Source organism: Pongo pygmaeus, chromosome 17, assembly GCF_028885625.2.
Source record: "Pongo pygmaeus isolate AG05252 chromosome 17, NHGRI_mPonPyg2-v2.0_pri, whole genome shotgun sequence".
NCBI classification, from domain to species: Eukaryota; Metazoa; Chordata; class Mammalia; order Primates; family Hominidae; genus Pongo; species Pongo pygmaeus.
In genome coordinates, this window is record NC_072390.2 from 20,466,151 (window position 1) to 20,610,329 (window position 144,179).

The window sequence follows — 144,179 nt, forward strand, 5'->3', positions numbered from 1 at the left end:
CTATAGAACACAGTAGAGAGCCCAGAAAAAAAAAAACTATGCCTATAAAATCAATTAATCTTTAACAAGGATACTGAGAATGCACAATGCAGTAAGTAAATCTCTTTATTATTTGGAGCTAAGAAAAGTGGATATCCACAAGCAAAAGAATAAAATTAGACTATTTTTCTCACATCATGTCCCAAAATTAACTCAAAATAAAGACAAATAAAACACAAGAATTCTTAAAAATCCTAAAGGAAAACGAAACATGGTCAACCTCCTTTATATTGGTCTTGACAGTATTTTTTTTGGATCTGACACCAAAAGTGTGGCCACAAAGGCAAATATAAACAAGTTGGATTACATCAAACTAAAAAACTTCTAAAAAGAAAACTTACAGGTTGGGAGAAAATATTTGCAAACCACTGTTAAGTAGTTAATATCCAAAATATGTAAGGAACTCATACAAATAAACCAAAGCAACAATAATAATGACAATAATGATAACGTGATTAAAAGACAGGTAAAGAAATAATTCTTTTAGTGAAGACGTAAACTAAGAGTATTTGAAAAGCTACTCAACATCTTCAATCGTGAGGCAAATGCAAATAGAAACCATGATGACATATCATTTCACACTTGTTAGGATGGCTAATATCAAAATTCAGAGACATGTATGTTATTCTGGTGACAGATACCCTAAGCCCTGACTTCACCACTATGCTATCTATCCATGTCACAGCACTTAAACTGGAACACATTTACCTGAAAACCAGCCATTTCGTCCTCTTTCTCCCTTCTCTGAGTTTTTTTGTCAGGTGAGATTCTGTGGACAAGACATGGCTGTATTTTAATATGCCTTAAAAAGCATCAGTACAACCCCTTTACTTGCTACGACTACAGCTACAGGGAGAAGGACCTAGAAGTGCAAAAAAGTCCACTCTTCCCTGTCCTTTATCCCAGGAGAGAGTCAGGAACAATGAGCTCCTACATAAAGATCAAAATTTGTTTCTCATTTCTTGCCGTCAAGTGCCCTCTCCTATCAAAGACTCAAGCAACTTTTGCTGCAGCAATTGGACTATTGGCTGCACTAACCACCCTACCAAGCCCAAGCAGAGCGGAACCTGTAACCTAGAGAAAGGAGCCGGCTGTCCTTCCCTGCTGTAACCTAGAGAAAGGATCCAGCTGTCCTTCCCTGGCACAGCTACACACCAGGAATTTTCCACCACCTCACCGGGCAGTAAGTTGAAGCATAAAAATATTAACAAGTTGGCTTAATTTTACTTCTACTCAGAGTGAAGAGTCATCGTAATTCATTGTTTTCCATGTCTCAAATACTCTGTTTTATTTTATTTATTTAGTTATTTATTTTTGAGATGGAGTCTCGCTCTGTTGCCAGGCTGGAGTGCAGTGGTGCAATCTTGGCTCACTGCAGCCTCCGCCTCCTGGATTCAAGTGATTCTCCTGCCTCAGCTTCCCGAGTAGCTGGGACTACAGGCGCGCGCCAACACGCCCAGCTAATTTTTGTATTTTTAGTAGAGACGGGGTTTCACCATATTGGCCAGGATGGTCTCGATCTTTTGACCTTGTGATCAGCCCGCCTCGGCCTCCCAAAGTGCTGGGATTACAGGCGTGAGCCACCGCGCCCAGCCTCTGTTTTATTTTTTAGTATGTTATCAAACGAACCATTAGTCCAATTATTAAAATAAACTCTTTAGTTATCTGAGCAACTGTATTTTGTATCTGTCAAATCCACAAGCCTAACAATTTTACCTTTCTGAAATATATACCACGGGTTTAAAGTCAACAAGTTGCTCCTCGTTCTGCAAGGCACTAAGAGAAAGTACATGGAAAGAAGGGGAAGAAAGCACATTTAAGAAACAGGTTTTCTGCAGGACCACAATGCTATAACAACTGCCTATAACAGACTGTGGCTACTTTCTCGGCATTCAGTTCCCGTGACTAAACCACTGCATTTGTGGAAGTCTCTGGGCTGGGTGCTGGACCCTAATTAATGCATTCGAGATTCAGGCCGACACTGTCCTTGGGCTCAGCGACTAACCTTAGTGAAAACACATTTCTCAATACGCGCATAAGGCAAACAGGTGCTCATGGCAGCCAAACAGAATGCTTCGAGAAGAAGCATTTTCCCAAGAAGCCCCCCAATCCCGACACCTGCCACCAATCCCCCGTAAACTCCAGAACTGGGAGACACAACAGGTACTTCCACCGCGGAAGCGAAGGCCCTCTTCGACTCCTGCTTCTTGGCAGGTTGCCCACGTGGTCGGTGGTCGCCTGGGTGCGTCCTGGGAGTCGTTTGCCGGACTGTGGCAGAGTCAGGCGGCAAGCACGCGGCGCTGCATGCGGGAAGCCAGAGCGGCGCCTCCCGCAGCCCGTCAGTAGCGAGCCAGGACACCCAGGAGAGGCTACGGTTCCCTGACCCCCACAGAGGCTCACCAGGGCCGGCGCGCCAGGGCAGGTGGGCGTGGGGGCTGCCTTGCGGAGCTGCAGCCTGGGCCTCCCCTGGCACCCGCGGTCGGCCACCCGCCCGGTCCGCAGCGGCGCGCCTAGGCTCTCCCGCTCCTAAGGCAAAGCTTAGAAGCTCATACATGAACTTTTAGTATTGTGAACATATTAACCAAAGTCTGCACCCAGACTTGACCATAAACCAGTAAGTCACATGCAAGTAAGGCCTAAAGTTCTTTCATCTCTAAAATTCTCCGCAAACTTTATACAGACTTACACATAGCATAAGTTTCTATCATATATATTGAATAATTCAAGAGTAAATGAACATTCTACAAAAGGATGCACAGCCTGAAACCATTGAATTTATTTTATATTCTTTATCTAAACCTAACAAACAAGGTCTCAGAAAGACCTTGTCTGTGTAGATGAACTACAGTAAACTTGAAAATAAGTGAAAGATGGCCGGGCACGGTGGCTCACGCCTGTAATCCCAGCACTTTGGAAAGCTGAGGCAGGCGGATCACAAGGTCAGGAGTTCGAGACCAGCCTGGCCAATATGCTGAAACCTTGTCTCTACTAAAAATACAAAAATTAGCCGGGCGTGGCGGCAGGTGCCTGTAGTCCCAGCTAGTCAGGAGGCTGAGGCAGGAGAATCACTTGATCCTGAGAGGTGGAGGTTGCAGTGAGCTGAGATGCCATTGCACTCCAACCTGGGTGACAGAGCGAGACTCCATCTCAAAAAAAAAAAAAAAAAAAGAAAGAAAGAAAAGAAAGGAAAAGAAAAGAAAAAGTGAAAGAAAAATAAGTGGCAGAGTGCACTTGAGAAAGAATTTGGGGCTGTGCTTGCTTTCTATGTGGTGGTACATTGTTATTGATTAATAAAGGTCACAAGAGGAAGACAAATAATGTCTATTAGTTAATAATGTCTTTTTATCTCTTGATGACTAAAAGCAGATATTATCTAAATTTTCTTAGATGTGGATGAGTGTCTGGATGTCAGTATATCTGTGACCAATTATGTGTTAATTCTGTGGGAACATACGAGTGTAGTTGTGGAGAAGGCTACAGAATTGGAAGTGACAGAAAAACTTGCTCCTGTAAGTCACTGAATAATTTTATTGTATTAATATCTTTTTAAAACTATTTCCACCCTCATCTTGTTCTTCAGGAGCAATGGAGGCAACGTATTTCTTTTTTTTTTCTTTTTTTATTTATTATTATTATAGTTTATGAGTTCATGTCCTTTGTAGGGGCATGGATGAAATTGGAAATCATCATTCTCAGTAAACTATCGCAAGGACAAAAAACCAAACACCACATGTTCTCACTCATAGATGGGAATTGAACAGTGAGAACACATGGACATAGGGAGGCAACATATTTCTTAACTCGACCAGCCTTCCCCTTTCTCTCTTCAGAGACTGAGATCTTTCCTTATTTTCTTCTGTTCTCTCTGCTACAGTTTTAACTTTGTGCTGGCAGCTTCTCACTTTCCTTCATAATAGACTTTTGAAATGGTCATCTCAAAGCATTTTACCTTTCAGTCATCCGCTGCCTTGGCCATACAGTTCAAACTCTCTCGTTTCTCTATCAACCTTTGCACAGTTTTTCCTTCTTTCAACCAAGTTGAAACCTCCCATTTTCCTCTACGGCCTGAGCTTTAGATGATGATGAGCTAGAGGAAGAAGAGGAATTAGAAGTTGTGAGGCTTCCAGGTCTTCTATTCAAGAGCCTACCTCAACTGCTACATGATGTTGCTACCTCTCTGCTTCCCACCTACAAAGAAGAAAACAGGAAAAAGATACTCATAGAGAACTGACTGCGTTGCACCAATTTGGTGTGTAAAAGAATTTACTTTGTTACACTTTTATTTTAGATAATTTACCACATTTGTGTAGGCAATTTTACTATCAATATTTATTGCTGTCATATGTTTTAACATGAAGTTTGCAAGAAAAGTAGGGCCAAGGTCACTTCTTCAGAGCTTCCCATCAAATCCAACATCTTTTGTCTTTTTTTCTCTTTTGCACAGTAAGGGAGTGCTGAGTAGGTACTTGTAGAAGCAGGGGTGCCCTTGAAGTTAATATGGGGAAATGCAGATGAAAATTATCTTTAAATTCACATAATGGGGAGAAAGATTGAGATATTTTAATTCTTCTATTAACAGTCCATTAGAAGTCACTTTATATAGTAAAAATTTACCTTAAATAGCCCTAAAATGTAGTTCCTTTGTAGGTTTTAAAATGCAGAGAACTAATTGTTTAATATGCTTAAGTGAACCAAAAAAGAAATCTTCAAAATGTGAGCAGTTTTTCTTATGTATCTAAACAACAGAACTCAAGCATCAAATCCCTTCTGATCAAAATAAATCTCTATCAGAAGTAACTGTTTGCAGCCAGTTCACTGCTTCTTTTTTTCTTTGCAAAATCGAGCTGCTCTTTTTGTTCTCCTTCTATTTGTTGTATTTTAACAATATCAAAGCTTGATGATTGCTTTAGAATGTATTCAGAAAAATGGGAAAAATATTTTCATGCAGTGGTCAAATCATAATAATAATATCAATAACTGTCTCTGTATAAAAATAGAAATACTTTAATGTTTTTAAATTAGATTCCTGATGCTTTAGCCACTAAACATCAGAAGAGAAATAGTTCGGGGCAACAAAGACAGTCAGAACTTGAGTAGCCAAGATGTGCAAAGAGAAGACCAGACAAGTAGGATGGTCTATGGTACTTTTCTCCTCAAGCCATTTGCCAGTTAATGGGTTGTGCCAGGAAATCTATAAGACAGCTGCTAAGAGCTTGAAGAGTGAAGCACAATCACCAGCAGTTTCATGATGGTAGGGAGGCAGAAGATGAATTTCAGGCCCGCCAAAGTAAAGAGGCCTTGGTAAAAATGCCAAGTTTTCAATTAGGGCACCTGAAAGGCCCTACTCTAGAAACAGGAACAAAACTTAAAGTGGAATGAGTTTTAACAACTGAATACAAGTCTCTCCAACTTTATTCAGTATGGTAATTTCGCTCAAAAACAGAATGAATAAATTAATACATTATGGTACATTTACACAATGGAATACCATCTAGCTAGCCATAATAAATAAACTCTTGCATACACAATGTGGGTGACTCTCACATACATTATACTGAATGAAAGAAACTTGGCACCAAAGAATACATACTTTACAATTCCACCTAAAAAATGTTGAAAAATAAGGAAAAATTATCTGTGCTGATAGACATCAGAAGAGCACTTAATTTATGAAGATAATGATTGAAAATTATCAAGTCACCTTTGAGATTTTGGATTGCTAGTAATATTCTGCATCTTGATCTGGGTGGCATTTACATGAGTTATTTACAATGTGAAAAGAAGTTTGAAGTATACAGTTAAGATTTGTGTACTTGTCTGTGTGTGTATTAAATTTTAATATAAACATTTACTTGGGAAAAAACTATGCATAAATTATTTGGAAAGAAAAAGCATCAGATTTCCAGGAACATCAATTATTTTTATGTTCTTGAATCAATGTTAATTTCTTTTTAAAAAAAAATCCTAAAGATTCTAAAAATTCTTAGGGACAATATTCCAGTGTACTAATTGGAAAAAGTAAAATAGCTTTATTTTAAAACTAGATCTTGCTGTTGTCCTTTTTTCAAGACTCTTTGGGAGCTATATTCAAGGATCATAGCTTCTTGGGGAAATTAAAGATTTCAGTTTGATTTTTAGTTACATAGACAGTTACGGGCCAACTAAGGTGGTATCACATTACAGAACTGTAGCTTGAGCTGTGAGGACTGCATGAATGGAGGAAGGTGCCAGGAAGGAAAGAGTGAATGCTCCTGCCCAGCAGGTTGAGGTGGCATTCTTTGTGATGAAAGTAAATGATACCCTGAGAATTGTGATAAGTACCCCCAAATGACTCCTTTACATATGTTATCCCCAAAATGTTTTAATAAGGTAAGCAATTGATACAGGCAAGAAGCCAATTTATTTGTTGGGCATAAATAATGCCTATGAAGTGCTGAGGTTTTAAACTGAATATGTGATTTTAAAAGGGGATTTTGTGTTCCATAGGAAACTTCACATGCTGTCTCTTGTTTATCCACAGAGTGTAAAATTTAATAAAGGGTCCTAATATTCTACGCGTGTAAAAATCCCTCCATTTAAATAAACCATTAGGCCTTGACAAGCTATTCCCAATGAAGAAAAAAGGAAAGAATTTGTACTACAAAGTGCAATTTAAATGATCTTGCTTGACTGTTTGCTACTTGGTTTTGTGTGTCTTGTTTTTCTTTAAAAAATATATGTTAACACAGCCAATGACACTGGTTTAATATTTTTATACAAGTCTCTCATGAGAAAGTTCAAAGATTTTAAAATGATACTGACCAAAATTCCTTTCCTCCGTATTTTTAATTAAGGTATACTTTGAGGAGTTTAAACTTCCAAGTGATAAAATAAAATGTATTGACTATCTTTCATCTTTTTAAATTCATCTTATGAATTTTATTTATATAAGTGTTTTGTCTTAGTCTTTGTGACTGGTTTGGAAGACTATATGAACAGATTTTCTTTTGACCTCTCTACATATGGGAAGAGCACAAATGTTGTTTCTATTATAGGATATACATGCAAAACTTGGGTTATAATATAGTGAAATGGTTTAACCAAGATTACTCGTTAGGGTTTTAAGGACCTTCCTCATGCATCCCTCTGATCATGTTTCTCTGTTGCTCAAAAGCTTTGTCCCTTTTCCGGCACATAAAGTGTACACATCTTACCCAGTCATTAGTGGCCATCAGACTCTCATAAATCCTTTTTGCTGTTTATCCTAGTCACAACTCTTGTCCAACCTGTTATTTCCAGCACACTAAATCACACACTACTTAATGCTCTGCACTTTTCATCTTTGTGCCTTTTGCTAAATTGTCATCTTTGAAGACCTATTGCTGCTTATTGCATGAAGCTTTATTTGATGACCTCAGTCTAACACAGCTATTTATTTTTCAGTTGGATTTAAAATTGTCTCTCTCTCTACATTGGGTTAAAGTTGCTATGTTCCTGTTCTACATTCCTTGCTAGACTGAAAGCTCACTGGCCAGGTCCTATTCATGCTTATTCACTGTAAATTTCTCCACATTGGAGGCATCCAGTTCATGAATGAACACGTGAATAAAACTTGGTGTTGAAACTCCAAGTTATCTTGACCTGCAACTTGACACACTCAACTATATAAAATTGGGATCAAATAAATATTATTGTATGACTATTAGTAAGTCAATATTTACCTTATATTGTAAGTTTCATTGATAAATATGCATCTTCCAATTGCCTGATCCCTAAAAAAACATAAAAACTAAAAAATCTATCTCACACACGTAAGAATAAACTAAACTAAATAAAAACTAAAAATATATAAATAATTTAAAAAATAAAAAATAAAAAAACCTAAAAAATCTATCTCCAACACATAAGAATAAAATATATGTGATATAAAACTAATATAGAAATATTGAAAATGAGCTTGCTGATAAAATAAAGATCAGATGGCATCTTCTTTGGCTTTAGAAAACCTTGGGGATCTCTTAAATGTTTATATGTTGCAATAAAGGGGAGTCTACCCCTGAAAACGGAACAATCTTCTCTGCACTTTCTCTCTATCCTTCTCTCATTCCTTTTGCAAAAATGAAAACAAAACAATCCATTTAAGGGAAATGAAAAACAACGTTCATTAATTTTTTTAATGAAAAGGGGGAGTGGAAATATTTTCTTGAACATCTATATCAGTCAGGGGTGCTGGCTCATGCCTATAATCCCAACACTTTGGAAGGCTAAGGCAGGAGGATCACTTGAGGCCCGGAGTTTGAGGCCAGCCTGGGCAACATAGCAAGACCTAGTCTCTGCAAAAAAATTAAAAATAAATAAATAAATCCCTTTAAACTACAATAAGTGGAAGAGACTAATAATTAATTGCCTATATTTTTAAGATCACCAGCTTTTCAAATGCAGCAAAATAAATGAAAAAAAAAAACTTTCAACAGGGATACAGGAAGTAACTTTTCCCATTGAGTAGATCTTCTAGCCCAATATGTTTATTAGTGTATAAGAAAATATCTATTTTGATTTCTTAGCTATTTCTTTAAATTGTATTGAAACAATTTTAAAATGATCACATATTACTTAATTTTAATAGCACATTTTAGAACCCCATTTCTTCTGAAAATATTTCATATTGAAATCATTTACTATTTTGAAACTCTATCCAATGGAATGGGAAGATAGGAGTATTTTTCATATGACAAATAAGTAGACCAAAACATGGGAGGAGAGATTTATGACTTTTTTTACATCATCCAGCTATTAGGTTTGGAGCATGTTTGTTTTAAATTTTTCTTCCCCAGGACTTTTGCACTGTTTGATGCCAACAAAGTATTTGACAAATCTATATATGATAATCATAGTTTATCATATATATATGCTAATCATAGTTTACTTTGTGAGGGAGTGCCAAATTATAATGTTGGTTTGTCTATATTGATGAGTTGCTATAATCCAGACACTATGTAAGCCATCTAAACTTCCTTAGCTTCATTTTACAGGTATACTTTTTAAAAATTGCCCCTTCCATAGTTGCTATTAAAACTCAAATATTAACAAAATGTAAATTAATAATATAGGCCTCAACAAATGTTTGTTTCCAGTCTCTCGTTTTCTCTTTTATTCTTTCTTTTTTCCCTTTCAGAGTAGCCTATGGCTTGAAAGCAAAGAGAGGGTAAGTAAGAAGCCAAGTTTCATATTAGCATCTGAAATGGGGGCAGGGGATGAATGAAGCAGATTATATAAATGTAATTTTATAACATTTAACCTATTATGATAAAATCTCAATTACAATGATTACTGAAATTATCTCGAGCTATATTTGCTTACATTAAAATGTAAAGTCACAATTTCCCAATTTATTGTTTTTATACGACAGTATCAAATCTAAAACTATTCTAAAAAAGAAAGTTTATTTTTAAAATAATGACTCTTCAATGCTTGGCAATCTTACTCGATGAAAATTGTTTTCCTTTGAACATGGTCACAAGTCAAATCTTATTTACTCAAGTTGTTTTAAAAAAGAATAGGGAGTGTATTAGTTTCCTAGGGCTGCCATAACAAAGTAACAAAAACAAGGCTGCTTAAACACCAGAAATTTATTGTCTCACAGTTCTGGAGGATGGAAGTATGAGATCAAAGTGTTGGCAGAATTGGTTCTTTCTGAGGGCTGTGAGAAAAAACCTGTTCCATGACTCTTGCCTAACTTCTGGTGGTTTGCTGGCAATTTTTGGCATTCCTGGCTTGTAGATGCATCACCCTGATCACTGCCTTCGTCTTCACCCGGCATTCTTCCTGCGCGCATGACAGTCTCTGTGCCTAAATTTCCTTTTCATAATGATGCCAGTCATACTGGATTAGGCTGTACCCTAATGACCCTATCTTAACTAATTTCCAAATAAAGGTCACAGTACAGGTACTAGGGATAATGTTTTCAACATCTTTGGTGGGGGAACATAATCTAATCCATAATGGACATCATCAGAGTGAGCAGGCAACCTACAGAATGGGAGAAAATTTTTGCAATCTCTCCATCTGACAAAGGGCTAATATTCAGAATCTACGAGGAACTTAAACAAATTTACAAGAAAAAACCAACCCCATCAAAAAGTGGGTGAAGGATATAAACAGACACTTCACAAAAGACATTTATGTGGCCAACAAACATATGAAAAAAAGCTCATCATCACTGGTCATTAGAGAAATGCAAATCAAAACCACAATGAGATACCATCTCATGCCAGTTAAAATGGCGATCATTAAAAACTTAGGAAACAACAGATGCTGGAGAGGATGTGGAGAAATAGGAATGCATTTACACTGTTGGTGGGAGTGTAAATTAGTTCAACCATTGTGGAAGACAGTGTGGCGATTCCTCAAGGATCTAGAACCAGAAATACCATTTGACCCAGCAGTCCCATTACTGGGAATATACAGAAATATTATAAATTATTCTACTATAGAGACACATGTGGCCGGGCATGGTGGCTTACGCCTGTAATCCCAGTACTTCGGGAGGCCAGGGCGGGTGTATCACCTGAGGTCAGAATTTCGAGATCAGCCTGGCCAACATGGTGAAACCCCATCTTTACTAAAAAAAAAACAAAAAAAACCCCCCAAAAATTAGCTGAGCATGGGGGTGGGCACCTGTAATCCCAGCTACATGGGAGGCTGAGGCAGGAGAATTGTTTGAACCCGGGAGGCAGAGGTTGCAGTGAGTCGAGGTTGTACCATTGCACTCCAGCCTGGGCAACAAGAGCAAGACTCCGTCTCAAAAATTAAAAAAAAATATATATATGCATGCGCATGTATGTTTATTGCAGCACTATTCACAATAGCAAAGACTTGGAACCCACCCAAATGTCCATCAATGATAGACTGGATAAAGAAAATATGGCACATATACACCATGTAATATGGAGCCACAAAAAAGGATAAGTTCATGTCGTTTGCAGGGACATGAATGAAGCTGGAAACCATCATTCTCAGCAAAGTAACACAGGAACAGAAAACCAAACACCACATGTTCTCATAAGTGGGAGCTGAGCAAAGAGAACACATGGACACAGGGAGGAATACATCACACACCAGGGCCGGTATTTGTTGTCTGGATATACCATAATTTAGTTATTGACTTACCTACTGAAAGTGATCCTGGATGTTTCCAAGCATTGGCAATTATCAGTAAAGCTGCTAAAAACATCTGTATGAAGTATTTTGTGTCGATGTAAGTTTTCAATTTGTTTGGGTAAATAACAAAGAATATAATTGCCAGTTTTTAAGGTAAAAGTATTTTTGGTTTTGTAAGAAACCACCAAACTATCTTCCAAAGTGACTGTACCATTTTGGAATGAATTCCTGCCAGTGATGAATCAGAGTTTCTTCTGTTCCCCATCCCTGTCAGCATTTAGTACTGTCGGTGTTCTGGACTTGGGCCATTCTAATAGATGTGTAGCAGTATCTCATTGTTGCTTAATACCATATTATGTGGAGCAAAGAATACAAAGAAAGCAAGCAATACAAAGATGTGGAGCATCTTTTCATATGCTAATTTTTCATGTGTATGTCCTTTTGGATTAGGTGTCTGCTAAGGTCTTGGGCCCATTTTTAAACTGGGTTATTATTGAGTTTTAAAAGTTCTTTGTATATTTTGGATAATAATCCTTTCCCAGATTTGTCTTTTGAAAATATTTTCTCCCAGTCTGTGGCTTTTCTTTTCATTCTCTTAACTGTCATGAAGTAAACATTTTTAATTTTAATGACATTCAGCTTATCAATCCTTTCTTTTATAGACTGTATCTTTGGTTTTGTATCTAAGAAGTAATCACCTAATCCTAGCTTATCTAGAATTTTCTTCTATTATCTTCTAGAAGTTTTATCATTTTGTGTTTTACATTTAGGTCTGTGATTCATTTCAAGTTACTTTTCTTGAAGGGTGTAAGGTCTGTATCTAGATTAATTTATGGCATGTGGATGTCCAATTGTTTCAACATAATTTTAAGACTATATTTGTGTTGCCTTTGATTCTTCATCAAAGGCCATTTTACTACATTTATATTATGTAGGTCTATTTCTGGGCTCTCCATGATGTTCCATTGATCTATATTTCTATTCCTTTAATAATATAACATTGTCTTGATTACTAAGGTTTTATAGCAGGTAGAAACAATTCTTCAACTTTGTTCTCCTTTAATATTGTGTTGGGTATTCTGGATCTTTTGCTTCTCCATATAAACTGAGGACTCGGTTGGTCAATATCCACAGAATGACTTGCTGGGATTTAGACTGGGATTGCACTGAGTCTGTAAGTTAAGTTGGAAAAACTCTCATCTTGACAGTATAATTTTTCTGTTCATAACATGAAATTTTGGTTCTTTGATTTCCTTCATCAGAATTTTCTAATTGCATTCATGTAGATCTTGAACACACTTTTTTAAGTTTATACCTGAGTGTTTCATTTTTTAGAGTGCTAATATAAATGGTATTGCATTTTTGGTTTCAGATCCCACTTGTTATTGCTGAGACATAGAAAAGTGATAGACTTGGTTGGCACGGTGGCTCACACCTGTAATCCCAGCATTTTGGGAGGCTGAGGTGGGCGGATCCCTTGAGCTCAGGAGTTCAAGACCAGCCTGGGCAACATGGCAAAACCCTGTATCTACAAAAAATACAAAAATTAGCCAAGTGTGGTGGCATGCACCTATAGTCCCAGCTACTCAGGAGGCTGAGGTGGGAGAGGTGGGAGAATGGCTTCAGCCCAGGAGGTGGAGGTTGCAGTGAGCTAAGATCGCACCACTGCACTCCAGCCTGGGTGACAGAAGAGCCAGGCCTTGTCTAAGAAAAAAAAGAAAGAAAGAAAAAAGAATTGTGATAGATTTTGTAAATTAATCTTGTGTCCTGAAACCTTAATATAACTGCTTATTACTTCTGTGAAATTTGTTTTCATTGAATCTCAAATTTTCTAACAATCATGTTATCAAAGAGTTTGATTTCTTCCTTTCCAATCTATATGCCTTTCATTTCCTTTTCTTGCCTTATTCCATTTCAGTGTTATTTTGAAAAGCAGTAGTAAAAGGAGACATTTTTGCCTTGTTCCTTATCTTAGTGGGAAAGTTTTGAGTTTTTCATCATTAAATATGTTGTAAGCTGTACATTTTTTGTAGACATTTTTAATCAAATTGAAGAAATATTTTACCCATATTTTATTAAATTTACTCCTAAGGTTTTGATATTTGTTGTTAACTGCTAATTTCAATTTTCATTTGTTTTTGCAAGTTTGTAGAAATGTAATTAATTGCCTAAATAATCTTAAATCTGGAATACTGCTAGGCTCTTTTACTAGTTCAAGTAGCACTAATAAGTAATTTTGTGGATTCCTTACAAATTTCTAAGTTTACAAATATTTCGATAAAAGGACTTATTTTCAGTCTTAGCATATGTTATTTATTTTTCCTGTCTTACTTAAGTGGCTGGGGCTTTTAGTAAAATATTGAACAGATAGTGATTTTTCCCAATCTTAGGTGGAATAATTTCAGTGTTTCATCAATAACATATAATGATAGATGTAAATTTGTCATACATGCCTTTTATTGGGCTGAGAAAGTTCACATATACTCCCATGTTTGGTGCTTTTAATTATGAATGATTGTCAAATTCTGTCAAAAGCTTTTTCTGCATCTATTATAATAAATATTAGGTTTTTCTCATTTATTCTGTTGATATGGTGAATTGAAATGATTACTTTTCAAGTGGTAAATCAGCCTTGCATCACCAGGTTAAACTCTAACATGAAGTATTATCTATTTTAAAAATATTGCACTTGATTGGCTAAAATTTTGTTAAATATTTTAATGTTGATGTTTATGAAAGTTACTGGTGTGTCATTTTCTCAAAAAGTCTTTGGTTTTGGAATAAATTTACTAGTGAAACTATCTGGTTTGGGAGTTTACTTGGACAGAAGGATTTTAATTATAAATTCAATTTCTTTAATAGATACAAACCTATTCAGATTTTCTGTTTCTTTTTTAATTAATTTTGGCAATTAAAAAATAATTATTTCTTTGAGGTGGTTAAAATTATTGTCATAAAGATGCTTATAATATTCTCTTATTATTCTTTAGTAACAGTAATGATGTCACATTTTCCAGTTCTTATGTTAGTAACCTTGGTCTCCTATTCTTTATTCTTTAATTATGCTAGCTAAAGATTTATCACTTCTTTAAATTATTTATTAAGATTTTCTAAATCCCATTCTTGCTTTAATCACTACATATGTTTTTCTATTTTCTATTTTATTGATGTTTTGCTCTTATCTGTATTATTTCCTGTCTTCTGCTTACATTGAATTTATTTTCTAATTTATATTTTTAAAATGAAAGCTCAAATAATTGATTTTATTTGTTTCATTTCTTTTTTTTTTTTGAGACAGAGTCTCGCTCTGTTGCCTAGGCTGGAGTGCAGTGGCGCGGTCTCTGCTCACTGCAAGCTCCGCCTCCTGGGTTCACGCCATTCTCCTGCCTCAGCCTCCTGAGTAGCTGGGACTACAGGCGCCCGCCACCATGCCCGGCTAATTTTTTGTGTTTTTAGTACAGACGGGGTTTCATCGTGTTAACCAGGATGGTCTCGATCTCCTGACCTCGTGATCCGTTTGCCTCGGCCTCCCAAAGTGCTGGGATTACAGGCATGAACCACCACGCCCGGCCTACTTGTTTCATTTATATACAGAAGCTTTTTTTTTTCTTTTCTTTCTTTCTGTTTTTGTTTTTGTTTTTGTTTTTGTTTTTGTTTTGACGGATTTCTGTCACCCAGGCTGGAGTGCGTTGCCGTGATCTCGGCTCACTGAAACCTCCACCTCCCAGATTCAAGCCATTCTGCAGCCTCAGCCTCCCGAATAACTGGGGAATAACTGGGACTACAGGCACATACCACCACACCCAGCTAATTTTTGTATTTTTAGTAGAGACGGGGTTTGACCATGTTGGCCAGGATGGTCTCGATATCTTGACCTCGTCATCTGGCCGCTTCAGCCTCCCAAAGTGTTGGGATTACAGACGTGAGTCACTGTGCCTGGCCACCTTCTTTTTCCATTAATTGGGTATTTTTTAGGAATTCATTTTATCTCTGCTATTGGCATATTATTTATAACTCTTTGTTTTACTTTCTAAGTGGTTGTTTTGGAGTTGATTGACAGTATGCATATTTTTTGCTGAATATAGAATTATAAATTGGTAGATGGGGGGAGGTCAAGACCTTGAGTATGTTGTCCCTATTTACTTAGTTTCTGGTAAGAAGTGTTTTGTTATTTTTATCTTTATTCCACTTTATGTAATGGCTACTTTTTTTGTTTGTTTGTTTGTTTTTGAGACTGAGTCTCCTCTGTCGCCCAGACTGGAGTGCAGTGGAGCTATCTTGGCTCACTGCAAGCTCCGCCTCCTGGGTTCACGCCGTTCTCCCACCTCAGCCTCACGAGTATCTGGGACTACAGGCGCCCGCCACCACGCCCGGCTAATTTTGTTTTTGTATTTTTAGTAGAGAAGGAGTTTCACCGTATTAGCCAGGATGGTCCCGATCTCCTGACCTCGTGATCTGCCTGCCTCGGCCTCCCAAAGTGCTGGGATTACAGGCGTGAGCCACCGCGCCCGGCCTGTAATGGCTTTTTTTCTTTTCTTTTCTTTTCTTTTTGTGTGTGTGACGGACTCTCGCTCTGTCGGCCAGGCTGGAATGCAGTGGCGAGGTCTCGGCTCACTGCAAGCTCCGCCTCCTGGGTTCACCCCATTCTCCTGTCTCAGCCTCCCGAGTAGCTGAGACTACAGGCGCCCGCCACCACGCCCGGCTAATTTTTTTTTTTCTTTTGTATTTTCAGTAGAGACAGGGTTTCACCGTGTTAGCCAGGATGGTCTCGATTTCCTGACCACGTGATCTGCCTGCCTTGACCTCCCAAAGTGCTGGGATTACAGGCGTGAGCCACCGCCCTGGCCTGTAATGGCTTTTAGGATTTTCTCTTATCATTGCTTTTCAGTAATTTAATTGTAATGTGCCTCAGAGTGTTTGTGTGTGTATGTGTTTCCCTCGACTGCACTTCATTAAGCTTTTTATATCTGTAAGTTTATAGTTTTCATCATATTGAGAAAACTTGGAAACATTACTTTTCAAACATTTATTATTTCATGTCTCTCTGGGCTCCAAATATGCATGCATATGACAGATAGTTTAATATTATTCCACAAATTTCTGAGACTCCTTTTTTCTAACTGCCCTTTAGTTTATCTTTCTATTGTTATACCCTCAAGTTCACTGATTTTTCTTTTCTTTTTCATTTTTATTTATTTATTTATTTTTTGAGACAGTCTCACTCTGTGGCCCAGTCTGGAATGCAGTGGTGCAATCTCAGCTAACTGCAACCTCCACCTTCTGGGATCAGGTAATTTTCCCATCAGTTCGGACTACAGGCACAAACCACCACACGCAGCTAATTTTTATATTTCTTTTTTAGTAGAGAGGGGGTTTCACTATGTTGCTCAGGCTGCTCTCAAGCTTCTGGGCTCAAGCAATCCTCCTGCCCTGGCCTCCCAAAGAACTGTGATTACACGCATGAGCCACCACACCTGGCTGACTTTTCTTCTATAATGTATTTTTTGCTTTTCATTCCATCAGTGAAATTTTTATGTAAGTATTTTTGAAGTCTAAAAGTTTAATTTCATTCTTTTTAATCTTTCATGTCTCTCCTTACTATGTTCGTATTTTCCTTTAGCTACTTACCTTAGTTCATTTTGAGACTGGATAATCGGCTAGGTGTGGTGGCTCATGCCTGTATTCCCAGCACTTTGGGAGGCCGGGGTGAGAAAATCACTATAGCCCAGGAGTTCAAGACTAGCCTGGGCAACATAGTGAGATCCTGTCTCTTAAAAAAGAGAGAGGGAGAGAGAGACACACACAGAGAGAGAATAGATAATTTGTAGATAATTTTTTTTTTTTTTTTTTTTTTTTAACAATTCCAGAGGCTAGAAGTCCAAGGACAAAAGGCCGCATCTAGTGAGAACCTTCTTGCTGGTGGGGACTCTCTGCAAAGTTCCAAGATAGTGCAGGGCATCACAGGGGGAGGGAACCGAGCGTGCTAACTCAGGTATCTTTTTCTCTTCTTGTAACACCACTAATACCCCACACTCAACCTCAACTGATCTTAAATATCTGCCAAAAGTTGCATCTAGCAAATACCATAGTCAAATTTCCCACCTTCTTAATGCTGTTGCAATGGGGATTAAGCTTCAACATGCGTTTCAGAGGGGACAAACGTTCACACCATAACATTTTACCCCTGGTTCCCTAAAACTCATGTATCTTAAACATACAAACACATTCCATCACCATAGGCCCAAAGTCTTCACTCATTCCAGCGCCAACTTAAAAGTCCAAAGTCTCATCTATGAGCCTGTGAAAACAAGTTATCTACTTCTAAAATACAATGGTGGGGTTGATTTTAGTCACTCTAGCTTTCTTATGATTACCACTATCATAGTATATATTTTTAAATTATTTTAATTTAACCTGTTTATAAGCTTTTAGAGTGAGTTTTTTGTAGACAGACTATAAATAAATGAATACTGCATTATAGATATTATTATCTAGGTTTCCATTCCAAAACAAAGAAAAAGAAAAGAAGAAAAGGGTAACCTGTCCTAAGTGATTCCAAACACCAACAGAGTGAACAGTATTAAACTGCAAGGCCTTACAAGAATCTTCCTCACATATTCCACTTCCTGGATACACTAAGGATTGGGACCCCAATATGCATTGTTGAATGTTTAATGTTACTCCACAAACCACTGAAGTTCTTTTTCCTTTTTTTTGTTTTTGCTATTTTTACTTTTACTTTTAAATGTACTTTGTCAGGTTTCTATAGTTATACCCTTAAGTTTACTGCTTTTCTTTCCTATAGTATCTCCCCTGCTTTTCATTCCATCAGTGAAAATTTCATGTAGATATGCTTCAAATTGAGAGGTTTATAATTTGGTTCTTTTAAACTTTTTTTTTTTTTTTTTTTGAGATGGAGTCTGGCTCTGTCGCCCAGGCTGGAGTGCAGCGGCTCATCTCGGCTCACTGCAAGCTCCACCTCCCGTGTTCATGCCATTCTTCTGCCTCAGCTTCCCGAGTAGCTAGGACTACAGGCACCTGCCACCACGCCCGGCTAATTTTTTGTATTTTTAGTAGAGACGGGGTTTCACCACGTTAGCCAGGATGGTCTCGGTCTCTTGACCTCGTGATCTGCCCGCCTTGGCCTCCCAAAGTGCTGGGATTACAGGCGTGAGCCACCGTGCCCTGCTGGTTATTTTGAACTTTTATATTGCTCCTTATTGTGTTTATGTTTTTCTTTAACTTCTTAAACACAGCTGTAATTGTTTTAAAGTTCTTGTCTCGCAATTGCATCATCTCTGTCATTTCTGCATCTGTTTCTGTTGACTGCACTGAGTTCTGCTTTTGAGAATAGCATGGACCATTTTTCAAGTATCATCAATATTTTTGGTATCATTCAGAAAATGTAATGCCTATAACACAGTTTAGTATTTCATTACATAACATGTTGTTCACTTTTAATATTTACGTATAATAAACTCCAAAGACATTGGCATTATCCATAATAATATTACCACCATTTATTGCTTACAACATTTTAAATACTTTATACCAATATCATTTAAAAAGCCTCTTATTGCACACCAATTTCTTTCTTCTGAGAATCTGTCTCAGTCATTTGTATCATTTTTTTAATGTTTTTCCAAGACTGTAAATTTTATGATGGCAGAGTATAAATATATCTTGTTTAGCCAGGATTTAGTTCACAGTCAGTCACATATTAGTTCAAACACCTACTGATGAATAAATGAATGAATAAATGAATACTGCCTCATAGATATTATTACATCCACCCTGCTCAGACTTATGTTACTCACACCCATCTTATTATTTGCCCAGGGTCAAATAATAAGTGGAAAGTCAGAACCTGAACCCATATTTTCCCCCAAATCCATGCGATAATATGCTATGGACTCCAGTTCTTGAAAGCAAGCATAATATGCTATGGTCTCTAGTTCTTGAAAGCAAGGTCTCTAGTTTTATCATTTCTTTTCCAAAATAATTATATAATGTATGTTATTGGTTTATATTAGAGTCTTAGATAAATGTCTAAATAATATGTATTACAGAATAACAAGACCATGGTTAACGCACATTTTTTAAGACATTTCAGGTTATGCAGTAGGGATTAATATGCTGTTTCGTTTTACATTAAGTATGGTAAAATGAGGAACCAAAATCCAAAGTAGTGGAGAAAAATCACAATAAAATACAAAATAAAGGGGGAAAAACTAAAATCTCAACCTCAGTCAATTAAAAAAACAAGAAAGGAGAAAAATAATATAAGATCTGAATATAACAGTAAAAAGTTTTAACAATCAATACCTCAATAATCATAATTTTAATGTCAGTTAAAAGTCAGATTTGCCTGGGCATGGTGGCTCACGCCTGCAGTCCCAGCATTTTAAGAGGCCAATGTTGACAAATCACTTGAGCTTAGGAGTTTGAGATGAGTCTGGCCAACATGGTGAAACTTCATCTCTACAAAAAATACAGAAAGTAGTTGGGCATAGTGGCACATGCTTGTAGTCCCAGCTTCTCAGAAGGCTGAGATGGGAGGATCGCTTGAGCCCAGGAGATTGAGACTGTAGTGAACTATAATCAAGCCACTGCACTCCAGCCTGGACAACAAAACAAGACCTTTTCTCAAGAAAAAAAGTCAAATTAAGTTGAGAAAAATCAAGCTATTGTAGATTATAAAAAACATTCCTAATGCATAAAGATAAAAAATAATATACTAAAAGATTTAAACTGATACACCAGGTAAATACTAGCTAAAAGAATGCTGGCAAGTAATATAATATCAGTAAAAATAGAATATAGCACACAAAACTATATTAGGTTACATATGACAACATGGATGAACCTTGAAAATGTGCTAAGTGAAATAAGCAAGACATGATAGGATAAATACTGTATGATTCCACTTACCTGAGGTACCTAGAATAGTCAAATTCATAGAAACAGAAAGTAGAATAGAGGTTTCCAGGGGATGGGGATAGGAGGCAGTGAGGAGTTACTATTTAATGGGTACAGACTTTCTGTTTAGGCTAATGAAGTTCTAGAAATGAAATGTAGTTGGTATGGACTACATGTTTGTGTTCCTCAAAATTCCTATGCTGAAACTCTAACCTCCAACGGGATGGTTTTAGAGGGTGGGGCCTTTGGGATGTAATTTGGTTTAGATGAGGCCATGCTGGTGGAACCACCATGATGGGATTGGTGTCTTTATGAGAGGAGAAAGGCACTTTAGCTCTTGCTCTCCCTCTACCAAGTGAGGACACAATAGAAGACAGCCATCTGCGAACAAGGAAGGGGCTCGTACCAGACACCACAGCTGCTGACGCTTACATCTTGGACTTCCCAGACTCCAGAACTCCGAAATATAAACTTCTGTTCTTTAAACCATCCACACTGTGGTATCTGAACTGACTAAGCAGCCTGAACTGAATAAGACAGTGGTAATGGTAGCACGACGTTGTGAATGTATTCATACCACTAAATTGTATGCTTGAAAATGATTAAAATGGTTAAATACAAAGTATATGGCTATCAAGTTTTTAAAACTATACTAGCTATAGAGAGAGTCATTACATAGTAATAAAAGTTCATCATGAAATCTTTGCATGTGCCTATGTCTTAAAGGGTATTGCTTAGGTTTTTATAGTCTTCCAGAGTTTTTGTAGTTTTGGACCCAGCAATCCCATTACTAAGTATATACCCAAGGGAATATAAATCATTCTATTATATATAAAGATGCATGTTCATTGCAGCACTATTCACAGTAGCAAGGACATGGAATCAACCTAAATGCCCATCAAGGATACACTGGACAAAGAAAAGTGGTACATACGCACCACAAAATACTATGCAGTCATAAAAAATGATATAATGTCCTTTACAGGGACATGGGTAAAGATGGAGGCCATTATCCTTAGCAAACTAACACAGAAACAGAAAACCAAATACTGTATGTTCTCACTTATAAGTGGGAGCTAAATGATGAGAATAGATGGACACTTAAGAGGGAGACAACACACACTGGGGCCTTCTGGAGGATGGAGGATGGGAGGAGGGAGAGGATCAGGAACAACTAATGGGTACTAGGCTTAACACCTGGGTGATGAAATAATCTGTACAATAAACCCCCATTACACAAGTTATCCTATGTAAAAACCTGCACATGTACCCCTGAAGTTAAAATAAAAGTTAAAAATAATAATAATGATAATAATAATAAAAGTTCAATTCACATAGAAGATATAGTTTGCATGAACCTAATAAAATAGCCTCAAAATATATAAAGAAAAAATAAATAGAAGTACAGTAAAATTTATATATCCATTTCTATAGTGAGAATTTCATCATACCTTTTACTTATAATAGGTTAAGCAGACAAAAAATAATACGCATACAGAAAAGTTTTTTTAAAATCGGTTTAATCGTATTCCACACTTAAAATTATGGAATATACATTCTTCTGATCCATATTTATAATATTTACAAAATTGATTGCATGTATACTTGGCTATAAGGTAAGTCTCAATCATCCTACCTAGTTCCCCAACAAATGAAAAAATATGTAGGACAAGATTGGAAAGAGAGAAACACCACCAAAGAATCTAACAAGAGTAGTTCGGTATAATGTGAGGATATATGGCAAGTTGGCAAAATGTTAGATTCATATGCAATAATCAATTGCATTTTTATAGAGCAGCAACAAAGAGAAAGCATAATCTTTACAATGTTATTTGTAATAGCAATAAAAACTGTAGTGTACTAGGGAAAATCTAACAAAAGATGTGCAAGAAAAATTAATATTTTAAAACTTTATCCAAATAATTTAACCAAAACCTCAGTTAATAAAGTGATATTTAATGTGTGGATATAGCCAATGTGATGAAAATATCAAACGTTTTAGATTAATCTACAGCTTTAATGCTATTCCAATGAAAAACTGAACAGAGTTTTATACGGAGTTGTAAAATTAGACTACCATGAGAATGGTAGTCTGGTTATAGGCAAACTACATCTCACATCCCATTTCAGAATCTGTTTTCCAGGCGACCTGACTTAAGACAGGTACTCCCAGACTTCCATTTTTAACACAGACCTCTTTACTGAGCCCCAGACTCCTCTCCAGCTGTCTCGGCAACAACATCTATGCTTCCATCTCACACGTATCTCCAACTAAACCTGCATAAAATAAAACCATTCTATTCACTCCCACGAACTGCTTCTCCCCTCTTTCAGCAGCTCTCACTCCCATTCATCCAGTTGCTCTCTTCAGAAACCTTGACAGCTCACTCTTGCTCACCCTTCTATTCAATCAGCCATCAAGTCCTGTTGATTGCATATTCTCAATGCATTTCTTCTCTTTATTTCTGCTGCCACCTGACTGGCATCACCATCCGCTCTGGCTTGGACCCCTGATATAGCCTTCTATATGACTTCACACTCTCTCTCCTTAGTTTCGTGGTGGCCAGAGTGAAGTTTCATCCATTTGCTTATTTTATTGTAGCTCTATCCCACAGATCAAAATGCAGAAAGTACTGTGGACATACAAGTCTCCCTCCCAGACACCATCAGTAATGTTGGCAGGTTCTCAGGTATTCTTCCAAAGATAGCTTTTGCCTATTCAAGCATCTAAGCATATTCTCCCTTTCTGTCTCTGGCTGTCACTCTCCCACATGTATATGTAGCACACTGTACATACTGTTCTGTACTTTGCTTCTTTATTTACCAACACAGAGTGATGAGGCCTTGAAAGCATAAATCTGATCAACTCACACCCAAGTTTTAAATCCTTTTTTGGCTAGCTGTTACTCTAATGCTAAATCTGCAGTTTCTTAATATGGTAGTCTATGGTTCACAGAGAGTCTCCAGAAACTTTTTCTGTGGCCCATATAGTCAAGATTAGATGCCAAACATCTCCAGGCTGGCCATGCCCTGTTCAGAATGTTACCGATCTCATCATCCTCTGTTGTGTTAACCTGCCTCCCATTACCCCATCACATATTTCCATTATCTGGCCAGCTCCCACAAGCACTGGCGGTTGTGCTGCCTTCCTCTCCAGCCTCAGCTGCAGGCCAGCTCCCCTTCTCTCTCTGGCCACATTGACCTTTTCTCCATTCCTTTAGTGCCCTGAGATCTTTCTTACCTGAGCATGGCACAAGGTTCTATGGCAAAGCTGCTGTTTCATCTTCTATTGTTGCCTTTTCCTCTCTTTGCACTTGTATGATGCCCGTGCACCCTTCAGGACTCAGAATCTTTTTTTTTTTTTTGAGATGGAGTCTTGCTCAGTCACCAGGCTGGAGTGCAGTGGCGTGATCTCGGCTCACTGCAACCTCCGCCTCCCAGGTTCAAGCAATTCTCCTGTCTCAGCCTCCCTAGTAGCTGGGACTACAGGCACGTGCCACCACGCCCAGCTAATTTTTGTATTTTTTGTAGAGACGGGGTTTCACCATGTTAGCCGGGATGGTCTCGATCTCTTGACCTCATGATCCGCCCACCTTGGCCTCCCAAAGTGCTGGGATTACAGGTGTGAGCCACCACGCCCGGCCCCAGCCACCAAGCCTTGCCCCCAGGACTCAGATTCTATCATATCCCAAGTTCAGCCATCCATAATTTATCATTTCCTGGCATCCTTTATTTTCTCTAATAGCACTTACCACACTTGTAGCTGTATTTTGTCAATTCTAAAATTTACATATTTTTCTTTACATTTTAATCTTTCTGAAACTGGCAGGTGTCTTGCAATTAATGGTGACTTACAATTATAATGATGAAATTAATGGAATGTTAGATTTGACAACTGAGTAAATATTTATCTGTAAAAACATCAGCTTAATAAAACCTAGTAGAGTTTATGTGCCAGAGGGCAGGGACTATGGCTTTCTTGATCCCCCTATATCCACGGTGCCTAACACAGTGTTAGGCATGTAATAGATGCTCAACAACTAATTGTAGACTGAATGAATGAGCAAGGAAGGGGTAAAGTTGGACTTTGTTTTATGGATCCTGAATTTGCCTCTCTCAACGTTTTAACTGTCCAGAATTCATGAGTTCATGTTCTTCCTTGACTGTATCCTTCAAAGTTTTGGGAGTTTGCCATCTTCCCCTTAATCTTTGCCTTTTGTGACTGAAGAGACTGACTAGCTCAATATTGCTTCATGCAGAAACCACTTCATCTTTTTGGTCATTTTAATAAGCCACCTCTGCATCTTCTGTAGTTGTCTATGTCGTCTTTCTTGTGTTGGGATAAAATATCCTGTCCTTTTCTTGATTATTTCCTGCGTTTAGTTTATACTTCTGATGGCCATAGCCAGTGAAGATAATATTAAGACTATGTTAAATAATCTTGAACATATACTAGTTGCTTAATAGGCATTGGATGAGTTATTAATTTGTGATAATAGCTCTTTCCCCTCAAATCAGATTATGTTAATTCTGAGTCCAGAAACACAATTTTTAAAAAATGTTGATTTATTGGATTTTTAAAAAGTATGTGTTATTGTGCTTATTTTAAAGGCTAGTAAAGCTGATCTTCTAAACTATTGCTATTCTCCTAGTAAATGTCCCTTCAATAGCAATGGAAGCCATGTGCAGACATGATGCCTTGCAGCCCTTCAACAAAAGCAGCAAACCTACCCCTGCCACCCAGTAGTGCTCCATTGTCTTCCCCAGACTCTGTGCAGCAGGAACTTCTAGCTCCTGGATAAGTCTGGGCCCACTGAATTAGGATTTAACCAAATCAATGTGAAAAATTAGCCAGTTCTTGTAAGCCCACTTGAAGTTCAGTGACTGGCATCTTTGGAAATGTCGGCAGTGCTTAAAGACTTTCACCCAGTGAATCCTCTTACAGAAGCAGCTCTGTGTGCAGAACCCCAACAGGTAACCCTGACTCTCACTGCTGACAGTGTGTTTGCTTAGTGAGACCCACTGCTTGCCTTCCCACAAACACAGGGGAAGAAGCCCTGTGATAAGTGATGTCTGCATTTTGAAAGGTCGGAGAGAAAAGTGAGACCACTGCTTGACTTTCTGGCATATAAAGGCTGCACAGACAAGTTGGTGGCTGCAGAGAGGAATCTGTACTTGCCTTCCAAATAGTTCAGTCCAAGCCTAAAAGGGAGAGAAAAAGAAGGAACATTTATGAGTATCATAGATGGAATGAGGTCAGACTAGAATCATGTCTTCCAAAGATAATATAGCTGGCTGCTCTGCTGCTGTCACAATCGTTTCAGGGTTTACCTCAAGTGTGCCGTGGGTATGAATGGAATTAAGTATTAAGATGTCGCAGGAAGTCAGGGACCCCGAATGGAGGGACTGGCTGGAGCCACGGCAGAGGAACATAAATTGTGATGATTTCATGGACATTTATCAGTTCCCAAAATTAATACTCTTATAATTTCTTATGCCTGTCTTTAATCTCCTAATCCTGTTATCTTCATAAGCTGAGGATGTACATCACTTCAGGACCCTGTGATGATTGTGTTAACTGTACAAATTGGTTGTAAAACATATGTGTTTGAACAATATGAAATCTGATTGTAAAACATGGGTGTTTGAACAATATGAAATCAGTGCACCTTGAAAATGAACAGAATAACAGCGATTTTAGGGAAAAAGGGAAGACAACCATAAGGTCTGACTGCCTGCGGGTTCGGGCAGAATACAGCCATATTTTTCTTCTTGCAGAGAGCCTATAAACGGACATGCAAGTAGGAGAGATATCACTGAATTCTTTTCCTAGCAATTAATAATTCATACCCTGGGGAAGGAATGCATTCCTGGGGGGAGGTCTATAAACAGCCACTCTGGGAGTGTCTGTCTTATGCTGTTGAGATAAGGACTGAAATACACCCTGGTTTCCTGCAGTACCCTCAGCCTCACTAGGTTGGGGAAAAAAACCCACCCTGGTGAAATTGAGGTCAGATGGGTTCTCTCATCTTGAACTGTTTTCTGTTGTTTAAGATGTTTATTAAGACAATACATGCACAGCCGAACATACACCCTCATCACTAATTCTAATTTTGCCTTTCGCCTCGTGATCTTTGCTTTGCCCTTTGCCTTGTGATCTTTATTGCCCTTTAAAGCATGTGATCTTTGTGACCTACTCCCTGTTCGTACACCTCCTCCCCTTTTAAAGTCCTTAATAAAAACCTGCTGGTTTTGCGGCTCAGGGGACATCACGGACCTCCCGATATGTGATGTCACCCCCGGAGGCTCAGCTGTAAAATTCCTCTCTTTGTACTCTTTATTTCTCAGACTGGCCAACACTTATGGAAAATAGAAATAACTTACGTTGAAATATTGGGGGCTGGTTCCCCCAATATTAAGAAGTAATGAATTGGAATATTTTGCTTAGTACTATCTTCAGAGCATGCAAACCCGTAAATCCTGCAAAGCTGTCAAAAGGAAATACCTACTCTGCCAGTGATGTGGAGGAAAACAGATGCCACTTATTCAGTAAACTAATAACCACACAAAAGAAAAATGTTGACTAGATACCTAAAAGTTGGTTTGAAAGTTTGTCAATAAAAAATTTTATGGCCATGAACTGAGGAGGAAATTTAGCTGAACAGGTGAATTAGAGTTTTAGGTACTCTGACAAGGGGCACAGTAGGCATAGTATTTATGAATGGAAACCTGTTTATTCAACAGTTTTGATAGCTGAGAGTGCAAAAGACAAAAATCAAATTAATTCATTAAGGACTGCTTGTGTTTTATTTCTCCTTTATGTTCTATAAAAACTTGATTAAAACCCAAGTATGTAAGAATAGTATTAAAATGCACTTTGAATATAAAAGCAGAAGATAATTTTTGAAGCTAAGATAGGAGACTTGGAAGCAGGACCCTTGAATTATCTCCTTAATTTTGCCACAAATTAACTTTTAGCAAGCCACTTGGCTCTTCTTGCTTGATAATATACACCCAGCTTTTCCCTCCTGGTTCTGTAGGATACACAGTGTGCCTAGAAAACTCAAGAAAGGCCAGTGAAGATGGAGATATTGCGGATAGGGGGTGGATATTTTGTAAAATAATAGTTACAGGATACATATACACATTACACATGCATACATTTTTATTTGTGCTATTGTACAAACCACTTGCTTAGCATCAAGCATTGCTGTAACATGAATTAGGGCTAAGACAACTATGTCTTCACAATCTTTTATTTTCTATAGGCAAGCCCCTGGTGAGACTATCAACAGACTTCTGCACATCTCAGTACTGTTGGTGTAGAAGTGATACAAAAGTTTGAAAATGTTTTCCTCATTTAGAAAGGATTTTCTTCAAAGATTGTCTTACTTGCAAGTATACATACAGCCTTAAGATACGTCTCTTCTAAGTTTGCGAAGCATTTTAGTAGTCTTTAAAATACAAAAGGTGCATTAAAATCTTATATAAACTCGCTTTTTAAATTGAGTGAGTTCAGATGTTTGGATCTATTATTTGCAAAGGTTTATTGTAGTCATAATAACTAATCTTGCCAGGTAAAATAACAGCTGAAAATTTCTGGATAGCTCTCTCAAAGCTTAGCTTTGAGGATTGGGAGGAGTTTATGCTGAATGCAACATAAAGCAATGAAACTATTTGATGGTAAATAGATACTGAAACAGACTGTTTTGTCTAACCTCATTTACACTAAGAAAATCATATGTGTGTGTTATGACGTCTGTCCTCTAAAAGAATAATGTCCTAATTTGTAATATACTTATGCATACTATTAGAAAAATACCTGAAAAACTAGAAAGCTTACATATTCAAAATACACTTCAGTGAGAGATTATTAGGTCAGTGCTGATTCCAAGCTAATTTAAAATTATTGGCAAAAATCTAGGTGGCATGAGACTCCTGTCTTTTCATAGACCCTGATGTGCCTGTTTGATTCAGATGTCCGGTGTGGAATGTTCAGCCTTCTCAGGTGAAGTGCTTGTAATCTGGGAAAGAACTAGAGTGGGATTAAATTACTCGAGCTGTGGGTTCCTGCTTCTTTCTCTTCCCTGCACTTCGTTGATAAAGCCTTGAGAGGTGTTTACTATAATTCATGAATAAGTTAAAATTAAAAATTATTACATCAAAAATCAATCCCTTTAAAGGCAAAGTAATAAATACAATGTTTCTTTGTAACAATGTTGGAAGGTGCTTGAATTACACCATCACATCTGAGTTGGTCATTGAAGATAAGGGAAAATAGAGGGAGATACCTGTCACTCTGACCCCCTGGTTTCATTCTAGATAAATAACTTGCTTTTAGTATGAAGAGCTGGAATAGCTCCTATCTGTTCCAGAACCCAGGATGCTCACTTTGTACCAGAAAGACTGGAGGTAAAAGATACACTCCGTAATTCTTAACCTCATGGGTAAATTGCTGAATGGAAATAATATATACAGAACTACAATGGAACATCAACTATTTTCATGATAGTTGCTAAAGTCGGAACCTTTCTTTGGTTATTATCCAAGTGGATTACAACCGTTGAATACAGGTTAAATATGCCTTATCCAAAATTCTTGAGACCAGAAGAGTTTCAGATATGGGGTTGAATTTTGGATGTTTGCATTAAACTTACTGGGTTAGCATACAGAGTCTGAAAATCTGAAATCTGAAATACTCCAATGAGCATTTCCTTTAAACATCATGTGGCTGTTCAAAAGAATTTGGATGTTGGAGCACTTCAGATTTTGGGTTTTCGGATTTGAAATGCCCAACCTGTAGAAATACATTCTTTAGTGATTAATTCCATAAATCAGCTGGCTTTTAGTCTTTGGCAGTATATCCTAATTCAGACACTTACACTGAAAATGCAGAATAGTTAGAAAGCATTTCCTTTGAAACACTCAAAATATTTTATTTTGATAGGAAAATCTTGCTAGGAACAGGAACAAAAAAGGGAAGAAAAAGAAACACAGAATAAAGAAGTCAGAAGGCAAAATACTTCAGTTTCAAGTGAATCCAAATTAGACACAGGCCCTTGAATCTGAGGTCTAAATGATTTGTTATTCAATGGACTGAATACTTGGCCACAAAACCCTGACAGGCAGGGTGGAAATCCCAGAGACAGGCAGGGTGGATGTCCAAGAGGCTGAGAGTATAATTTAGAGGCTTACTGGCAGGCTGGATTATGAGGGGGCCATTTGAGAGCCTGGCAGAATGGGAGGCAGGCTGAGAGACTGCCTAGGAGGCTGGTAAGCTAGCAGGTTGTCTGCTTGGGCTAGAGGAGTGTTGGGAGGCTGGCTGAGATGCTGGCTGCATGAGAGGACGTTCTGGAGGGTAGCAGGTGGGAAGGGAAGCTTAAAGGCAAGTCTAAATGAAAGGCTACCTGGCTGGGAAGTTAGCTGACAGCCTGTGTGAAAGGCTGTCTATCTGAGAGGCTGACTTAAAGGCTTGCTAAAAGGCGGGCTGAGAGCAAGGGAGGCTGAGTCAGGCTAAGAGTGTGAACGCAAAGCCAGCTTGTTAAAAGGATGGGTTAGTGGCTAGTGGCATGGAAGGCTAATCAAAAAACTGGCAAAAAGGCTGGCCAAGTGGCAGCTTCTCTGGATGGGTGAGAAGCTTGCTGGAAGTCTGTTCAAAATGCTGTCTGCACGGGAGGCTGGTCATGAAGCTGGCTGGCTGGGGAGATGGCTTCCAGGCTTGCTGAGAGGTTTGCTGAGGCTGGATGGCTGAGAAGCTGGCTAAAAGTCTGGCCGGCATGTTGGCAAGCTAGAAGGCTTGCCAAGAGGCAGGGAGGCTGGATAGCTGAGAGGCTTGCTGGGAGGTTGTCTGAGAGGCTGGCTGCATGAGAGGCTGGTCTTGAGGCTTGCTGTGAGGCTGGCTGTGAGGCTGGCAGAGAGGCTGTTTGTCGGAGAGGCTGTTTGTTGGAGAGGCTGTCTGTCGGAGAGGCTGTCTGTCGGAGAGGCTGTTTGTTGGAGAGGCTGTCTGTCGGAGAGGCTGTTTGTTGGAGAGGCTGTTTGTTGGAGAGGCTGTTTGTTGGAGAGGCTGTCTGTCGGAGAGGCCACGTTAAAGGCGTGCTAAAAGGCCTGCTTGGAGCCCCGCAGGCAGAGTGAGGCTAAGAGGGTGAATGGAAGGCTGACTTGTTAGGAGGCTGACCTAGATGCTGGTTCCATGGGAGGCTAAATGAGAGGCGTTAGAAGGCCAGCCGAGTGGCAGGTTGCATGATCGGGCAGGAGGCTTGATGGAAGGCTATTCAAAACGCTGGCTGTATGGGAGGCTGGTCGTGAGGTTGGCTGGCTGGGAGGCTGGCTTAGAGGCTTGCTGAGAGGCTGCATGGCTAAGAAGTCGACTGAGATTCTTGCCGACAGGCTGGCTGGCTAGGAGGCTGGCCCAGAGGCAGACAGACAGAGGATAAGAGGCTTCCTGGGAGGTTGGCTGAGACTCTGGCCGCATGGGAGGCTGGTCTTGAGCCTGGCTGGCTATGTGGCTAGCTTAGAGGCTTGCCGAGAGGCTTGTTGAGAGAGGCTGCATGGCTGAGAAGCCAACTAAGAGTCTGGCTGGGAGACTGGCTGGCTGGCTAAAAGGCTGGCCAAGAGACAGGCAGGGTGGATGTCCAAGAGGCTTGCTGGGAGCATGTCTGATATGCTGGCCGCATGGGAGGCTGGTCGTGAGGCTGGCTGACTAGGAGGCTGGCTCAGAGGCTTGTTGAGAGGCTTTTTGGGAGGCTGCATGGCCAAGTCGGCTAAGATTCTTGCCAACAGGCTGGCTAGCTAGGAGGCTGGCCCAAAGGCAGGCAGGCTGAAAGGTCAAGGGGCTTCCTGGGAGGCTGACCAAGACGCTGGATGCATGTAAGACCGGTCTTGAGCCTGGCTGGAAACGTTGTTGGCTTAGAGACTTGCTGAGAAGCTAGATAACTGGCTGGATAAGAGGCTGGCTGGCTAGAAGTCTGGCTAAGAGCCTGTGTGAGGGGTTGTCTGTCTGACAGCCTGCATTAAATGCTTGCTGAAAGGCTTGCTGAGAGCCTAGCAGGCTGGGTCTGGCTAGGAGGATGGGTGGCAGGCTGGCTTTTTAGGAGGCTGACCTAGAGACTGGCTGAAGAAGAGGCAGGCGGGGACAAGAAACAGTCTGAGAGGCAGTTACTGACTGGTCAGCTGTCTGGCCTGGCGAGACATTTGCTGGGAGGCTGGCCAAGACGCTGGCTGCAGGGGAGGCTGGTGTTGAGGCTGGCTGGTTGAGGTGCTGGCTTAGAGGCTTGCTGAGAGGTTTGCTGGGAAGCTGGCTGAGATGCTGGTGGCATGGGAGGCTGGTCTTTACCTGGTTGGCTGGGAGGCTGGCTTAGAGGCTTGCTGCGAGGCTGGTCAAAGTACTGGCTGCATAAGAGGGTGGTCTAGAGGACTGAAGTTTTGGAGGCTGGCTTAGAGTCTTGCCGAAAGACTGCGGAAGAGCCTGGCTCACTGGAAGACTGGTGGAGAGCCTATGTGAGAGGCTGCCTGTCGGACTGAGAGGCTGCCTTAAAGGCTTGCTAAATGGCTTGCTTACAACCTGGCAGGATGAGTCCAGCTAAGAGGCTGAATGCAAGGCTGGCTTGTTAGGAGGCTGGCTAAGTGGCTTGCTGCATGGGAGGCTCACCGAAAGGCTGGTGATGAGGCTGGCCAAGTGGCAGGATATCTGGCTGGGCAAGAGGCTTGCTGGAAGTCTGTTCAAAATGCTGTCTCCACGGGAGGATGGTCTTGAGGTTTACTGGCTCTGAGGATGACTTACAGGCTTGCTGAGAGGCTTGTTGAGAGGCTTGGTGGCAGAAAAGCCAGCTAAGAGTGTGGCCGGCATGCTGACTGGCTAGGAGCTTGTGAACAGGCAGGCAAGCTGGATGGCCAGAGAGGCTTGCTGGGAGGCTGTCCAATACGCAGTCTGCATGAGATGCTGGTCTTGAGGCTTGCTAGCTGGGAGCCTGCTTAGAGGCTTGCTGTGAGACTGGCTGGTAGGCTGGCAGGGAACCTGTTTGAGAGGCTGTCTGAGAGGGCTTCGTTAAAGGCATTCTATGAGTGAGAATATGCGGTGTTTGGTTTTTTGTTCTTGCGATAGTTTACTGAGAATGATGATTTCCAATTTCATCCATGTCCCTACAAAGGACATGAACTCATCATTTTTTATGGCTGCATAGTATTCCATGGTGTATATGTGCCACATTTTCTTAATCCAGTCTATCATTGTTGGGCATTTGGGTTGGTTCCAAGTCTTTGCTATTGCGAATAGTGCCGCAATAAACATATGTGTGCAGCAGACGAGCATGGCACATGTATACATCTGTAACTAACCTGCACATTGTGCACATGTACCCTAAAACTTAAAGTATAATAATAATAAAATAAAATGTTTAAAAAAAAAAAGGCACTCTAAAAGGCCTGCTGGGAGCCCAGCAGCGGGAGTATGACTAACAGGCTGTGTAGAAGGCTGGATTGTCAGGAGGCTGGCCGCATGGGAAGCTAAACAAGGGACTCGTTGGCAGGCAGACCTAGTGGCAGATTGTGTGGCTGGGCGAGAAGCTTGCTGGATGGCTGTTTAAATGCTGGCTGCATGAGACACTGGTCGCGAGTCTGGTTGGCTTGGACGCTGGCTTACAGGCTTGTTGAGTGGCTTTTTCAGAGGCTGGATGGCAGAGAAGTCGGCTAAGATTCTTGCGGACAGGCTGGTTGCCCAAAAGGCTGGCCCAGAGACAGGCAGGCTGGGAGGCCAAGAGGCATGCTGGGAGGACAGCCGAGGAGCCGGCTGCATGGGAAACTGGTCTTGAACCTGGCTGGTTATGCGGTTGGCTTAGAGGCTTGCTGAGACGCTAGATAAGAGGCTGCATAAGAAGCTGGCTGGCTGGGAGTCTGGCTGAGAGCCTGTATGAGAAGTTGTCTGTCTGAGAGGCTGCCTGAAACTAAAAAGCTCGTTGAGAGTCTGGTAGGATGAGTCTGGATAAGAGGCTGAATGCAAGGCTGGCTTGTTAGGAGGCTGGCCTAGTGGCTTGGGGCATGGGAAGTGAAATGAAAGGCTGGCAAGGAGGCTAGGCAAGTGGCAGGTCGTCTGGCTAAGCAAGAGGCTTACTGGAAGACTGTTCAAAATGCTGGCTGCATGAGAGGCTGGTCTTTAAGGTGGCTGCCTGGAAGGATGGCTTACAGGCTTGCTGAGAGTCTTGATGGCTGAGGAGCTGGCTAAGAGTATGTCCGGCATGCTGGCTGGCTGGGAGGCAGGCAGGCTGGATGGCCAAGAGGTTTGCTGGGAGGCTGTCCGAGACGCTGGCTGTAAGAGAGGCTTGCTGGCTGGGAGTCTGCTTAGAGGCTGGCTGTGAGGTTGGCTTTTAGGCTGGCAGAGAGCCTGTCTATCTGAGAGGCTGCCTTAAAAGGCATGCTAAAAGGCCTGCAGGGAGCACCACAGGCAGAGTCTGGCTAAGAAACTGAATGGAAGACTAGCTTGTTACAAGGCTGTACTAGAGGCTGGCTGCATGGGAAACTAAATGAAAGGCTGGTTAGGAGGGCGGCTGAGTGGCAGGTCATCTGGCTGGGCAAGAGGCTTCCTGGGAGGATGTTCCAAACGCCGGCTGCATAGGAGGCTGGTCCTGAGGCTCACTGGCTGGCAGGCTGGTTTAGAGGCTTGCTGAGAGGATTTTTGAGAGGCTGCATGGCCGAGGCATTGGCTAAGATTCCTGCCTTCAGGCCGGCTGGATATGAGGTTGGCTTAAGGCAGGCAGGCTGGGTGGCCAGGAGGCTGGCCAAGACGCAGGCCGCATGGGAAACTGGTCATGAGGTGGGCTGACTAGGAGGTTGGCTTAGAGGCTTGTTGAGAGGCTTTTTGAGAGGCTGCATGGCTGAGAATTCAGCTAAGATTCTTGCCAATGGCTGGCTGGCTAGGAGGCTGCCCAAAAGGCAGGCAGACTGGGTGGCCAAGAAGTTGGCTGGGAGGCTGACTCACACGCTGAATGCATATAAGACTGCTTCTGAGGCTGGGTGGCAATATGGATGGCTTAGAAACTTGCTGAGAAGCTAGATAACAGGCTGGATAAAAGGCTGGCTGGTTAGGAGTCCGGCTGAGAGTCTGTCTGAGAGGTTGTCTGTCTAAGAGGCTACTGTAAAGACTTGCTAAAAAGCTTCCTGAGAGCCTGGCAGGACAAGTCCAGCTAAGAGGCTGAATGCAAGGCTGGCTTGTTAGGAGGCTGGCCTAGTGGCTTGCTGCATGGGAGGCTCACCGAAAGGCTGGTGAAAATTTTGGCTGAATAAGTGGCAGGTTGTCTGGCTGTGTGAGAGGCTTGCGGGAAGGCTGTCCAAACATTGGTTGCACGGAACCCTGGTCTTGAGGCTGGCTGGCTTTTCAAAACACAGGCTGCATAGGAGGCTGGACATGAGGCTGTAGGGCTAGGAGGCTGGCTTAGAGGCTTAATAGGATTTTGAAAGCCTAGACTGCTGAGAAGGTGGCTAAGACCCTTGCTGGCAGGCTGGGTAGCTAGGACGCTGGCCAAGAGGCAGGCAGGCTGGGAGGCCAAGAGACTTGCTGGGAGGCTGCTTGAGACACTGGCTGCATGAGAGGCTGGTCTTGATCCTGGCTGGCGACGTAGCTGGCTGAGAGGCTGGATGACAGGCTGAATAGGAGTGTCAGTCTACGAGTCTGGCCAAGAAACTGTGTGAGAGGCTGTCTCTCTGAGAGGCTGCATTAAATGCTTGCTGAAAGGCTAGCTGAGAGCCTGGTAGGCTGAGCCCAGCTAGGAGGCTGTGTAGCAGGCTGGCTTTTCAGGAGGCTGATGTAGAGACGGGCTGCAGGGGTGGTGGGCCAGGCTTAAGGGCAGTCTGAGAGGCTTGCTGAGTGGCCAGCTGTCTGGCCTGGCAAGAGGCTTGCTGGGAGGCTGGACAAAATGCTGGCTGTATGGGAGGCTGGTGTTGAGGCTGGCTGGTTGGAATGATGGCTTAGAGGCTTGCTGAGCAGCTTACTGGGAGGCTAGCTGAGATGCTGGTGGCCTGGATGGCTGACCTAAAAGATGGCAGTTTGGGAGGCTGGCTTAAGAGTCTTGCTGAAGGGCTGCATTAGAGCCTGATTCACAGGGAGACAGGCCGAGAGCCAGTGTGAGGGGCGGGTTGTCTGTCTGAGAGGTTGCTGTAGAGGCTTGCTAAAATAAAAAGCTTGCTGAGAGCCTGGCAGGATGAGTCCAGCTAAGAGGCTGAATGCAAGGCTGGCTTTTTAGGAGGCTGCCCCAGTGGCTTGATGCATGGGAGGCTAACCGTCAGACTGATGAGGAGGCTGTCCATGTGGCAGGTTGTCTGTCTGGGTGAGAGGCTTGCTGGAAGACTGTTCCAAACACTGCCTGCATGGAAGGCTGGTCTTGAGGCTGGCGGGCTAAGAGAATGGCTTAAAGGCTTGCTGAGAGGCTCTTTGAGTGGCTAGGTGGCTAAGTAACTGGCTCAGATCCTGGCAGTCATGGAGGTTTGCCGGGAGCTTTGCCAAGAGCGAGGCTGGCAGGAAGGTCAGAGAGGCAGCCTGGGAAGCTGTTTGATACATGGGCTGCAATAGAGGTTTAGTCTTGACGTTTGCTGGCTGGGAGGCTGGTTTTGAGGCTTGCTGTGAGGCTGGCTGGTAGGCTGGCAGAGAGCCTGTTTGAGGGGCTGCCTGTATGAGACAATGCCTTAAAGGCATTCTAAAAGGTGTGCTGGGTCCCCAACAGACAGAGTCTGGCTAAGAGGCCGAATGGAGACCTTGCTTGTTAAAACGTTGGCCTAGAGGCTGGCTATACTGGATGTTCAATGAGAGGCTAGTGAGCAGACCAGCCGGGTGGCAGGTTTTCTGGCTGGAAGACAGGCTTGCTGAAATGCTGTTCAAAACACTGGCTGCATGGGAGGTTGACTGTGAGGCTGGTTGGCAAGGAGGCTGGCTTAGAGGCTTGAGAGGCTTTCTGAGAGGCTGGATGGCTGAGAAGTTGGCTGAGACACTTGCCGGCAGGCTGGCTGGCTGGCTAGGGTACTAACCAAGATGCAGGAAGGCTGGGAGGCCAAGACATTTGTTTTGAGGCTGGAAGAGATGCTGGCTGCATGGGAGTCTGGTCTTGAGCCTGGCTGGCTACGTACCTGGCTTAGAGGCTGGATGACAGGCTGAAAAGGAGGCTGACTGGCTATGAGTCTGGCCAAGAGCCTGAGTGAGAGGATGTCTGTCTGAGAGACCGCATTAAATACTTGTGGAAAAACTGAGATCCCAGTATGCTGAGTTTGACTAGGAGAATGGGTGGCAGGCTGGCTTTTCAGGAGGTTGACATAGAGACTGTTGGTAGGGTTGGCAGGCCAGGCCGAGAGGCCATCTGAAAGGCTTACTGAGTGGTCGGTTGTCTGACCTAGTAAGACACTTGCTGGGAGGCTGGCGAAGACGCTGGCTGTATTTGGCTGGTGTTGAGGTTGGCTGGTTACCTTGCTGGCTTAGAGGCTCCCTGAGCAGTTTGCTGGGAGGCCGTAAGAGATGCTGGTGGTGTGGGAGGCTGGTCTACAGAATAGCTTTAGGGAAAAGAAAGAGAGATCAGACTGTTACTGTGTCTATGTAGAAAAGGAAGACATAAGAAACTCCATTTTGACCTGTAGCCTGAACAACTGCTCTGCCCTGAGATGCTATTAATCTGTAACTTTGCCCCAACCTTGAGCTCACAGAAACATGTGTTGTATGGAATCAAGGTTTAAGGGATCTAGGGCTGTGCAGGATGTGCCTTGTTAACAAAATGTTTGCAGGCAGTATGCTTGGTAAAGGTCATCGCCATTCTCCATTCTCAATAAACCAGGGGCACAATGCACAGCGGAAAGCCGCAGGGATCTCTGCCCTGGAAACCCGGGTATTGTCCAAGGTTTCTCCCCATGTGATAGCCTGAGATATGGCCTCGTGGGATGGGAAAGACCCGACTGTCCCTCAGCCTGACACCTGTGAAGGGTCTGTGCTGAGGAGGATCAGTAAAATAGGAAGGCCTCTTGCAGTTGAGATAAGAGGAAGGCCTCTGTCTCCTGCGTGCCCCTGGGAACGGAATGTCTCGGTATAAAACCCAATTGTACATGTGTTCTATTCTGAGATAGGAGAAAAACCACCCTGTGGCAGGAGGCGAGACATGTTGGCAGCAATGCTGCTCTGTTATTCTTTACTCCACTGAGATGTTTGGGTGGAGAGAAGCATAAATCTGGCCTACGTGCACATCCAGGCATAGTACCTCCCCTTGAACTTAGTTGTGACACAGATTCCTTTGCTCACATGTTTTCTTGCTGACCTTCTCCCCACTATCACCCTGCTCTCCTGCCGCATTCCTCTTGCTGAGATAGTGAAAATAGTAATCAATAAATACTGAGGGAACTCAGAGACCAGTGCTGGTGCAGGTCCTCCGTATGCTGAGCGCTGTTCTCCTGGGCCCATTGTTCTTTCTCTATACTTTGTCTCTGTGTCTTATTTCTTTTCTCAGTCTCTCGTCCCACCTGACAAGAAATACCCACAGGTGTGGAGGGGCTGGTCCCCTTCAATAGCAGTTTTGGAGGCTGGCTTAAGAGTCTTTCTGAAAGGCTGCATGAGAGCCTGGCACACAGGAAGACTGGCCGACAGCCTGTGTGAGAGGCTGACGCTCTGTCTGAGAGGCTGTCATAGGGGCTTGCTAAAAAGCTTCCTGAGAGCCTGGCAGGATGAGTCCGGCTAAGAGGCTGAATGCAAGGCTGGCTTACTAGAAGGCTGGCCTAGTGGCTTGCTGCATGGGCGGCTTAGCGAAAGGCTGTTGAGGAGGCTAGCCAAGTAGCAGGTTGTCTGGCTGGGCGAGAGGCTTGCTGAAAGACTGTTTCAAACACTGGTTGCGTGGAAGGCTGATCTTGAAGCCGGCTGGCTAGAAGGATGGCTTACAGGATTGCCGAGTGGCTCACTGAGAGTCTGGGTGGCTAAGAATCTGGCTACAATTCTGGCCGGGTTGGTGGTGGGCTAGGAGGCTTGTCAAGAGGCAGGCAGGCTGGATGGTCAGAGAGGCTTGCTGGATGCTGTCCGATACATGGGCTGCATGAGAGGCTGGTCTTGAAGTTTGCTGGCTGGGAGGCTGGCTTAGAGGGTTGGCTGTGAGGCTGGATGGTGGGCTCCAGAAAGCCTGTTTGAGAGGCTGTCTGTCTGAGACGCTGCCTTAAAAGCATTCTAAATGGTCTGCAAGGTGCCAGGCTGGTGGAGTCTGGCTAGGAGGCCGAATGGAAGGCTAGCTTGTTAGGGTTCTGGCCTCGAGTCTGGCTGCACTGGAGGCTAAATGAGAGGCATTTAAAAGGCTGGCCGAGTGTCCGTTTGTCTGGGTGGGCCGGAGGCTTGTTGGAATGCTGTTCAAAACACTGGCTGCACGGGACGCTGGTCACGAGGCTCGCTGGTTAGGAGGCTGGCTTAGTGGCTTGAGGGGCTTTTTGAGAAACAGGATGGCTGAAAAGGTGGTTAAGTCTCCTTCTGGCAGGCTGGCTGGCTAGGAAGCTGGCCCAGAGGAAGGTAGGCTGGGAGTCCAGGAGTCTTGCTGGGAGGCTGGCCGAAACGCTGGCTGCCTAAGAGGCTGCTATTGAGCCTGGCTGCCTACATAGCTGGTTTAGAGGCTTGCTGAGTGGCTGGATGAAAGGCGAAGTAAGAGGCTGCTATTGAGCCTGGCTGCCTACATAGCTGGTTTAGAGGCTTGCTGAGTGGCTGGATGAAAGGCGAAGTAAGAGGCTGCTATTGAGCCTGGCTGCCTACATAGCTGGTTTAGAGGCTTGCTGAGTGGCTGGATGAAAGGCGAAGTAAGAGGCTGATGGGTTGCGAGTCTCGCCAAGAGCCTGTGTGAGAGGCTGAGAGGCCACATCACATGCTTGTGGAAAGCCTAAGGGCCCAGCAGGCTGAGTCCGGCTAGCAGGATGGGTGGGAGGCTGGCTTACTAGGAGGCTGACATAGAGACTGGCTGTAGGAGAGGCAGGCCAGGCTCAGAGGCAATCTTAGAGGCTTACTGAGTGGCTGGTTGTCTGGCCTGGCTAGAGGCTTGCTGAAAGGCTGGCGAAGATGCTGGCTGTGTGGGAGGCTGGTGTTGAGGCTGGCTGGTTAGCTTGCTGGCTTAGAGTCTTTCTCAGCAGTTTGCTGGAAGGCTGGCCAAGAGGCTGGTGGCCTGGGAGGCTGGTCTAGAGGATGGGAGTTTAGGAGGCTTGCTTACAAGCCTTGCTGAATTGCTTTATGAGAGTCTGGCTCACCGGCAGACAGGCCGAGAGACTGTGGGAGAGGGCGGCTGTCTGTCTGAGATGCTCCTGTAAAGAACTGCTAAAAAGTTTCCTGAGAGCCTGGCAGGATGAGTTTGGGTAAGAGGCTGAACACATGGTTCGTTAGGATGCTGGCATACAGGCTTGCTGCATAGGAGGCTAAGCAAAAGGCTACTGAGAAGCCTGGCCATGTGGCAGGTTGTCTGGCTGGACGAGAGGCTTGCTGGAAGGCTGTTCCAAACAGCCTGCGTGGAAGGCTGGTCTTGAGGCTGGCTGGCTAGAAGGATGCCTTACATGCTTGCTGAGAGGCTCACTGAGAGGTTGGTTGGCTGAGAAGCTGGCTAAGATTCTGGCCGGCATGGTGGCTGGCTAGGAGGCTTGCCAAGAGGCAGGCAGGCTGGATGGTCAGAGAATTTCCTTGGGAGGCTGATGGCATTTGAGGCTGGTCTGGAGGATAGCAGATTTCAAGGCTGGCTGACAGTCTTGCTGAAAGGCTGCATGAGAGCCTGGTGCACAGGTAGACTGGCTGAGAGCCTGTGTGAGAGGCTGTTTGTCTGTCTGAGAGGCTGCCATAAAGGCTTGCTAAAAAGCTTCCTGGGAGTCTTGCAGGATGTGTCTGGCTAAGAGGGTAAATGCAAGGATGGCTTGTTAGGAGGTTGGCCTAGTGGCTTCCTGCATCAGAGGCTAACCAAAAGTCTGACGAGGAGGCTGACCAAGTGGCAGTATGTCTGGCTGGGTGAGAGTTTTGCTGGAAGTCTGTTCAACACAGTGTCTGCACTGGAGGCTGGTCTTGAGGCAGGCTGGCTGAGAGGATGGCTTACAGGCTTGCTGAGAGGTTTGTTGAGAGGCTGGGTGGCAGAAAAGCTGGCTAAGAGTCTAGCCAGCATGCTGGCTGGCTGGGAAGCTTGCCAAGAGGCAGGCAGGCTGAATGGCCGAGAGGCTTGCTGGGAGGCTGTCTGAGACGTTGGCTGCAGGAGGGGCTGGGCTTGAGGCTTGCTGGCTGGGAGGCTGGGTGAGAGGCTTTCTGTGAGGCTGGCTGGTAAGCTGGCATAGAGCCTGTTTGAGAGGCTGTCTGTCTGAGAGGATGTTTTAAAGGCATGCTAAAAGGCCTGCTTGAGCCCAGCAGGCAGATTCCAGTTAAGAGGCCAAACGGAAGGTGGTTTGTTAGTAGGCTGACCTAGAGTCTGCCTGCATTGGAGCCTAAACGAGAGGCTAGTTAGGAGGCCATCCAAGTGGCAGGTTGCATGGCTGTGTGGGAGGCTTGTTGGAAGGCTGGTCGGAATGCTGTCTGCTTGGGAGGCTGGTCGTGAGGTTGGTTGGCTAGGAGGCTGGCTTAGAGGCTTGTTGAGAGGCTTTTTGAGAGGCTGAATGGCCAAGAAGTAGGCTAAGATTCTTGCTCACAGGCTGGCTGGCTAGGAGGCTGGCCCAGAGGCAGGCAGACTGGAAGGTCAAGAGGCTTCCTGGGAGGCTGGCCAAGACTCTGGCTGCATGGGGCTGCTGGTCTTGAGCCTGGCTGGCTACATGGCTAGCTTAGAGGCTTGCTGAGAGGCTTCTTGAGAGGCTGCTTGGCTGAGAAGCCAACTAAGAGTCTGATTGGCAGGTGGGCTGGGTGGTTAGAAGACTGGCCAAGAGACAGGCAGGGTGGATGTCCAAGAGGCTTGCTAGGAGTGTGGTCGATATGATGGCTGCACGGGAGGCTGGCTTAGAGGCTTCTTGAGAGGCTGGATGGCCAAGAACTTGGCTAAGATTCTTGCCAATGGGATGGCCAGGTAGGAGCCTGGCCCAGGGGCAGGCAGGCTGTGTAGCCAAGAGGCTTGCTCAGAGGGTAGCCCAGACACTGAATGCATGTAAAACTGGTCTGGAGCCTGGCTGGCAACATTATTGGCTTAGAGGCTTGCTGAGAAGCTAGACAACAGGCTGGATAAGATGCTGGCTGGTTAGGAGTCTGGCTGAATCCTGTATAAGAGGTTGTCTGAGAAGCTACCTTAAATGCTACTTAAATCACTTGCTGAGAGCCTGGCAGGGTGAATTTTGCTAGGAGGCTAGGTAGAAGGCTGTGTTTTAGGAGGCTGGCCTAGAATCCGGCTGCATTGGGAGGCTGGCCATGAAGCTAGCTAGCAGGCGGGCTGAGTGGCAGGTTTTCTGGCTGGGCAAGTGGCTTGCTGGAAAGCTGTTTGAAACAGTGTCTGCATGGGAGGCTGGTCCTGAGGCTGGCTGGCTGGGAGGCCGACATAGAGGCTTGCTGAGAGGTGTTCTGAGAGCCTGGATGAGTGGCTGGTTGGCTGGCAGGGAGCCTGTGTGACAGGCTGTCTGTCTGAGAGGCTGCCTTAAGTGCTTGCTAAAAGACTTGCTGAGAGTTTGGCAGGCTGAGTCCGGCTAAGAGGCTGGGTGGCAGAACGGTTTGTTAGGTGGCTGGTCCAGAAGCTGTCTTCATGTGAGGCTAACCAAGAGGCCTCCTAGGAGGCTGGCCAAGTTGCAGGTTTTCTGCCCGGGTGATAGGCTTGTTGGAAGGCTGTTCGAAATGCTGGCTGCATGGAAGCCTGATCTTGAGGCTGGCCAGCTGGGAGGCTGCCCAAAAGGCTGCCTGAGAGTCTGTCTTAGAGGTTTACTGAGAGACTGGTTGGCTGGGAAGTCAGCTGAGAGCAAAAAATATGTCACTTCCTAGCTTCTTCTCCAATATTTAGATGATTTGCCTCAATCAAAAGCACACTGAGGAAGTTAACCTGTGTGTTAAGCATTGACTTTTTTCCTTCTCCACTGCAGGGCTCAGGGACCAGGATAATTTTCTTACTCTAGTACAGAATTTCTCAACTACTTTCCATTCATCATACATACTAAATCTGTTTGGCACACTGACCATCACTAATTTCTCCAAGATACTGTGAAAGCTGAAGGAGCAGTACTTTAGGACACATCCATCAACCCAACTTGAGAATCCTTATTCACGTTAGTATTCATCAGAATGATTAACTGCAAAACTTTGTAAAAACCTGATACACATACTAAATTCACACTTGATTCCAAACGCTTATTGCCTGACAACATAACACTTCACTCTACAGGGTATGACCATTGCTTGGTTCTTTGCAACAAAAGCTCCTAAGATGGTAGACAATCTCCAAATAGTGGTCACTCACTGTGACACTACCCAATGGCAAACAAAAAACGAGGGAAAAAATAAAGGCACACTTAGAGCAGTAATAAAATAAAATCATTCATTCAACGGAGACTTTTTAGATCTTTTCTATTAGGTTATGATATTAGTGTGCAGGCCACAGAGATACATTATGTGCCATTTTATGAACAGGATACATACAAATAAACATTAAGATTTAAATGTGTACAGTAGTTGCTATCCCTAAGTATTTAAAATGTGGCTACTTGGAACTGAAACATGCTGTGAGTATGAAACACACACCAATTGTCAAAGAATATATGCATGTAACATAGAGAACATGAAAAGCTTCATTGTGTATTTACTTATAATAATTACCAGTTGAACTAGACAACTGAAAATCACGTATGTGGCTTACATTTGTGGTGCATGCTGTATTGATCTCAGATAGCAGTAGTCTTAAGTTCAACGTTTGAGTTATCCCCAGACTGCATGTGTTCATATTGATAAATCAAGGAGGGCCCATATTGAGCTTCTGCAAAATAATTTTTGGGGAGACTATGGCAGGAAGAGTTCTGTCATTTAAAAAGATTAAAATAATTTTTAAAAGCTTAGAAATTATTGATCTGTGCTTTTAAAAAGGATATCACAACTATTTTACCTGGTGTATTTGTTCGTGGCTGAGTAACTTCAGTTATACTGTGAGTCAGAAGTTCTGGTCTGTAAAAATAGAGTTGATATTAGTAATAAAGCATTTGTTTGTTTCTTTTTGTTTTTGCTTTTTGTTTTTTTTGTTTTTGAGACGGAGTCTTGCTCTCTCGCCCAGGCTGGAGTGCAGTGGCATGATCTTGGTTCACTGCAAGCTCCGCCTCCCGAGCTCACGCCATTCTCCTGCCTCAGCCTCCCAAGTAGCTGGGACTACAGGCACCCGCCACCACGCCCGGCTAATTTTTTTGTATTTTCAGTAGAGACGGGGTTTCACCATGGTCTCGATCTCCTGACCTCGTGATCCACCCGCCTCAGCCTCCCAAAGTGCTGGGATTACAGGCGTGAGCCACTGTGCCTGGCCAGTAATAAAGCATTTAGAGGAAACTTAAAGGCTTTTCTCACACAGCTGTGCATTGATAATTATTTTTAAATAAGGTTGATTCTGTCTTCATTTTATAGTTAAAAAAAATCATTTTGGTGACTTGACTTTGTTCTGAAAATGGCAATTCAGACATTCAGGTGAGACCACCTAGATGTCTCCAAAGTCATCTTATATTTAAGATAAATATGCAAGTCACTTCTCCCCAAACCAGCTCAATTTTATTTCTGAATCTTAGATAAACTGTCCCAAACCACAGCCAGAAGCAACTTGCTGCTTAAATGTTTCCTCTCCCTTGTGACTCAGTCCCGACAAACATACACAGATGCACAACCCCAATCAGGAAGCAACATTTACCCTTCAACCCTCCTTCCATGAGTAGAGAGAGGCCTTCTGTTTCTACCCCCTACACTCAAACTACCCAGTCTGTTACCCTTCAAAATCATGCCAGAATAAACCTTTCTAAAGATCCAAATTATTTTAAGAGGGATCTGCTTCGAGACTATTTAGTGACTGGTACTGTTTTTGTAGGATCTGAGGCCTTCCTCCACATAGCCACCCAAATCTATCCATGCAGTCCCATCATGCCCACATGGCACACCTTATTCCACACAGAATGGGTGAGGTATGTGAATATGTGAGCATATCTGACACTTCCCTGCCCCTACTTAGATGATTTCCTTTATTTAAAACACTTTCCCACTTTTCTATATGCATAAGTGACCCATCTGGGTATGCCATCCTTGCCTTCTCCCCTAAAAATGCTCAAAAATTCATTTCATTTTATTTTATTTTATTTTTTGGAGACAGAATCTTGCTGTGTCACCCAGGCTGGAGTTCAGTGGCATGATCTCGGCTCACTGCAACCTCCGCCTCCCGGGTTCAAGCAATTCTCCTGCCTCAGCCTCCTAAGTAGCTGGGACTACAGGCACCTGCCACCAAGCCTGGCTAACATTTTTTTCTATTTTTAGTAGAGATGGGGTTTCACTATATTGCCCAGGCTGGTCTTGAACTGACCTCGTGATCTGCCCACTTCAGCCTCCCAAAGTGCTGGGATTACAGGAGTGAACCACCATGCCTGGCCTCAACAATTCTTTATTGCATTTTTCTTTGTATTAAGCCTCCAAAGGACAGGGTTCTTGTTAGACCCAATTTTGCACATCTGATGCTTATAGTAAATAAATATTTGTTCAATAACTGAATCTAAATGTTAATGCCTCAATTTTAGTTGCCAAATATAGAGAAGTTGTGATAAGAGGGGAACCAAAGGCCTATCTTCATCAAATTAATCTTTTCTTAGTGAACACATTGAATTTATTTCTGTGGATTATCATCTTACCTTTTATAACAAATTTAATTTGACTACCCACTTGAATGATATTTTCCAGCCTTGGGATTCTATACCATGAGGGACTTCTGAGAGGAATGTTTTCTGGGCAGTCCTTCCATATACAGATCATTCGGAGGTGCCTCAAATTTTTGGTACAGAACAGTCTTGGCTTCAGTGCTCCCCAAATCTTCAGCTGAAAAAAATCAAAGCAATTCACGGGACTATGTTTGTGCTGAAATCAGATTTTAGTACAATCCACAGCAAGGCACATGTCAATTTTTTTTTTAAATTGGGAAGACTCTAGAAATGTACTAATTATTGAAACAGACAAAGGCAAGTAGAAATTATCGAAACAGCAAAGGCAAGTAGAAAGGATCCATCATTAACAGCCAGATTGAGGCAGATTTAAGTGTCCTAGTCCTAAGATAATCTTAATAGCTCTAAGATCTCAAAAGATTAATCTTTGTTTTTCAATATCCTAAGAAAGAAAAAGAGAAAGAAAAGCATGATATACAATACAGAACACAACCTAAGTACAACCTGGAAGTAGCCATTTGCTACTAACTGCTCCTGGCCGTGATAACCCTCCTCCATTGGCTGCTGCACACTGCTGTGTTTCAGGCTACGCTTTCATCTGCACCGCAACTATGAGATCAATACTCTTTACCCCTTCAACCTCGTGAGCACGCAATTTTAAAGGAACTAATATTCCACAATGAAGTCATGGAATGGGAAATAATAAAAGTTAGCAGAGGCTGGTTTAGATTAAAAGAGGCATAACAACTAAAGTTAATGCATAAGTTCATTTGGATCCAGATTTAAGGCAATACTTTTCAGATAAGGAGGAAATGAGATACTCTTCAGGTAAGTGAGGAAACTCAACTAAAAACCTCATATAAGCTCATACCAAAAAAATCATTCTGTATTTAGTCAGATGTATTGAGACTGCGGTTGTTCAGCAAAATCTCAGAATACAAAATTAATGTGCAAAAATCACAAACATTCCTATACACCAACACCACACAAGCAGAGGGCCAAATCATGAATGAACTCCCATTTCCCAATTGCTACAAAGAGAATAAAATCCCTAACAATCCAGCTACTAACAAGGGAAGTGAAGGACCTCTTCAAGGAAAAATACAACCACTGCTCAAGGAAATAAGAGGACACAAAAAAATAGACAAACATTCCGTGCTAGGCCAGGCATGGTGGCTAATGCCTGTAATCCCAGCTCTTTGGGAGGCTGAGGTGGGCAGATCACAAGATCAGGATTTCGAGACCAGCCTGGCCAATATGGTGAAACCCTATCTCTACTAAAAATACAAAAATCAGCCGGGCGTGGTGGCGGGTGCCTGTAGTCCCAGCTACTCAGGAGGCTGAGGCAGGAGAACAGCTTGAACCCAGGAGGCTGAGGTTGTAATGAGCCGAGATCGTGCCACTGCACTCCAGCCTGGGCAACAGAGTGAGACTCCGTCTCAAAAAAAATAAAAGAAAAAGAAAAAGAAAAACATTCCATGCTCACAGATAGGAAGAATTGATGTCATGAAAATGGCCATTGAATCTATAAAATAATTTATAGATTCAATGCTATCCTCATTAAGCTACCATTTAAATTCTTCACAGAATTTGAAAAAAATTATTTTAAAATTCATGAAACCAAAAAAGACCCTGAGCCTGAATAGCTAAGGCAATCCTAAGCAAAAAGAACAAAGCTGGAGGCATAATGCCATCTGACTTTAAACTGTAATACAAGGCTACAGTAACCAAACAACACAGTACTTGTAGAAAAACAGACACATAGAACAATGGAACAGAATAGAGCACTCAGAAACAAAACTGCACACCTACAACCATTTGATCTTCAACAATACTGTCAAAAACAAGCAATAAGGAAATAACTCCCTATTTAATAAGTGATGCTGGGAGAACTGGCTAGCCATATGCAGAAAACTGAAACTGGACCACTTCTTTACATTTTATATAAAAATTAACTCAAGATGGATTAAAGACTTAAATGTAATACCCAAAACTATAAAAATCCTAGAAGAAAATCTAGGCAATACCATTCAGGACACAGACATGAACGAAGATTTCATGACAAAAACTCCAAAAGCGATTGCACAAAAAGCAAAGATTGACAAATGGGATCTAATTAAACTAAAGAGCTTCTGCACAGCAAAAGAAACTATCATCAGAATAAACAGACAACCTAGAGAATAGGAGAAAATTTTTGCAATGTATCCATCTGACAAAGTTCTAATATCTGGAGTCTACAAGGAACTTAAATTTACAGGAAAAATCAACCCCATTAAAAAGTGGACAAAGAACATGAACAGACACTTCTTGAAAGAAGACATTTACGCGGCCAACAAACATATGAAAAGAAGCTCAAAATTATTGATTATTAGACAAATGTGAATCCAAACCACAATGAGATACCATTTCACTCCAGTCAGAATGGCAGTTATCAAAAAGTCAAGAAACAGCAGATGTTGGCAAGGTTGTGGAGAAATAGGAACACTTTTACAATGTTGGCAAGAATGTAAATTAATTCAACCATTGTGGAAGACAGTGTGGCAACTCCTCAAAGATCTAGAAGGAGAAATACTACTTGACCCAGCAATCCCAAAGCTAGGTATTACCCAAAGGCATATAAATCATTCTATTATAAAGACACATGCACACATACATTCACTGCAGCACTATTCACAACAGTAAAGACGTGGAATCAACCCCAATGCCCATCAATGATAAGACTGCATGAAGAAAATGTGGTGCATATGCACCATGGAATATCATGCAGACATAAAAAGAAACAAGATCATGTCATCTGCAGGGACATGGATTGAGCTAGAAGTCATTGTTCTCCGCAAACTAACACAGAAATAGAAAACCAACAACCACATATTCTCACTTATAAGTGGGGGCTGAATTACAGCACACGGACGCATGAGGGGTAACAACACACACTGGGACCTGTTGTGGGGGCAGGAGGAGGCAGAGCATCAGGAAGAATAGCTAATGGATACTGGACTTAATACCTGAGTGATGGGTTGATCTGTGCAGCAAACCACTAAGACACACATTTACCTATGTAACAAACCTACTCATCCTGCACATGGACCCCAGAACTTAAAAGTTAAAGGAAAAAAAAATAAACTTTAGTGCTGTCCAGAGATGCACACTGAACAGATAAAATGGTGTGATGGTTGTGATTTGCTTTATAATATTCCTGTAAAGAGAGCTAAATGGGCCAGGCGCGGTGGCTCACGCCTATAATCCCAGCACTTTGGAAGGCTGAGGCGGGTGGATCATGAAGTCAGGAGATCGAGACCATCCTGGCTAACATGCAGAAACCCCATCTCTACTAAAAATACAAAAAATTAGCTGGGCGTGGTGGCACGTGCCTGTAGTCCCAGCTACTTGGGAGGCTGAGGCAGGAGAATCACTTGAACCCAGGAGGCAGACGTTGCAGTGCGCCAAGATAGCACCACTGCACTCTAGCCTGGGCTACAACAGAGCAAGACTCCGTCTCAAAAAAAAAAAAAAAAAAAGGGAGACAAATGGATAGATGAACAAAATGTGGGACAATCTTAATGATCACAGAAATTGACTAATCAGTATTCTAGTGTTCATTATACTATTTTCTCTACTTTTGAATAGGTATAAAAATGGTAATTGAAAGATAAAAATAAATATACTAAACCTTGCTTTGAAACCACATCCAAACAGTACTCTAAAAAGAAAGATTCAAGTAATTTACAGTATATGTAGTTAAAAAATAACTACATGAATTCTGCAAACAGCACACAATTTGTGACCTAAGTGTGTAGTTGCCAACCGAGTTGCACCTAAAGCTGGTCTTTGAAGACTCAGGGAGTGCCATGCAGCCCACTTCAAATCCACAGGGAGGGCAGGGCTCCTCACCTAGGAGAGTTGGCTTCTGTGCACTGAAAGTCAAAGGGTTTGTTTCAGGAGAAGATGAGGGCCCCAAGGTCATAGGAATGCAGATCCCCACTGCAGCCTTCCTTGCTCATGACCGCTTGTGGCACTTCCAGGTGTGGAGCTTGTGGTACCTCCTGTGCCCCTAAATGTCACAATGCATGCTACATGACCAACAGCCTCAGACATTTCTGCTGGCTTAGAGAACACTTTAATGCCACAGATTCACTCTATGAATGTCTGTTGAGCACCTGCTTGAGAAGGAAGTAAGACAGGCACAATCTGGGTTGTCAGAGCTACTGTGCTGCAGTGGGTGGAAAAAAAGCCAGCAGCACTTTGTGGAAAATGAAAGGATGATGAGTCAGCAAGCCTCAAGGCTGAGGTGAGACAGTGCTCAGGGAAGACCTCTCCAATATGGTGATGTTGAAAACTGTGACACGAATAGAAAGGAGAGCCACAGAAAACCCTAAAGAAAGAGCGTTCCACAACCACCACCCCTCAGTGTGACAGTGCCAGGAAGCTGTGACTTGATTGGAAGAAAGGTACACAGACCACCACAGTGGCTGGCACAGAGCAAGCAATCCACAGAAGGGATGTGAGGATGGCAGAGGAACGGCAGGGGGTTCACCCATGCCCCTGCAGGCCCAGTCAGGGCCTATTAGTTTATTCCAGGTACAGTGGGAAGCCACTAACAGATGACAGACCAGAGAATGACAAGCTCCACCTTCTACTTTCAGTGAAACTGACCTGGCTGCTCTGTGGCATGGCTTTGACTGATTACTGGAGGGCAGTGAAGGAGGATGGGGTATGGTCTAGGATTTGTGTTTAGGGCAGAATCAGCAGGCCTTGCTAAGCTGGATGTGGGAAGAGGGGAAAGCAACACCTCAAGGTAACTTCTGGGCCTCTGGCCAGGGAGACCCCGAGACGAGTGTGTTGGAGGGGAATGGGGACTCTTCCTGGGATAGGTCAGGTCCCAGAAGGGGTCAAGCATGTGGATGAATACAAAGTTCCAGTGTGAGAATTTTCAGGGCCAGGAATGAGAGTCCTGAAGATACAGACAACGTATTATTTTTAAGATGTGGGCAGAGTGGGATTATTTTAGTTTTTGAGATAGCATCTTTCTCTGTCACCTATGCTGGAGTGCAGTAGCGTGATAAGGACTCACTGCAGCCTCAACCTCCTAGGTCACGCAATCTTCCCACTAAGTTTTTATTTTGTTTAAGAAATGTGGTCTTGACCTGCTGTGGTGGCTTGCGTCTGTAATCCCAGCATTTTGGGAGGCTGAGACGGGTGGATTACTCAAGCCCAGGAGTTGGAGATCTGCCTGGGCAGCTGCTGGGGTCTGTCCCGCAGACCCTGACCCAACTACAGATGAGTAAGGTACACTGACACAGATACTCTGCTTGTCAGTCTGGCTGAGAGTCCAGGCCGCTTACAGACTCCCAGGAGAGTGCTGTAAACAATTGTGACTGAGGCCTGACTCGCTGGCCTTCCCCCCACCCTCCTCTCCCGAGACAGCCATCCTCCCCGTGAATGATCAAAGGAACTTTACTTTTAAAACCACATGAGTAAACAAGCTATTCAGATAAACTACTCTACATTCCTATGTATCTACTCTAAGTTATTTACTCAAGGTAAGAATTAGGCTGCCTTCAGCCATATCTATTACTGGAACTTATGCAAACTCCACCCCTGGCCTTCCAGAAGGTTTGCGTCTATTATAACTATCTTGAAAATTTTTCCCACCAGCCTGACTGAACTCCCACAGGCAGCATAGCAAGACCCTGTCTCTACCAAAAAAAGGAGGATGAATTCATGGGAGGCAATTTTTCCACAGACCATGGATGGGAGGGATGGTTTCAGGATGATTAAAGTGCATTACATTCATTGTGCACTTTATTTCTATTATTATTACTTTCTAATAAATAATGAAATAATTATACAACTTACCATAATGTAGAATCCTTACCGTAATGTAGAATCAGCAGGAGGCCTGAGCTTGTTTTCCTGTAACTATACAGTCTCATTTGGGGGTGATGGGAGACAGTGACAGATCATCAGGCATTAGATTCTCATAATGACAGCACAACCCAGATCCCTGGCATGTGCAGTTCACAACAGGGTTCACACTCTTATGAGAATCTAATGTTGCCTCTGATCTGACAGGAGGCAGAGCTCAGGTGGTAATGCCAGCAATGAGGAGGGGCTGTAGATACACACGAAACTTCACTCGCTAGCCACTGCTCACCTCCTGCTGTGCGTTCCAGGGGTTGGGGATCCCTGCTCAAGTACATTTGAAAGGATCCACCCCACGCCAGTCTTTATAGTCATCTTTACTGCCATAGTGGTTAAGTAGAGCTGCCACTTAGCTCCCAAGACAGGTGCCTCAGCTTGCATTTCATCACAATCAACAAGTGGTAGCTTCATTCATTGTGAGGTCACTTCCTATAAATTACCAGCATTCCATTTCTGATTGGCAAGAAGCTAAGCACTTCTACTTAGATAACCAAACCTATGCCCAAATCCCATCTTTGTGGGGCTATCTCCTGGTACCCTTCCTAGCATCAGTTTTCTATCTGTCAGAGTCCGATCAGGAGACACAAATCACTCAAAATATAAACTGGTATTTTTTTTCTTTTTTGAGACAGAGTCTCGCTCTGTTGCCCAGGCTGGAGTGCAGTGGCACGATCTCGACTCATTGCAACCTCCGCTTCCTGAGTTCAAGCAATTCTCCTGTCTCAGCCTCCCAAGTAGCTGGGACTGCAGGAGCCCGCCACTACACCCGACTAATTTTTGTATTTTTAGTAGAGACAGGGTTTCACCATATTGGTCAGGCTTGTCTCAAACTCTTGACTTCAGGTGATCCACCTGCCTCAGCCTCCCAAACTGCTGGGATTACAGGCTTGAGCCACCGCGCCCGGCCTAAACTGATAAAGTTTAATATAAATAAGTATTAATCACAACAGGGGCCAGCACAAAGTAAAGACAAAAGGCCCACAACACAACCTGTTTCACTTTATGAAAAGCACTGACATTTATAAAATAGTCATGGTAAATTTATAAAAATAACTAATTATTTTTACTCAGAATAGTATTAAATTAAGAATATAATAAAAATACAAAGTAGAAGCATTTACTATGTATTTATATGCCAGGTATTATGTGAAGCACTTTCCCATCTTATCGAATCTTCAGGATACATCTTCGGTTCTCATGACCACAAAAGCAGATACTAAGGTTCAGACAGGATGAGACGTGGCGAGGCACTGTGTCCCCAGAGCCTATGATCTTACCACTAGGTTACAGTGCTTCCAGGGAGAGCATATGTTATGAGGCTTTTGCTTTTAACAAACCAATAAAAAAACACAGGCTGGCCAGGAGCGGTGGCTCATGCCTGTAATCCCAGCACTTTGGGAGGCTGAGGCGGGTGGATCACGAGGTCAGGAGATCAAGACCACGGTGAAACCCCATCTCTACTAAAAACACAAAAAATTAGCTGGGCGCGGTGGCAGGCACCTGTAGTCCCAGCTACTCGGGAGGCTGAGGCAGGAGAATGGCGTGAACTCGGGAGGTGGAGCTTGCAGTGAGCCAAGATCACGCCACTGCACTCCAGCCTGGGCAACAGAGCAAGACTCTGTCTCAAAAACAAACAAACAAACAAACAAAAAAAACCCCACGGGCAAAAAAAGCATAAGCTATTTAAAAGTGGGAGAAACACTAAGACACCCTTAAGCAAGTAACTAAAAATATTATGGAAAAGTTACTGAATTCATTAGCAAATTATTCTAACCCTAGATTTTCATTTAGGGGTAGGTTATATTATTCATGATGAAGAAAAATGTTCATTTTAAGTGTATTAACATAAATACCATCAATATAGTTTATCATGTTTAAATGTTCACTTAAAGCAATCCAGTTAAAGTTCTGCATATCATACAACTTTATAGCTTGCTAGCTGATTGCAAAGTAAATAGTCATCCAAACAAAAACATAATGTTTTTCACTGGTTGATGTTATTTTTAGGTGAGCATTTGATATATACCAACAGATGACAATCACAAATTGCTTATTTCTTTCATCATTATATAAAGGTGGCTTCAGGACAGAATAGTGTAAGGGCAAAGAAGAATTTGAAATCTAACGTCAACTCAGTGATGCATCAAGATAAAAGTAGAGACAACAGGGGCATCTTGGTGAATACTGGATTTAACAAAATACATTAAGAGAAACTAGTATTTAAAAAAAAATCTTCAATGAAATCTCCAAGATCCAGGACTTTGCAATAAATATGTGAATAAATCCCCAAATATCCATGCTAAAAGTTTAAAAGAAATGCTAGCTGACAATGAAAGAAATACAACTTTTCCTTAGCTTTGCAGTAATCTAGAAACAATGTTTTTAACATTTAGACAGACACTACAAAGCACCTTACGAGGTGAGATGTGTAAGGATGGCTCGATTCACCGGCAGCCCTGGGCTTGTCCACAGTACCTCCACGATGAACAGTAACTCCATTGTGTAAATGCTCATGAACAAAGGATTACTAGACTTTTCCAGTATAAACATACCGTATTTTCTTTCAGACAATTCTTCAATTGTTTATGTAGATCAGTGACGCAACCATTCCATTTCTCTGAAAATTGAACAAAAGTTGATTCAAAATATGTCCCTATGTCAGAGCAGCACTAACATATAATGGCTTTTATCCTATATTTTACATCCTAACAGTCCATATAGTTTTACTGCTTTCCAAAGAATATTTTCCTAAGAACTTTTCCCTTTTTTGGTGGTTCTTAGAATTAGTTTAATGGGAGACTAAAAGAGAAGTTTTAAAGTTTAGTACCTTTCTTTAGCCTTTTAATTTCCGAAAAGCAGGCGGGCAGAAAGATCAATCAAGTTAAACACGACAAAAGGGAGGCCACAATAAGGAGGTCTCCAGGGGTCTTTTAGCAAACTTCCTAAAACATGTCTTAGCTGTGTGGAAATAAGACTTTACAGCGGCCGGGTGTGGTGGTGCAGGCCTGTAATCCTAGCACTTTGGCAGATGAGGCGGGCAGATCGCTTTGAGCTCAGGGCAACACAGTGAAAGCCCCTATCTCTACCAAAAATACAAAGAATACAAAAATTAGCTGGGCCTGGTGGAGCGCACCTGTAGTCCCAGTTGCTCAGGAGACTGAGGTGGGAGGATTGCTTGAGCCCAGGAGGCAGAGTTTGCAGTGAGGTGAGGTTGCGCAGCCTGGGTGAAAGAGGGAGATCCTGCCTCCAAAAAAAAAAAAGCCGAAGGGTGCCTGGGGCCTCTTCTCCTTTACCAATTTTGGGTCTGCACTGGGCAGCTGCGCGGAGGCCCCTGGGCCCCAGTCCCCGCTGCGCTACCTGCACATCCAGTGGCAGTAAGATGCAGAGCTGTGCCAGGAGCTGTGCTGCAAGGACTGGTGGCTGAGGTGCAGCTGTGAAAAGACTGAGGGATGACAATGTCAATGATGTGGAAAAAGTGCGGCAGCTGTGGGAAGATGGCATGGATCCCCTGTGCAGCTGACAAGGGCCACACAGCTCTACACTTTGCCTCCTGCAATGGCAATGACCAGATTGCAGCCTGCACCAATCACGACCCTGTCATCACCAAAACTGCTACGAAGGGCCTGGTGGATGCCCTGGACCAAGCCGGCCTCAATGCTTCTGCACCTGTCTAAAGTCTAAGCTGAACATCCTCCTGCAGGAGGACCGCTCCCAGCACCTGGAAGTTGTGTGACTGAAGATGAAGCAAATCATCCCTATGCTGAGGGTACCTGGTGCACCCAGGGCAACGTGAACAGTGGGAATGGCCTCACCAGGCCCCAGACCCTTCTCTATGTTCCTTCCCAGCCATGGGCTTGTTGCAGTCAGCAGGTATGGCCTAGGTAGGTACCCTCTGAGGTGTGGCCTAGGAAGGCACCCTCTGGCCAAGGGAACTGCCATGGGGGCTGTTGGCTGGCCCTGTGCCTCTCACAAGTACTTAAGATTTAGACATGTCACCAGACTTTCAAAGAGACACTGCAGTGGGTGTCTCTGGTGGGATGGAGAGGGTTGGTGAGGCCTAGACCTTAAAAATACAAGGTTAAGAGGGACCCCAAAGAAAAAATCCCAACTGTTTTTCTCCCAATCATTGAAACACCAGGAAGGTGTAATGGCTTTGCAGTCTAGCTGTAGTATTTTGCAGCCTAGCTGTAGTAGGCTGATAGTGGCCCTTCAAGATGCCCATATCCTAATCCCAGGACCCTGTGAACATTACCTTATATAGCAAAAGGGGCTTTCCAGATGTAATGAAATTAAGGATCTTTGGCAGGCAAGATTATCCCAAATTATTTAGGTGGCAAGTTGATGTACTCACCTGGATCCTTATAAGAGCAGAGGAGGTGATGGGAGAGTGGTGGGAGGTGTAGTGATGGAAGCAAGAAACTGGAGTCATTCAAGGAGGGTGTCAGAAGTTGAGGAGTGCAGGCCACCTCCAGAGCCAGGAAACTGATTCTCCCGCAGAGCCTTGGAAGGCACTGGCCCTGCTCCCGCCTTGAATCAGTGGGACCAGAATTCCGGCCTCTAGAACTGAAAGGGAATACCTCTGTGTTCTTTTAAGCCACTAAGCATGTGGTCTTAGTAATTCGTTGCAGCAGCAACGGGAAGCTAGTATTGTAGTGAAGCCTCAAAACCCACCTGAAGAAGGTTTCCGGTCAGGTCAGCAGTCCCCCACCCAACCCCCAGAAGCAGACTTTCCTTTGTTGTGGGCCATGGACAGGCAGAAGGAAGCGCCCCCTCATGGCAAAGGCCTGCCCAGGAGAAATGCAAGGGAAGGCACTGCCAGGCCTGCCCTGACCCTCCACCAAGGCCTTCGACGGCGACTTTTCCCAGGTGATCAGTATTAGACTGTTCACTCAAGTCACGCCATTGTAGCAGCCTCCACCATCTCATGCTCCTTCCAACTCCCGGGCCATTAAAAACATTCTGTTCTACAAAAGCTAGCCTAACCACAATGCTGACTTCCTCAGCCGCTCTAGACAACAGGTAATGGCAAAATTTTCTGTACTCCAGATGGCCTTAGACACTCCCCACCCCACCCCAGAGCATGTATCTACCTTAGTCTGTAAGCGGAGAATGGACTCTGGAGCTGGCTGGTGTTCCCTTCCACATGTTTTCTTAATAAACCTGTGTTGCTGTTGAGACACTTGTTCTCCTTTTTTACCCCTACCCCCTAACTCCAAACCTTTCATTTTTGGTACCAAAACCTGAGACAGGGATTGGGTTTCAAACAGGTGAGTCTTTTCTTGCAACCTGGAAAGCAGTGGGCAGCAGCAGCTCATCTGGGGCTAACTTCCAGTCCCTGAGAGGAGACTTTCCGTTCCAGCCCCATTCCCCCTCATCTGACCTCCCCCTTCCCCACCCCTTTTTCCCCCTTTCCCTTCTGGGTGGCTCCAGCAAGGACCTCCCACTGCAGGACACTTCATCCATCACCAGTCACCAGTTGTTGGGTGAGTCTCCCCTTTTTTCCTACTCCCGGAATCCTCTCATTTTCTGCCTGGAAATCCCGGCACTGGGTGAGAGGTTTCCCCAGTCACCACGGGGTGACTGCAACCTGGATTATCAGGGACGCCATCAGAGTCCTCATCACTCTATCCTGAGAGACAGCAGAAACCTGTGGGGATGCCCCGGCTTCCTGCTGTCCCTCTTCATCCAGAAAACTGGGATTCTCATCCTCCTTCGCAGCCTTCCTTGTTCTTTTGGTTCTTACTATGGGGCAGGCTCCCTCAAAACCTCCCCGACACGTCACTTGGTTGTCTCCCTTGCAACCTCCAGACCCTACGTCTCAGTCCCCGCATTAAGCCCAAATGTTTAATTTTATTTTGTAACATGACCTGGCCCCAATACTGACTGCACAATGGTAGTCAACGGCCTGAAAACGGCACCTTTGACTTTCAAATTCAAGGAAATCTTGAAAACTTTACCCACTGCAATGGGAAGTGGTCCAAGATATCCTATATTCAAGCTTTCACTTACCTCCATTCCTGATCTTCCCTTCGTCAGTCCTGCACCTCCTATCAGGCTCTCAACAAACCCATTATCAAAAAGAAACTCATTAGCTGATTCCACAGCTAAACAGGCAGCCCATAAACCCCCATCCCTACTACCTGTTTCCCAGCTCTACAGCCCTCACACTCACAAGAAGAAAGCCTCTATCTTTCTTTAGCTGGGGCCACAAACAAGGAGGGCTGGTTCTTTCTAGACAATAAGCTTGTTTTGCCCATGTCCCAGAAAAAATCCATACTCACTCACATTCACAGTCTCTTTCAAACCCGCAATCGTCCTCTGCTTCAGCTTTTATAGCCCCACCTGCAGTCTCTGCCGTGGCCACCACCCTTAAACAACTCACTCAGCCTGTACCATCTGCAACCACGTGTCTTTCCAGGGAGCACTCAGACCACCCCCTTAGCCCACAAATCAAGCTGGAGGCCACCTTCCAGTGTCCAGAGGTCAGGACAAACCTGGCAAATTGATTTCACTCATATGTCCCCTGTCAAGAAACATGGATATATCCTCGTCCTTGTTGACCCAGGTAGATCGAGGCCTTTCCCTCCACCATCAAGAGGGCAAAAGAGGTTACCTCAATCTTCCTATAACAAATCATCCTATAACAAATTATCCCAAGATTTGGACTGCCCACAACCATACAGTCTGAAAATGGCCCTGCCTTTATCTCAAAGGTCATTCAACAGGTCTCCAAGGCATTAAACATGAAATGGATCATCCACATCCCTTACTGCTCCCAATCCTTGGGCAAGGTACAGCAGGCCAACACTCTCCTAAAACAACTAACTAAACTCGCCTTGAAGGTTAAGCTTGCCTGGCCCATGCTCCTGTCCACTGAGCTTGTAAGGCTGAAAATCCTTCCCCGTCAGCCACTAAAACTAAGCCCCTTCGAACTCATGTGTGGGTGGACTTTCATCCTACATAGTTTCCCACAAACCACGACTTCTCTCACCGATGAAGTCTAGCCCACCCTACACCTCAGGCAGCATTCCTCAGAGAATACACAGATGCATTTCTCCCCCAACCAAAACCTGGCACCCAACTCATAACCTTCCCCCTCCAACCCAGAGACTGGTATGGGTGGCTGAATCTCCCACTCCATTACAGCCTAAATGGAAGGGGCCTTATCAGGTGATACTAACCACACCCACGGCTGCCAAAGGTAAGAACTTAACACATTAGATATACCAGTCCAAATCTTAAAAGACACCTCATCCTCATCCCTCCATATCCCCCACAGTTCTACCGAAGTATCTTTCATCTCCCACAGGCACACCATCACTCTGACTAACCAGAGTCCCAGAATCTCCTTGAGAAACTGCCAGCACATGTCCCTGTGATTTTTTAACTTCCAATCCTTTCTTTCCCATCTTGTCCACGACCTCTACTGGTACCCACTTCCAGCCCCTATACACACCCCAGCTCACTTCTCAACCTAATACAAGAACTATGGCTCCAAGGCACATTTCAAGATTTCACCCCAACCCAAGTCTTTCTTCTCCTTTTGTTTACTCTTTTTGTAGGAACCTCGTCAACCCAACAGCTGGACACCTCTTGTCAATATCACCCACCAACTATTAAGGCAAACAAAATCCTCCTTGTCCTCCAATTGCTGGATATGTCTGTCAGCTAAAACCCAAGGTTCCACTGCTGTTCCAGCCCATCTAACCACTTGGATCAGTTCCAATATGAGTTTACACCTTACCTACTCAGCAGATACGCTTCCAAGGTTCCTTTCCTCCTCAATCCATCCACACTATCTCACAAAGGGTCATAGCTTATCTCAGACTTACAGCTTCTGGACTCCAACTACTCCAGGACCAAGTAAAATCTGCCAGGCTCCCCATTTGGGGTCCTATATCTACTCAAACCAATTTGGCCTTTCCTTCCCTCAACTGCTCTTTTACAAACCCTTCTTAAACAACTTTTCTTGGGGCCCTCCCAAAACCCCACTGCTAACACGTCCTCAATCTTCACCTTTCTCAAGACCACCAAAACATTCAAATCAATCATAAAATTGGCTCATCCAATATCTGACCACGCCTATCCGTTTCTCTGGAACCCATCCATCCATTACCACTACATTTACATCTCCTTCCTCCCCTACTCCTTTATGCCAGCCCCGCCCCACCATGCACCAAATTAGAAGGCTTTCCCTGGAGATATCCCTACCGGTCTTCCCCTTCTTTCTGTCAACTCCTCCACCCCACAGTGGGTACTCATAGACAGCACCTACTTCTTTTTCTCTCTCCAATACCAAACACACTTCATTTCCTCACCAACTAACATCCATTAACAGTCTCTCACTGGAGCTGCCCTTGCTGGCTCCTATGCGGTATGAAACAAAGAAATCATTTATCAGGACAGATTCCAAGAAAATCCTGAAAACAGTGTCACAGTTGCAACACATTTATAGCAACTGCCTGTTTTTCATTAAAATAAAACAACAATTGAGTCAAAATATAATATTCTAAACTAAGGAAAGGTCTTCCTTAATTTAACAATTGATTCTAAAAGCACTAGTACATACGAGAATCTTTTGCAGGTTCAGTTTTTTACGCTGATGGGGACACAACTACAAGTAGAAGTAAGCCCTGATCAAGCCATATGCTGGTGACAGCCACTCCTACAGCATTCAAATACTGTGGGTCTCAAAGTGTAGATCACTCACCTGACCAAGGACAGTGCAAAACTGACTCAACTGCAAACTGAACTGTCTATTTCTTGCATAAATAACAGGTGTCAACTGAATTTAGTACTTTAATTCCAATCTATCTTTTGTGGACAAAAGTGCAAAACACTAAAGGGTCGCATATTAATTTACAAACCCCACTCTAAGGCTTTCCAATTCACACTGTCACTAATCCCCCCAGCTTTACCTAGGAACACTACTATTCAGAAATGCCAAGTGAAAGACAGCACGTTCAAAAGATCTCCAAATGATTTTCTTGCCTATTAAACTTTGAGATGTGTGACATAAGGCCTTTTAAATATTCTTCAATCTCAATACTCCAAAAACTAAAACAGTTTGAAGCATAGAGGTTAAACAGCAGTAAGGAAATTAGATTTTACCTTCCACCTAAAGATATTATTGTCGCGTCAGCATCTGTTACCATCACGCGACCACCTACGTACAAAAAAAGAATTAGATTTAGTTTTTTCAATATTTCAAATATAACTAATATTTCCAAAGGCTTTAAATATAGAATAACTAGGGGTTGAACAAGGTTTTGCAGCTCTGGGTCATATGAGAATAAGTACTGCACTAGTTATCAAAGAGTATAATTTGTTTTCTCCTGTAAGGAAGATAAATATGAATGACAATCATCTCACAGCTTTTCATCCCTTCTCCCATCTGTACCTTGTTTTAATGAATAAGCTCCCCTTTTTGTCAGTGAGAAACACAGAAACATACCATTTCTCTAAGACAGAATACATAGAATATGACTCTACTGATGTATAAATGACAATATAGATTTTTTCTAATTTTTGTAGAGATGGGATCTTGCTACATTGCCCAGGCTGCTCTTGAACTCCTGGCTTCAAGGGAGACTCCCACTTTGGCCTCCCAAAGTGCTGGGATTACAGCCATAAGCCATTGTGCCCAAACCTAGACTGCTACTAAGGATTCGTCTGGCTCAGAGAACTGGAAAGGAGTGACTGCTAACAGAAAGGAGGTTTATATGGTGAGAAATATGTTCTAGAATTAGTGGTGATAGTTGCACAACTTGCAAATATACTAAACACTATTGAATAGTACACTTTAAAATGGTAAATTTTATGTTATGTTAATTATATCTCAATTTTAAAACTGAAAAAAAAAAACCCCCACACAAAGACTGACTTTCCCCCTCCATTAAATGTTGACGAAGATGTAGAACAACCAGAACTTTCACCCCCTGCTGGTAGTAATGTAAAATGGAAGGATCACTTTGAAACCTGGTTTGGTGGTTTCTCAAAAAGCTAAACCTATAACTACCAGATGATCCAGCCCTACCAATTTGAGGCATTTACCCAGAAGGTATAACATATGTCTTGACAAAGACTTGCAGCCAAATATTCACAGCAGCTTTCCTTATGATTGCCAAGAAATGTAAACAACCCAAATGTTTATCACCAGCTGAATAAGCAAAGTAATTGTGATTATATCATAAAGTAGACAAAAAATTGAAATAATTACATTAAAAAGCTTCTGCACAGCAAAAGAAACAATCAGCAGGGTAAACAAGACAGCCCACAGAGTGTCAGAAAGCCTTCACAGTCTGTGTATCTGACAAAGGATTAATATCCAGAATCTACAAGGAATTGAAACAAATCAGCAAGAAAAAAAAAGCAATCCCATCAAAAAGTGGGCAAAGGACATGAATAAATAATTCTTAAAAGAAGATATACAAATGGCCAACAAACATGAAAAAATGCTTAACATCACTAACGATCAGGGAAATGAAAATCAAAATCACAATGCAATACCACCTTACTCCTATAAGAATGGCCATTATCAAAAAAATCAAAAAATAATAGATTTGTCATGGATGTGGTGGAAAAAAGAACAGTTTTACACTGCTGGTGAAGATGTAAACTACTAAAACCACTATGGAAAACAGTGTGGACAATCCTTAAAGAACTAAAAGTAGATTTACCATTTGATCCAGCAATCCCACTACTAGGTATCTACCCAGAGGAAAAGAAGTCATTATACAAAAAAAGATTCTTGCACATGTATATTTATAGTAGCACAATTCACAATCGCAATAACATGGAACCAGCCCAAATGCCCATCAATCAATGAATCAGTGAGTAAAGAAGCTGTGTGATACACACACACACACACACACACACACACACACACACACATCACGTATATATATTTATACGATGGAATATTACTCAGCCATAAAAAGGAATGAAATAATGGCACTTTCAGCAACCTGGATGAAACTGGAGACTATTATTCTAAGTGAAGTAACAAGTGAAGTAACTCAGGAATGGAAAAGCAAACACTTCATGTTCTCACTCGTAAATGGATAACCCAATGGACTCTGGGAACTCGGGGGAAAGGGTGGGGGAGTGAGGAATAAGAGACTACAAATTGGGTACAATGTACACTGGTTGGTGAGGGTGCTAAAAAATCTTAGAAATCAACACTAAATAACTTAATGATGGAATCAAAAACCACCTGTTTCCCAAAAACCTATTAAAATAAAAATAAATAATTTTTAAAAGAATAATTAAAAATAAAATGAAAATGGAAACAAAATATCTAGGTTAAAAAAACTATTTCAGTTAAATAACAAATAGTTTTGAGGGGACACAACTCTACTACAAAATTCTTTGTTGTTTATTATGATAAAAAAATAAAAAAAAATTTTAATGAAAAAACAGAAAAAAAAAAAAAGAATACATATGTTGGTGAAGGCTGGGCGTAGTGGCTGTTTCCCAAAGTGGTTACACCAGTCAGGCATGGTGACACACACCTGTAATCCAAACCCTTCGAAAAGCCAAAGCAAGAGATCACTTGAGTTAAGGAGTTTGACACCAACCTGGGCTACATGGCAAAACCCCATCTCTACCGAAAAAATGCAAAAATTAGCTGGGCATGATGACGGGCACCTGTAAGTCCCAGCTACTCGGGAGGCTGAGGTAAGAGGGTCACTTGTGCCTGGGAGGTTGAGGCTGCACTGAGCCATGTTCATGCCAATGCACTTCAATTTGGGCAACAGAGCAAGATTCTGTCTCAAAAAAACAAACAAACAACAACAAAAAAACAGTTGGAGAAAATGTGGAAAAATTGGAACCCACATACATTACTGGTGTGAACATAAAATGTTATAATCATTTTGGGTGTTTCTTTTCATTTGATTTATAAAAAAAATCAAGATAGAGTCTCCCTATGTTGCCCAGGCTGGTCCTGAACTCCTGGGTTAAGGGTCTTGAACTCCTCAGCATCCTAAATAACTGAGATTGCAGGCGTGAGCCACCACACCTGACTGGTGTAACCATTTTGGCAAAACTGTCTGACAGGTTCTCAAAGGTTAAATGTACAGTAATCACATAATGCAATAATTTCACTCCTGGGTATAAATCTAAGAGAAATAAAAATATATGTTCATACAAAAATTTTTACATGAATCTTAATAGCAGCATTATTCATGATGGCAAATAGGTAGAAACAACCCAAATGTCCATCAACTGATGAATGGATAAACATGGACTCCTATTCAGCTTTAAATGGAAAGAAATACTGGGTATTTCTATGACACACTACGACATAAACTTTGAAAACACTGCGCTAAGAGGAAAAAAAAAAGCCAGCTGCAAAGGATCACATGTTGTACAATCCTATTTCTATAAAAGACCCAGATTAGGCAAATCTCTAGTGACAGAAAGTAAATCAGTGGTTGCCTATGAAGACACAGGGACATCGGGGAAGTAGAAGATAGTGCCTAAGAGCTGAGGATTTCTCTACAGCATAATGAAACATTCTAAATACGATTGTGGTGATGGATGAATAGCTCCATGAGTATTCTAAAAATCACTGTCTCTCTCTCTCTCTCTTTCTTTTTATTTTGAGACAGAGTTTCCTTCTGTCACTCAGGCTGAAATGCAGCCATCTTGGCTCACTGCAACCTATGCCTCCTGGGCTCAGGCAATCCTCCGGCTTCAGGCCCCCAGATAGCTGGGACTACAGGAGTAAGCCACCATGTCTGGCTAATTTTTGTATTTTTCTAAAGATGGGGTTTTGCCATTTTGCCCAGGCTGGTCTCCAATTCCTGAGCTCAAGCAATCCATCCGCCTCAGCAACCCAAAACGCTAGCATTACACATGTTAGCCACTGTGCCCAGCCTGAATTGCATACGTTGATAGATAAAGTGTATGGCATGTGAATTATATTGCAATAAATTATTAAAAAATGAAAATAGTGCGTTGGGCACAGGTTGCTCATGCCTGCCTATAATCCCAGCATGTTGGAAAGCTGAGGCAGAAAGATCACTTGAGGCCAGGAGTTTGACACTAACCTGGGAAACATAGCAACATGACATAAACATCCTTACAATAAAAAATTGAAAAAATTAGCTAGGCATGGTGGCAAACGTCTGCATTCCCAGCTACTCAGGAGGCTTAAATGGGAGGGTTACTTGAGCTTGGGAGGTCAAGGCTGCAGTGGGTCACTCACGATCATGCCACTACATTCCAGCCTGAGAGAGAGTGTGAGACCTTGTCTCAAAAAAAAAAAAAAAAAAAAAAAAAAGGACAAAAACAAACAAACACAGAGCTAATAAGCTAACATAAGGAAAGCTGCTCAAATGTGACAGACAAAAGTGAAGTAACATGACATGTTTTATCTATTAAAAATAAACAAAAAAATAACTGGTTAAATTATAATACCCTGTGCTGGCAAAGATGCAGTGAAATGGGCACTTTGTTATACTGTTAGTGCTGTTTAAATTTTATATAAGCCTTCCAGGGTAAAGCTTGGCAATTTTTTTAAAATAAAAGAGACAGTGTCTCACTATACTGCCTTCTCCAACTCCTGGCCTCAAGCAGTCATCCCATCTTGGCCTCCCAAAGTGCTGGGATTATAGCTGTGAGGTGCCCAAAAGCTTGGCAATTTACATCAAGGGCAGTAAGAATGTTCATGCTCTGTGACTCACAGTCATCTCACTTCTGGAGATACCTTTGGAGACAATTCAACCTAAACAAATGGTCATATGCACAAACATGGTGAAAATCTGGGAGTAATTTAAGATGATAGAGTGGTTAAGGGAAATAAGGAACAGTTACGGTGATTAAACAATCCATAGTATTTACAGGCTCCTGGTAAGAAGTTAATGTTAGCTGCTACTTTTTTTTTTTTTTTTTTTTTTTTTTTTTTTTTTGAGACAGGGTCTCACTCTGTTGCCCAGACTGGAGTGCAGTGGCCTGATTATGACTCACTGCAGTCTTCACCTCCCTGGGCTCAGGTATCTTCCCTCCTCAGCCTCCAAAGTAGCTGGGAATACAGGCAGACATGACCACTCCAGGCTAGTTCTTGTATATTTATTTATTTATTTGTTTATTTATTTATTTTTGTAGAGACAGAGTCTCACTGTGTTGCCCAGGCTTCTCTCCAACTCTTGGTCTCAAGCGATCCTCCTGTCTTGGCCTCCCAAAGTTCTGGGATTATGTTGTGAGCCAGCACACACTGCGAGCTGCTGTTTTATTATTACTATTATTATGGTAATTCCACTCAATTAAAAATTGTCATTAAAAATGTCATTGTCAAAACTATACAACAGTTTTGTGTCCTACAGTCTAACTGTATTATAAAAACATATACAGTTGTACCTCAGTATATGAAGAAGACTGGTTCCAGCCCCCCAACTCTGTATATACCCAAATCCACACATACTCAGGTTTTGCAGTCAGTCCTCTGAAACGTACATGTAGGAAAAGTAAAAACATTAGTCGGACATAGTGGTGAGCACCTGTAGTTCCAGCTACTTGGCAGGCTACGGTGGGAGTATCGCTTGAGCCTGCCGAGTAGCTGGAAGGCAGGCTCAAGCCAAGGTTGAGGCTGCAGTGAGCTGTGATAGCACCACTGGACTCTAGCCTGGAAAACAGTGAGGCCCTGTCTCAAAAAAAAAAAAAAAAAGGTTAGAAATTGTCATGAGGTGTGTTGAGCAAAATTCTGTATAAGCAAAGTATAAATGAATGAAGCAAATGGTGATAAAAATAGAACAATTCACTTCCCATAGTTTATGAAAATGATGGCAAGAAAAATGCAAGACACAAAGAAAGAGAGTAAAGAAGAAAATAGGGAAGTATTCTACATGTTTAAAAGGATGACACTGGCTGGGTGTGGTGGCTCACACCTGTAATTCCAACATTTTGGGAGGCCGAGGCAGGTGGATCACGAAGTCAAGAGATCGAGACCATCCTGGCCAATATGGTGAAACCCTGTCTCTACTAAAAATCCAAAAATTAGCTGGGCGTGGTGGTGTGCACCTGTAGTCCCAGCTAGTTGGGAGGCTGAGGCAAGAGAATCGCTTGAAGCCGGGAGGTGGAAGTTGCAGTGAGCCGAAATCACGCCACTGCACTCCAGCCTGGCAATAGAGTGAGACTCTGTCTCAAAAAAAAGAAAAAAAAAAGATGACACTGGCCATGTTCATGCAGCAGAAGTATGACACAATATGACATGACATACCTTGGAGAGAAGTTAACAAATGAGGAAGTTGATAAAAATGATCAGAAAAGGAAATACTGACAGTGATAGTCAAGTAAATCATAAACAACTTCCATAACTGATGTTAGCAAAGCAGCAACATTGTACACAGTGTGTTGAAGTTCCTGTACAATATTGTTCAGTTGCCTTTGTTTGTAAGAAATGTATCTACTAAAAGTTCTTCTTGCTGTCAAAAGAACGGGTAGGCATGAGTAGTCATACTAGAACTTATTCTTGTTGTTCTACCTTTATCTTCCTATCATCCCACAGCCTTATTTTAGAAAATTGTGCACGTGTTAGGCGTGGTGGCTCATACCTGTAAACCTAGAGATTTGGGAGGCAGAGGTGGAAGGATCCCTTGAGGTCTGAAGTTTGAGACCAGGCTGGGCAACAAAGTAAGACCTCATGTCCACAAAAAAATTAAAAATTAGCCAGGCACGGTGGTGTATAGCTGCAGGCCCAGCTACTCAGGAGGCTAATGGGACAGGATCCTGAGCCCAGGAGTTCAAGGCTGCAGTGAGCTGTGATAGCACCAATGCACTCCAGCCTGGGTGACAGAATGAGGCCCCATCTCCTAAAATGAAAAAGAAAAAGTAGAAAATTGATCAAGTAGCAAATTGTATGTGGCTTACTCTGAATATTGCTTAACTACTGGTTTTCAAACTTTTGGGGTGTAACATCCCTTTATATTTTTTAACTTTATTTAAGATCTCTAAGACTTTTTGCTCATATAAGTTATTCTATTAAAATTAGAAATTAAAACAAAAATTGAAAAAATGTATTGTTAATTATATAATTATAATAAAACTATTATATATCCATATAAGTAATAATTTTTTAAAATAACTATTTTCAAAATTTTAAAAAACAGAAAAATTGACTTGTACATTTTTGCATTTCTTGAATGGCATAATAAAAAACAAGTGGATTCTCATATCAGGATTTAATCTGTTGTGATACCACACCTCATGTAGGAAAATTCTGCCATACATTAGTAAGAGAACAAGGGTGAAAGAGGCAGATAATGTCTTAGTATTTTTTTTTCAAGATGAGATTTGGGTGGAGACACAGCCAAACCATATCAACTGCTATTGAGATTTTGGTAGGGATCGCATTGAATGTGTAGGTTGCTTGGCTAGTATGGACATTTTTACATTATTATTTCTTCCAATTTATAAATGTACATGTGCTTCCGTTTGCTTGTGTCTAATTTTTTTCATCAGTTTTTTTCTATGTCTTAGTATTTTTATCAAAATCATTTTCACCTTGTGGGAGTCTCCTTTGATCACATTTTGAAGACCACTGACCTAAATCCTTAGACACATCTGAACTGAGATAGAATTGGTCATGTGAAAGAACCTAGGTTATGCCTTTTTAAAAATAGTTTTCAGCTGGGCACAGTGGCTAACGCCTGGAATCCCAGCACCATTTTGGTGGAGACATGATCCCCCTACTTACCTAGATCAAGGAGTTCAAAACCATCCTGGGCAACATAGAAAGATCCCTACTCTACAAATAACTTTTAAAAATCAGCCAGGCATTGTGAAGCACACCTGCAGCCCCAGCTACTTAGGACACTGAGGTGGGAGGGTTACTTGATCCTGAGAGGTTAAGGCTGCCATGAGCTGTGACTGCAGCCACTACACTCCAGCCTGGGTGACAGAATAAAATCTTGGCCAACCCTCAACCCAACCAAAAAAAATGGTTTTAACAACAGTCAGCTTGTTGTTGAATGTGAAGTTTGAATTCTGCCTGGATTATGGAGAGTCAACAATATATATACTTAAAGGTGGGCTACTGCACAATAAATGGCCTGATTATCCAGGTACTCATACAGTATTCTTTGTACTACGGGTCCTACCCCCAGGAGCTTTGTCTTCTATTATCACTTGCTTTTTGAGATTTCACTCTTTTAAAAAATCTGCTTATGGCACTATACAACTCAAACAAGTTATATATTTATTTTCCAATTTAAAATTTACAACTAAGGCCAGGTACCATGGCCCATGCCTGTAATCTCAGCACTTTGAGAGGCCAAGCAGAAGGATCACTTGGGCCCAGGAGTTAAAGGCCAGCCTAGGCAACATGGGATGATCATGTCTTTACAAAATTAAAAAAAAAAAAAAAAGCTGGGCATAGTTGCACATGCCTGTAGTCCCAGCTACTCATGGGGCTGAGATGGGAGGATCTCTTGAGCCTGGCAGGTTGAGACAGCAGTGAGCTATGATCATGCCACTGTACTCTGGCCTGGATGACAGAGCAAGATCACATATAAAAAAATTACAACTAGTTTTGCAAGAAACTGCCATATCATCTTCCAAAGTGACTCTACCATTTTGCATTCCTATCAGCAAAGAATGAGAGTTCTTGTCGTTTCAGGTTGCCACTAGCATTTGCAATTTAGTCATTTGAATAGGAATGTAGTGGTATCTCACTGTTGTTTTAATTTGCAATTCCCTACTGACATGTGATGTGGAGCATATTTTCCTAGGCTATTTGCTATCTGTATATCTTCCTTGGTGAGGTGTGTGTTCAGATATTTTGCCCATTTTAAATCAGGTTGTTTCTTTTCTTTTTTCTTTTGTTTTGTTTTGTTTTTGTTTTTTCGAGACAGGATCTGGCTCTGTTGCCCAGGGTGGAGTGCAGTGGTGCAGTCAGAGCTCACAGCAGCCTCGAACTCCTGGGTTCAAGTGATCCTCCCTCTCAGCCTCTGGAGTAGAGGTGCCACCACAGCCAGCTAATTTCTAAATATTTTGTAGAGACAAGTTCTCACTTTGTTGCCCAGGCTGGTGTCAAACTCCTGGCCTCAAAGCCATCCTCTCCCCTTGGCCTTTCTAAATTCTGGGATCATAGGCGTGCACCACCTTGCCCCACCCTGTTAGTTTTCTTTGTATTTTTTATTTTGTACTTTGTTTTTGTTTTTTTCTGAGACAGATCTCACTCTGTCACCCAGGCTGAAGTACAGTGGCGCAATCACAGCTCACTGCAGCCTCTGCCTCCCAGGATCAGATGATCCTCCCACCTCAGCCTCCTGAGTAGCTGGGACTGTAGACATGAGCCACAACTCCAGGCTATTTATTTAATTTTTTTAAAATTTTAGTAGAGACAGGGTCTCACTACATTACCCAGGATGATCTTGAACTCCTGGGCTCAAGTGATCCCCCCACCTCAGCCTCTCTGAGCGCAAGAGTTAAAGGCATGAGCCACTCTGCCTAGCCTAGAAGTTTTTAATTTTAATGAAGTCCCACCTACTAATGTTTCTTTCATGAATCATGCTTTTGATGCTGTATGTAAAAAATCATCATCAAACCCAAGATTTTTCCCTTTGTTATCTTCTAGGAGTTTTCTAGTTTTTCCAGCAGTTCGGGGAGAAGGAGGAAAGGAAGGATAGACAGAGCACAGGGATGTTTGAGGGAAATGAAACTATTGCCTGTGATACAGTAATGATAGATACGTCATTTTACATTTGTGCAAACACATGGAGTACACAACACAAAAAGTGATCCACAGCTAGTAAAAATGTATCTATATTGGCTTATCAGCTGTAACAAATGAACCACACCAATACAAGATACAAAAATAAGAGAAACAGTCAGGGGAGGTGGTCTGTTGAAACTCTACATCTTTTTATTAGTATTTCTGTGAACGTAAAACTGCTCTACAAGATAAATCTATTACTTTTTTAAAAAATTAAGCTTTATTTTAGATTCAGAGGGTATATATGTGCTTGTTTGTTGCATGGGTAAATTGCATAGTGGTGGTGACTAAACTTCTAGTACGCCCATTACTCAAATAGTGAACGCGCTATCCAATAGGTAGCTTTTCAACCTTTGCTCCTCTCCCACCCTCCCCTCATTGGAGTCCCAGTATCTCTTGTTTTGATCTTTTGCAGCCTTTAGGAGTTGCAAAACGAAAGAAAACAAATTCTTTCCTAGAGCCTCCAAAAGGGGACCCAGCTTCACCAACATCTTGATTTCAGCCCAGAGAGACCCATGTTGGACTTCTGATCTCCAGCACTGTAACATAATAAATTGGTGTGATTTGACATCCCTAAACTTTATGGTCATTTGTTACAGCCACAGTAAAAAAATTAACACAGTCACTTATTCATTCAGTAAATACATATTGAGTCCTACTCTGAGTCAGGTACTCTGTAGGCACTGGGAAAACAGCAGTGAACAAAACACGTGCTACTAAACCTTGTAGAGTTCACTGAACTGATTAAAGTCTGGGTGCAGGGATTCATACCCGTAATCACAGCACTATGAGATGCCAAGGTGGGAGGATAATGTAACATCAGAAGTTTGAGACCAGCCTGGGCAACACAGCAAGACCCTCACTCTACAAGAAAAAAAACCAGAATTGATTGAGGAAGAAACAGGGCAGGTTCTACCAGTACAGATAGAATGATTACTCTTGGATAGAATCAGAGAAGAGTTCCATTTTCTTTTCTTATCTTTTCCTTTACTTTCATTTATTTGGACAGAGGCAAAAACTTAACCAGGGCACTTCGTGCTCTATAAAATAAAACATAGGAGTACCCATAAAGATTAAATGAGTAGGAACTGGAGAGTGACCACTCATTTCCAAGTTATTCAATTTCAATGATTTTTTGTTCAATTTCAACTTAGCTGTTAAGTAAAACAAGTCAGTCACAGAAAAATCCTGACTGTTCTCATGTATAAGTGGGAGATAAGTCATGTGTACATGAAGAAGTGGAGTTCAAAATGACAAACAATGAAGAGTCGGAGGTGCTGGGAATGCAAGGAGAGTAGATGATGAGAAATTTTTTACAGGGCAAAATGTACATTATTCCAGTTGGTGGATGCCCTAAAAGTTCTGACTTCACCACTAGACAACCCATCCATGTAAAAATATTTGCAACCCATAAATTTACACAAATACAAAAAGAGGGAGGCTGAGCACTATGGCTCACCTCTGTAATCCCAGCACATTGGGAGGCCGAGGTGGAAAAATCTCTTTAGTGCAAGAGTTCAAGACCAGCCCTGACAACACAGGGAGGCCTTACCTCTACAAAAAAAAAAAGAAAAAAAATTAGCCGAGTGTCATGGTGCTCACCTGTAGTCACTTCTACTCAGGAGGCTGCAGTGGGAGGATCGCTTGAGTCCGGGAGTTTGAGACTGCAGTGAGCCATTATTGCACCACTAAACTTCAACCTGGGTGACAAAGCAAGACCCGGTTTCTAAAGAAAAAGAAAAAAAAAAGACACTGGAATCCGTGTCCCCACCATCTTAAGGTGCCTACAGAGCATCTCACTCTGCAAAGAGTATACATTAGCCTCCAACTCTGCACAGCGTGGAGCAGAAGGAAAACTCCCTGACCTCATGTTATGGGCTCCTTGGGAGGCTGGGACAGCCCAATAACCAGTTTCTTGCTGATGAAGCAATCAGGAAATGGCCCTAGTTTAGCTAAGGAAAATTTAGCTCCTTTTTTGTTTGGTTCTCCAAAGGCAAGGTAGAGGGCAGTCATGGCGGCTCACATCTGTAACCCCAGGGGGTTGGAATGCCAAGGTGGGAGGATCACTTCAGGCTAGGAGTTCAAGAAGAGCCTGGGCAACACAGTAAGACCCTATCTCTAACAGAAGAATTGCTTTTTGTGTAGTGGCGCACGCCTGTGGTCCCAGTTACTTGGAAGGCTAAGGTGGGAAAGTCACTTGTGTTCAGGAGCTTGAAGCTGCAGTGAGCCACGATTGTACCATGTTACTCAAGACTGGGTGGCAAAATGAAGTCCTGTCTCAAAAAACAAGAACGGGAGAGATGGAATCGTGACAGAAACTTGACCAGCCATTGTGAGCTTGAAAGCGGGCAACAAGCAAAGAATGCAAGCAGCCTATAGATGCACAAGGGAAGGAACAGATTCTCTCCTAGAGCTTCCAAAAGACACAGCCCCACCAACACCTTAATTTCAGCCCAGTGAGACCCATGTTAAACTTCTGGTCTCCAACACTGTAACACAATAAATTGGTGTTCATTGACATCCCTAAAACTTGTGGTGATTTGTCACAGCGGCAATCAGAAACACAGTCACTCATTAACTCAACAAACACATATTGAGTTCCTACTCTGTGTCAGGTACTCTGTAGGTACTGGCGATACAGCAGTGAACAAAACAGGCTCACATGCTGCCAAACATTGTAGAGTTCTCTGAACTGATTAAAGGCTATGTGCCGTGGTTCCTACCTGTAATCCCAGCACTAAGTGAGGCTGAGGTTGGCTGATCACATGAGGTCAGGAGTTTAAGACCACAGTGGGCAACACAGTGAGACTCTGACTCAAAAAAAAAAAAAAAACTGATTGGTAAAGAAACTAGGCAGGTTCCACGAGTACAGATGGAAGAATTGTTCTTGGAAGAAACAGGAGAACAGTACCATTTTGTTTGCTTCTGTTTTCATTTTGTTTCCTTTCATTTCTGTGGTCAGAAGCAAAAACTGAACTAGAGCAGTATCTGCTTCATAATATAAGACAGGAACACTCACAAAGACTAAATGAAGTAGGAACCAGAGACCGACCCCTTAATTCCGAGTTGTTCAATCTCAATGACTTTTGTTCAACTTTAACTTAATCATTATCTTAAGCGAAACAAATCAGTTACAGAAAAACAAATACTGCATTTTCTTATTTATAAGGGGAGCTAAATCATGTGTATACTACTGTGTACAGTGCAAAATGATAGAAAACAGAGTCAGAGGTGTTGGGGGATGATAGGAGAGTGGATGATTAGAAATTTCTTAACGGGTACAGTATACATTATTGCAGTTGATGAATACCCTAAAAGTCCTGAATATGCCACTGCATAATCTACTCATGTAAACAATTACACTTGTTCCCCAGGAATTCACATGAATAAAAAAAGAAAGAGGCTAGGCATGATGGTTCACACCTGTAATCCTAGCACACTGGGAGGCCTAGGTGGGAAAATCCCTTGAGTGCAAGAGTTCAAGACCCACCCTGGAACCTTGGTGAGGCCCCTATCTCTACAAAACAAAATTAAAATTAACCAAGTGTCACGGCACTCACTTGTAGTCCCAGCTACTCAGGAGGGTAAGGTAAGGGGATTCCTTGAGACCCGGAGCTTAAGGCTGCAGTGAGTCATCGCTGCACCTCTGAACTCCAGCCTATGTGACAGAGCAAGACAAAAAAAAAAAAAAAGAACAAATAAGGACATTGGAATCAGAGTCCCCTCCATCCTAAGGTACCTACAGAGTATCTCTCTCTGCAAATGAGTAAAGGTCATCGTCCAACTCCCCACAGAGTGGAGCAGCAGGAAAACTCCCTCACCTCATTTCTGTTCTGCTTGGGAGGCCTGGACAGCCCAATAACCAGCTTCTTGCTGATGAAGCAATCAGGAAACAGCCCTAGTTGAGCTAAAGAAAATTTGGTTCCTTCTTTTGATTCTCAAAAGCCAGGGTAGAGGGCAGGTATGGTGGCTCACACCTGCAATCCAAGCACATTGAAAAGCTGAGGTGGGAGGATCACCTGAGACCAGGAGTTCAAGACCAGCCTTGTCAACATCACAAGACCCTGGCTCTCCCTCTGCAATTTTTTTTTTTTTTTAATTAGAATGCAGTGACGCATGTCTGTGGCTGCAGCTACTTGGGAGGCTGAGGTGAGAGGATTACCTGAGCCAAGGAGGTGGAGGCTATAGTGAGCCATGATGGCACCACTGCACTACAGCCTGGGTGACAGAATGAAGCTGTCTCAAAACACAGACAAAAAAGAAAAAAAGAACCAGAGAGATGGCATCATAAGAAAATCTCGATAAGCCATTGTGACCTTAGAAGTGAGCAAAAAGCAAAGAATGTGGGCAGCCTTGGAAAACCGCAAAAGGACAGGAAATCAATTCTCTCCTAGAGCCTCCAGAAGGGGACGCAGCCCCACCAACACCTTAATTACAGCCCAGCGAGATGCATGTGGGACTCTGATCTCCAGCACTGTAATATAATAAATTGGTGTTGACACCTCTAAAATTTGTGGTCATTTGTTACAGCAGCAATCAGAAACAAACATAGTAACTCATTCATTTAGAAAATACGTGTTGAGGCCGGGCGTGGAGGCTCACACCTGCAATCCCAGCACTTTGGGAGGCTGAGGCAGGCGGATCACAAGGTCAGGAGATCACGACCATCCTGGCTAACACGGTGAAAACCCGTCTCTACTAAAAATACAAAAAAAAAATTAGCCAGGCATGGTGGTGGGTGCCTGTAGTCCCAGCTACTCGGGAGGCTGAGGTAGGAGAATGGCGTGAACCTGGGAGGCGGAGCTTGCAGTGAGCCGAGATCACGCCACTGCACTCCAGCCTGGGTGACAGAGCAAGACTGTCTCAAAAAAAAAAAAAAAAAAAAGAAAGAAAATACATGTTGAGTTACTACTCCATGTCAGATACTCTGTAGGTATTAGGGATACAGCAGTGAACATAACAGGCTCACACTGTACTCAGTTTAGTAGAGTTCACTGAACTGACAAGAGGTCAGGTGTAGTGGTTCATACATACCTGTAATCTCAATACTGTAAGAGGCCAAGGTAGGACAATCACTTAAGGCCAGACATTTGAGAACAACTTGAGTTACACAGCGAGACCATGACTCAACAAAAACAACAATAAAAAAATAGAACTGATTACGGAAGAAACTGGGCAGGTACTACCAGTACAGATGAAAGGATTGTTCTACGGAACGGGAGAATGGCACTATTTTGTTTTCTTCTCTTTTCTTTTCCTTTTCTTTCTTTTTCTCAGCTAAAGGTAAAAACTTAACTACAGCATTTCCTGCTCTATAAAATAGGACACAAGAGCACCCACGAAGACTAAATGACGGGGAATTGGAGAGTGACCCCTCAGTTAGGAGTTGTTCAATTTCAGTAACAGAAAGCCTAACTTAACCCTTATCTTAAGACAATCAGTCACAGAAAGACAAATACTGCATGTTTTTATTCATAAGTGGGAGCTAAATCATGTGTACACAAGGGTGTGTAGTGCAGGATGACAGGCAACACAGACTCAGAGGGGCTGGAGGATGGGAGGAAGGTGGATGATGGGTACAATGTACATTATTTTGACTGATGGATACCCTAGAAGTTTTGGTTGCCACTATGCAATCTATCCACGTAACAAAATTATACTTGTACCCCATAAATTTGTACAAATTAAAAAACAAAGAAGCTGGGCATTGTGGCTCAGGTCTGTAATCCCAGCTCTTTGTTAGGCTGAGTAGTGCATAATTATGTTAATAATGAATGGTGAAGGCTGGGTGCAACCTTTGGGATGATCAAGTGCCTTATATTTAGTGTGCACTTTATTTTTATTATTATTACATTATAATATATAGTAACAGAATTATACAACTCACCATAATGTAGAATCAGTGAGAAGCCTGAGTTTGTTTTTCTGAAACTAGGCAGTCCCATGTGGGGGTGATGGGAGAGTGACAGATCATCAGGCATTACATTCTCATAAGGACAGAGCAAGGTAGAGCCCTCCCATGAGCAGCTCACAATAGGGTTTGCACTCTTATGAGAATCTAATGCCTCCACTGATCTGACAGGAGGAAGAGCTCAGGCGGTAATGTGAATGATGGGGAGCAGCTGTAATTACCAATGAACCTTTGCCTGCCTGCCACTGGCTCACCTCCTGCTGTGTGGCCTGGTATCTGTCCGGTCCATGGCCCAGGGGTTAAGAACCCTGCTGAAGTGCATCCAGAAGGATCCATCCCACGTGTCTTCATGCCATCTTTATTGCCATAGTGGTCAAGGGTAGCAGCCACTTAGCTTCCAAGGCATGGGGCTCAGCTGGCATTTCATCACAATCAACAGCAAGTGGTAGCTTGATTCATTGTGAGGTCACTTCCTGTAAAACACCAGCAGTCCATTTCCCATTGGCAAGGAGGTCAGCACTGCTCCTTCAACAACCAAACCTATCCCCAAATCCCATCTTTGCAGGTCTATCTATTGGTTCCTTTCCTAGCATCAATTCTGTACTTGTCAGAGTCCAGTTGGGACACATAAAGCACTCAAAAGTTTAAACTGGTAAAAATGTAATATTAAGAACTATTAATTACAACAGCGGGACAGCATAATGAGGGAATGGCTAACACAAAGTAAAGAGAACTCTATTTAAAGAATATAGGACTAGCAGAGGCCAGGCATGGTGGCTCATGCCTGTAATCCCAGAAATCCTGGAAGCCAGGGCAGGAGGATTGCTTGAGGCCAGGAGCTTCAGAACATGCTGGGCAACATAGTGAGACCCTGTCTCTACCAAAAATAAAAATAAAAAAAAAGATTAGTTGGGTCTGGTGACCCACGCCTGTGGTCCCAGCTATTTGGGAGGCTGAAGTAGGAGGATCGCTTGAGCCCAGAAGGAAAAGGTTGCAGTGAGCCAAGATCACACCACTGCACTCCATCCTGGATGACACAGTGCAACTCTGTCTTAAGAAAATAATAATAACAATAAAAAGAGAGAGAGGGTGGGAGGGAAGGAAGAAAAGGAAAGGAAGCTGTCTCCTCCAGGTCTGCAGATAACAGTCTCGTAAAAACAGGACAAAGAGTGCTGTAACCACAAGGGTCGGGGCCACCATCGTTTAATGATTGTCACTTTCCACTGGACTGTTGAGGAAAAGCCGAGTGTTAGGAAAAAAGCTGAGGCAGGGCTTGCATGTCTGACATAATGTAAAAGAGTCTTGGAACATGTCCAGGGTCCAGGGTCTAAAACCCCTCATGGCCTTTGGAACACCAAGCTCTGTGCCAAAGGGTGGAACGCTGCCCTGCTGCACTACAATCTAAGCCCAGGGCATAAAACCCCTTGTGGCTTGGATGGAATCCAGGGCTCAGGGCATAAAACCCCTTGTGGCCTCTGGAATGTGCCTAGACTTGCTGGCTCCTTGCTTCTAGCATTCCCAGACTCATAGATCAAATGTATCTTAAACTAGAAGAACATGTTTCGCATTATCTCAAGTAATAGAATATGTTCCATATGTTTCAAAGAAAAATGCTAAACTGTCACAGCTGTAGATCATGTGCCTGATGCATCGCTACCTTTCAACCCCCACATCCTCACCAACTTTTTCTTTGTTTGATCACCAATAAATAGCGTGGGCTCCCAGAACTCAGGGTCTTTGCAGCCTCCATACTAGCATTGGCCCCCTCATCCCACTTTACGCTTAACTTGTCTTGTCTCATTCCTTTGACTCCACTGGACTTCGTAGCCCCCATGGCCTGGTGTTGGGTCTGATCACCCCAACACTGGACCCTTGATGCATCCAAGGAGGAAACTACATGTCTCTAGTCCACTTTCTCTCCCGTGTTCCCCAGATGTTTCTCTGTGCTCCTCATGTCCCTAATGCCAGGGACTTGTCCCTCACTGGCAGTGAGTGTCCCCATCTCCTATTTCACAAAAAAACTCAAAAACCATCACACCAAAACTCCCGCAACTTTTTGCCCCAGCATCTAACAGAAACCTGCACTCTATCTTTCCTCTTTTGCTCAAGTTATAAAGTTCTACAGAGCCATAAAAAAGAATGAAATCATGTTCTTTGTAGCGACATGAAGGTAGCCAGAGGCCACTATCTTATGTGACCTAACCTAGGACAGAAAACCGAACACCACATGTTCTCACTTATAAGTGTGAGCTAAACTTCGGGTAGTCATAGACATAAATATGGTAACAATAGACACTGGGGATGACTACAGTGGGGGAGAAAGAGAGGAGGGAAAAAACTGAAAAACTACCTATCGGGTACTGTGCTTAGTACCTGGGTGATTGGATCATTCATACCCCGAACTTCAGCACCACACAGTATACCCAGGTAACAAACCTACACATGTACCCCCCGAATCTAAAACAAAAATTGAAAAAGGAAACAAAAACATGCATGCCCTGAGAGAAGAAAAAAGTAAAGAAAATGCTAACTGGGCAGAGTGTCTCATGCCTATCATCTCAGCACTCCCAAGGTGAGAGACTTGCTTAAGGGCAGGAGTTTCAGACCAGCCTGTGCAACACAGCGACAACCCATCTCTACAATTTTTTTTTTAATTAGCTGGGTGCAGTTGCACGTATCTGTCACCCCAGCTACTCTGGTGGCTAAGGTGGGAGGATTGCTTGAGCTCAGGAGGTCAAAGCTGCAGTGAGCTATGGTTGCACCACTGCACTCCAGCCTGGGCGACAGAGTGAGACTATGTCATTAAAAATGAAGAAAGGAAAAGAAAAAGAAGTGCTAATCCCCCTCTTGGGACCTCTTCTTCTCCTGCCTTCCCTGGAGCCTCACTTGTCAGTTCTTCCTCCCGCTTTCTTGTATCTTTAACCTGTGCCCCTCTTTTAGTTCCCTCTCACAAGCGTTTAAATTACTCACACTTCTTCTATTTTAAAAGACCCTCCTTAAATTCAAGGTGTCCCCTGCTTTAGGTCTCCAGCACAGCCGCTGAGCCTTCTGCTCCCCCTGGTGCCTTCTCCACACAGCAGCCTGAGTGATGTCTCTAATCCATGAATGTGATCACATTACACCCCCATTTACATTGCTTCTCCTTGCCTCAGGGATTAGGTCCAAATTCCTTAACAGTCCTTGCTCTGACCTGCCAAGCAAGGCAGGCTTACTGCTTGCCCCTCTCCACTTTACCTGTTGTCATGTCCAACTGACCATCATCTGCCCCAAGAATACCCACACTGTCTTTTCTGGGAGCCTCTGAAGTAGGTGATCCCCTTTGCTTAGAATACGCTTCCCCCTAAACCTCCACTCTTCTTGGCTAGCTTTGGCTCACCTGTCTACTTTGGCTCATCTGTCTACTTTGGCATCACCTTTGTCTACTCATTTGTCACGTCTATTTTGGCATCACCTCTTCAGGGAGGCCTTCCTTGACTCCCTAGATTGTTGGGAGCATGAAAGCTGAGGTGCCCCTCCCATGAATGAATGAATGAATGAATGAATGAAGATTAAGGTGTGTGTGTTATTCATGCTTAAGTTCCCAGTGTTAGCTCAGCACCCGGCACAAAATAGTCTCCATGGTGGCCAGAGCGATGCTCCCTAAGACGCTCATGTCCTAATCCCTACGAAATTTCTGTTACACAACACAATTACATAGGAAGAAAGAAATAAAGGTGCAGATACAATTAACATTGCTAATCAGCTGAACTTAAAACAAGATTATATTGGCGTATCTGGGTAAGCCCAGGTACTACAAGGGTTCTTTAAATGTGGAAGAGAGACGAAGAAGGTTAAGAACCAGAGAGGCTGAGCACAATGGCTCACGCCTGGAATCCCAACATTTTGGGAGGTCAAGGCAAGAAAATCCCTTGAGTGCAAGAGTTCAAGACCAGCACTGGCAATGTAGCGAGGCCTCATCTCTACAAATAAACTTTAAAATTTTCTGAGTGACATGGCACTCACCCATAGTCCCACATACTTGGGAGGTGGAGGTGGGAGGATGACTTCAACCCAGGGGTTTGAGGCTGCAGTGAGCCATGACTGCACCACTGAACTCCAATGTGGGTGACAGAACAATAGCCTGTTTCTAAAGAAAAGGATAAAAAAAAACCAAAACATTAAAATCAAGGTCCTGTGGTGGCACGTGCCTGTAATCCCAGCTACTCAGGAGGCTGTGGCAGGAGAATCGAATGAACCCAGAAGGTGGAGATTGCTGTGGGGTGAGATCTGTGACTGAACTCCAGCCTGGGCGACACAGCACAACTCTGTCTCAACAACAACAACAACGAATTAATTAAAAAGTAATCAGCAGGACTGCATTCCTTCTGGAGGCTCTGGAGAGAATGTGTTCCCTTGCCTTTCTCAGCTTCTAGAAGCCACCCACATTCCTTGGCTCATGGCCTCTAACTCCATCTTCAAACCAGAAGTGAAGCATATTCAAATCTCCCTCTCTGACCTCTGCTTCCATCATCACATCTCCTCCAAGGCTGACTCTCCTACCTCCCTCTTTCTCTTACGAAGAACCTTGTGATTGTTGGACACTGTGGCTGTGACTCACACCCATAATCTCAACATTTTGGAGGTCATAGCAGGAGGAACGCTTGAGGCCAGGAGTTTGAGACCAGCATAGGAAATATAGTGGAACCCAAACTCCACAAAAAAAAGAAAGAAAGAAGTAAAGAAAAATTATCTGGGTATGGTGGCTTGCACCTGTAGTTCCAGCTACTTGAAAGGCTGAGGTGAAAAGATCGCTTTACCCCGGGAGTTTGAGACTAGCCTCAGTAACATAACAATATCCTGTCTCTACAAAAAAAAAACAAAAATTAGCTGGACATGCGTGGTGTGCACCTGTAGTCCCAGCAGGAGGACTGCCTGAGCCCAAGAGGTTGAGGCTGCAGTGAGCTATGACTGCATCACTGCACTCCAGTCTGGGTGAAAGAGAGAGAATCTGTGTCCACAAAAAGAAAAGAAAAGAAAAACACATTTTGCTTCTGCCTCTTGTCCTGGTACAGAGCTTCTAAAGTTATTATAAAGTCCTCAGTGATAAACGTGATAGCAGCATCTTCTGTTTTAATATTTGGTCTTAGTCCCATGCTTCTAACACAAGAGCCTCTAAAACCTTTGGGATCTCCACCATAATAAGAATGCATTTGGTGCTGTTATTGAGATGACTGGGTGACTGAAAGCTGCTAGACAGCCTCAGGGAAAGGTCTGGTGGCCAGAGGAACAAACCATGTGATTAGAGGCTTGGAACTTTCAGTGTCACCCACTGACCTCCAGGAAGAAATAGTGGCTGAAGATTGACTTAATCACAAGGGTCAATGATTTTTATCAATCACTCCTGCATAGTGAAACCTTCATAAACACCCTCAACAACAGGGTTTGGAGAGTGTCCGGGTTGCTAAACACAAGGGGATACTGGGAGGGTAACATGTCCAATAGAGGGCACGGGAGCTCTGTACCCCTCCCTACATACCTTTCCCTGTGCATCTCTTTTTTTTTTTTTTTTTTGAGACAGGGCCTGGCTCTGTCACCCAGGCTAGAGTGCAGTGACACAATCGCAGCTCACTCACTGCAACCCATGCACCCCCAGCTCTAGCCATCCTCTCACTTCAGCCACCTAAGCAGCTGAACTACAGGTGCATGTCACCACACCTGGCTAAGTTTTTGACACATTTTTTGCAGATATGGGGTTTCATCATGTTGCCTAGGCTGGTCTCAAACTCCTGAGCTTAAGCAATGCTCCCACCTCGGCCTGCTCAGGCACTGGAATTACAGGCATGAGCCGCTGTGACCAGCACGTACATCTCTTTCATTGGCTGTGTCTGAGATGTATCCTTTACTATGAACCCATAATAGAAAGTAAATTAGCAAGACATGGTGGCTCACTCCTGTAATCACAGCACTTTGGGAGGTTGAAGTGGGAGGATCGTGTGAACCCAGAAATTTGAGACCAGCCTGGGCAACAAAATAAGATCCCATGTCTACGAAAAACAAAAGAACTCAGCCAGATATGGTGGTGCAGTCTCAACTCCTTGGGAGACTGAGGCAGGAGGATCACTTGAGCCCAGGAATGCAAGGCTCCATTGAGCTATGATCACACCACCGCGCTCCAGCCTGGAAACAGAGTGAGACCCTGTATTGCATAAATTAAAAAACCCTGTTTTTCTGAGTTCTGCAAGCTATTTTAGCAAATGATTCAACCCAAGAATCGGGTCATAAGACCCTGATTTCTAACTGATGGGTTAAAAGTACACGTAACAACCTAGGACTTGCAATTGACATGTGAAGTGAGGGTAGTCTTGTGGGACTGAGCCCCTAACGTGTGGGGTCTGCACTATCTGCAGGTAGTGTCAGAATGGAATTATGGAATACACAGTTGGTATCCAGGTTGTCTGAAAATTGGTGTGGAAACTCTGCACACACATTTGGTTGGAAGTGTTTGACTATAACTATTATTCAAGAAAAGCAACTACTCATTAGAACTAAAAAACTTAACATTATAAGTTCTACAAAAACAAATCTACCTTATCTACAGCCCAGGCCTATCCAACTGTGAAATGTTAGAACAGAAGGTCTCACCGTGGACTGGAGAGCTGACAAGAGGAGTGTCACCACCATCCTGCTCTCCAAGGACCCCTCATCTTCAATGGGCAGGCTGGACATTGCGACTTGGGCCATGATCTCTGCATAAGAGAAGTAATCAGAAAAGTGAGTGGTAGAAATCCAGTGTCCTAAACCCACATTCAGAACTGTGAGGGTTTTTCACAGACTAATTGACAGTTTTCTTGCATCAGAGGAAAAATAAGGCTCAGAAACTAAGTATTCTATTCACCCAAAACACTTATACCGATAGGGAATCCATCCCCTAACTTTCTATCTAGTATTATTTCCATAAATTCAGATCAATATCGCACCCAAAATAAACGCACGTGACACCCAGAATCAGCGACACTTCTCCAAGCAGGAGGAAGAGGAGGCGAGGCGATTTACAACCCAGTGATGGGTTACCACGACTCAACACTGGAAAGAGGTGCCAAACTTCCTTTCTACCCTGCACAACCCAACACAGAAAAGACTGGGGGCAGTGGCCTGAGGCTAGGTGGAGAGAAGCTCCTCTTCTTACTGAGAAAACAGATCACAGGACATCAAGTAACATGTAAGCCTTTATATAATACAGCATATTATTCTCTCTGAAAAAGGTTTCCTAATGTTTCCTATCAGCAAAGACCCTCGGATGAATTTCAAACACTATAAAAATACAACAAATAAACAGATAACATTAACAACCAGCAAGGATATAGTGAAATTAGAACTTTTATTCATTGGTTTTTGGAATGTAATATGGTGCAGCCACTGTGAAAAATGGTTTGGCGGTTCCTTAAAATATTAAGTATAGTATTATTATATGATCCAACAACACTCTTCAAGGGTATATACCAAAAAAAAAACAAAACTGAGAGCAGGGACTCAAACAGTTATCTGTACACCCGTGTTCATAGCAGCATTATTCACAGTGGCCAAAAGGTAGAACCAACCCTAATGCCCATCAACAGGTGAATGGATAAAGAAAATGCAATATAGCTGGGCGCAGTGGCTGACGCCTATAATCCCAGCACATTGGGAGGCCAAGGCGGGTAGATCACGACGTCAGGAGTTTAAGACCAGCCTGGCTATGATGGTGGAACCCCGTCTCTACTAAAAATACAAAAATTAGCCGGGCATGGTGGTGGTCACCTATAATCCCAGCTACTGGGGAGGCTGAAGCAGAGAACTGCTTGAACCTGGGAGGCAGAGCTTGCAGTGAACTGAGATGGTGCCACTGCACTCCAGCCTGGGAAACAGAGCAAGACTCCATCTCAAAAATAAATAAATAAATAAATAATAAATAAAAAAGGAACTGCTATATATACACACCTGGAATATTATTCAGCTGTAAAAAGAAAAAAAATCTGGCCAGGTTCGGTGGCTTACACTTGTAATCTCAGCATTTTGGGAGGCCAAGGCAGGCACATCACTTGAGGGCAGGAATTTGAGACCAGCCTGGGCAACATAGCAAGACTTCATCTCTACAAATAAAAAAAATATTTTTAAAGGAAATTCTGATAGTGCTATAGATGCACCTTGATAGAATTATGCTAAGTAAAATAAACCAGACTCAAAAGGACAAATATTCTGCAATTCCACTTATATAAGGTATCTAGAATAAACAAATTCATAGACAGGAAATAGAATAGTAGTTGCCAGGGACAGGAGGAGGACTCAAGGGAGAGTTATTGTTTATAGGGTATAGAGCTTCAGTTTAGAATGATGCAAAAGCTCTGGAGACGGAGAGTGGTGATGGCTGACAACAATGGAAATGTGCTTAACACCTGGGAGCTGTGTGCACTTAGAAAGGGTTAAAAGTGGCCAGGCGCGGTGGCTCACGCTTGTATTCCCAGCACTTTGGCAGACCAAGGCATCCGGATCAGGAGGTCAGGAGATCAAGACCATCCTGGCTAAGGCGGTGAAACCCAATCTCTACTAAAAGTACAAAAAATTAGCTGGGTATGATGGCAGGTGCCTGTAGTCCCAGCTACTCGGGAGGCTGAGGCAGGAGAATGGCGTGAACCCGGGAGGCAGAGCTTGCAGTGAGCTGAGATCACAACACTGCACTCCACCCTGGGCGCCAAAGCGAGACTCCGTTTCAAAATTAAAATAAAAATTAAAAAAAAAAAGGGTTAAAAGTGTAAATTTTATATATATTTTACCAAAATAAAAAAATAAAAACCCAAACAATACACCATATAAGGACATACTAAGATGGCAAAATCTAAAGCAAATTTTTAAAACTCAAGTAGTTTTCTGTAAATAGCATGCGAATTAGATGCCTATTTAATTTAGTTGAATTAATTCTACTTTTAAGGAGAGATTAAATAATTACACTTAATTGGAAGGATAACTGAAAAATTAGACACTGGAAGCAAGAAGAGAAACTGTAAAAACATATCTATGTATCTAAACTAATTTACTGACAACACCGAAGTATCCCTTATCTAAAGCGCCAGCATTCCAGAGAAGATTGACAAGCACCTGAAGAGCTGTCAGCAAGAAACTGTTGTGCCTAAAAATGTCAGTAAATCTCTTGCCTATTATTAAAGAGAATGCTCTAATTTCCTATTATTAAAGACTGCAATCTAGCTTTACCATCTGTTCCCATGTGCATTGACTGCTAGGGCAGGTTTAGGCATCAACAAGTAATGAAGCATACATACTTAGGAAGTTACAATTTATAATAAAAACCATGGTCAGAAAACTAGTATTCTGCATCACAAAGAGCTTTACTTAACCACTTAGCTTCCACCCGTATTGGCTTTACTGATCAGTATGGTAAAAGAGGCATATTATATCTTATAACTTAAAAAAACACAGCCTGTTGACTAGGAAAGCATACCAAAAGAATCATCTTATATTTCCAAATAAGGTGTTTTAAAATAGTATAATCTATAAAGTAGAATAAGCATACAACAAATACAGTAAAATATAAAAGCTCTTTTTCTCCTAACCTTCTGCTGATACTTCCATTTCTGCTGGTACTGTTCCCTTGTTGCCCTCTGAAGAATGATGGCTTCCTAAAACAACAACAACAACAACATATAATAAACCAATAAAAACTTACATTGAGAGATAAAAGAAAATCTAGTTAACAATGCAAACACTTTTAAGATATAAACATATAAAAATGATTCGTTTAACTCAATTAATTCAACAATGTTTTCTAATTCAGAACAAAATAACATTTCTATTTGGAAGATAAAAATCTTTATTTTAAAATACAAATACAGAATAGACCTAAGTAGGTTTGGGGATTTAATATTAGTTACTGTAACTACATAATAAAATTACTGGTATTGGAATATAAGAAAGCACAATTACGCTTCAAGTACCATGCTCATCTGTCAATGGCACACACATACAAATCAAATCAGAGTAAATGCTTGCTTTGCTCAGACACTTAATTAATTATCTATGAATAAGTTCAGGGTTCACTGTGGAACATTTCCTGCTTTCCATTTTCACTATGGTGAAAGCCATGGAAACGCAATCCCCATAATTTAATCAAAGTTGTGCTTAAAGTAACTCAAAAGTTAACATTTAAGATACTACCTTTAGTCTCAAAAGCATTTTAATTCAGGTAATAGAATCAGCCTGCTTCTAAAAACTGGAACATAAACCAATGGATCATCAGTGAGGTAAACAGGCTCATCCCACTCGAGCAGAAGTTTCACTCACAAATAGGAAAGAAAGAACCTAAGACTTCAGAGAGCCACTTAGGATTAAGACGCAAGCTGCCCCCAATATGCATCCTCTGTCCTTAAAGATGTGAGCTACTAACATGGAAAAGATTGAAAAACACTGCCTTCAGGTATGAATAAACATATATTACATCTCAGTGAGAATGCATCACTTAGGGGCAAGGGCAGCAGATGCTTATCTATTTTGTCCTGTCTACTGATAACTAAATTCAGAAGCTGTACTAAAAGTAAGATAAAATATATTTTCTTCTTAATTTTTAAAGAGTTATCATTACACTCTGAAAAACTGTCTTTCAGTGGCTAGTATTCTTGAATTAAAAGTGCCATACTGAGGTCAAATCTTTTTGGTTTTCAGTATAGCTATGTCATGCCACAATTATCTTGGGATTCTTTTCCACTTTATATTGTGAAAACTCACTTGAACTCACAACTCTAGGTAAATGTATAAACCTATACCTATGAATCAATCTTTAATTCAGTTTTAAAAGATGCTTTCTCTACACATGCTTTCTTTCTCTTTTGTTAAGCTTAATATTTGAATTAGGGAGCATTAAGTTTTTTGACTGTAAAATCAAAGAAAAAAAGAGATGTAAGAGCAAAACAAATGAGAGATAAAAAGAGACCAGTAGTTAAAAAGTAGTTTTGGTAAAGAGTAACAAGGGTTGTCCGTGTTCTTACTGAAACATCAGGGGTTTGGTCTAGATCTTGCTGCTTACCACACAGAAAGCCAATAACGAGTATTGCTAAGAAACAGGCTGTAACTGGCTGCCGCTGACAGGACATGGGAGCTCAGTCTCAAATTTCTCTCCTTGACTGACGAAGGGGTTTATTTGGCGAGAAGAAATGTAACAATGTATAAGAAAACACTAATTAGGGAGGGACAAGGAGGAATCTGGTGCTGTGGTCTGGTGAGTTTCTGTTCTTTCATACTTCCTGGTCTTTTTTTCTTGAGCAGTAAACTCAGATAAAACAGATACAAGTTTCAACCTTTAACAGCAGGGTCAGTTTCTATGTTGATCAGAAACAACTGTCTATGGGACTATTGAGCCGGTTTCAACCAAAGCCATAAATCTATAGGTTCTTTTTTAAAAGAAAAAGCACAAAAAGACAAAAACTGTACAATTCCACTTATATAAGCAACCTAGAATAGACAAATTCATAGACAGAAAATACGTATTGCCAAGAGGAGGGTTCGATGGGAAGTTATTGTTTAGTGGGTAGAGAGTTTGAGCTGAGAATGATGCAAAAGCTCTGGAGGTGGAGAGTGCTGACAGCAATGGAAATGTGCTCAACACCAGGGAACTGTATGCACCTGAAAATGGTGAAACGTGCAAATTAAATGTTATGTGTGTTTCACCAATTAAAAAAGCCAAACAATACACCACATAAAGACATACTAAGATGACAAAATCTAAAGCAAATTTTTAAAACTCAAGTATTAAAAATAGTTATTCCATAAATAGCATGAACATTAGATGCCTATTAAAAATTAGCCCTTTTAATTTAGTTGAATTAATTCTACATTTAGGGAGATATTACATAATTAAATAAACTCAATGTGGGAGGGTAACTGAGAAGGTCAGCACTGGAAGCAAGAAGAGGAACTGTAAAAACATATCTATGTACATACATTCATTTACTGACAACACCCGGGTATCCCTTAACTAGAGCCTCAGTATTCCAGAGAACACGGACAAGCACCTGAAGAGCTGTCAGCAGGAAACTGCTATGCCTATAAATTTCAATAAATCTTTTCCCTATTATTAAAGAGGATGCTCTTATTAAAGACTGATCCAGCTTTACCATCTGTTACCACCTGAAGTAACTACTAGGCCAGATTTCTACTTCTTTCTCTTTTCACCTCCCCGTTGTTCATGCAACAATGTACAAACTGACTGTTCTAATCATTGCCCCCCCACACACACTTCTCTCAATATAATTGCCAACCTTCTTGCTGCTCAATCCACTGGGTGTTTTCCAGGTCTCAGCTTAGCTTAGAAAATATTTTAGATAAATAAAACTGTAAATAGTAAATAGGTAATAGGTAAATAGTAAACTATTTTACCCCTCAGGAGAGGGATAAAAGTGCAGCACTAGGATATCTAAACTGTTGTGCTGACAGTCTTCAGGACTCTGAGTAATTCAGGTCAAACTGTTTTTGTGGGGAAGAGATTGTTTCAAAGTAATATTGTTGTTGTTTTTTTTAAAATTATACTTTAAGTTCTGGGATACATGTACAGAGCGAGCAGGTTTGTTACATAGATACAAAATGTGCCATGGTGGTTTGCTGCACCCATCAACCCGTCATCTACATCAGGTATTTCTCCTAATGCTATCCCTCCCCTAGCCCCTCAGATCTCAACAGGCCCTGGTGTGCGATGTTCCCCTCCCTGTGTCCATATGTTCCCATTTTTCAACTCTCATTTATGAGTGAGAACATGCATTGTTTAGTTTTCTGTTCCTGTGTTAGTTTGCTGAGAATGATGGTTTCCGGCGTCATCTGTGTTCCTGCAAAGGACAAGAACTCATCCTTTTTTATGGCTGCATAGTATTCCATGGAGTATATGTGCCACATTTTCTGTATCCAGCCTATCATTGATGGGCATTTTGGTTGGTTCCAAGTCTTTGCTATTGTGAACAGTGCTGCAATAAACATACGTGTGCATGAGTCTTTATAGTAGAATGATTTATTATCCTCTGGGTATATACCCAATAATGGGATTGCTGGGTTAAATGGTATTTCTTGTGGCGATTCCCTTATTTATTTTTTTTTTTTTGAGACAGAGTATGACTCTGTTGCCCAGGCTAGTATAGTGGAGCAATCTTGACTCACTGCAACTTCCGCCTCCCATGTTCAAGCGATTCTCCTGCCTCAGCCTCCCGAGTAGCTGGGATTACAGGCGTGCACCATCACACCCAGCTAATTTTTTGTATTTTTAGTAGAGACAGGGTTTCACCATATTGGCCAGGCTGGTCTCAAACTCCTGACCTCAAGTGATCCATCCACCTTGGCCACCCAAAGTGCGGGGATTTTAGGCATGAGCCACCACGCTGGGCCCTCAAACGTTTTCTAAAAAATTAGTACCTGTCTTTCTACCATCTTTCAAGACAAATGAAAACATACATGAAATAATTGCTGCGTTTAAGTTTTACAATTTGCTGCGGGGGAAATATGACTCTCATTTCATCTAAATGATTAAAGAACTACAAGCATACCTCAGAGATACTGTGGGTTCAGCTTCAGACTACCACAATAATATTGCAATAAAGTAAGCCATAGATTTTTTGGTTTCCCAGTGCCTATAAAAGTTAAATTTACTCCATATTGTAGTCTGTTAAGTGTGTAATGGCATTATGTCTAAAAAAATAATGTGCTACCTTAATTTAAAATCCTCTATTGCTAGGCGGGGTGTGGTGGCTCACGCCTGTAATCCCAGCACTTTGGGAGACAGAGGTAGGCAGATCACCTGAGGTCAGGAGTTTGACATCAGCCTGGCCAACATGGTGAAATCTCGCCTCTACTAAAAATACAAAAATTAGATGGTCGTGGTGGCGCATGCCTCTAGTCCCAGCTACTCAGGAGGCTGAAGCAAGAGAATTGCTTGAACCCGGGAGGTGGAGGTGGCAGTGACTCGAGACTGTGCCACTGCACTCCAGCCTCGGCGATGGAGCAAATGTCCATCTCAGAATAAATAAAGCGGTAAGACAAAATATTATATTACTAAAAGTGCTAATGATCATCTGAGCCATTTACAAGCTGTAATCTTTTTGCTGGTGGAGGGTGTTGCCTTGATGTTGATGGCTGCTGACTGATTAGGGTGGTCAAGCTTTGGCAACATAGTGAGACCTTGTCTCTACAAAAAAACAAACAAAAAATTCCCCTTCAATGAGTTTACTGGCTACATAAGAATAATGATTATCTCATATAATTGGAATGATAGAAGTCGTTTTATCTGAAGCAATTGAGACTGGTATTTGTTGTGTTAGCAAAAAAGTTGGCTAAGTAGAGATCCATAGAAGAGATCTTAAATATTTTATTTTAAAATGTATAAATGTGCATTCAGTGCTCTTATCTTTGGAAATGAAGTTAAGCCCCTTTGTATGAGAATGATTTTAAAGACTGAGTGCTCATACCTATTATGCAACAGTTTCTGTTTCATGAACTTGCAACGAGCAACTGACACTTAAGAAATAATATTCGTGAAGGAATCCTGAGATTTTTATAATTTTTCTTCAGTGATTTAGTATTGCTCACACCTAACCTGATAGCGATTTTTTAAGTGACAGCATTTATCAACTCTTTCCCAAACATTTGACTTTTTATAGAAACATCCTTGTTGCACTCATACTCATCAATTCACATAATACTGAATCAAATTACAGACTCGTCATAACAGGCTTAAACAGGTTTTGGAAGAGATACAACAGATGCTTGGTAAACATTAATTTGTGGTAGTTGCTATTCTCATGCATCCTTAATAACCCCATTAGCTTCAAGCAGTCCTAGGGGCCTCGGCATCAGTCACTGTGTTCACAGAGAGAACGTAAGCATCATTTAAATTCTAGTGAGCTATTTAAGGGAGATTAAAAGACAGTCCATTGTTTTCTTTTGTTTTCTTCACAACATCAGTACAGGCATGAACCCATGAAATTGAGTCTGGTGAAAATGCTGGAAGGAGAGAAGAGCTAGAAAGAGCTACATAGGTGAAAGGAAAACATGCCGTGGAGAGTATATCATCTGTCATATGAATCTCCTGGGCTTTGGATTCTGGGGACTCAGCACTTCTGAGAATTGAAAAGGAAAAGTGCCCACATACTGAGAACTGTCATAGCATTTCAAAGGGGAGGAAAATTGAACTTACCTGGGACCTCATCATCAGTGATCCAGCATTCCTTTCTTCCTTCTCCATCTTCCCCTACTGAGAAAAACACAGCATTCTGAAAAGGCTTAACTAGGAAAAATGGAAAAGAAGCATCTTGTTAATGCATCATATTAAGGCTAAATTCAAATCCTGGAGATTCTGCTTTGTGCAGGTATGGCAGACACTACAGAGAAGTCCTCTAAGATGTAAGTTTAAAGGCTGTGACACCCTACTCCTCTATTACATTGGGGAATTCAATGCGGGACTGTCTCTCTTCTGTGGTGCAATCCCACTTGTGGTGGTGTAGGCAAGCTCAGGGGTTTTCAGCCCTGGCTAAATACTGCTGGAAATTTATAAAGAAGCCATGCTCAGCCCCTACTCTCAGAGATTTGGATTTAATTGATCTGGGGTGGGTCTGAGCAACAGCATTTAAAATTTTAAAGTCTCCAAGTGACTAAGTGTAGAAGAGAACTGCTGATATGAGTTGATGGAGACAACATATGATGAGGGCCCATTGTTACTGTTTATCCTCACAAGGAAAGAATGCACCCCAAAATGTACACTCCAGAGATCTGCCTCTCCTCTCCTCTAAGGTGATCCTTCCAATATACAAAGGAGATGACACTATTCTCATTTTTCAGAGTGTTTACCTTCCTTTCTGAGTCTCTGGATTCAGTCTTCCAATGGGATTACACCTCTCTGCAACTCTTATGTTGTAACGTCACCAAAGCTTTGTTGCCTTCTACATGACAGTCAGGAGATGCACCGGTACCAGCAGCTTCAGGATCCTGGGCAGTTCCTGAAAGCTGATTTTCCAGTGGCATATGGGGAACAGCCACTTCTCGGTATTAAAGGTGCTCCATCTCTGATGAGAGCCTCAGCTGATGGATATCCTCAAGAATAATTTCTGCTTCCCAGGGCAGCCACTCTCAGAATCTTGCCTTGTTCATGCTGAGTTGAGATGCAGGGGTTCTTGAAGATGGTTGTTACCTTTTTATATTTTTCTTTTCCTAAAAGCATCAATTCTTCACTTACAAACTTCACTGTGGTATTCAAATCTGCGTCCTGGCAGAGATCCTTAAGAGATAATTTCATGTTGAAGACCTGTAATGACTTCCACCAGGGTCAGCAGAAGAAATCCCAAGAGTCTCTGCCACCTAGTGGCTTATGGAAACAGACACACAAACCATTCATTCATACAGAGAGAGCACAGTAAGGTGTGGCATTCATTTTATTTTTTTTGAGACAGAGTCTCACTCTGTCGGCCAGAATGGAGTGCAGTGGCACGATCTCGGCTCACTGCAACCTCTGCCTCCTGGGTTCAAGCAATTCTCTGCCTCAGCCTCCCGAGTAGCTGGGATTACAGGCGCCTGCCACCAGGCCCGGCTAATTTTTGTATTTTTAGTAGAGATGGGGTTTCACCATCTTGGCCAGGCTGGTCTTGAACTCCTAGCCTCGTGATCCACGTGACTCGGCCTCCCAAAGTGCTGGGATTACAGGCATAACCAACCCTGCCTGGCCAGGTGTGGCGTTCTTTAATCAAAAAGCACTTTTAGACCAGGCACAGTAGCTCACGCCTGTAAATCCCAGCACTGTGGGAAGCGGAGGTGGGCAAATCACTTAAGGCCAGGACTCTGAGACAAGCCTGGGCAACCTGGTGAAACCCTGTCTCTACTAAAATTACAAAAATTAGCCAGGCCTGGTGGCGCATGCCTGTAATCCCAGCTATTCGGGAGGTTGAGGCAGGAGAGACTCTATCTCCAAAAAAAAAAAAAAAAGCACTTTTAGAATTTCTCAGATTCACACATTACAAAGGCAGAGATGTGTACATTTGTCAATGACAACAAATTCAGCCTCAGTCCTTTCCTACCCTTTTCCAGAACAGAGAACACATGCCTAGAGAAAGAGTGATTGTTTTCTTTAGAAAGATGAAAAAATACACATTTCAACAACCGAGTAAGATTGTAATGATTTGCTAATAATCATGAATAAATACATTCTTTTTTCTCTTCACAAATGTTGACTTGAGGAATCTTTTTTAAAGAGACTGATGGAAATAAAGAAGCCATTTCTGAGGAGCGATTTTTTTAAAAGAGAAAACGGTAGTTCTGGTGAAATGGCCCCACGAGGTAAGGCAGCCATTCGCTGCTCAAGGCATGGCAGGAATCTAACATTTCACAACCTGTCACTAAGAGGCAGACCTTTCAGGATGATTTAAAAGCACTTTAAGAAACAGGTTCTTCATTCTTGAAGCATAAGCTCCACAGTCAGAAGCAGACAGGTTTTTCCCCAAGATGGGTGGCTAAAGATGGCAGAGCCAGTTGTCCACAGAAAGAAGAACCAAAGCTGCAGGCAAGTGACCGTGGCTGGAGGGGAAGGCTGAGGGAAGACTGCGGGAACCTGTTGGAGAACCCAGGGCTAGAAGGTGGGGCACAGTGGAGCCAGGCATTGTGGCTCACACCTGTGATGCCAGCACTTTGGGAGGCCAAGGCGGGTGGATTACATGAGGCCGGGAGTTCGAGAGCGGCCTGAGCAACAAGGCAGAAACCCTGTCCTAGTAAAAATACAAAAAATTAGCCAAGTGTGGTGGCACTCGCCTGTAATCCCAGCTACTTGGGAGGCCGAGGCTAGAGGATAGCTTGAGCATGAGAGGCCGTGAGCGGAGATGAGCCACTGCACTCCCAACAGAGTAAGACCCAGTCTCAAAAAAAAAAAAAAAGCTGGGGTGCAGAAAAAGAAGGCAGCAAGAGTTTGGCAGAGACTGACCCCCAAGGAACCTGGAGTCCTGTGGACAGGGTAGGTGGGGCGTTTCTTTGCTCCCTTAACCCCTGCGGACTGCTGACCCCCTCAGGAGTCCAAGCACCACTGTGGGAGGTGACCCGGGAACTTCTTGAGGGCAGAGTATGGGTTGGCAGCCCATGGAGGTTCACTTCCTCTCCCCTCAAACCTACACTGAGGTAGGGCTCACACTGGCAGTGCACACATGAGCATCAGGATCCTGTCCGGGGAATCCCAGCTCGTATCTCTGCAGCAGTAGTGCCTTCACAGACGGTCCTCAGAACCTGCTCAGACTGCGGAAACTGGTGGGACCACACAAAGCTCTGTGATCCTGGGGAGCTGTAGGATCCCAGGGGTCCAGCCCTCAGCACAGGGTGACCCTAGGGCAAAGGGAGTACAGTAGTCAGAGCATCCCTTGGGACAAAGCAAACCAGATTACACTCTCCCCTGTCCAAGTGCCCCACAACCTCCCCTTCCCCGCTGGTGAACAGATCCAGGCACGGTGCTGGGCTCCAAAGAGGGAGTGTGGTTCTGCCCCAGCGGATAGGTGGCACAAGTGGCTGGGAACAAGTATAAAGCACTGTCCCTCATCCCCTCTTGGAGACAGGCTTTCCAGGGATACTGGGGGCGGCTGCACTTTCACAGAGGGTGTGCCCAGCAGGGCTTGCATAGCATAGCGTTTCTGCAGTGGAGGCGGGGCTGGCTGCAGAACTGTCTGTTAGGGGCTGAGGGAAGAGGCTCTGCCCCAAGGCCATTTTGGTGGTAGCCACAGGACAAGTGTTTTTCATGAACCTCAGCGGCATTGTGGCCTGGAGATTAGGGATCATGTACATGTGAACTGAAGGTCAGTGCCCTGGGACAGGGGTGTGAGAGGAAAGCCAATTGTGTTCCTGCCTGCCCAGGAGGAGGAGCTGGTGCAGACCTCTCCTGTATCCCTCCCCACGTGGAGATTTCAGTGCATCTGACCATGAGTTCCCAGGGGTGCTCCACTAGCTCTTCATTGGGGTATCCAAGGCTCTTACTCGTAAGTGTCACCTACTGGACTGGAGATAGAACTGCACATATAAAAAGCCTGCTGACAGAGGGCAAGGCGCCTAGGAATGAGATAAGCTTTCCAAGACCTCCGCACTCCCAGCCCGCAGCAGAGAGTGGGCCTGCTCATAGGCCCAACACATTGCTATTACGATCAGCATTTCAGAAAGCCATGGCACAAAAGCTATGCACAGCCAAGGAACTCACACAGGGCCTTGGCCCCCTGAGCTTTCAGAATCAAAGCCAAGCAATCAGACACCACATACATTACAGTCACACCCTCTAGAAGGAAAAGATCCATCTAAATAAAAGTAAAATCAGTGACCAAAAAAGTGACAGCTTCTCCAGAAGAGAAGGAATCAGCACAAGAATTCCAGCAGCACCAAGAAATAGTGTTTTGACACCCTCAGAGGATCGCACTAGCTCTCTAGCAATGGATCCTAACCAAAAAGAGAATTCTGAGATGACAGATAAACAATTCAAAATATGGATAGTAAGGAAGGTTAAGATCCACAATAAAAGTGAAAAACCAACACAAAGAAATCAGAAAAACTATTCAGAATATGAATGAAAAATTTACCAAAGAGATAGATATTAAAAAAACACACACACACAGAACTTCTGGAAATGAAGAATTCATTGAAGTAATTACAAAATATAGTTGAAAACTATAACAACAGACAAGACCAAACAGAAGAAAGAATTTCAGAGCTAGAAGACTGGTAATTTGAATTAAGTCAGTGAGATAAAAAGTAAAAAAATATTTTAAATGAACAAAGCCTTCAAGAAATACGGGACTATGGAAAGCACTGAAACCAACCAGCTATGGGCATTTCTGAGGGAAAGGAAGAACAAGTAAAAAGCCTGGAAAACATATTTGATGGAATAATTCAAGAAAACTTCCCAGGTCCGGTCTAGAGAATTAGACAGCCAGTACTACAATTTCAGATCAGGAAAAAACACAGCAAGAAAGGAAAACTACAGACCAATATCCCTGATGATCACAGATGCAAAAATCCTCAAGAAAATACTAGCAAACCAAATTCTCCAGCACATCAAACAGATAACAGACCACAATAAAGTGAGTTTTATTCCAGATGCAAGGATGGTTCCACATAAGCAAATCCATAATTGTGATTTACCACGTAAACAGAATGAAAACAAAAACCATATGATCATCTCAACAGATGCAGAAAAAGCATTTGATAAAATCCAACTTCCCGTAATGATAAAAAAAACCCTCAACAGGGCCGAGTGCAGTGGCTCACACCTGTAATCTCAGCAATATGGAAGGCCAAGGTAGGTGGGTTGCTTGGGCCTAGGGGTTTGAGACCAGCCTGGGCTGGTCAAAAACAAATACGTTTTCAGCTTTTAACTTTTTTTTCTTTTTTCTCAGGAATGCCTATAACTTGCCTATAACATGGCGAGACCCCATCTGCAAAAAACACAAAAATTAGCTGGGTGTGGTGGCTTACACCTGTAGTCCCAGCTACTCAGGAGGCTGATGTGGGAGGACCGCTTAAGCCTGGGAGGGGGCGGTGGGAAAGAGCCAAGATTGTGCCACTGTGCTGAAGCCTGGGTGGCAGAGTGAGACCCTGTCTCAAGAAACATGAACAAAACCAAAAAATCCTCAACAAACCAGACATCAAAGGAACATACCTCAAAATAATAAAAGCCATATACAAAAAACCCACAGCCAACATCATAAAAGTTGAAAGCATTCCTCTAAGAACTGGAACAAGCTGTTGTGGAACAAGGATGCCCACTCTCACCACTCCTATTCAAGGTAATACCGGAAGTCCTAGCCAGAGCAATCAGGCAAGAGAAAGAAATAAAAGGCATTCACAATGGAAAAGAGTAAGTCAAATGATCTCTGTTTGCTAATATAATCTTATACCTAGAAAAACCTGAAGACTCCTAGATTTGATAAATGATTTCAGAAAAAGTTTCAAGATATAAATTAATGTACAGGCTGAGTGCAGTGGCTCATGCCTATAATCCCAGCACTTGGGGAGGCCAAGGCAGGAAGATCGCTTGAGCCCAGGAGTTCAAGACCAGCCTGGGCAACATGGTCAGACAGTGTCTCTATTAAAAAAAAAAAAAAAAGAATAATATATACATGAATTCAAAAAATAAAAAAAATTAATGTAAAAAATCAGTAATATTTCAATATACTTATAAAGTTCAAGCTGAAAACCAAACCAAGAAGGCAATCCCATTTATGATAGCCACAAGAAATTACCCAGGAATACATTTAACTAAAGATGTGAAAGAGCTCTATAAGGAGAATTACAAAACACTGATGAAAGAAATGGTAGATGACAAAAACAAATGAAAAAACATGCTATGCTTGTGGATTTGAAGAATCAATATCATTAAAATGGCCATACTATTCAAAGCAATCTACAGATTCAACATAATTTCTATCAAATTACCACTGTCATTTTTCACAGATTTAGAAACAACAATCCTAAAATTCAGAGGGAACCAAAAAAGAGCCTGAATAACCAAAGCAATCCTAGGCAACAAGAACAAAGTTGGAGGCATCACATCATGTGACTTCAAATTATACTAGAAGGCTACAGTAAACAAAGCAGTATGGTACTGGTACAAAAACAGACACATAGAGCAATAGAACAGAATAGGGAATCAAGAAGTCAAGTCACATACCTACAGCTAACTGGTCTTTGACAAAGTTAACAAAAATATACACGGGGAAGGGACAGCCTATTCAATACATGATGATGGAAAACTTGGATAGCCACATGCAGAAGAATGATATGGGACCTCTATCTTTTACCATATACAAAAATTAACTCAAGATGGATTAATTTAATACCTAAGCATAAGACCTGAAACTGTAAGAATCCTGGAAGAAAACCTAGGAAAAACCCTTCTGGACATTGGACCAGGCAAAGAATTTATGACTAAGGCCTCAAAAGCAAATGCAACAAAAGCAAAAATAGAGAACTGGGACTTAAACTAGAAAGTGTCTGCACTGAAAAAGAAATTATCAACAGAGTAAACAGACAACCTATACAATAAAAGAAAATATTTGCAAACTATCTATCTGACAAAGAACTAATATCTAGAATCTACAAGGAACTCAAGAAAAAAACCTCATCAAAAAGTGGGACATGCAAGCAGCCAACAAATATATGAAACAATGCTCAACATCACTCATCAACAGCTAAATGCAAATTCAAACCTCAAGAAGATACATCTCACACAAGTCAGAACAGCTGTGATAAAAAAAAAAAAAAAAGAGTAAAAAAAAAAACCAGTAGATGTGGGCGAGGATGGGGAGAAATAGGAATGTATATACAATGATGTTGGGAATGTAAATTAGTACAACCCTAATGGAAAACAGTATGGAGATTTCTCAAAGAACTAAAAATAGAATTACCCTTCGACCCAGCAATCCCACTACTGGATACCTATCTAAAGGAAAAGAAATCATTATATAACAAAGGACACCTGTGGTGGGCATGGTGGCTCACGCCTGTAATCCCAGCACTTCGGGTGGCTGAGGCAGGCAAATCAGAGTTTGTGAACAGCCTGGCCAACATATCAAAACCCCATCTTTACTAAAAATACCAAAAAAAAAAAAAAAAATTAGCCAGGCATGGTGGTGCACGCCTGTAGTCCCAGCTACTCAGGAGGCTGATGCATGATAATCACTTGAACCCAGGCAGCAGAGGTTGCAGTGAGCCAAGATCGCACCACTGCACTCCAGCCTGGGCAGCTGGTGATGATCACAAATGAAAAACCAAGCACTATTCCCCAAAAATAAACACAGCTGCAATCTTAAAAGCACACTATACAGAATGAGACAACAGGTGCCACGCTGCCAATTTCTTACCCTAACCTCCTGTCCCAAGGCAGAAGCAGAAAAACCTTGACCCCAAACTTCTGCTGTGACAGAGGCTGGAAAAGGGCAGTTCTCTGCAGTTATCTTGACCTGAATCGCCTGTCCAAAGACAGAGACCAAAGCCCTCACTCTTAAGGAAAAGGGAAGGCTTGAAGGGGCTGGGTGCGGTGGCTCATGCCTGAAATCCCAGCACTTTGGGAGGCCGAGACAGACGGGTCACTTAAGCTGTTCGAGACCAGCCTGGCTAACATAATGAAACCCTGTCTCTTCTAAAAGTACAAAAATAGCTGTGCGTGGTAGCGTGCACCTGCAGTCCCAGCTGCTAGGGAGGCTGAGGCAGGAGAATTGCTTAAACTCAAGAAGCAGAAGTTGCAGTGAGCCGAGATCTCACCACTGCACTCCAGCCTGGGCCACAGCAAGATTCTGTCTCAAGAAGAAACAAAAAGATGTAATATCGTTGTTTTCATTTGAATTATTTCAATATTTATGAGCTTAAACTTTCTTGTTATTGTTCATCTGTATTTCTCCTATAACTTGCCTATCCATTTCCTTTGGCCCTCTCTTTCTCTGTCATTAACAAAGGATCTTTACCTATAATAGACATTAATCTGTTGTCTCTCATACATGTTGCAAATATTTTCTTCTAATCTCTCACTTATTGTTAGCCCTTTGTTCTTTTCAAACACAACAACTTGAAACTGTGATATAATCAGACTAATACATTTTTATCAGAGGGTTTTGTGTCCTCAGTAGTTTGGTATGGAAAAGGATAAAAGAGTGCAAGGGTGCTTTTTACTTAATCATAAATACATTAATATAATCTTGTGATTTTTATAAATAAGGGTTTACTACTTCCCACTTCAGATTCATAGATGACAGTCCATTTTAGTTGAGATTTAGTTTTCTCTTTTCAATGATTTATTTTTTTCTATTAAATAAGTGGACATCACTTCTCTTAATCTTCTTTTTTCTCTCCCAATTTCTGTGTTCACACTTTGAAAGTCACGTTATATTCTTGTTTCTGTTAACCATTATACACCATGAACTAGTGTAGGTGAAATAAAAATTAAAACAGCTATGTCCCAGACACAATTTTCCTATTAAATAACTGTGTGACTTTGGAAAGGTATTTATACTGAGCTTTAACTTCATTCATATTTATATTAGAAAGTTGAAACTGAATTATTTCTTAGTGGCTGTATTAAACTTCTAAGTGTCCACATATATTTGCTGATGAACTAATCAAATAGTAACTTTTTCATTTAGTGTTCATTCAAAACTTAATATTTTAACAACTTAATCTATGCTAGGAATTGTTCCAAGTACGTGTGAGAGTAGGCACCCTCCTTAGTATTTGATTCTTCTGTTTATCTGTGATGTCAGGATAAATCTTATATCTTTACATAGAATTCTCTTAAGGGACAGGTTCTTTTCTTGTAATGATTTTATTGAGGCAGGTTTTTTGTTTTTGTTTTTGTTTTTGTTTTTTTTGAGACAGAGTCTCGCACTGTCGCCTGGGCTGGAGTGCAATAGGGCAATCTTGGCTCAGTGCAACCTCTGCCTCCTGGGTTCAAGCAACTGTCCTGCCTCAGCCTCCTGAGTAGCTGGGATTACAGGCACCACACCATGCCCAGCTCATTTTTGGTATTTTTAGTAGAGATGGGGTTTCACTATGTTGGCCTGGCTGGCCTTGAACTCCTGACCTAATGATCCACCCACCTCAGCCTCCCAAAGTGCTGGGATTACAGGCGTGATCCACCACACCCGGTCTTTTTTTTTTTTTTTTTTTTGCGATGGAGTCTCGCCCTGTCACCCAGGCTGGAGTGTAGTGGTACAATCTCGGCTCACCACAATCTCCGTCTCCTGGGTTCAAGGAATTCTCCTGCCTCAGCCTCTTGAGTAGCAGGGACTACAGGCATGTGCCACCACGCCTGGCTAATTTCTGTATTTTTAGTAGAGACGGTTTCACCAGGTTGGTCAGGCTGGTCTTGAACTCCTGACTTCAGGTGATCCACCCATCTTGGCCTCCCAAAGTGATGGGATTACAGGCGTGAACCACCATACCCAGCGTATTGAGGCAGTTTTTTTTTTTTTGAGACAGAGTCTCGATCTGTTGCCCAGGCTGGAGCGCAGTGGCGTGATCTCAGCTCACTGCAAGCTCTGCCTCCCAGGTTCACGCCATTCTCCTGCCTCAGCCTCCCAAGTAGCTAGGACTACAGGCACCCGCCACCATGCCCGGCTAATTTTTTGTATTTTTAGTAGAGACAGGGTTTCACCGTGTTAGCCAGGATGGTCTCGATCTTCTGACCTCGTGATCCACCCGCCTCGGCCTCCCAAAGTGCTGGGATTACAGGCGTGAGCCACCGCACCCGGCCCTATTGAGGCAGCTTTAATCCTACAGCAGATTAGAATTTTCAACTAATTTTGATATTGTAACTGTTATGGACTAAATTATGTTCCCCAGCCCCAAATTAATATGTTGAAGTCCTAACCCCCAATGTGACTTTATTTGGAAATAGGGCCTTAAAGGTTGTAATTAAAGTTAAACAAGGTCATAAAGGTAGGGTCTTAATCCAACAGCACTAGTGTCTTCATAAGAAGAGGAAGGACACCAGGAGTGCAGGCACACACTGGAAAGGCCAGCAGAAGAGGACACAGAGAGGAGCCAGCCATCTGCAAGACAGGAAGAGAAGTTCACTGGAAATCAACAGGGTAGGCACTTTGACTTTGTTCTTCCCACCTCTAGAACTGTGAGATAACACATTTCTGTTGTTTACACCCAGTCTACAGAATTGTATAGCAGACTGAGCAGGCTAAGACAGTAACCAAAGATGCATAATTCAAGGTAAAATTAAAAGCATGGTCTTCATGGTTGACGTTTTCAATTAGTTGAAAACGACACCAACATTTTACAAGAACTATAACTCAAGAGATTTATATTATATAGTCCTCTTTCCTAATGAAATTCACATACAAATCTGTATTCAAACAAATTATACTGCTTTTTTGGGGGGAAAAAACTAAGGGTGCAAGGGTGTAAGGCAAAGCCAGATGCAATATCAAGATCATAAAGGGCTTTGAGAGCACCACTAAGGAACTAGAACATTATCCTGATGGCAACAGGGAGCCACGTGCAAGTTTTCAGCAACAGAGTGACTTTCAACCAATATTCGTCATTGAATAACTATCTATTTAGCACCTACTAAGTGCTACAATCTGGCTTTTAGAAAATAATCCTTTTTTTTTTACTTTTCTATATCTTTTAAGTGCCTCACAATTTAAAAGAAACAAAGCATTATATCAAAGGACATAATTAAAGGGGATTTGCTTAAAACATTTTATTTTTTGAGAAAAGATCTGGCTATACTGCCCAGGCTGGAGTGCAGTGCAGTAAGCCATCTCAGCTCACTGCAACCTCTCCCTCCCAAGGCCAAGCCATCCTCCCACCTCAGCCTCCCGAGTAGCTGGGACTTGACACAGGCACCACCACCAAGCTCCGCTAGTTTTTCTAATTTTTTTATGGAGACAGGGTCTCGCCATGTTTCCCAGGCTGGTCTTGAACTCGTAAGCTCAAGGGATCCTCCCACCTGGGCCTCTCGAAGTGCTGGGATTACAGGTGTGAGTCATCGCAACTGGCCTCAACATTGCAAATTTAGAAAGTGTGTGTGTGTTTGTGTGTGTGTGTGTGTGTATAAAATCAGTACAGAAACTGTCAGGGCAGTGAAAGAAAAGAATCTAGAAATATCCAGCTGGGCGTGGTGGCTCATGCCTGTAATCCCAGCACTTTGGGAGGCTGAGGCCAGAGGATTACTTGAGTTCACAAGTTCCAGACCAGCCTGGACAACATGGTGAAACCCCATCTCTACCAAAAGAAAAAAGCCAGGCCTGATGGTGTGCACCTGTGCTCCCAGCTACTCGGGAGGCTGAGGCAGTAGGAGCTCTTGAGCCCAGACGTTCAAGGCTGCAGTGAGCCATGATCTCGTCATTGCACTGCATGCAGCCTGGGCGACAGAGTGAGACTGTCTCAAAACAATAAATAGAAACACATATGCAATTCCGTGGAAAAGTGACTCAGTGGATAACTAACGCAATGGGGGAAAAGGGCAAATCCCTACCTAATCCCTTACCACAAATATCATACCCAATCAAATACAGAGAAAAAGATGAAAAAAAAGATTTTTAAATTCTTTAAAACCATTAGAAGAAAATAGAAGCGAATGTTTATATAATCCTGAGATGAGGAAAATCTACCCCCCAAAATGACATCTATGGACGCCCACCCAACAATAAATCGCAGATTTTTTTTCACCCTTGGTCATTTGCAGATAGTAGATGACAATGTGTTTATTATATTGGAACGGGGGCCGGGCGTGGTGGCTCACACCTGTCATCCTAGCACTTTGGGAGGCCGAGGCTGGTGGATCACTTGAGATCAGGAGTTCGAGACCAGCCCAACATGGCGGAAATCCTATCTCTACTAAAAATACAAAAATTACCCGGGCGTGGTGGCATGCACCTGTAGTCCCAGCTGCTCGGGAGGCTGAGGCAGGAGAATTGCTTGAATCCAGGAGGCGGAGGTTGCAGTGAGCCCAGATTGTGCCACTGCACTCCAGCCTGGGTGACAAGAGCGAGATTCCGTCGCCAAAAAAAAAAAATTAAAAATTAAAAAAATACATTGGAATGGGGAAGCTCTTCCTATAAAAGACAAAAATCCGAAAGGGACACAGGCGCAGGTGACAGGAACAGGGTCGACCGCGGCGGGGACAGCGGGGATGGCGGTGACAGCGGCCGCCCCTCCCCCAACCGCCGCCTCCCACCACCACCAGACAGCGTGCTTACTCACCCTCCACAGATGAAGGGCGCCCCGGCGGCTTTGCCCCGACACCACAACCGCCGCCAGTGTGGACCCGGGTGGAGAGAGGGTGCCCGAAAGAGGGTGCTGAGGGCCCCGCTGCCTGAGCCAATGACATCAGGGGCTGGCCAGCGACGGACGGCTCTGAAGACAGCCTCCAGTTCCTGGCAATGGCGCCCACACGGCACTGGCCTGGGATCCCCCATACGCATGCTCCGACAGTGACCTTGTGTCCTGTGGTGCTTCCAATCAGAAGTGGTGGACTGCCCGTCTCCGTCTCCATGGTGATGACACAAGCCTTGCACTCAGTCCTGGAACAATGCTCCTTCCCCCCATCAATTTCATATTGATGAAACTCAAAATATAATAGTAATGTTATTATATAATCATGCTACTGATGACAGGAATGAAATTTTTTTAGGGGTAACATTTTGCTTAATTGGAGTTCAGAGTTATTGGAGGTTTTTCGTTTTTTGTTTTATTTTGTTTTTCAGACAGGGCCTTGTTCTGTAACCCAGGCTGGAGTGCAGTGGAGTGATCAAGGCTCACTGCAACCTCCCACTACCAGGTTCAAGCCATTCTCAGGCCTCAGCTTCCCGAGTACTGGACTTACAGGTGCACGCCACCATGCCCAGCTAATTTTTGTACTTTTAGTGTGGTGTGGGGGCGTCTCACCACCCAGGTTGGTCTCGAACTCCTGACCTCAGGTGATCCGCCCGCTTTAGCCCCCCAAAGTGCTGGGATTACAGGCGTGAGCCACCACGCCCAGCCAGGAGAACTTTTAAATGATAGGGCAGACATACACATACAAGACCTCTAAACAAAGGTATTATAAAAGCTGAAAAACTGTCATCCTGCTCTGGTTACCAAGGTCCTTGAGAAAAGAGTTGAAAATAAGTGCAGCTGTGAACTTCTTAACATAAATTAACTACTTATTTGATGGTATATTCTGGGTTTAATAACATTTTTTAGATGTTGTCTATTATAATATTCACAATAATCCATTATACAGGTAAAGAAATTGAGGTCCAGAAATGTTAGATAATTGGCACAACATCACATAGTCAAAAGTATGTGTCAGGTCTCAGACAATGTTGTGCTTTTAACCATGGACTGGGAAACAATTTCAGGGCCATTCACTAGCTATGGGTCCATAAGTGAGTAACTTAATCTCTCTGAACTTCAATATCTTCATCTGTAAAATGAGAGAATTAGACTAGATGATCACTAGTTATGTTTCTTTTTCAGATTTTATGATACTCTTAAATAACAGTACACCAAAAACAAACAAAAAACCCTTTATATACCTACTCCAGAGGCGATTATAAAGAATAAATGAATTAATGGATGTATAATTTTTAATGCCAATTACCATGTGATTTTAGAGTTTTGTCATCATTTTATGACCAAAGAAGGCAGCCCCCAACTAGCTTTCTTACAATATTTAACACCGGAAAGAGTGTGGATGAACATATACTCTCATGAAAGAAGACTACCTCGAAATGTATATTCAATTGGAATCTATTTCATTACCTCAACTTAAAAATATTTATCAAGATGAGTATTCTAGCACAAGTTTTTAAAACCCTTGTTGGTTGAAGACGCAGCACATCTGGGGAACCTGGACTGATTGCAGCCACACCTTGTACAAGTCAATGCCTCTGCTCTGGAAATACGTGGAAGATGACAAGCAAAAATAAACCCTCATCAACTGACAATATGATAACCAGCATCACTTAGCAGGATAAGCAAACATTTCCACCAAGGTGGATTTAATGTCGGTTACTCAGGTGTGTCTTTCTTACCTGTAGAAACGGTATGATCCTGAAGTAGAATTCAATACAGAGGCTAGCACATCCTTCAAGAGTCTTGGAAAGAGTATTTGGAGCTAATCCAGCATGGATTGCCATGCCAGATGGAAATTCTAGAGAGTGAAATTTAAACTTACTGAAAATTCTGAGAACTTGGAAAGATCACCGGTGGCAGATATGTCTCTTGAGCTGCTGACTTTGTACCATGTCTGAGCAGTAAGCAGGAGCACAAAATGAACTATGAATGACCCTGCAATGAAGCTTTTGGGAGTTATTTAAGAAAAATTCACTGCAATCAAGTTTGCTAGTTTGATAATAAGTTAAAATGAGAACAGTTAAAGGAAAGGAAGGTGATAATGTGTCCGGAATTGGTGGGTTCTTGGTCTCGCTGACTTCAAGAATAAAGCTGCGGACGCTTGCAGGGAGTGTTACCGTTCTTAAAGATGGTGTGTCCCGGAGTTCGTTCCTTCAGATGTTCAGATGTGTCCGGAGTTTCTCCCTTCTGGTGGGTTCACGGTCTCGCTGACTTCAGGAGTGAAGCTGCAGACCTTCACGGTGAGTGTTACAGCTCTTAAAGGCGGCGTGTCTGGAGTTGTTCCCATGGGTTTGTGGTCTCGCTGGCCTCAGGAGTGAAGCTGCAGACCTTCGTGGTGAGTATTACAGTTCATAAAGGTGGCACATCCGGAGTTGTTCGTCCCTCCTAGTGGGTTTGTGGTGTCGGACATTTCTTTGAAGAAGACGTACCCTGACCAATAAGCTTATGAGGAGATGTTCAACATCACTAACCATTAGGAAAATACAAACCAAAACCACAATGAGCTACCACTTTAGGACGACTATTATAAAAACCAACCAACTAACTACAAAAAACCATAAATCAACAAGCATGGGTAAGGACGTGGAGAAATCTCATACACTGATGGTGCGAATGTAAAATAACGCACCTATGGTGGAAAACAGCGTGGCAGGGTTTCTCAAAAAATTAGAAATAGAATGACCATTTGATCCAGCAATCATATTTCTGGGTATATACCCAAAAGAACTGAAAGCATCAAACACATATTTGCACAGCCATGTTCACTGCAGTATTCACAAAAGCCAAAATATGGAAGAAACCCATGTGTCCATCAACAGATGAATGAATAATCGAAATGCAGTTTATATAGACAATGGAATATTTTTAGCCTCTAAAAGGAAGGAAATTCTGACACATGCTACAACATGGATGAAGGATGAACCTTGAAGACATTGTGCTAAGTGAAATAAGCCAGTCACAAGAGGACAAATATTGTATGATTCCTCTTCCGTGTGGTACCTAAAACAGTCAAAAAAGTAACCAAACAGAAAGTATCATGGTGGTTGCCAGGGGCTGGTTGGGAGAAGGAGGGAATGGGAAGTTAGTGTTTAACAGGTACAGACTTTCAGTTTTGCAAGATGAAAATGTTGCCAGGCATGCTGGCTCATGCCTATAGTCTCAGCACTTTGGGAGGTCAGATGGGAGGATTGCTTGAGGCCAGGAGGTAGAGAACACCCTAGGCAACAAAGTGAGACCCCAGCTCTGAAAAAAATTTTAAATAGGTCAGGTGTGGTAGAAGCTTAAGTGGGAGGATCACTTGAGTCCAGATGTTTGAGGCTGCAGTGAAATATGATGATGGCATCACTGGACTCCAGCCTGGGTGTCAGAGCAAGACTGTCTCAGAAAAAAAAAAAAAAAAAGTGAAAAAGTTCTGGAGATTGATGGTGGTGATGGTTGCACAAGAACGTATAAATATATTTAATGCCACTGAACTTAAAATTAAAAAAAATTTGCAGTACTAGGTGTGAAAGGGAAAAAAATTTTCAACCAGTTTTTAAATAAACATACAGAGTTAAAAGTGTGCTTTAGAGTGTGATGATCCCCTTCCTGTGTCCATGTGTTCTCATTGTTCAATTCCCACCTATGAGTGAGAATATGCGGTGTTTGGTTTTTTGTTCTTGCGATAGTTTACTGAGAATGATGATTTCCAATTTCATCCATGTCCCTACAAAGGACATGAACTCATCATTTTTTATGGCTGCATAATATTCCATGGTGTATATGTGCCACATTTTCTTAATCCAGTCTATCATTGTTGGACATTTGGGTTGGTTCCTTGTGGGGTGGGGGGAGGGGGGAGGGATAGCATTGGGAGATATACCTAATGCTAAATGACGAGTTAGTGGGTTCAGTGCACCAGCATGGCACATGTATACCTATGTAACTAACCTGCACATTGCGCACATGTACCCTAAAACCTAAAGTATAATAATAATAAATTTTTTTAAAAAGTGTGCTTTATAAGAACCCCCACCTGTTCAGCTGCTGAGCACTCCATCATTCCTAACTTACCAAGAGGAACCAACCCTCCAGGAAAAATTTAAAGTGAACCGCTGTTTCTAAAATGCATTTTTATGATTGGAAATCTGTGTTTCTCAAGTCCTCCTGCCAGTCCTTGACTTTCTGGCAAGTGTTTCTTGATCCTGGGGATGTGGGGGCTGGAGATGCAAAAGGTAAGGTCACCCAGCCTGAGTTTTAGCTGCCTGCATCCTTGCAACCAGGGCCAGAGGGCCATGTGGGGGTTCTCCAGCTCTCACCATTGGACTCAGGGGATACAGGTCTGCTACATTGGCCAGGCTCACCTCTATGAAGTGACTGCTCAGGGCTGGCCTCGAGTCGTTCTTAAATGTCTGGTTGATGGGGAGGCATCTCTAGTTGCTGCTCTTGTCCCAGTGCTTCCTGTAGCTTGCCTCCAGCAGGTGCAGGTGTCCTGAGCTCCCCTGGATGTGGGACACCCACTGGCAGTGAACTGCCTATGGAGTCCTGCCCACCCAGTCCCTGGCCTTTCTCATAGCCTCCTACCCTGGGGATATCAGCTGAATTTCCTGGGGAGGTGGTTCTGTAGTAAGCACTGGGTTTTTGTAAAATGTATTATTTATTTATTTTAAAGATAATCTCCCAGGCTGGAGTATGGTGATGCCATCATAGCTCGTTGCAGCCTCCAAGTCCTGGGCTCAAGCGATCCTCTCCCCTTAGCCTCCAGAGTAGCTGGGACTACAGGCACACACCCCCACATCCAACTAATTTTTAAAAGACGATTTATAGAGAAGGTGTCTTGCTTGTTGCCCAAGCTGGTCTCAAACTCTTGACTTCAAATGATTCTCACGCCTCAGCCTCCCAAAGCACTGGGATTGCAGGCATAATCCAGTGTGCCTGGCCTGCACTGAAGTTTTTAGCATAAATTTTGATTTGTAAAATATAGCATATGATTCATTTTGATGAGTGAGATTTGGGCATCCTCTAAATTCCACCCAAGGAAGCCAGGCACAGTGGCTCACACCTGCAATCTCAGTACTTTGGTAGGCTGAGGCAGGAGGATTTCTTGAGGCCAGGAGCTTGAAACAAGCCTGGGCAACATAGAGAGACTCTGTCTCTGCTAAAACTAAAAAAAAAAAAAAAAAAATTGAGCCCAGTGTTGTGCTGCATGCCTGTAGTCCCATATACTTGGGAGGCTGAGGCAGGAGGGTCACTTGAGCCCAGGAGGTCAAGGTGAGCCCTGGTCATGCCACTGCACTCCAGCCTGGGACTCAGAGCAAGACCCTGTCTCAAAAAAAAAAAAAAAAATCGGGGTCCAAGGTAGCTGTTCCATTTGCCTCACCCTAGTCAACGCCCTGGCAAGGAGCTGAAAAGGCAGCAGCCATGCCAGGCACCCTGCGGAAATGACCCCGGATCTGCTCCATACAAACCCCAAATCCCACCTACCACTCTCCCACAGCAGCCTCTGGCCCTGACTCCCTGGACAGAACCGACACAGATCAGGGTTTCAACCTGCAAGTTCCTGGGATTCTGCTGCCTTCCCTGACCTCTGAACCATGGGTTAAGTCAATGTAGGCTCATTCATTTATTTTTTTGCTGCACAAATTTTCCTGACCACCAAATAGGGACCAGGTGCAGCACTGGGCACTGGGTACCCAGGGATGAATGAGCCAGAAGACCCAGAACCCATCCTTGTGGGGGCTATGGTCTGCTGAGAGAGGCAAACTTTAAACAAGGAAATTAACAAAGAAGTAGATGCTTCTCTTTCCTGCTTGCCCTTCCAGTCACTCCGGCAGCCAGCCAATTCCTTAACTTCTCCTTTCTCCCCTCCCACTCCGGGACCTTTGCACTTGCCATCCCCTCATTCTGGAGCATGCTTTCATGGGAACAAAACAGTCTCCTACTTTGTTTCGGCTTAAATGTTACTTACCCAGTGAACTTTCCCCTGTTGCCCACCCAAATCCACCTCCCTTTGCTATGCTCTCTGTGCCTCCGTTTTGCTTACCACACGTGGAAATTCAGTTTCCCAAGATTTTTTTTTCTGTCAGTCTCTACACTGCCCAGCAACAGCATGGCAGGGACCAGGTGCTGACACAGCTCTCCCCCAGGGCTGGGTATACAGTAGGTATTTAGTAAAGATCAATGGAATGAACAGACAAAAGGCTGAGACTGAAGTTCCAGCCCCAGATCCATTCCCGTATAGCTATGTGATGGCTAGCAAGTCCGTCTCTATGGGGGATAATCTCAGGGTACTCAAATCACCACTTACCTGACCCTGGTATTCTCTCTAGATGCCCCACCCAGCCTGGGCATCCACCTTGTGGCTGAAGGCCGGATCTGAGTGCAGGGGAGCTCGTGGCCCAGCTCCAGCCTGTAGGTGCCATCTAAGCTGCTCTCTGCCCACAGCCTTTCTCTGGCTGCTTCGCCTGACCTATGCGGATTAACCTGGAGACCCTGGCTTCCTCTGCCAGGCAGCCCTCCATCAGGGCTCCAAGAGGAGGAGGGCCAGCCTGGCCTGGCCTCAGCCACATCACCTCAACTGAAGTGACAGGGAAAACCCTAATCCTGCATGCCTGGTGTTCTTATAAAAAGGGGATGTGTCGGCCAGGTGCGGTGGCTCACACCTGTAATCTCAGCACTTTGGGAGGCTGAGGCGGGTGGATCACCTGAAGTTGGGAGTTTGAGACCATCTAGACCAACATGAAGAAACCCCGTCTCTACTAAAAATACAAAATTAGCCGGACGTGGTGGCACATGCCTGTAATCTCAGCTACTCAGGAGGATGAGGCAGGAGAATCACTTGAACCCAGAAGCCGGAGGTTATGGTGAGCCACGATCACGCCATTGCACTCCAGCCTGGGCAAAAAGAGTAAACTTTGTCTCAAAAAAAAAGTGGATGTATGAAGACCGACACCTACAAAGGGAAGACCACCTACAAACCCAGGAGTGCCAGAGGCTGCTAGAAACCAGCAGACAGACCTGGGTCCTCCCTCACAAGGAAAAAGCTAGGAGAAAATGAATCTGTAATTGAAGCTGCCCACTATAGGGCACTTTGTAACAGCAGCCCTGGGAATCCTGGTGCATGCGTCAACATTTCTGCAACAAATCTGGGATGTGGCATGCTTTAACTTGCTAATTTATACTTAGCCTAATTTATAATTAGCTTGCTAATTTATTTACTCTAAATTCTTTTTTATTTTTTGAGAGACAGGGTTTTGTTTTGTCACCCAGGTTGGAGTACAGTGGCGCAATCACAGCTCACTGCAGCCTTCTGGGCTCAAGCAATCCTCCTGCCTCAGCTCCCGCCACCCCCTCTCTGCTGCCAGTAGCCAGGACTACAGGCATGCACCACCACGTCTGGCTGTTTAATTTTTTTTGTGGAGACAATGTCTCCCTGTGTTGCCCAGGCTGGTCTCAAACTCCTGGGCTTAAGCTATTCTCCCACCTCAGCCTCCCAAAGTGCTAGTATTAGAGGCGTGAGCCCGTGCACCCCGAAAGATAGTAAATATTTTAGGCCTTGTGATCATGTTTTCTCTGTTGCAACTACTCAGCTGTAGATAATGTGCAAATGAAGGGGCAGGGCTGTGTTCCTATAAAAATTTATTTCTGGACACTGAAATTTGAATTTAATAAGGTTTTCATTCTTTGAATTATTCTTCTTTCGACTCTTTTTTAACCATTTTAAAATGTAATGACCTACCCTTAGCTCACTGGTTGTTAAAAGAAGCTATTTTGCCTACTCTTGATATTTCAGTTGCTTCTTACTTTTTGTTCTAAATAATGATGCAACCAACATCTTTGTGCGCAGAGTATTTTTAAGTGATTTTGGTTTGCTTTCATAGGGTAGAGTTCTAGAAGCACAGTCATTGACTTAAGGCGTTGATAAAGCTGGGTGTGGTGGCTCTCACTTGCAATCCCAGCACTTTGGGAGGCTGAGGCGGGAGGATCACTTGAGTCCAGTAGTTTGAGACCAGCCTGGGGAACATGTTGAAACCCTGCCTGTACAAAAAATACAATATTTAGCCAGGCACGTTGGTGTATACCTGTAATCTCATCTACTGGGGAGGCTGAGAAGGGAGGATCATTTGAGCTTCAGGAAGCTGAGGCTGCAGTGAGCCATGACCGCACCACTGCACTGCAGTCTGTGTGACAGAGTGCAATCCTGTCTCAAAAATAATAATAATAATAATAATAAATTTAATAATAATAAATGAAGATAAAATCTCAGAACCCCAATTCACTACGCCAAAAGTAAAAATTACACTGAAAGCTGAGTCACTCAAGAAGCTTCCTTTCCTTTTGTTGCTAAGCAGAGAGGTGCAGATAAAAGGTTAAACACCACTGCAAGTAGCACCTCTATGTTCACCTTATCTTACGTGAAGTGCCGATTTACTAAGCAGGGATGAATACATAATTGACTATTTCCCTAACCGCTCCTTTCCTCTTGCAGCTTGTGGATTCAGTCATGTGACCATATGCTCTCTCTTTCCCCTCCAGCCTGCTTTTCCCATTTAAATATCGAAGTCCCCAGAATCATCTTTGGAGAAAGGCACAGACCACAGATTGTTCCTGTGGATTTGGGTTCCTTTATTCTGGGCATGTCCTCAACTTTGGCAAAATAAACTTCCAAATTGATTGAGACCTGTCTCAGATATTTTTTGGTTTGCAGAATATGAATGCTTTTAGGGCAGAGGAGCGACTCTGGGATCTGGAGCTGTCATCTTTCCCTTCAGCCCCTGAAATGCCCACCTGGAGAGGATGGCATGTAGGTCCTGCTGCCCACCTTCCTGGTCAGTATGGAATTGGGCCTCAGCAGGGCCAGAGACAAAACTGAGGCTCCTCATGCCATCCCTGGTGCCAAGATATAGCTCAGAGCTGGGTGGGGAAAGAGGATGGTGCCAGACACGTGACATTCATTAGACAAATAACATCTCGTGTGCCAGAGCTTGGCACGGGGGCAAATTCTACCCTGAAGAGGGCCAGCCTTGGGGCAGTGCACACGCTGGTGGGGTGACACTCCATGAGCACAAGGACAGATGCTGAGGACCACAGAGGGCAAGCCACGCTTTGCGAAACCCACATATGCAACAGCATGGGCACAGGGCTGTCTTGGGGATGGAGTGGGGCATCCTCTAGCTGGGGTGGGGTAGTTCTCTGCAGAGGTGACATTTGAGCAGAGACCCAAAGGATGAGATGGAGCCAACATCCCAGACAGAGGGGACAATAAGTGCAAAGACCCTGGAGGAAGGAATGAGGTGGTCGCTTTAGGAGCATGGAAAGAAGGCTGGTAGGAGGGGTCAGGATGGAGGGGGATAGTGAGTGAGGGGCAGGGAACAGGGACAGGAGGGAGGTGAGACGTGGGCAGAGCCCCCATCAGACAGGACAAGGGAAAGGATGCAGGTGAGGGTGAGGCAGCCCGGACTCACTCCCACTCCCTCCGAAATCGCCCCTCTCCAAGAGTCACCTCCCCGGGGGGTCATAGACAAGCAGACCCCAGAGGGACGCCAGTAATGAGCTGAAGGGTCTGAAAGTCCCCAGCTCTCACCTCTCGGCTATCCACGCCTCTCAGCTGTCCCTCTGAGGCAGGGCTCTGAGGGACAAGCAGGCACCAGCTGCATCCTGACGGCCCAGGCAACCACAGACCCCACGCTGCACCCTGCAATCCTGAGCCAGTCCCTCCACCACCACCGCTGACCACAAACTCTATATGCACCAAGCACTTTCCAGTCCTCACCTTCACTAACCCTTTTTACAGATAGGGAAACTGAGGCTCAGAGGGGCGAAACCACCTGCTTAGGTCCCATGGCTGGAAAAGAGGACATGGCTGGGACACTTGAACTCTGGCTGTCTAAGTCCCAACCCAGGCTCTTCACTCCAGAGAGCACCCAGCCTAGGAGGTCCACCCAGGACCCAAGGAGAGCTCAGCTGAGTGGCTGGGGACAGATGCCCAGAAGCGCCATGACAGGCTCCGGAATCGGACCAAGCAGTGCACAGATTCTGCTCAGATGCTTTCACGCAATGTGGCCCCAGGCCATTTGGTGTCTTGGCCTTGAACCTTATTTCCTGCATCTGATGGAGGGAATAAAAGAAGCACCCGCCTAGCTGGGCAGGGAGGGGCCACACAGTTCACTGCGGCAGAGGCTGGCTCCTCTCCTCCCTTCTCAATGGGATGGAGGGAAGGGCGTGGGGCTATGGCATCAAACCAGAATCCCAACTGCCTCACGCTGCTTGTGACCTTGGCCCATGACTGCACCTCTCTGAGCCTCAGTCTTCTCACCTATAAAGTGGATATAAAACCCACTCTAGCCAAAGAAGAAAGCCAAGAACAATATTTATGCTAGATGACCTTTTATGTTCCGCCAAAAAGCGTGTGTGTGTGTGTGTGTGTGTGCGTGTGCATGTGCGTGCATATGTGTTACAGCACAGGGGTTTTCCACAACAGAGGTTAAGTTACTTGCCAAAGTTATGCAGTAATTGCACTTTTTAGATCACAGTAATTAAGCAGAAGAAGTGGGATTTAAAGATAGGCTGCTTTGACTTGTGACCATTATTCCACAGGTAGAGATATAGCATAACTTAACAGCCATTATATGTATATATATATAAAATTCAGTGGAGAAGAACATGCCCCAGACGTACAACTACTCCTGGACAGGGGACATGGCACTTTCTTGTGGACAGTTCTTTGATCTTTGAGTGTGATCCAGGCTCCTGGGCCTCTGGAAACCAGAGACCAGCTCCAGCCCAAGAGAAAGGAAACCTTACCTGCTTGTCCTTCCACTAGAGCTCAGAGCTCAGTTCCTGGCTCTTTAAGAGACATGGTCTCCAAAGCCCCCGACACACCACCTTTGGACGATCCTCCCCCAATTACAAGCCAAGTGTCTCCATGACCATTCCCCCTGCCTGCAGCATCCCTGGCAACCTCCCTAGAGCTCAGCAGGTCCTGGGTCAGAACGGGGTGGGAGGCAATAATGGCTCAGCCCCAGGGGCCCAATCCCATGGCCCTACTTCCAGGAAAATGAAGCTGCTTTTTCCTTTTATCAGAATGAAATGGGCCATCTCATAACTCTGGGTGTCAAAGTCCAGAACGGCTGCACCTAGCCTCTCATTTAAAGGCAGCAGATAGTGGTGATTCAGCCACAGAACTTAAATGCCTCGCTCTGCAAATGAGTTCATTTCAGAGCAACTGCTGGATTGATGTTTCTAGGAAGGATATTTGACAGGCCTAAGAATCCTCCACCATAGTCAAAAACTCTTCCACCTCACCACCCTCCTTCCAAAGGGTCAGAACTTCATTAGGGTCTGATGACTCTGTGAATGTCGCCCGTTCTCTGCCTTCCTTCAGAGGCATTTTCCTGTATCTGTCTGTCTGTCTATCTATCTATCTATCTATCTATCTATCTATCTATCTATTTATCTATCAATATTTTGAGACACAGCCTCACTCTGTCGCCCAGGCTTGAGTTCAGTGGTGCAGTCTCAGCTCACTGCAACCTCTGTCTCCTGGGTTCAAGTGATTCTTATGCCTCAGCCTCCCAAGAAGCTGTGATTACAGACGTGTGCCACTATGCCTGGCTAATTTTTTGTATTTTTCTTTTTCGTAGAGATGGGGTTTCACTATATTGGCCAGGCTGGTCTCAAATTCCTGATCTCAGGTAATCCATCCGCCTTGGCCTCCCAAAGTGCTGGGATTACAGGCATGAGCCACCACACCCGGCCCTTAATCAATATTTTGCAGGCTAAACCTGCTTGGTAACTGCTTCTCAGAAGGACCTGGACACTGGCACGGGGAATGATATAGTTCTATACAGCTCAGGATCAAAGTCTGGGGAAAGGAGAAGGAAGCAGCTCTCTCCTCATTTCTAATTCATTGCCTTCTCTTCATCTCCACCAATTCCACCCTAGTCCTTTCCACCTGGACTCCTGTGATGCTGTCCTACTGGCCTTCCAACTTCTCCCCTTGCTTTCCTCCAATGGACTCCACCTCCCCAATTTCATCCAGAGTGGTGTCATTAGAACACAAATCTAACTGTGTCATTATTTTCTTGCTTAAACACTTCATAGGTCCAGCTGTCCTTTGAAGAAAGTCTAAACTCTTTGCTGTCATAGCAATAGCCTAATACTATAGAGAGCTCACGTTTTGCCAGCCACAATTCTAAGTATGTTGTACGCACGAATTTATTTAATCTTCATAACATCCCATTGAGCTATGTATTATTAGTTTCCTCATTTTACAGAGGAGGAAACTGAGGCACAGAAAACTGCAGTAACTTTCCTAAGGTTGCTAAGCTAGTACGAGGTGGAGGCAGGATTCAAACCCAGGAAGGTCTTGAGTTCTCCAGCTGTTACCCACTAAAATACACCAAATGTCTCCCAAATGCATTGTCCAATTTGCTATTTGGCTTTTAATTTTGTGATTAAAGGGTTTGTTTTACATAACGTTTAAAGTCTGATGCAGTCCAAATGTATTAGGGTTTGCTTTCCATGGATTCTGAAGTACCAGTCTTGCTTCTATAAAGAGGCTTCCCCATTCTATGATTAGAAAGCAGACTCTCCCATGGCATCTTCTAGTCTTTCTATGACTTTTTGTTTTTACTTTTTTCAAATATCAGGGGTCAATCAAAAATTTAATTTGGTATAAACTGTGATATACAGACCCAGCTTCAGTTTTATTTTCCAAATGTCTACTCTACTGTCTCAACACCATTCAATAATATGTTCTTTCTCCGCCAATTTAAAATAGCATCTTTCTAATACACTGCATTTCCATATGTATTTGGGTCTATTTCTGAACTCTATTGCCCCATTCAAAAACATAAATTAGATTATTTTAATCACCAGCTTAAAACCTTTCAATGAATTCCACAGGCCCAAGAAAAAAAATAATGGCTCAGAGCCTTCTCGCAGAGTGAAGCAAACCTGGGTATCACCACACCTACCTCCTGTGTGGTCTTTGGCCAGTAACCTAATCTCTCTTAGCCATATCTGTAAGTAATATGACCATTATTAAGATTTAGCTTTCCATGGGCAGGGAGAAATGTACGTCCCAGGAACCAGACCACAGTGTCTAGAGCAATACTATTCAATAGAACCTTCCATGCTGGTAGAACTGCTCTGTAAATCTATGCTATCCAGTACAATAGTCACTAGCCAACTGTGGCTATGGAGCACTTGAAATGTGGCTACTGTGACTGAGGAGCTAAAATTTTAATTTATTTTAATTTAGATAATCACATGTGACTAGTGGCTACCATATTGAACAACTCAGGTCTAGACTCTGGAGAACAAAGGGACAACAGTATTCAATAATCTCAGACCATGAAAGGCCTTACAGACCTAATTAAGAAGTTGAATCTGTATCCTAATAATAGAAAGCCATTAAAAGGCCTTAAGAGGGGTGGAGAAAAGTGACCATCAGATCTGAATTTTGAAAAAATTATTCTTTAGAGGATAAGAGATAATGTGGCAGACCAATGGGGTGGCTGTTACAATGGGCTGTAGAAGGTGATGGTCCGTTTTTCTGTACCTCACTTCCATTTTCTGGGCGTCACTTTGCTTTTTCTGTCCATAAGTCTTCTTCCCTCATTTTATATTCTTGATCTAGGATGCTAGCAATAGAGATAGAAACGGATAGTTTCCAGGGATATTTTGGATATAAAGTCAATAAGGTTGTGATGGATTTCTTAAGAGGAGTGAAGGAGAGGGAAGTGTTAGAATGTTGCCTGGGTTTTCTGGCCTGCTGAACTAGATGGTAGAAGTTAACCGGATGGGAATGGTTGCATCATTCCTTGAGCAAGCGAGAAAACACTGGAAGAGAATCTGGAGAGGAGACTATGACTTGGGGCTTAGCCATGTTCAAACATCTGGTGTTGCACATAAAGGTCTGGAGACTAGAGAAGTCTCACTGGAGATGGATATTTATGTCATGTGTGTACAGCATAGACGGTAATTGCTGATGGAGGTGGAAGGGGAAGCATGGAGTAGAAACAAAAGAGATTGATTGGATTGAGTTGGGATGAACTGCATTTACCAGTTAAATAATGAGAAGCTTAAGATGATATATGGCTAGAAAGGCTAGAGAAACACCAGGAGACTGATTTCACAGACATTAACTAGTCCAATGCCACTGAGCTCACAAGTGGCAGAACCAGAATTTCTACCTAAAGCTCATATGATTCCACTACTTTTTACTAGAGACCCCCTCACCAGCAATAAGATCAAAGTCCTACCTTTTTTAACACCAGGATGCTGTCATGAGTGATGTGAAAACACCCAATGGCATTGCCAATCATTATCACTCCAAATGTCCACTCTGGAAAGTCTCTTGTCACATCGTAGAACAACTCTGCTGCTTCTTCCTCTAAATCCTGTTTGGGACAGGATGTTTGGTAAGGCTTTGGTAGAAAGCAAGGTGCCTGCCTTATTTAAGGAAAAGATGGCAGTGGTGGTTGATTCATCTCTTCACTTTTCCAAGTTCTGGAGTTTGGCTGGGTCACCCAAATCCCCTTTCATGAGTATTTCATACTCAGAATGCTTCTCTGGCTATGACTAAAGCCAAAATAGACAAGTCCTCTAGATCAATGAAGAGAACTGATAAACGTGTCCTTTTTCAATCACCAGAGTAAAGGCTGTTCTAACCCAAAGATTGAGACTTTCACATTTATTCCTTCATTGCTTTCAGAAGCGGCAATGAATTTAACCACATGTGATACCAAATGTGAACTTAATATCAAGAATTTCAGCCTTCATTCTTTAGCTTGGAAAAATATTAAGGCCAAACACCTCTGAAGAAGTGGCAAGGGGTGGGGGAAAGAGGCAGATCTTTTCACTGTGTGTAAACATAACACCCAAGTTCTACCTTCTACTGGGAAGACTCACCAGTTTACAGGAAATGAGTTAAGGCACACCAGAAACTCATTCTCCAAAAGCAAACAATTTGCAAGTTATTTATAAATAGGAAAAAAATCTATATAAGCTATTATGACACATTTTATGATCATATATAAGTTACTTACATCCTTCCCCAAACATCTTCCCCTACTGCACCTATAAGGGTTGGTGTATTTTTGAATGGGTGTATGTTTATACTGTGCTATTGGTTTTAATATATGAGGATGCTTGGAAAAAGATTAGGGAGAGAAACTGGCCTGGTGCAAACATGGCTGGTGGCCTTCAGATTCACAGAGAACAATGGCTCTGAAACCAGAAACTAAGACATCCTTTTATTCAGGGATGTTCTAAATGGACCACAAAAAGATTAGTCACACTGTTAAAACCTATTAAATACAGATGCCAATCTTCTCTCCTTTCTCTCCGTTCCTGTTCATTTGAACCCTTGGAGCTTCCCCTAAAAACCAGCTCATTGAATGGGGAAAATTGGGCATGCAACTGAAACAGAAGAGCCTCCTCACCCCACCCCCTCCCAGACACAGCACTTCTCACCAGTTGAAAGCCTCCTCCCACCTCTTGGTCACAGTACCCAGAAGAAGCCAACAATGACCAAGGGCCTGGATGTCACAAACTCCACCACCTGCTGGCTGTTGGTGAGCAAAAATGCTTTCTGGCTAATTTGTTGTGTCAACCAAACAACTAAGGCAGTAGGTTCAACCACTCCGGGAGAGAGACACAGTCAAATTGATCCCAGAGAACTTTCCTCTTAAACCAAAGCAAGAAGCTGGCCTTTCTCAAGTTTAATGAGTAGAAGCATCTTGTCTCAGGCTCCCACCCCTTGAAGGCCAAGGTCAGTTCTGCCATTCCCCTCTTCCCCAAGCTCCAAGCATAAACATTAACAGCAGCAGCTAAATGTTGCTGAGCACTTACGAAGGCCCAGACACTGTGCTGAATGTTTTGCATGTATTAAATCTTCACAACAATCCTATGAAATAGATTCTTTTACTCTCCTCATTTTGCAGATGAGGAAACCAAGGTTCAACTGGCAACAGCCACCCAACTAGTAAACCTGAAGATCAAATTTAGGAGGAAGCGTTTCCAGCCTTCTTTTCTTATGCACTCTCCAAGGTGACAGGAAGATTGATTTATTTTTAAAAATCTAAATAAAATATGACTAGAAAGACTACCTAGCTCTGTAACCTTGGAAAAATCCTATTATCCTTCTGCATCCCCCATTCCTCAGCTGAGATCCAAATGTCCTCTAAAGTCAACCACTGCTGACTTCCATTTCTCAGCTGTCATATGGGTGGTGTCAAGTACACAAAAATCTTAGCTTCTAATATGAAGACATATTTATCATATCTGGGAAGACAAATTGGTGAGCCAGAAGGTACACAAGTCTATACACAGATGGATATGTGTTTCCTAGGATTATCAGCTTCCCATGATCACAAATAATGTAAAATATTATTTTATGTTTGTATCTGCTATAGAACATTAAAACTGAACATTTTGAATGAGTTTATGAAATGGGCATGGTGGCTCATACCTGTTACTCAGCACTTTGGGAGACCAAGGAAGGAGGATCACTTTGAGGCCAGGAGTTTGGGACCAGCCTGGGCAACATAGTTAGACCCCATCTCTACAAAAAATAAAATTAGCTAGGCATGGTGGCATGTGCCTGTGGTCCCACTTGCTTGGGAAGCTGAGACAGGAGGATTGCTTGAGCCCAGGAGTTCAAGGCTGCAGTGACCTATAATCAGCCTGGGAGACACAGTGAGACCCTGTCTCTAAAATAAATAAATAAATACATCAATTTATGAAATAAAGCAATATTTGTTGTGAGTAGCTTTGAGCTACATCCACATAATTTATTCATTCATTCACTCGTTTATTCCTTCACTCATTTATTCATTTGGCAAATATGTATTGAGTGCTTATTTTCAAGTGCTGTACTTAGTCCTGGAGATATAAGGATAAGCGGAGATGAGCACATTGCCACTGTTTCACAGCTCTCATGCTTTTGAGGAAGCCAACAATCAAATACACGAACAAGAGCATAATTATACCCTAAGGAAATGTTTGAAATCAAAGTTCTGTGAGTCTGTAGCGAAGATGTTTGACCTAGACTGTGAAGTAAAGGAGGACTTTCTGGAGGAAATCACGGATGAGCTGAAAACTAAATAATGCAGTAGAGTTAACTAGGAGTCATCAAGGAGAGGGCAAGTCTTCTAGGAGGAGCAAACAGCCTGTGCAAAGTCCTGCAGCAGGACAAATTGCTACTTGAGGCTCGATGAATGCACCCTGAGCTACTAAATCAACTGCAAAGGCTCTACCTTCAGTATATTTGGTTTATTTTGTAAGAACATGAAGCCTCTTCAAAAACTTATAATGAAGTATATTTACATGCATAAAGGTGCACAAACGATAACGTACGGTTAGATGGATTTTCACAAAATGAACACACCTGTGTAACTACAACCCAGATCAAGAACTAGAACATCACCAGACCCTCAGCAGTCCCTGTTGAGGGGTCTGCTCCCAGCCTCTACTCTGCTCCTATCCAAAAGTAAACACCACCCTAGCCTCTAATAGCATACATTAGTCTGCCTGCTTCTGAACCTTCATATAAATGTTCTCGGCTCTGGTTTTGCTATGTTTGTGAGATTCATCCACAGTTTTTCATGTACTTGAAGATTCATTTCCACTGCTGTGAATATTCCACAATTTATTTATTTTTTTCTCTGCTGATGGGGATTGGGTTGTTCCTAGTTTGGTGTTTTGTTTTGTTTGAGACAGTTTCTCCTTCTGTTACCCAGGCTGGAGGGCAGTGGTGTGGTCATGGTTTACTGCAGCCTTGATCTCCAGGGTTCAAGTCATTCCCCCACCTCAGCCTCCTGAGCAGCTGGGACTACGGGCATGCACCACCACACTTGGCTAATTTTTTAAATTTTTTTAGTAGAGATGAGGTTTTGCTGTGCCCAGGCCAGTCTCAAACTCCTGGGCTCAAGCAATTCTCCCACCTTAGTCTCCCAAAGTGCTGGGATTCCAGACGTGATCCACCACGCCTGGCTGGGGCTATTCTGAGTGAATTCTCATGCATGTCTCCGGGGCATGTTGTATGCAATTCTGTCGGGTGTATGGACAGAAGGAGAATTTCTGGTCACAGCCGATGCCATGTTCAACTTTAGTAGATACAGTTCAGGTCATTTTAAAAGCCACAATGAGTCAAGCTTGTAGAAGTTCATAGGAGGCTAATACAGTGGCTTCAAGAGAAGAGAGGAGGGGAAGGCGTCATGCCACCCTCAGACCTCAGTACCCCACCTCTGCAGTCGCTCCCTACTCTGAGATTTCAGCCTCAAAACTGAGTTTCTTTACAGTGTTTCCAGTCATCTTTAGGTAAAAATAAGGCACTTGTAGAAACAAATTGTTTCTCTGATACGCATTTCCGTGGTAAAAGTATATTGTAAGTGTCCTTAAAGGAACTGATTTAAAAATTCCGAAAATATCCAAAATGGTGAACAAAACCCCTCCAAATGAATGTAAATTTCAGGTCATCAGAACCATTGCTCTGACATCACTTTGTGCCACCCTCTACCCTGTCCACACTCCAACGGAACGGTTATCTTCAGAACACTGGATTTGACTTAGGCTGGTCCCTCCGGCTGGGCTGCCCTCGCCCAAGCTCCTCAAGGCAGTGCCTTCTTCTGCTTATTCAATTCTCAATAGTTTCTCCTTTTAGCCAGTCACTCTGTCTTATGACCTGTTTTATTTTCTTCATTGAGTATATCACTTTCTGAAATTATTATGACGATTGTTTGCTAGTTTGTTCAGTGTGAGCTCCCAGTAGTTCCTATAATGCCTGGCACATAGTTGGTGCTTAAAAAATCTTTAATGGACGAGTGAATGGGGTGAATAGATAATCAGGGAAGCTGGCTTGGGGAAACTTGGTCTTGGGACATCTTCCTGGGGATGCGTGAGCTCCATTTGCCCCGCTGGCCCCTGGAGGACAGAGGTAGCTATGAACTTGGCAAATTGTTGATTCCTTTGTGCCTGCAGATGAGGCACTGCCTTTGTTGGGCACAGTGCCTCCTTTGGTGCTTGGCTCTGAGCCAGAGAACCCAGTGACAGCTGAGGTGTGAATGTGATGTCAATGATTGCCTAGGGCCGGCCCTGGGCTTCATACTTCCAGGAACAAGCTGTGACTGCATCATTAATAGAAGCCTAGAGGCAACCTGATTCTTGCTCCTTCCAGGGCAGCAGCCATGGCCAAGTCTCCCACCATCAACCCCTGGAGATTACATGAGAATGGGACTGGGGCTTTGACCCAGCAAGGACTAAATCCCATCTGCTTCCTAAGAGGGGTTTTCATCAACGTCATATTGCAAGAGATGTGTGAAGCACTGTCTCCTCTCTCAGCTCAGAGGAGCCCTGGCAAGCAGGTAGAACTGGCATTACTCATCCTGTTTAGAAAATGAGAAATTGGAAGCCTGGTTGTAAAAGGCTTGTTCAAGTTCCTGTGGCTAGTGCTCATCCTAAAATCCAAGCATACTGAGTCCCTGTCCCAGCTTCATCCTGACATCGCATTCCCCCTTTCCCTGGTCGGGAGTAATACTGAGGAAGTAAACCCAGCAGAAATAAGGGTAGGTACTTTACCCTGTGCCTGCCTGCAGAGAGTGCTTCCAATTCCATTGTATTCAAACTCTAAAATTATTTATTTTTTTTTTAGAGACAGGATCTCGCTCTGTCACCCAGGCTGAAGTGCAGTGGTACAATCATGGCTCCCTGCAGCCTCAAATTCCTGGGCTCAAGCAATCCTCCCACCTCAGCCTCCTGAGTAGCTGAGAATACAGGCATGCACCATCATACCTAGTTAATTTTTAAGGCTTCTGTAGATATGGGGTCTTTTAATGTTGACCAGGCTTGTTGCAAACTTCTGGGCACAAGTGATCTTCCCATCTCAGCTTCCCAAAGTTCTGGGATTATAGGTGTGAGCCACCACACGTAGCTCAAAAACTATTTGTTAAGAACTTAATTGTTCCAGGCATTGGACTAGAGTCAAGAAACCAACAGTTTGATAATAATAATGATAAATGCGTCTGCCATTTGCTTAGAGTACAGCACAATGTAAAGCAGATTTCAACATACTACAGCCTATAGGCCAAATTTGGCCTGCTGTTTGAATGTATAAATAAAGCTTTATTGGAACACAGTCATGTCCATATGTAAACACATGGCTGACTTCACACTGCATCAGCATTGCTGAGTAGTTACAACAGAAACTGTCTGGCCTGTAAGACCTAAAATATCAATGATCTGGAACTTTGCAGAAAACAGTTGCTGACTCCACCACTACTCGCTGGGGAGCTTTGAGGAAGTAATTTCTTTCTGTGCTTCAGTTTCTCCATCTATAAAACCTTTTATATTGGGGTGTTATGACATAGGAGAAGGGCCTAGAACAATGTCTGGAACGCAGCATATGTTGCAGGTAGGTGTCAGGCCCTGTGCCTTCCAAACATGATTTCATCTTCCCAACAACCCAGAGAGGTAGATCTTTTCACCATCCCCATTTAACAGATGAGAAAACCGACATTCCACAAGATGCAGCGATTGTTTCTTAGGCCTTTGGTAAGAATTTGGATCCAAAGGGGAGCGCTGTCAACTCTGGCAGCCTCTTTAGAGGACCCAGGAGTGCATGTGTGACTGGTCTCTGCCCTCGTGATGCTCTCCGTAGAGTAAGTAATGAATAGCAGATGCAATTCTTTGAGATGAGGGCCTTGATGGGGGTAACACAGGTCCTGTGAGACCACAGAGGTGGACCAGGCACCCTAGCCTGGGAAGTCAGGGGAGACTTCCTGGAGGAGGTGATGAAGCTTTCTGCATGGCAGAGGAGGTCCCAGGCACTGGCTTCCCTGACAAAGGGGGCTCAGAGGGCAAATGATTTGGGGACCTTCTCTACTTGTCTTATCCACAGTCTGGAAGTTGCCACATTGTGACTTTGTCACCTCTAAATGGAGTCAGGTCTCTTCTGCTCTGCAGGAGGAAAGATCATCCCAGCACCTGGGCCACTTCATCAGCAGACATGGGCTTCGATGACCTAGGGCTTCTCATTCCCTCACTGCTCTCCCCAGAGTGAACACATCACAAAGGGCTCCTTGCTGGCGTCACTGAGTCCCCAGTGTTGAGGGTCATCCCCCGGTATCCATATGAAACAGCAACCTCTGCTGCTTCTCTCACTGCTCCTGCCATCTCTCCTTGTGCTCCCAACAGTCACCACCTTCCCACAAGCCTGCTGGGAGCTGCAGCCCTGCCAGGTCACTTGGGTGACAGCCCCGAGGCTCTCTTATGGTGCCTTGCTTTGGGTCTGTCCTGTTTTTTCATGCCCTCTTGTGTCCATTCTGAGCTGGCTATACATCAGACCCAATGGAAGGCAGTTTCCATTTTCCAAGACTCAATAATTTAACACATATAATGGGAACACTCTACTAGCATGGCTGTTGTGGGCATTTCTGTGTTCATCAATTTTATTACTTCCATCCTTCCATCCATTTATCGGTCCTGTATCCATGAATGCCTTCATATTTGTAACTTTTTCAAACTTGGGACTACCATATGTGCCATACTGGTACATTATTCTCCACACATCCTCAACATCAGGATAGGGCTTGGTACATAGTAGATTGTCAATAATGAGTGTTGAATAAATGAATGAATGAGCTAATAAATGAATGAAAGGTATGATGATGGAACTTAAAGTGTTTGGTAGACATTGCATCCGAAACCTGTCTTGTTCCATCGTCTTCCAATTTCCCTTTTGGCTAACTAGTGATTCCCTAGTCCTAGGACTCTGTCAAAATCATTCTAAAGTGGAAGATTGGGAGTGGGAAGTGGAGTTAAGAACTTAATCACTGGTGTCTGGTAGTTTATCAGCTATGCACCCCACCCTCCCACCTCTTGGTGTTTCTGGGGCCCATCAGCTGAGACGCAAGCTGTAGTGGAGGTAGCTGCATATTCACCAAACCCCATTTTCTTTTTAAAGAGAGCTGAACCTTATTTCTCAGCCTTTCTTGCAAGTGGGTTGGGCCGTGTAACAGAATTCTGGTCAGTGGGATGTGAATAGAAGTAGTATTTCCCACTTCCAGGCTGGGGCAATGAACAGCACTCATGGTAACCTTCTGCCCCTTACCCCAACTTCTGACTACATACAGAGGAAAAAGCAGGTGGCTCCAAGGCCCTAGAGAAGGGCAGAGCTACAAGCTGGAGGAGACTGGGTCCCCAAGAGGTTGTGTGGAGCAGAGACTCTCACCTCTATCCTCTGGCTGCCAAGTGAACATCAGCATGAAACAAATGTGACACACAAGCACCACCACCTTTTTAGCAGATGGGCTCTGACTTGTTGCCTTCAAAAACAGCTTTAATTCTGGGGCCTTGGTAATGCCAAAGAACTGCTGAAGCTCCTTCTCTAGGGTAATATCCACTTTGAAAAAGCCGATCCCATTCTTGCCTTTGCCCATGATCTTCACAGCTTTACCCAGCTCTTCCACCAAGTTCCTGGATTGCTTTGAGGATGGGTTGTCTGAAAGAGTAGGAAGACAACATTTGAGAGAGCCCTTCCCTCCTCCCCATCTCCCAAGTGGATTGTTTGTTTGGCCTGCTTAGCTCTCTGAGCTCCACTTTTCTCTTATATAAAGTGGGGGAAAATAATGGTGGTTACTTCATGGAGTTCTCAGAGTTGAATGAGATTATGTCACAATCAATTATATATGGCGTGCTGTTTTCTAAGAGCTTTATGAGGATTAAGTCATTTATTCCTCTCTATAGCTCTTTGAGGTAGGTATTATCTCAATTTTATAGATGAGGAAACTGAGGCACAACAAAAGACTTATTTGCCTAGGCCCTGACAGTGAGAGGTATAGCCAGGATAAGAGCCCACTCAGTCTGGCTGCAGAGTTCTTGTTCTGTAACCTCCACTAGGCATGTACAACACTTAGCATAATGCCTGGTACATGGTAAGTACATGATGCATTCTTCTACTGCTTCCATTGTTATTGTAAAATTTCAGTGGTCAAAGTGGGACCTAAGCAATGAGTACGCAAAGGCATGCAGAAACATTGCCTCCTTCCTAGATCTATGCCCCTGTACTGCCTGCTTTGTCACCGTCATCGCCTTGGATACCCTCCATCCATCATCATCAGCAGGCATTGGCCAATTGCTGGCTGCTCTGGTCCAAGGAGCTCTCTCCAGCTTCCTCGTGGATGTGGCCGTGCTGAGCTCAGGGTTGCTGATCGACATAGCATCCGAATCTGAGTTTCTAAGGGTGAAAGCTCAGGGCAAGAGAAACACTTGGAATGACTGTCCAGATGGTGGAGCAAACTTTAGAAGTTTCACCCACAGTCCAGTGTCCCTCGGTGTCTGAAATGGAAGTGACAGAAAGAGATTATGGCAGCTGGAATGCAGGGTTCTGAGAGCTGGATTGATGGGACCTATGATAATAGTAATGGAGATTCATTCATTCATTTTATCCATTCATTCATTTATTCAGTCACTCAACAAACCTTTTTTAGGATATGCCGTGTGCCAGGCAGTGTTCTAGGGATTGGGGCTATAACAGTAAACAGACAAAATCCCTGCTGGCACTAGTAAACGCAGAAAATAAGAAAAATGAAGAAGCAAAATATATACTGTGTTAGATGATATGTGCTATGGAAAGGAACAGGAGAGTTGGAGGTTGTGAGTATCAGGGAAATTGCAAGTTTAATTAGGAGGCTAAAGATGGCCTCACTGAGAAGCAACACTTTAATAAAGATGGAAAGAGAAGAGAGAACAAGCCATGTGGACATCTATAGGGAGAGCATTCCTGGTGAAGGAGCAGTACGTGCAAAGGCCCTGAGGTGGGGCATGTGTGACATGTTTAAGGGATGACAAGAAGTCCATTTGGTCTGGAGCAGAGTGAGCTGGGGCCAGCTGACAGGTGATGTGGGATCTTTCAGGCTGCTGAATAGACTTTGACTTTTTCTCTGGGGAATGTGGAATGGTATCAAAGGGTTTGGAGCAGGGGTGGATGTGATCTGAGTTACTTTTTAACTGGATTTCTCTGAATGTTACATGAAGATTAGACAAAAGGAGAAAAAGAGTGGATGCAGGAGGACCAGTTGGAGGCTACTACAGTAATCCATGTGAGAAACAGTGATGGCTTGGGCCTGAGAGTGGTAATGGAGAGAGTGAGAAGTGGTCCCATTCTAGAGAGATTTTGGAGGAGGGGTTGACTGAATTTGCTGATAGATTGGATATGGGATGTGGGTGAAAGAGAAGAGTCAAGGTTTTGATCTGAGTTACTTATGATTATGTAGGATCTTTTCCTATGGAAAGATGATGATGATGATGATGTCACTATAATCACCAAGATAATGATGATATTGATGATGGTGATAATGAGTATAGTAACGATGACAAAGTGATAATAACATCTATTGATTACTTACTATGCTGGGCACTTTGCTTAGTGTTCCATGGATTATCCTGGTTAATCTTCGCAACAACCCTGTGAGCTATCTATGATTACATGTGAAAATATTACAGAGAAGGAAATGGAAACCCAGAGGTCTTACAGCTAGTATGCAGTTAGGCTGAGAGTCAACTCCAAGGTTGACTGGCTCCAAAGTTCATGCTCTAAATGATCAAACTGGCCAACTGATCTGAAAAAAAATGTTTCTTTTCCTTGGAGCAGACTGATGGGGGCATGTTTCCCATTTCCCTTGTTCCAGGTGGTTCCCATCAGAGCAGAGAGAACCTGAAAAGCCAACACCAGTCTTTAAAATTTAGAATCCTATTTGCTGACTTCTTTCTTTTAAAAAAATGCAAATTGGTTTCCCTTCTGGGCTCTGGAACCTTGAATTTCAAGTTTGTAAGTGTGAAATGAGTAGATAACCCCTCACAACTCAGTGCTGACATCCTTCCCTTGACAACTGTAAATGCCAGTTTGGCCGGGTGTGGAGATGTTTCAGACGTATATCGGCACTTAGGCAGAGCAGTGCCCAGTGAGCTACAGATGGGCAGAGACTCATTTGTTTGGAGGTCAAGAGTGCCCATGGGCCCAGCCTCTTTCAGGTCCTGGGCTCTCAGGTCCTCTTTGTCTGACATATACTAGATACGCAATGAGCATGAATTCCTTAGGTTAGTTCATCAAAGAGAGGCGGGCATGGTGGTTTACAGTGCTTGAGGCCCAGAAAATTTGTTTCTATTTTTAAAAAAAGTCTCAGTGACTCAGTTTCCTCATTCATAAAGTGGGGTTATTAATAGATCCTACACCTTAGAGTGATCCTACAAAATAAGACAAGGTGCACAAAACTTTGGTACAAATAAACGTTAACCATTTTAATGACATAGGGGGAGAATCTTTGGTCTTGCTCTGACCAGATTCTCTCTGGGAAGGGAGGATCCTATAGTGATGTCAAGAACCCCAATAAGTCTTCTAGCTACTGGTGAAAGAGAACAACGGTGACCATCACCAAACCATCCATCCCAAGGCCTAGGACTATTATGCGGCTCTCACATGGGTTTCAGGGTAGCACAAGTGACTGGGGGTCATGTCGGAATAGGTAGTAGCTCCCTGACTGTCTGCTTGGTGTGTAGATGTGTTAATGGCTAATGAAGCTAGAATTGATGTTTGCCTGGTCTTTAGTAGACAACCCCAGGTTCCCTTCTCTGAGAAGTGAATGTGAGTAAGGGGAGGGGTTGATGGGTGATGGGGAGGTGGTAAGTGTAGGGACAGGAGATTGGATCCCAGCACGAGGAGCTTGAGTCTGCCTTTCTTTAGACCAGTGATTCTCAGTAGGGGACATTTGGCAAGGTCTGGAGACATATTTGATTGTCACAACTGGGAAAAGAGATGCTACTGGCATCTAGTGGGCAGAGGCCAGGGATGCCGCTAAACATTCTGCAATGCACAGGACAGCCCCTGGCCCCACAAACAAAGAATTATCTAGTCAAATGTCTATAGGGCTGAGGATGAGAAACCCTACTTTAGATCCAACTTCTGATCAAGCATGAAAAATGTTCTGAGAATAACCCTCTCCCCATTCCATAGGGCCATTTACAGTATATAGAGGTGCTCACAGCTGATAGGGGCTTCAGGATGGTCATCAGTCTCTTCTCGTCCCTGAGGGGTCAGCCATCAATTTGTTCTGACCATGACAATGGCCTTCAGGGCTCTAAAAGACCTGCACCTCCCTCTTCATCTGGCCTCATTTCCTACTCCTCCTCTCTCCAGCAGCCCAGTTTTAGCCACACTGGTACAACCTCACTCACCCCAGGGCTTTGTACTTGCTGTTCTTTCTGCCCAAAATCTGCGTGGGTCACTCCCTCACCACATTCAGGTCTTTGCTAAAGTGTTACCTTCCCAAGGAAGCCTTTCCTGGACATCCTGTTTAATCCTGCAGCCCCACCTCCATCTACCCCATGCATTCCCTATTGCTCTTCTTAATTTTTCTCCATAGTACTTTTAACCACAGGAAATACTATATATTTTACTTACTTGTTTTTTCATCTTTTGTCTTCTCTCTCCAGGATGTCAGTTTCAGGAGGGCAAGGATGATCATCTGTTTTGTTCACCACTATATCCTCAGTGCCTGCAATATATCTGGCAAATAACCAGTATTCAACAAATATTGAATGAATGAAGAAGTTTCCAATAATCAGCACAATGCAAGAAGATGAACTGAATACCAGTTTTGTGTCAAGTTTGGTCTTAAATCCAGACTTTACCACTTACCAGTTGTGTGACTTTGGGCAAATGATCTAAACTTTCTGAGACTTATGTACCTCATATACAAGATGGGGACAAGGATATGAAGTACAGTGCTTGAAACACAGGTGCTTGATAAATAGCCATTGTCATCATCACCATCGTTGTCATCATCATCATCACTAGCACTATTGTCACTATCGTCATTATCATCATCATCACCACCATAACAATCATCATCACCAGCACCATTATTGCCATTGTCATCATCATCATCATCTTCATCATTATCCCTATCCACATTACCATCTCCACATCATGCTCACCATCATCACCTAACCTACTCCCAGGACAGAATCTTGTCGTCTCTGCCTTAGGGACAAGTGGTAAATAACCCTAGGCAGCCCCTAATCTTATCTTGACCTTGCCCCCTGGTGGTAGCCATTCCTTCTCTTCTTGACTCATTCAAGTTAAATGTAGATTGAGAAAATTATGGCCAAAGAAAATCTCATTCATCCATCCATTCATTCAATTAACATCTATGGAAGCCTACCATGCTCCAAGCACAATGCCGGATGTTAGGAATCAAGAGACAAATAAGATTTGGCCCCAAACATCATGGAGTGTGAATGTTGAAAAGCAGTTTTGCTACCACACGTCAAATGCTATGAGAAGGTGGGTGAAAAGAAGGTGGTGGGAGCATATGAAAGGCCTCCCAGCCAGACTAAGCGGGAGTGAAGGTGGGCACAACCTCCCAATGAGGAGCATAAACTTCACAATCAAGGTGAATAAGTGTAGGAAGGATACTACAGGAACTGCAAGTGCAAACACATAGAGGTCTGAGCCAATATGACCCATTCTGGCAACCACAAATAACTCAGAGTCTAGATCCAAGCATTCAAGGGCAGTGGAGATATAGCCCTGGGCTAAATCAAGCAGAAGACTTTAGCCATTGAGCGACAGATCAGATTTGAATTTTAGAGGCAGTCTTTCTGGGCACATTTCAGGGATAGCATCAGAGGAGGCAGGGAGACCATCTCAGAGGCTGCTCAGCTGAGAAATGATGAGGCCAGAATTAAGGCAGTGGTGGCAGGATGGGGAGAATGGTGATTACAGGGGGATTTAGGGAATGACATCCGAAGGACGTGGTGATGGATTACGTATGAGAATAGAGGAGTCAAGAATGACCTTGAGGTTTCTGACTTCAACTCTGAGTGGATGGTGGTACTGTCAGTGAAGGCAGGGCATAAAAAGAAGCAGATTGTTGGGACCAAATCAAAGATGCTGAGGTATGTTTTGGACATGTGGCATTTGGGACTGCAGGGGACATTGAGAGGAAAACTCCCCCAACCACTGGCTCTTGGTCCTGGGGTTCTCAGAGAGAAAAGAAAGCTGGTCAGCAGTTAAGGATTTGAGTTACTGAGGCAGTCCATGGGGGTAGTGTCTGAAAATTATTTCTTTTGCAGAGAGCCCATTTACCCTTGGAAAAAAGCTTTTATAGTGCTTTCCCCAAGTAATTAGTTTTTCCAAAGGTCACTTTAGAAGGCCTGCTAGTTTTTTCAGAACTCATTTTGAATTTAATTGCATATTGGCAGGAATCAAAGATTCAAATGTAGTAAGTTTAATTGACTGTCTCTTTTAGATTACAACATTTCTGCTGGTGTTGAGTTCACCGCATTGGACTACCTGCTAGTGGAGAGCCTTTAGGTTTAAAGTATGCAGATCGGTTGTTGTCAAATGAATTGAAGAATGTAAAATTGATTGGCTCCCTCTGTAGCCCCAGATTTAGTGTCAGTTCCTAAGCCATAAGAGCCAAAGAACCATGAACTCACCCTTTTGCTCTCGTTAAAACAGAACCATTGCTGGGCAAAGCCTTCTGTTCTCGTGTGAACTGGACAGATTTCCCGCCTTATACATCCACTACACCATTTTTGGAAGGGAAACATGTTGAGGTGTGTTTTGTGGTTGTGTAAATGTGTGGCTGTAAGCCCTTCAACACCTTCATTGAGGGTCCCAGATCAGAGATTAGGGCTGCGGCAAAAGATGGTTTGGATGTTTTATCTTTGCAAACTGCTAGTTTAACAATTCCACAGCAAATGGAATGGGACTGCAAGATTCTCTACTCTTCCCTGTAAAAGTAACCATGAAATGGATGCACAAGCTCTGGCCCAAATCCTAGTGTGGATGAGGGATGTGCATAACCAGCTGGAAGAGTCTTTCAGCAAAATGGAAATGCCCGCCCTGCTCACAGGCTCATGTAAAGAAAATGGCCGAGACTGGATTCCTCTTACAAGGTATTGCTCAAAGGGCTTTGAAGTAAGATCAAGCTTGCCTTCTGATGAACAGCCTGAGCTAGGGAGAGGTCACAGGCTTGAAACTACTTTGATGAAACTTCAGGCAACAGGCATGTTCATTGGATGGAGGTAAAAATGATCCAGTCGGACATTCCTTTTGGGAACTGTAAATGTTAAGGGTACAAAAAGAAGGCAATTCATGCTTCTATGAAGTGGCTGCATAACCTAACTGGGGAGGTACCAGGACTCAGCAGGATTCGGTTGTCGGTGCTCTCACATCTCCAAACCCCCCCATTTAAGTGGCATCACTCAGAGAGTATACCTCAAATGAGAAGGACAAGGATCAAGGAAGGAGCTTTGGAAGATTTGAGTTTCTGATAGGAGACATAAACTCAAATGTCACAGGGGTGCAGCAGAGGGTATGATGGTGTGAGGTTGGCAGACAGGAATATGGCAAATTGATAGACATGTTCTCTGACCACAAGGAAAAATCGCAACTCAGTTTCAGCCAATTGTCACCTTGCAGGACTGTGGGCCAGTGCTTCCAGATGTTCTAATTTTTTTCAACAGCTGATGCAAATTCTGTTTTAATTGTGAAACCTTCCATTTCTTTTAAACGCTGCAAGGGCCAGCTGCCAGCCACCGTCAGTCCATGGGCTTCCTGTTACATCCTTAGTCTCAATGTTATGGGAAAGAGGAGGAGCTATAAAAAAAGAACGATGAAAAAGGAACCAGAGGGATCAGCAGGAAGAAGCAGAGGCTGAGTTCATGGAAATCAGTCATTAGGGGGTCTCGGCATGGAGATGCAAAGAAGGTCAAGGAAGGTGAGGGCTGCCAAGTGTCCACTGGACTTGAGAAACAGCTGTCCTTTGAAAGTTAGCCTGAGCCATGTCAAGAAAGTGAATCTCTTGGAGGAAATAAGAGAAGAAGAGAAATCTTGCCTGCCCAGAAGAGAAATCTTTTTCTAGTGGTTCACTGTCTTAAAGAGCTTATCCCATCAGGCTGCCTCTCAGCCTGCTCAGCTTTGAGTTGCTTCTGACCAAAGGTCATTTCAAGGCTTTTATAGCAAAAAGCAGGTGCAATGTGACTAAGGAGGGCAATGCTGTGGGCTTCCCAAACCTGGTTTCATTTTCTTTTTTGCGTACACAGCCATACTACATTTCCTAGCCTCTCTTACAGATAAGCAAGGCTATACAGCAGGGATCTGGCCAGTGGAATGTGGATAGGAATTATGTCCACCAGTGCTTCTCACACTTTAATGTGTGTGAATCACCTGAGAATCTCGGGTGTAACTGTGGAAAATTCTTTTCTAAAGGGACATAGGTGGCTGACAGATTTTATCCCTTTGTTGTTTTATCCCGTCTTGTTTCTAGCTGGAATGTGCAGTGCAATGCAAGAAGTACAGCAGCAAGAAGCATGACATGTGACGAGCTGTAACATGTCAAGGATGATGGAGTAAGAAAACAGAAGGAGCCTGGGTCCTTGATACTGTGGAGCTTCTACACCAGTCATTGGCTGCCTATCCCTGGCTTACATCGTGTGTGAGATCAACTCTTGGATTAAGCCACCTGCTATAGTTTGACCTCCTCCAAATCTCATGTTGAAATTTATTCCCCAGTGTGGGAGGTGGGGCCTAATAGGAGGAGTTTGGGTCATGATGGATCCCTCATGAATGTCTTGGTGCTGGCACCAAGGTAATGAGTGAGTTCTCACTCTATTAGTTTCCGCAAGAGCTGGTTGTTCAGAAAAGCCTGGCATCCTCCCTCACTCTCTTGCTTTCTCTCTCGCACATGATCACTACACACACCAGCTCCCCCTTTACCTTCCACCATGAGTGGAAGCAGCCTGAGCCTTTCCCCAGATGTCCAATCTTCCAGCCAGCAGAGTTGTGAAACAAATAAACCTTCATTGTTTATAAATTACCCAGCCTCAGGTATTCCTTTAGAGCAAAACAAACAGACGAAGACACCACCATTAGCAGATTCTTAATTACTTGCAGTTGAACTTTGTCCTAATGGGCACAGGGTTGATGAACTGCATTTGTCTCAGTGCCACAGGGCCAAGGGGGAATGGGAACTCATGTTGATTGAGCAACTTCCACGTGTCAGGTAACAGACAGCCTCTCAGTTAATCCCTGTAATGACTATACCACTTTCAATATTCCTACTTTACAGATGAAAGGGAGACACGAAGAAACTCACCCAGGGCCACATACCCAGTTCATGGAATAATTGGGCTTTACACTCATGCTTGCCTGGATCCTAGTGTACATTACAGCAAACCTTGATGTCGCTTAAGAACCAAGATGCGTGAACGATTCAGGTTAAGAGAAATCCTTAAGGATTTGCCTGTGCTTGGCATGGGGTCTTCGATTAAATATTGACATCAACAACCATAAATTTCAATGGCTTCTGCTAACTCTTTGGTTTTGACTATTACTGGGCATTACTGGGAAGCCAAACAGAGGATGTCTCTCATTTCAAGGCAAATTTCAAGCTTCCAGATGCATTTGCACTGGCCTGGGAATCCCTTGTACACTCCAAGACATAAGGGAGCAGGAGTCAAGCCACGGAAGGCTGCTTAGCTGCTGCAGTCAGAAGAACTGCTTCTGAGGACAAGTCCAAACCATTACTTCTCCACCTCAGAGCACCCAAAGTATAGAGCTTAGACTATTTTGATGGTATGATAGTGTTTTAAAGGGTTTCTCATGCCTTGCGACATTGCTGGCTTAAACCGTAAAGTCCTTGAGAGCAGAAACCAAGATCCTCACAGAGCCCACCTGTGTAGTGAGAGTGCCCACTACGGCTAGTAGACTACATATTTGAGCCAGCTTTCATCACCAACAACCAGCAAGGGAGGAATTCTTAATGCTTGTTGTACAGATAATTATATGTATAGTTATTATATAAAATATGTATACAATATGAACTTGCTAATGTTTGCTTTAAAAGCATGGAAAAGGGGCTTAGGAAAATTATGTTAAAGCATTCTTGTGGCTTTTCCTAAGTGGCAGGATACATTTGTATTCTCCTTTGTGACATGTTCTGCTTACACTGGTCATTCCACAGTGACAACATGGGATTTTCATGATCAGGCAAGGAAAGGCCATTCCTGCTTTGCCAACTTCAAGGAAAAAGAAAAAGGGAATTTTCTCAGAAAAACAATGATGTCAGCAGCGTAGCCATGATAATCAATTCTAAAATGTTTTCATCTTGAAGATCCTGTTTTTTGATCTTACAAACTCATGTGTCTCTCAAAGAAAAGTTGTATGGGGAGGCTCACATGGGGCAGATCCATGGGTCTTTATTTTAAACAGTCCCATTGTTCATCCAATGATATGTATATCAAGCACTTTGTATGACCCAGGCAGGCCAATGGGCTGCAAGGGAAGCCCATCACTGGGAGTGAGCATTTTATTAGATGTCAAGCCTCAGTTAGATGGACTTTCACCACTACCTACCCAAGAAAGGGATAAGAAGAGTTTCCGACATCTACAGAGTCCTTACTTCATGACAGAGACTTGAAATGCATCAAGACTAATCTTGATCCAGTCTTAAAAGAGATGCACTATCTAGACTTACAGATGAAAAGACTGAGGCTCAGAGAAGCCACGTAACTTGCCCAAGGACACATAGCAAGGATGCGACAGAGCTGGCACCTATGGCTCCAATCAGAAAGCCACCCTTTCTCTCTGTGACCTACTTCAACTCAGGAGTCATGGCAATTGCAGTCAATTAGGGGGAGAGGATAAACAAGGAACAGTAAAAAGATAATATGCTATAAGAAGCAAATCAAGCAAGAATTATTTGAGAGACAGGAGGTGACAAATGTGTGTGGAGGACAGTTTAGATGGGGTGGGTTCAGTGACTCCCTCCATGAAGAGTGACATTTAAGCCAAGACCTGAATGAAGGAGCAAATCATGTGCAGAACCAACAAGAGTGTCTCAGGCTGTGGGCACAGCAGGTGCAAAGGCCCTGAGGCAAGACAGAGGTGGTTGGCTCAAATATGAAACAGGAGGAGGCCAGTGGAGCTGGAGTAGGGTGGGTATGAGGGGAGAACAAAGGCACTAGAAGGTAAAGCCAAAGAGGTCTCCAGAGCAAATATGGCCCTGAAGGACTGAGAAATACTCTGGTTTGTTCACCATCCAAGAGTATTGTGCAGGACCCACATTATAACAGAACCTGGCAGGCTGCTAAGTAGGAAACAGGCCACAGTGGGGCAAGGATGGAAGTGGCTACTGCAACAGTCCAGGCTAAAGATCAGTACTCTGTGACTGAGAGGGAGATCTCGTGCCCAAGGTAGGAAGGAATCTCCAGGGGAAACAGAAGCTCAGGAACACATGAGCAGGCATCAAAAGGTTTGTGTTTACTGTGCTGAGGGACATTGGTCTTTATAGTGCCAGCACACCCTGGTCGTGACCAAAGAGAACTTTTCATCCAGTCCCCCAGCCCCTCCTATCCTTTGGAAGTGAGGGGAAGCAGCCCCAGGCTCAGCTCTCACAGATGCTACTGCGTTTAGGAAGTAGCCACAGTGCACCCTGGCTTCTTGTTTGAGTCATTCGTTGGCAGTGGTCTCTTTCACGTAGCTCATGCTGGCGGCTGTATACCAGTGAGTCTGTGTGAGAGCTCCTTTAGGAAATGTAGTTGTTCAGCAACTGAAGTGGAAAAATGGCCACACGGGGTAGGGTTTGGCCTTCCAAGTGCAAACACAGGCTCATCTCTCCTCAAAAAAAAATTATGTGTACACCTAAAACCTCCTTTGTGCCTGGTCTGAAAAGAGCTTTTATATATGCTTTGAACAATTCTTCATATCATGAACCTGCTATTGTGGAGGAACTTGCTATTGCAGAGGAACCTGCTATGATGAGTACTTTTTCCCTGAGAAAATAAAACATGAGTCTAGTGATTTCTCACAATTATGTTCCAGGCTCAGTTTTTAAATAACTTTTAATCTTTGAATTCATAAACTCCCAAATCCCTGGGAACCCACAAATATCAGAGCCAGGCAGATTTTCCTCTTCAAATTTCCAACCAGAGTAATGGCTAATATTTGGATAGAATTTTGAAGAGAATGAGACAATGAGCATACCTTCATCTGTTTACAGTAGCACCATGATTCTGCTTTGGGAATATCAGTCAGGATTATGTTTTCTTGTGTGATTTGTCAACTAACACTCACTTAAGTAAGGTATACGTTTATTTTTCTACCACATGAAAGTCCAGATGAAGGTGGTTCAGGGCTCCACAGTGTTTGGGACCCAGGTTCCCTCTATCTTGTTACTCTACCATCTGTTTCCTCCATTCTAAAGTTCACCACATAGTCATCTCCAGCCATGATGTTCACATTCTGGCCATTAATAAATACATAAAGACATGCCATATCTCTTTAAGGACATTTATTGGAAGTTGCCTCCATTATTTCCACTCATGTTCAATTGGCCAGCATTTTATTATTTGGCTTTGTAGCTTCAAGAGATGCTTCAAAATGCAGTCTAGATTTTGGATGGCTGTATGCCTGGCTAACACTGTGAGATTTCATTATCAGGGAAGAACTAAAGAACAGTTATGGAGGACAACTAGTAATCTTTATCATCCTTGGACAAACAGTTTTCCCTCTTTTTTCCCATGTAGTTCATGTGGGTTGAACATAGTTCAAAGACAGGCATATGACCAAGCCTGATATCGTCAATTTCTGTTATATTTCAAGGACTGAAAGTAACTCAAATCTTTCTAGTGAGAATAAACCACATGACATTTGTCGAAACTATTAGAAAAAAGAAACTCTTCTTTTTCTGAGATGATGAATTAATCTAAAATAAGCCTGACGCTTCTGGTGGTCATCTCTGCCATCCAGATGAGAAATTCTCACAATGAAGCCAACTAAGAGGAAAGCGAAACTGAAGGATGAAGAATCAGATTGCTCATAATATCCTTTGAACCTCTGAATCTAGCCATGCTGAAAGCATGGACCCTGGACTTTTTTGCTCCAGTGATTTGCTCTCTTTCTGTCAGTACTTGCAATTGAAAGAGGCCTGACTAATACAACAAACAAAAAGAGTTGCTCCCTCAATTGCAAGGAATAGGCGCCATTTTAATAAAAAGGTGACAGAAGTGGGGTGGGGCTTATTTTTAAGGATATGCACATACCAGGACTGGAACCCTTCCACATTTGAGACAGTCATAAGATCCAGCTACTTTCTTCATCTTCTCTACTTTTGTATCTTATTTACTTTGCTTCTCATTCTCAACTGTCATCACACTTTATTTATGAATCAGGAAGGGTTGCTAGAAGGAAAAAAAAGAAATTTGGGATAGCTTACACAGGAAAGGAACGTTGCAGGGTAGTCCACAGAACTAAGACGAAGGCTGGAGAACTGGGCTGAAATAGAATGATAGCCACAGAACACATTACTTTCTCTTTCTTTTCTTTTTCTGAGTCCATTCCTCTTTTGCATCAACATTCTCTTGAATCTTCCTTCCTACTCTAATACCCTTCGTTTAAGACCTTGAATTTGAAATTATAAAACAAGGAAATTTTATTCTCCTTCAGTCTTTGGGCCTCATCAAGCCTTGTTATTCAGTTTTATTTCAGCGTTGAAGCTTCAAATCTGTTCCCGAGAACAGCTTTACAAAATGTGAGAAAATGTCCCAAAGAGGGTGACTCCTATGAGGCAAAAGACAGTGAAGTGGAGTCACATGGTTTGCAAGTTCTGTGAGGTGTGAAGCTTGCATCTGAATCAGAGGATGTGCATGAATCTGCTACATTTAGGAAAGAGTTCGAGAGTGAGAATGAGAGAAGATTTTAGTTATGCTTCATTCTTGGATAAAATCAGAGGGTAAAAGCTTAAGGGAATTCCAGATACTGCCTGTAGAAAGGAGCCAAATCTAGAAAACCAGGGACCTGGTTGATTTTAAGAACTTTGTAAGATTCTAAACCCTTTGTTGTTCTCCATGTGGGTGACTTCTATTATTGCCAATAATAATAGTAGACACCATTTATTGAGCATTTACTCTGCACTAGGAACTGAGCTAAGCATTTAGCTGCATTACATCATTTAATCCTCTCAATAAACCAATAAAGTAGGCACTATTATTATTATCCCTATTTTATAATAAGGAAAGTCTCAAGTAGGTTGCATTTTCCATGTTCCCACAGATGTTGCAGGCTGAGGAAGGGGGAAGTGAATGCAAAGAAGCATTAATGGGGAAGAGTCAGGATCAGGTTTACTCATCTCAGAATCTTCCCTTGGGTCAGTACTGTTTAGCACCCCCATCTCCCATTCTGCATTATTTAAAGCACACTATCTTGTCTCACCCAATCTTGCCATCTTGCCTTTAATGCAACTGTGACTTCTTTAGGGGCAGGGACAAAACAAGTTCCAACTCAACCTGGCACTTGGAATTTGGACTACACAGTCATGTTGGGACTCCTCCTTTGGTCTGTTTATCCCCTTCTCCTTCCTTGACGGATCACTAACTAACTGTTACGCATGTTGGGGCTTCCAAGGAAGAAGTAACATTTCATTTCAAAATATATTCAGAGTGGATTATTTGTAAAGGCAGAGATGATACTAAGCCTGTTCACTTGCACAATAATATAGTAGGACTGGTATAGTAATGCACCCTCTCCTCTGATTATCCTTCACTGAATGGAAGCAGATAAAAATGACACTGAATTGGGGGTGACAACAATTGTCATCAGTTTCCTAAAATACAGACGTTAATGGTATAAAATGGAATGAATGGAAGAATATCTAGCTATGGAGAATATAGGGAGATATACTTATTTTTTTGTACTGATTTTTTTGTTTCCAGTTAACATTTTTATTATATAGGTAATATATCCTCAACGTTGAAACAATGAAAATACTGAGAAGAAAAAAGAAAAAAGGTCCTCCAAATCATAATATCCAGAAATAACTACTGTTAATATTTTATTTATATCCTTCCAATTATAATGTATTTGTATGTTTGTTTGCTTATGGCTCAGCCCATACTACGGTTTTTGTAAAGTTTTTTTTAACTTTGTAATAGTGTAACTCTATTCTATGCCATTAAATACAGACTTATGTAATAGTAGGCTAGTACTTTTAGGAACAGAAAATAACTTTCTACTGAAAATGCTAAATCTAAGGATGGTGTGAGTCTGCAGCTACCACGAATGAAGAAAACCTAACCTGTATGTGAACTAGTTCAGCACAGAAGTAAACAGAGTGACAGTGAAAGGCTGAGTCTTGATAATAATGCTTGAATCCCTGGATCCAGCTTTGCCTCTTGAAGAGGCAGTAAAACATAGTGGTTAAGAGTGCAGTCTCTGGAAGCAGACTGCTGCCTGAGATCAAATTCTGGCTCTGCTACTAGGATTTAACAAGATAATAAATGTAATGCACTTAGAACACAGCCTGGCTAACAATAAGCCCTCAATAAGCATTAGTCATATCATGCTAAGAAGATTTTCAATTACATCCATCAATCAATTCTTTTTTTGTTGCCTTAACCCATTTTGATTGATATAGATATGTACTTTTCAACTAGATATACATCTTTCAACCAACTTGAAAATTTTATTGACAACAAAATAAAATCATTTTCTCAGTAATCACTTAAGACCCCTCTTGCTTTGAATCTAATGTATCTCCCTGGTATTTTAAATGTTTCTAGGGAAGAAGCCAAATATCCTCTCTGGACATAGCTCTCAGCCAGTGTTCAATAAGTGCTTACTGGATAAACAGACAGATAATAACTTCGAGCACCCCTTTGCCTGGAGGACAACAATTTTAACCATGAGGACATTGTACAATTGATCATAAAGGACCAAATTATCTGTTTATTGATTACCTCCTTTGTGTCTTCTCTTTCCTCTTTATTCAGTCAAAATTCCATGGATAAACATGATAATCACTTTTTCGCTTATAGTCATCAACTCCCTTTACCCTCCCTCACTGTGCTGTATTTCTTGGGTTAAGATCAACTTTCTTCCCACTCAATGTCTGCACCTGCCCAACTGAACACAGAGAATGTACAAGCATGACAATTAGTCTCACTTAAAATTCATCATTTCTATTCTCAAGAGGGCCCTTGACACTTCCTAGCAATCATACTACGTTCCCTAGTCCGTTCATTCTCAAGCTCCATATAGCTACTTAGTACCCTCCCCGTCTTCTCAAACCTCTAACACTTTCTTCACTATCCCCATCAGCTGATGACCTTGCCTCCTACTTCACTGATAAAACAAAAGCAATCAGAAAAGAATTTTTATAACCATCTCTACTCACCTACCTGTGTCTCTGTCCATATACTTTATTTTCTCTTTTGTTAGTATGATTTTTTATGGTCAGTTTGTTTTTTAAAAAATTTTTGTCAATATTTACAAATAGTATGATCTTAACATGCTTTAATTTTTAAATATTTTTCTAAGATGTTTTTAAGAAATAATATTCAGGTAAGAAGAATCATAAAGGGCCGGGCGTGGTGGCTCATACCTGTAATCCCAGCACTTTGGGAGACCCAGGTAGGCGGGTCACAAGGTCAGGAGATCAAGACCATCCTGGCCAACATGGTGAAACCCCATCTCTACTAAAAATACAAAAATTAGCTGGGTGGGCGGCACGTGCCTATAATCCCAGCTACTCAAAAGGCTGAGGCAGGAGAATCTCTTGAACCCGGGAGGCAGAGATTGCAGTGAGCCGAGATCGTGCCACTGCACTCCAGCCTGGCGACAGAGCTAGACTCCGTCCAAAAAAAAAAAAAAAAGAAGAAGAATCATAAAGAATAGAAAAAATGCTTCTGAAAATAAAAAGAAGAAAGTTGTACTTTCCTATATCTTAAAATAAGTTATAAAGTTATGGTAATTAAACAGTATGGTATTAACCCAAGACAGAACACACAAATTCACCAAAAGGACAAAAAGGAAAGTCAACTAATAAGCCGTAAGTATGTGTTGAATATGTGATGGGGTAGGCATTTGGTTGTTAGAGTTGAGGCAATTTGTTTGCCAGTTTGTTTGCCAAAACAAAACAAATTCAAGATGAATCAAAGCATTTAATATTAGAAATTAACTCATAAAATAATGATAAAAACATTTTTGAGGTAAAGAACTTTTTAAACATAAAAGCAGTGGAAGATACCATGAAGGATAAGACTGGTAAATTATGGCTACATAAACAGTTTACACCTGTATATTTAAAGATAAAAACTTCAAATAAAATTAAAAATGGGCATGGTGGATCACACCTGTAATCCCAGCACTTTGGGAGGCTGAGGCGGGCGTATCACCTGAGGTCACGAGTTTGAAACCAACCTGGCCAACATGGAGAAACTCCACCTCTACTAAAAATACAAAAATTAGCTGGGCATGGTGGCAGGCGCCTGTAATCCCAGCTTCTCGAGAGGCTGAGGCAGGAGAATCGCTTGAACCTGGAAAGCAGAGGTTGCAATGAGCCAAGATCTTGCCACTGAACTCCAGCCTGGGTGACAGAGTAAGACTCTGTCTCAAATAATAATAATAATAAAATAAAAACAAATAACACCAAGAAAAGTATCAGCAATATATGACAGAGTTTAATACCCTTAATATATAGAGCTTTTAAAAACTCAGTAAGAAAAAATGAACCCAACATTAGAAAAATGGTCAAAGCACCAATTTACATTCTTAGCCAGGGTGTATAAGAGCTCCCCTTTCTCCACATTCATGCAAGCATTTTTATTGTCTTTTTGATGACAGTCATTCTAACAGGTGTGAAATGATATCTCAGTGTGGTTTTGCTTTGCACTTCCCTGATGATTCGTGATGTTAAGCATTTTTTCATATACCTGTTGACCGTTTGTATGCATTCTTTTGAGAAATGTCTATTCAGATGTTTTATCCATCTTTAATCAGATTTCTTTTTGCTATTGAGTCATTTGAATTTCTTATATATCATGGATATTAATCCCTTGTCAGATCCATAGTTCCTAAATATTTTCTTCCATTATCTAAGTTGATTATTTCCTTTGCTGTGCAGAAACTTTTTGGTTTGGTGTAATCCCATTTGTTTATTTTTGCTTTTGTCACCATGCTTTTGAGGTCTTATCTTAAAAATCTCTGCCCAGACCAGCCACGAAGCATTTCCCTTAAGTTGTCTTCTAGTGGTTTTATCTTTTGGGGTTTTACATTTAAGTAATTAATTCATTTTGAGTTGATTTCTGTACAGGCTGAGAGATAATGGTCTAGCCTCACTCTTCTGCATGTGAATATACAGTTTTCTCGGCACCATTTATTAAAGAGACTATCTTTTCTCCATTCTGTGTGTTCTTGGTACCTTTGTCAAATGTCAGTTGGCTGTAAGTTCATGGACTTATTTCTGTGTTCTCTATTCTGTTCCACTGGTTGATGTATCTCTCTTTATGCCAGTACCATGCTATTTTGGCTATCATAGCTTTGAAGTATAATTTGATGTCAGGTAGTTTGATGCTGCTGGCTTTATTATTATTTTTTTTTTTTTGCTCAACAGTGCTTTGATTATTTGAGGTCTTTTGTTGTTCCATATGAATCTTTAAATTGTTTTTCTATTTTTGTGAAGAATGTCATTGGTATTTTGATAGGGATGGCACTGAATCTATAGATCACTTTGGGTAGTATGGACATTCTAACAATATTAATTATCCCCATAACCAGGAGCATGGTACTATTCATGATAGCCAAGATATGGAGTCAACCTAAGTATCCACCAGTGAATGAATGCATGGATAAAGAAAATGTGGTACATATGCATAATGGGATACTACTCCGCCATAAATAGAATTAAATTCTGTTATTTGCAGCAACATGGATGAACCTGGAGGACATTATGTTAAGTGAAATAATCCTGGCCCTGGTCCGGCACTTGACTTGCTCCTGTTCCTGGTCCTTCCACGGCCCTGGCTGCAACTGGTTCTGCCATGTCCCTGGCCATG

The 144,179-nt window shown here is 42.8% G+C and overlaps 1 protein-coding gene and 1 pseudogene across 6 annotated transcripts; both read right to left on the reverse strand.

Annotated features, from left to right (window-relative positions):
• Positions 1 to 23,462: 23,462 nt before the first annotated feature.
• Positions 23,463 to 75,893, reverse strand: LOC129018826 (uncharacterized). Of its 6 annotated transcripts, XM_054460794.1 has the most exons (10): positions 73,357 to 73,512; positions 73,096 to 73,193; positions 71,138 to 71,261; positions 70,307 to 70,399; positions 59,929 to 59,983; positions 55,169 to 55,380; positions 53,370 to 53,434; positions 44,869 to 45,052; positions 43,104 to 43,162; positions 23,463 to 25,299 (listed from the first exon to the last, which is right to left on the reverse strand). In XM_054460794.1, the coding sequence occupies exons 4-9, from the start codon at positions 70,353 to 70,355 to the stop codon at positions 43,149 to 43,151; spliced, it is 579 nt and encodes a 192-aa protein (XP_054316769.1). In that variant the 5' UTR covers positions 70,356 to 70,399; positions 71,138 to 71,261; positions 73,096 to 73,193; positions 73,357 to 73,512; the 3' UTR covers positions 23,463 to 25,299; positions 43,104 to 43,148. The 6 variants fall into 6 exon arrangements, with proteins under 6 accessions (XP_054316769.1, XP_054316767.1, XP_054316770.1 ...); XM_054460795.1 differs by lacking the exons at positions 23,463 to 25,299; positions 73,096 to 73,193; positions 73,357 to 73,512 and adding exons at positions 42,861 to 43,017; positions 75,668 to 75,817; XM_054460792.1 differs by lacking the exons at positions 70,307 to 70,399; positions 71,138 to 71,261; positions 73,096 to 73,193; positions 73,357 to 73,512 and adding an exon at positions 75,668 to 75,893.
• A 53,856-nt stretch (positions 75,894 to 129,749) lies between these two features.
• Positions 129,750 to 144,179, reverse strand: part of LOC129019159 (prostaglandin E2 receptor EP4 subtype-like) — a 21,646-nt pseudogene continuing 7,216 nt past the window's right edge.

Bases quoted from the DNA above. Each gene is read 5' to 3' on its own strand.
- LOC129018826 (XM_054460792.1), bottom strand. From the start codon at position 75,797: ATGAAGACACGTGGGATGGATCCTTCTGGATGCACTTCAGCAGGGTTC. The intron at 59,984-75,667 runs GTAATTACAGCT...TTTTGTACGTAG, and splicing joins AGGCAGGCAAAGGTTCATTG to GTGGTCGCGTGATGGTAACA. The intron at 53,435-55,168 runs GTGAGTACATCA...TTCAATTTTCAG, and splicing joins CTGCTCTTATAAGGATCCAG to AGAAATGGAATGGTTGCGTC.